General features: G+C 33.5%; 3 protein-coding genes across 6 annotated transcripts in view; 1 reads left to right on the top strand and 2 right to left on the bottom strand.

Annotated features, from left to right (window-relative positions):
• The first annotated feature begins 30,819 nt into the window (after positions 1–30,819).
• LOC114327746 (uncharacterized) lies at positions 30,820–54,608 on the top strand. Of its 2 annotated transcripts, XM_028276449.2 has the most exons (6): positions 30,820–31,049; positions 41,420–41,482; positions 44,167–44,220; positions 46,297–46,350; positions 47,230–47,340; positions 54,422–54,608. In XM_028276449.2, exons 1-6 carry the CDS (start codon positions 30,999–31,001, stop codon positions 54,533–54,535), a joined length of 447 nt encoding a protein of 148 aa, XP_028132250.1. In that variant the 5' UTR covers positions 30,820–30,998; the 3' UTR covers positions 54,536–54,608. The 2 variants fall into 2 exon arrangements, with proteins under 2 accessions (XP_028132250.1, XP_028132253.1); XM_028276452.2 differs by lacking the exon at positions 44,167–44,220.
• Positions 54,609–65,421: 10,813 nt separating this feature from the next.
• On the bottom strand, positions 65,422–81,985 carry LOC114327745 (uncharacterized). The gene is made up of 4 exons (XM_028276448.2): positions 81,696–81,985; positions 71,881–72,102; positions 71,034–71,241; positions 65,422–65,585 (listed from the first exon to the last, which is right to left on the bottom strand). Exons 1-4 carry the CDS (start codon positions 81,741–81,743, stop codon positions 65,485–65,487), a joined length of 579 nt encoding a protein of 192 aa, XP_028132249.2. The 5' UTR covers positions 81,744–81,985; the 3' UTR covers positions 65,422–65,484.
• A 27,228-nt stretch (positions 81,986–109,213) lies between these two features.
• The window catches only part of LOC114327743 (glucose dehydrogenase [FAD, quinone]), a 219,085-nt gene continuing 184,119 nt past the window's right edge, over positions 109,214–144,179 (bottom strand). For all 3 annotated transcript variants that reach the window (XM_028276447.2, XM_050647889.1, XM_050647890.1), the window contains 8 exons: positions 139,824–139,969; positions 133,493–133,751; positions 128,241–128,504; positions 122,253–122,483; positions 121,320–121,508; positions 119,759–119,890; positions 119,513–119,700; positions 109,214–109,558 (listed from right to left, as the gene is read on the bottom strand). In XM_028276447.2, the coding sequence (XP_028132248.2) occupies positions 109,358–109,558; positions 119,513–119,700; positions 119,759–119,890; positions 121,320–121,508; positions 122,253–122,483; positions 128,241–128,504; positions 133,493–133,751; positions 139,824–139,969 (1,610 nt within the window). In that variant the 3' untranslated portion in view covers positions 109,214–109,357. The remainder of the gene's footprint in view (positions 109,559–119,512; positions 119,701–119,758; positions 119,891–121,319; positions 121,509–122,252; positions 122,484–128,240; positions 128,505–133,492; positions 133,752–139,823; positions 139,970–144,179) is intronic.

Genomic DNA, 144,179 nt, shown 5'->3' on the forward strand with positions numbered 1-144,179 from the left:
ATAAGATAAGATGTTTTACGTTTCTTGATAATTTCTATGAGTTCACGTTCTCTATTCATACGCCTTAAAACATTTTTATTTCTAACGTGGTCAGTCCATGGAATTTTTCGCATACGACGAAATAACTACATCTCAAAGCTCTCTAAACGTCGTAAAGAGCTGACTGTTAACTTCCAAGCTTCCATGCCGTGTAATACACTATATACATAACAATTTATCATGCGATATCGTAGGGCCAGTTCAAGATTACGGGTAGTGAGTTACTGTCGCATCTTTAAGGTGTTTCTTGCCTGTTCTATTCTACATTTAACCTCTTGTTCTTGGTCTTGTCACTTGGTTCACTTGGTTTGGTAGATTTCAGTTGACCAATGTCAGTCTCGTAATATTCCCGAAAAGGGTCCGCTAACTTCGAGCCTTTATAATTTTACGATTTAAAAATGTAAATTGAATTCCACATAACCAATGTTTGGTTTTAGGGCTATTTTGCAAGGACATGAGTTCACTGATGATGGACTAATAAGTCCGAAAATGTTCGTTCTGAGCAAATTTATGTAATCCATTTGGATTTTTAAAATTTTTAATTAAATTACACCTACCAGTAAGGAGTATTTTACTTGGATGTTAGAGTTTACTATTTTCAAGTAGCAAAACAAGATAATATAAGTATTTGTAATCTGGGAATCATTTCTGAATTCTGAATAAAAAGAGTTCTAACTATAATCACAGTTTATATTATGATCTTCTGTCCATTTGAATTTCATAAGGAATCGATAATTTACTGTTTCAATTAATTAGAAACAAAATAAAGAGTAGGTACACATATTATATCTATCTATGTAGCAAGTCGTATAGGTGCAAAATATTTGGCTTCACATTAAATGAAAAAATATTACATAATCCTTTTATATTTTTATACTTATTGAAAATAATCAATCAACCAAGATATTTAATTTTTAATGAATGCTTTTAAAGGAAAATATTTTGATGAAAGTCATTGAAGCATTTTGTTTGTTCCTGTCAAATTTCATGTATATTTGGTAAACCTTTTAAATCAATTAAAACTGGAAACTAAAAAAGAATCAAGGTTATTGATTATAAGAATAGCTACCTCAAAACTAAAATAGGTAACAAAGTTGTATTTTTTTACATTGCAAATATGTTAACGGCTTCTAACATTATGTAATATAAATATAAGTACTTTTTTTACGTGCCATCTCCGCGACGAAGGTTGGCAATCATCATTGCTATTCTAACATTTGACACTACAGCCCGAAAGAGTTCAGTTGCACCGCATCCAAACCATTCTCTGAGGTTACTCAGCCAGGACATTTTTCTTCTACCTATGCTGCACCTTCCTTGAATCTTTCCCTGCATTATTCATTTTAGTTCATATCTGTCACCACATGTTATACTTATGACTCAAGTATTGCAGTTTTCTTATTTTGATGGTATCCAGTATCACCTTCTGTTCTCGATTCTTCTTAGTACCTACTTCTTCATTGGTTATTCTATATGTCGTCGCCGTGGATGTGAAGAGAGCTAACCAACAAAAGTCAGTTTCGAGATAATGAGCATTTTAGATTACCATGTCCAGGAAAAAATACATTTTAGCTTATAACTTTCCTGTTCATTGAATTATCCTTAAATTTTTTTAGGATTTATCAAACAAAGTGTTACCTACTTTGTACTAAACCAAACACTGATAAAACATTGATTTATATGAGGGTAGAAGGGTTTCGTTCACTTAGCTCCATTCACCACTAGATAACTTTTCACGAGTCATACTAGTCTCCTTCTTTCGACGTTAATGTAGATTGTATTCATTTTGATGTTTTTCTTTTTCGTCTTCGGTTTTATTTGCGAATTGCGTGCAAAAACTACATTGGTCTTTTTTTGGTTTGTGAAACCATAGTTAAATTCGGTGCTGAATATATGTTTATAATAATAACGACACTGAATCTTCCTGATACTCTTCGCAGTATTTTAAATAAACCTGGTAAAGTCGTTTTTCAGACAAACCAGAAGGTAAGTATTTCCTCTTGGTTGAACTTCGATAATAGTGAGAATCAATCACCGGTAGTGATTTGATGTGATTACGTACTACCTCCTTTTGATTATCTGGGATTTTGTTAGGGGGAACTTTTCGACCTCTCTTGTCCTCCTCTATGACACCTGATGACTTTGACTTTTTTAATGCCGTTTCAACTTTTTTTCCAGATATATCAAATGTACCCAGAAAAAGCTTTTTACATACTTGGATGTTATCGTCGTCCAACCTTAAATTGTACACCATAGTGTATTTGCGTCTAGAGGCGGCATCTTCATTATTTGATTTATATCGCCGATTAGGTATTTTTTTCGTAATTCTACTGCTGATAAAGCTCCATCTTCCTCTTTCATCTTGAATGGAGTGAAAATCATCAAATAACTTTTGCCTCTTTTCCTGGCTAATTTTTTCTGTACACCTATAGTGACATTTACAATTACCGGGTTTAACAGATTTTCCTCTAACAATATTACCTTTTGAGAAAGATGTTCCTTTCCAGAAAGTCTGAGGCTCCTTTGTTGATTGCGTTTCCAAGTTGATGGAAGCCTTTTGCGTTACGTGACGTAGATGTAGATACGGTTTCTGTACTATTATTTTATAATCTGGCCTGAAGAAGGACCTGGCTCCGAGATGTTCTGTGTAGAGGACACTACTGTAAACTGACTGCTGTCTGAAGTACTTTCAGTTGAACTACCAGGTGTGTATATTGGATCCAAGTCTAAGTCAGGACTAGAAAAAGGATCTTCTTCGCTTGAGTCACCTAAAAACAAAACAATTGATAAGTGCATATAAGTGAAGTTTACATTCGAAATAATATCATTTGTACATCGAACTATACCTCTGTTAATCATATTATATTAGCATTGCCAATCAACTTTAAAAATATTACAAATTTTTATTTGTATAGCTAACAAATTTGTATAAAAAATAAAACTCGTCAGTTTAACTTTAAATTATGAAAATTCTATTGAAACACTATTTTATTTACTTTTAACTATTTTTTTACTATTTTATTGAAACACTATTTATTTTAAAACTACCGATTTAAATAAACGTATATATTATTATTATTATTAGATAAATATTTTTTTCTTCAAACGTCAAATAATGATGACATTACTTATCTAACTTGATCCTGTCAAAGTTTGATGTCTCCGCCGGCAGCAGTTTTTTTCCCATTTCTTTACGGCGGAGGGAAAAATGTTGTCATGGCAACAATATGAAACATGTCACAAAGCAACAATACAAATGTCATTAACAACAATTAAACATCATTTTTATTTATAGTAATATTAAAAGTACAATTAGTTAATGAGGCATTTTCAAAATTGAAACCGTGCAAAAATGTTCCCGACTCTTGATACGCATTGGTAATTGTTGATGATACTGATGGTCGAGCACAACTTTCAGCAATCATTCCCGATGTTGGCGAATCATGAGGGTTTAAAATTTTTTGAGCATTATCGTTCTTATTTCTTGTTGAATCCTCTATATATCCTTCGGCAACCGTGCTTGATTTCCAGCCCCCATGTCGTTTGAGGCATTCTAGATTTTGCTACGTATGAAGAAAAAATAGTATACTTTATTAGGCAAAGAAGCGACTTGTCTTGACGCGCCCGATATTACGCGCCGAACGAAGTGAGGCGCGTAATAGAGGGCAATATGCTTAATATTGCGTAATATGCTTCTCCGCCTCATAAAGTAATATACTATACCTGTCTCAACTTCATGTGTAGTCGTCAGTAAATTCGTTTTCGAATTAACCATCTCCACCATTAATTTTCCACGTGATGAATACGACATTGTACGTTTTTAGTTTGATTAAATTTTTTTTTGCAACAAGATTTTATACTCAAATCAATGTACCCAATCAGAAATATTATTATCATCTACAGATCGTACACATACACCCACTTGTCTTAAACCTAAGCTCAATTCCACAAAAAATTGTATATAAATTATCTTACGATTATAACTACTCGCAGACAAAGAAGCTTTCAAATAAAATAAATTTAATACTTGTTACAATATTTAGTACCGTGAGACTTTGCTGTAACAGCAAACACCAGCTAACGATAAGGTGACTAATCGACTGTATCAGAATAATTTATCTGTCTGTTGTTATTTGCAGACTAAGCTCAAGCGTCTGATAGCACTGTTCACCACTGAAAATATGTTCAGTACCCGGTGGTGGTAAGTGGCATAGATCACTTCACTCCAAAAAATAAGGATTGTGAATTTACTTAGCGTCCTTTCACACTTAGAATATAAACCATTTGAAACAACATATTCACTTAGATCTCTTCACTACAATATGAAATCTTTCTTTCTGTTTGCGATGCTGCAGTTAGCTCATTTTTAAGAAAATGTGGGTTAGCTCTCTTCACATCCACGATGACGATATTGGAATGTAAGTACAATATGATGCATAAGTATGGAATAAATTTATTGTTTCAGAAGAAGATTACTTTAAAAAATCGTCAATTTTAATTTTTGAATGGCCATGAATTTCTATACAGTATCTATGGTATTCCCTCCCTGTTGCAGGGAGAAAAAATACCAGAAGACTGGAATTGTGCATACATTAGTTCGATTTACAAAAAAGGAGACAAAGCGTTGTGCAAAAACTACAGAGGTATAAGTATAACCAGTGCAATGGGGAGGTTGTATAGCCGAGTATTAAAGAAAAGGGTGGAATTGGAAATTTAGGACATGGAAGAACAAAGTGGTTTTCGCGCCGGTAGATCGTGCGCAGATAACATATTCGTGATGCAACAAATAATAGAGAAAGGAACAACAAGGAATCTGTCTACTCACCTAACATTTATTGATCTGGAAAAAGCCTACGACACGGTACCTTTAAAGAAACTCGTTGAAATTTTGACCACGATAGGCATAAGCGAAGCATATGTGCGAGCAATTCAAAATATGTATCAAAATCCGAAAAGCTGTATTAAACAGGGAAAATCTACGTCGAAACCATTCCCTGTTACAAAAGTTTAAGGCAAGGGTGCTGCTTATCTCCAACACTATTTAAAATATACATCCAGAAAGCTCTGGAGCAATGGAGGAAAACAGTTAGTGGGATGGGAATAATGATTGAAGAAAACTGCTTAACAACTTTGTTTTTTGCTGATGACCAAGTAATTCTTGCCAACGATGAACATGATATGGATTATATGCTAAGAAAGTTACAGATCGAATATGAATAATGGGGTCTATATATGAACATGGAGAAAACGGAATATTTGAGAATAGGAGAGGAAACCGCAGATACGGAATTAGAGTTAAGAAATATAAGGAAATGTAAGGAATATAGATATTTAGGAAGCATAATATCAGAAGAAGGAACTACAAAAACAGACATACAGCATAGGATACAGCAAGGAAGGAAAGCAACTCGTATTTTAAGTGGTCTACTATGGTCTAACAAGGTGAAGCTGAACAAAAAGTTAACAATCTACAGAACAATTGTGGAACCTATTATAACTTATGGAGCAGAGTGTTGGCAACTTACAGGAAAGGAAAGAAAAAATATAGAAGTAGCGGAAATGGATTACTTACGTAGATCATGCAGAGTATCTAGATTAGTACACGTACCAAATGAGGAAATAAGACGACTGACAAAGAGTTTATATTCCACGGTTGACCATATAGAAACAAAGAAATTGCTATGGTATGGTCATGTTATGAGGATGTCAGAAGAAAGATGGCCAAAAAGAGCATTAAATTACACACCCATAAATAGAAGAAGAAGAGGAAGGCCTACAGAAACATGGAAGAAAGGCATAGAACAGTCTATGGCAGATAGAGCTATTGACGAAAACGAATAGGTGGATAGAAAACGATGGCGGGCGAAATGTCGGATGCGGAGGAGACCGTAGGAACTCCACTACTTATATATTATATCTATGGTATTCCGTAAACCGGCAACTTTAAGAAAAAATCCGGAAATAGGTCGATTTTTATTTTTAAATTATGATTTTTTTGGCATATATATCATACTAGCGACGTCATTCATCTAGGCGTGATGACGCAATCGATGATTTTTTTTAAAATAAGAATATGAGTTGTGTTCCAGCTCATTTGAAAGGATATTTAATTCTCTATTGAGTGATATAAACATTAATATAATTATTTGTACAGGGTGTCCAAAAAATGTTTGAATTAGTTGACACAAAAGAAGAATGCATGTAATTTACTTACTTCATAATACATTATACTGCTAGCGGAAAACAGAAAAAATGTTTATTTGACGAATACGCATTGCTTTTCGCGTAAATTCAATGTTCTAACTACCTAGGCAGGCGGGTGGCAGATTGGACATTTAATTTAAGCGAAAAGCAAGGCTTATTTGTCAAATAAACACTTTTTTCTGTTTTCCGACAGCGGTAAAATGTATTTTGAATTCAATAAATTACATACATCCTTCTTGTGTAAATTAATTTATTTCAAAATTTTTTTTGAACACCCTGTGTAAATAATTATGTTAATGTTTATATTACTGAATAGAGAATTCAAATGAGCTAGCACACGACTCCTATTCTCATTTAAAAGAATCATCGATTACGTTATAACGTCCAGATGGCTGACGTCACTAGTATGACATATGTGCTAAAAAATCATAATTTAAAAATAAAACTCGATCTGTTTCAGGATTTTTTATTTGTATCATAAAAACGATGGCTAGACGACATCAAAGCAAAAGTGGGGAGAAACTGGCCCCAAATGGCACAAAACAGAGAAGTGTGGATAACTCATGGGGAGGCCTATGTCCAGGAGTTGATACAAACAGGCTGAAGAAGAAATAAATTATATTATTGTACGTTGGAAAAATTTAGAAATACAATGTTTCAAAGATTTTACTTCCTTTAAATAAAATGTTACATGCCACCGATCCGTTGGTTGAAAACCTGCTATTTTTCATTAATATTCCACTGATTACTCAGCTATAACAGCCTTTGAATTTAAAAATAACCTGAATAGTATTATACCTACAATTTGCTCTTTATTTAAAGTGACTACTAACACTTTTACCATCCTCATTTGATCATTAAAATTAATGGCGTACTTGGCAACCGTATTATCACAATATTGGAAACCGGATGTAAGCATACTATATTTAATTTTCACTGTTCTAAGTATATGGACGACACTAGCAATCACAATAAAAAAAGTAATAATAAAACAAAGACGATTATCGCTGTGTAAGGTGTGAGGTAGGTATAGAATAATTAAAATATTTTAATTAGAAGCTTTTTTAGTATTTGCCAAACCTATATTTTAATTTTAAAAAAGAATGTGTGTGTACTTTGTACGCATGTAAGAAGTTATACTTCTATTATATGATTTCTTAAAAATAAATATACTTTAAACAGTTTGTTTTCATTTTTTTAAACACCAAACTAATTTTGGGCTTACCACTTTCAAAAAAATAAAAAAAAGTATAGGATTGCACTGGATTCGAACTCAAGACCTTTCGATCTCTGGCCGAATTAATCGAGGCATTGAAGCACAAAAAAGGCTTTATTGTCGATTTTTTGCGCAGTACTTTTTAATGCAGTTTGGTGCGTTGGATTCGTGAGAATGTCAGGAAATTTTGTGAACTAATGTAATGAATAAGAAATCTGAAATTGCATGTGTGCATAAGAAAAATGCATTTCAAAAGTGCATTTTGAAATAGGCAATTATTATAAATTTGCAACTCGGTAAATAGTTGGGCAACATCCCGATTAATTATTTTAATTATTTTTAATCATTTTTAAGTCCCTAAGATGTCAATAACCATTAATAATAAACAAAAAATTTTTCCTTATGGGGAATCGAACCAAGTACTAACACGTCCGTAACTATATACACATACCGCTAGCCTACGCCGACACTTGCTAGACACGGGCGATATTAGGTATAAACAAAAACAAATAGGTAAGTACAAATTGTAAAGAAAATTACTACATACTTAAATGTATTATAAAATTAATATATTCCCAAATTTTAGAAGAAACATTCGTAAATAGGTACACTTATACAAAACATTCGAAAAAACTACACTTCAATCCTTCAATGCCTCGACTAAATGCTATACCAAATACGCTACGAGGACTGTGTTTGTATCGGTTCAGACGTACCTAATGACAATTCACGGTAACAAACAGACAAGGTGAATAAATATACAATAAAATGTTTTAATAATACTCATCTTACTCCTAAAGAAGACAAATCCAAAGATACAAAAATTATAATAAATATATTTACTAAAAACACTAATATATTCTTTTCACACCTTTTCTTGCACTGATATATTTATACATAACTAGAAAGATTTTAGCAACTAAACGCCATACTCTCTGTGTGCGCATGCGCGCAGATTATGAAATTTTACTCTCAATTCTCTCTGAGAGAGAAGTCGAAACCATGTGTAAACAGTTGAAGAATGGCAAATCACCGGGCCCAGGAAATATAGCTCCGGAACTCATCAAATATGGACCTAAAGTTTTAATTAAGCGGCTAAGACAACTTTTCCAGCAATGCTTGAATAACCATGAAATATCTAAAGAATGGAAAGAGTCACATCTGAGCACTATTCACAAAAAGGGAGATAAATCAAAACCTGAAAACTATAGAGGAATTGCAGTCACTGGTAGTATCAGCAGAATATATGGAAAACTTATTAAAAATCGAATAGAAGAAGAATACCAAAATATGGAAGCCGAAGAACAGGCTGGTTTTCGCGCAGGTCGATCTACAATAGATCATGTTTTCTCCATTACTCAGATAATTGAAAAGAAAGTTGCTCGTGGCCAAGAAGTCCATCTGATGTTTGTAGACCTTAGAAAAGCGTATGATAGTGTCCCGCTGGTTAAATTATGGGAGGCACTGGAGAAAACAAATGTAAATATAGAATTGGTTGAAGCCGTAAAAACGTTGTACTACCAACAAACAACAAGAATTAAAACGGGAAATCTCATAACACCTGGATTCACAGTAACTAAAGGACTAAGGCAAGGATGCTGTATCTCACCAACACTATTCAAAATATACCTCGAAGCAGCACTCAACAAATGGAAGAAAAAATGTACGAATATGGGCATACCACTAACGGACTCAACTTTGTACACGCTGTGCTTTGCGGATGACCAGGTGATCATCGCACAGGATTCTGAAGATCTTAGTTACATGATGCGAAAACTATTAGAAGAGTTTACAGGGTGGGGCCTAGAAGTGAATATGGAAAAAACTGAATACATGAGTATCGGAGGAGACCAACATAGCCTCCGAGTAGAGGAAAATCAAGAAATAAAATTATGTGAAGACTACAAATACCTGGGAGTAAAGATCACTCAAGACGGAAAATTAGATGCAGCTATTAAGGAACGAAATATACAGGGGAGGAAAGGCATATCCTTACTAAACAGCGTACTGTGGGATAAAAATATTTCAAAGGAGAATAAAAAAAGAATATATAACACTATAATAAAAAGCATCACAACATATGGATGCGAAGTTTGGCCCCTAAAAGACAGAACAGAGAAAATGCTTAGAGCAACAGAAACGGACTTCTGGCGCCGTTCAGCGGGAATATCTAGACGCGACAGAATATCAAACGAGAGAGTCCGAGAAATCATGTGGGTTACACATACTATTGTTGACGACATCAGGACGAAACAACTCAGCTGGTACGGACACGTAAGGAGAATGCCGGAGAATAGAATACCAAGACAAATCCTCGAATGGCAACCAAGAGGAAGGCGCAGACCAGGAAGACCTAGAAGAAGTTGGAGAGAAGGAGTTGATAGAGAAATCAGGGACAGAGAACTTGAGGACGATCTATGGAATGACAGAACGAGATGGAGATTGGAAATCGGAAGACGTCGAAGAACGTTGTAAACCGATATTATATATATATACTCTCAATAAAGTATAACTTCAAAAATCTTAAAAATACCTTGGACACCACCATGGTCTGAGGAGAATAGGTACAGATAGGGAGCTGCTAAAATTCATCAAAGTCAGAAGTTAGCTACCTAGGACACATAATGAGAAACGAAAAGTACCGCCTTGCGCATCTGATCATTCAGGGTATGATTGAAGGGAAACAGGGTCATGGTAGGCGCCAAATTTCATGGCTTAGAAATATCAGAGACTTGACCGGCCTTGATTCAGCATATTTGTTTAGAGCCGCATTGGACAGAGACAGATTTTCCAATGTAGTCGCTAACCTCTACTAAAGGAGAAAACACCACAAGAAGAATAAAACTTTAAAAAGGGAGTAAACCCTGTAGTTGGCTGTATACCTTCAATATAACAACGTGGAATGAAGTAAACACTTCTGTTGTATGTAGGCATTTATGAATTTATTAAAAAATCCTTAAAATTTATCCACGAAAGAGTGGAAGTACAAAACGTTTTCGGTCAGAGTGACCATCATCAGTGTAAACGTCCAGTGTACAAGTAATTCAAACTAGCCACTTCAATAGGTATAAAAACCTCTAAAATACATTATTGTTACAATCTATAATAAAAAGTGGTCGACATTAATTCGATGTCTTAAGATTTAAAGATCACATGTGAATGTATTTAATCCTTGCTCGAAAATTGCACAAGGTAATTACTTTTGTTCAGGTGAGAGGTTACGGACCAACTACGGACTTTAGTTGGTCCGTAACCTCTTACGGACCTGGAAGCTTACGGAAGCTCTTACGGAAGCATCCGCGCGGCCTGCGCGGATGCTTCCCTGTGATTGGTCCGTTCGAATCCAAGTTGTCATTAAGCTATGAGTTGATACTTTTTTATAATCCCTTTTTGGTATTCAGTTTATTTTTGAATTTCTAAAGTAATTAAATTCAGTAAATTTTTGAAATATAAAGGAAGATCTGATTATTTACAGCTGACATTACATCACTATCATCACTTGACTGACACAACATCGCAAAAGCACAGTCTTTTTGTCATTCAAATTTCATGAAACTACTTCACTTGATAGTGGTTCTAGCTCGACTGACAGCGCAGGTGACCTCCTTGCTATGTGCCATCAACATCGACCGCGACTTAACTAGTAGCATCAGCCGCGACCTACACCTCCACCTAGACCCACTTGTTGTGTTCTTACCCTTATGTTGTTTACAAGTTGGTCATTTACTGCATTACCTCCCTAAAGACTTCTTTCTGACTCGTACAAGACCTCCCTAAAGATGTTTCCAGAGTATATGTTAAATAATGCTGATGGTAGTATACAACCCTGTCTAATTGCTTTTCCGACTGTGAAGATCTCATTTTCGAATAGCACTGATACTTTTTTTGGATATATAAGTTTGAGATCAGTCTTATATTCTTACCATCGAGTTCTGATCTTTTTAGGCAATCGATTAGTTTCCCATGTGATACTTTGTCAAATGGCTTCTCGAAATCAACGAAAAATGCATACTCATCACAGTTAACATCCCTGGCTCTCTGTGTTACAAGTTGCAAACTGAAAAGTGCTTTCATCGTTCCGAGTCCTGCTATGAATCCTAATTGAATTTCACTTATATGTTATTCTAAATTGGTGTACATGTAAATTAGTACAGAGAAAGAAGTTCTTTGTCGGGATACTTGAGAAGCCAGGTTGCAAATGGATTTTTTGGGTACTGTATACCTAGTACATTATAAATACAAAAATGCCCGTCACAGTTCGGCAAATAAGGGTCCAAAATGGCAGTTTTTTCGTTTAAATCGCTACAGGTAAAAATAGGGTAATTAAATATCTTATTTATAATATTTTTCTTTTTGCAGATGAGCTAAGGTTTAAAATGGCGCTTTTTTAATTTTGGTCCGATCCTTTTTTGTTTCGGAAAGTGCAAAATAAGACTAAAATTTAAAAAATAAAAAACGTGCTATAACTTTTGCGAAAATGGCCTTAAGACTTTCATATTGCACGAAAAGTTGAGTCAAACATTCTATATAACGCACAAAAAATTTTAAGGCGATTCGTCAATTAGTTTAAATTTTATTCAATTTGTTTATCGCAAAGAGCTTTTTTTTCGCAATGTTATTGTTCAGAAAATAATAATGACATAGCAATTCGGTGGAAACCACATGCAAGAATAATAGTCATGTTTTTAAAGTATTGAAAAAAATCATTAAAAAGTCGTTTTTATCACTCCGAAAAAAGTTTAGTAAAATAAAATTTTTGGCTTCTAAACAATTTGAATAACTTTGTTAATATTGAACAATGATATTGGCTATAGAGTAAATCTACTTTAGGATTTCAGAAGCTGGTAATTTTATACAAATTTTTAGAAAAAAACTTTTTGCCTAGGTTAATTAGGTTCAAAGTTAGCCACTTTTATTATTTAATTCGCAGTTACTTCTATATACATCAAATTCTCCTGTAACAGTGTTAGTTACCATACTACTCCGAAACGGTTGGCCGATTTTTATAAAATTTTACACGTTTATCCTGTAGGACGTTAAAGAGGTTTTAATCTCCCTGACATTTTTTAAAATTTTTTTAGGACAAAATTATCTACCTTAATTTTATATGACGTAGAATTAAAAAATCCCTCATCATCCAGCCTCAAAAGTCCACTGCTGAACATAGGCCTCCTCCCCTCGTTTCCAACCCCATCTATCCTGCGCCGCCCTCATCCAGTTTTTATTTACCTTTCTTAAGTCGTCAGTCCATCTTGTAGGCGGTCGACCGACGCTTCTCTTGTCTTCTCTTGGCCTCCATTCCAATAACCTCTTCGTCCATCGCCCATCTGTCATTCTGGCTACGTGTCCTGCCCATCTCCACTTCAACCTGGCTATCCTCTCGATGACGTCAGTCACCTTTGTTCTTCTCCTGATTTCTCTTCTAAGGAGAAAAAATCCCTACAACCCTTAATTTTCACTCTTCTATCACCAACCCCTATTTGTTAATAGCCATCTATATATTTACATCTATAAAATTCTCCTGTCACAGTGTTAGTTTAGATACTCCTCCGAGACCGCTTGACCGATTTTTATGAAATATATGTTCATTCGGTAGGTCTTAGAATCGGTCGTAATCTATTTTTCATATCCTTGAGTGATAAGGGGAGTTCCCCCTAACATTTTGTAATGTTAGGTGGGGTTGTGTGTACATAACGTATAAGACAACGAGTACATACAAATTTAAAAAATTATGAACAAAATCTACCAACAAGTTCCGGCGATATTAATCGCAGCATATGTTTGCAGAATCAGTTTCATTGTTTGAGTGCACGTATTTTAGTAATTCCCCTCCACCGATCACGAATTAATTCCGTTCGGACGCCATTTTTAAAGCTTTATTAACCACTCTGTTGATGTTTAAAGTTTACTCAAACTTTTACACATAACCTAATATCTTCAAATTCAAAATGGCTCTAGTTAGGTTGCTTAATTGTTATAAACAAAGTAGCCATCAATTAAATAAAAAAAGTGGCTAACTTTGACCGTAATTAACCTAGGCGAAAAGTTTTTCTTTGAAAATTCGTATAAAAATACCAGTTTTTCAAATTCCATTGTAGTTTTAGCCTACAGTCAATATTAACAAAGTTATTCAAATTGTTTATAAGCCAAAAATGACTCTAGTAAAATGTTTTCTGAGTGAAAAAAATACATAGAGCGTACAGCTCCCCCATAGGCCGATCAGACACCAGCATATTCCAGTCTAAGCCTCAGATTCATATTTGAATTTTAAACTGATGCGTAAGCCTTTTTTTACCAGCCTCATATACGTTGTTGAATAGCTTTGCAAGAGCTGTGATTTGGTGTGCCTCTAATAGCTTTAACATTTCACCGTGTACTTGATTTAGATACTATTTTATATTTTAATTTGCGTTTAATAAACTACTCTTATCTTTATTTTAAAGTTGTTGCAGTGACCCCTTAACATTACTATAAAAACTACTATCATATCATTTATCCTTACTACATACTACAAAATATCCTGTATAAACAATCTGACGCTACAATTCTCATCTAAAAAGACAAAATTTGCGTCTTAGAATGATTTAAAGCAATAATAAATAAACGTTTCCGGAATTAAACCAGCTAAATAAAAAAATTGCACAAGTCATACTACCGAAAAATACGTAGTTTATTGTTGACATGTAACAACAAACCTTGACTTGACATTTACTTTCAGAATGAATCAGTCTAGAAGCTATTAACAACAATCATAATACTAATATACAGGTCATTTAAAATTTTATTTTATTTTACTTAATCATAGTTGATTTTCATCAAATATAATCAAAGTAAATATTATTATATTAAATATTCCATTTTCATCGAATTATCTTGTTAAAATTAATATAAACAAATTGTTTTGATATCGCAATTATAGATAATGGCTTTGAAACAATTATTTGTTTCTTGTTTGCTTTAAATAAACGTTCTAATTACAAAGTTATTACAAGTTTGTGTATTTACATAAGACTCTATTAACAATCCTAATATAAGAAAGTAGGATGGTCTAAAAATTTCTTGAAATCTACAACTTTTACTTTCATTTTTCACATAATCTGCTTTAATACCAATAAAGGGACTAGCCGGTTAAGATAGTGAAAAATGCCTCCAGCGATATTCCAAAAATTAAAATACCTGCCATGTTGTTCTACATCAAAGATTATTCGACCAAAAAATTTTTAGACCCCTAGCCTAGTTGAAATTTTTCTTACAAACTGACGATTTATTTATTGCTCTAAAACAGGTTGAGATATGGAAATGAAATTTGGTGGATTTTAAGGAGTAGTTATTGCGCATTTTTTGACATACCGCTAAGAATTTTATATTCACCAATGGCGCGCATATGGGTAATGGTTGAATTTTTTTAAAGAAAAAAATAGTACGCCACTGATATATTTCAAATTAGAAATCATTTTTGAATTCCTTGTTAAATTTGTGACAGAAAATCTGTCTTCATTACTTTTCATACTATACGCCGTTTTTATGCAGAAAATAAAACATTCTATATGAATGTAATATATAAATAATTTTTTTATAGATTTTTAGAAAATAAATGTTTTGTCACAAATATTGAACAAGGAATTCAAAAACGATTGTTAAGTTGGATTATCACAGTGGCGAACTATTTTTTTCTAAAAAAATTCAGACTATTACCCGTATGCGCACCAGTGGTGAATATAAAATTCTTAGCTGTATGTCAAAAAATGTGCAATAACTACCCCTTAAAACCCACAATCTTTCATTTGACAATAAATAAATCGTCAGGTTGTAAGAAAAATTTTAACACTCCGTATCTCGAAAACGAAGCATTTGCGGACATACATTTATAAAACAAACTGTCATTATTTTTTTATATATAATTTCTTTTTAAAGTTTGTCACACTTATTTAGAATAAACAAATTTCAAAAACGTTAAAAAATTTGAATTTAGCGCCAAAAATGTTGTAAATAATATCATGTTGTAGGCAATAAAAAACTACAAACTGAAAGAAAAAAGAAGCTTTTACGATGATTAGAACCTAACGGAATGGGACGTTTCATCGCCGCCGGTTCATCGACGCCGTTTTGATGCCGCCGGTTCATCGCCAGTCCATTTCATCGCCGTCTGTTTCATCGCCGACCGTTTCATCGCCAGTTAGTCAGTTGATTTTGTATTATGGGAGATGACACGACACGACGTTAAATTCAGTTCAAAACTTATGACAAATAAAAAGATAAAAAATATTATTATATTAATTTACTGTCCTATTTCTACTTCCCCTAAATTTGATACTAAATAATATTAAATTTGTAGTGTTAAATTATATTTTATATTATAAAAGCTTAAAAGTCTATTGAAAGATTAAGTATGGCAACGGGAATGGTCATATCTCGCATTTCCTAGAATTCCTAATTAATCTTCTTTTTCTTCACGTGCCATCTCCGCGACGCAGGTTGGCAATCATCATGGCTATTCTCATCTTAGATGCTGCTGCTCTAAACAGTTCGGTTGATGTGCATCCGTACCATCCTAATTAATACTAAAAATAAATAAAAAATATTACTGTCGAAAATTGGTCGAAAATTCGGAAATATATCAGTTAGCGATTAACTGACTGGCGATGAGTCGGCCGGCGATGAATCGGCCGGCGATGAACTGGCGGCATCGAAACGGCGGCGATGAAACGTCCTAGACCCGAACATAAGATATCGCCAAAAAAACGAAAAAATACGTTTCGATTCTTTTGAGGTTATATTCAGCTCTAGGGACCTAAAAATATTTGAATCACATATTTTAGAAACCCCGTAAGTAACATTTTAACGGAAATTTAGGTTATGTTGGGTATGGGTTCTAAAAAACGCATTTCATCCATGTAATTCGGAGACCCCGCTATTGTTCAACTATTTAGCGTATTTAAACAATACTGTATTTAACAGTGTAATGCAAAAATCCCGTAAGTACCGCATTTGAGGTGTTTCTGTACTACATGTTGTAAAACGTGAATGGTGCGCAGTGGCCAGGCCCCTTGGAAAATACTAAATTTCTTATTAGTGTTCTCCAAAATTTAATGCTTCCCAATATTCTAGTTCAAGAGGTATTTTATCTCCATCAACTGACTTTTAATGAAATTGAAATTCATGATATCCAAACGGACACTGCAATGTTTTACGCAAATCATGAAGGCGTATGTATGTTCATAAATAATGCGCTATATAGTTCTGTTCTGCCTGAACATACACGACATCTGCACATATTTTCCGACGGATGTGCAGGACAGAATAAAAACCGTACAATGGTTAGACTATGTGCCACCCTGGTATCTAGAGGACGTTTTGAGGCAATTAATCAATATTTGCCCCATTAGAGGTCACAGCTGTCTTCCCTGTGATAGAGATTTTGCTGTAGTTAGTTGCTGAAAAATAAAAAAAACAGTGTATTTATGTAGTGCATACTGATATTATGATAATAGACTAAAGGTCACGGTGGCCCAAGTACTATAAGCAAAATTGTATGTTAGTTGACTCGAACGGTCTTGGAGTCACTAGAGAAATAAAAAAACTTTTGCTATTGCATCCTTCATACACTTTACCCATGATTCAAGAAAACCTGGTTATGTTGTAGCATCTGATTTTATTGATTCAGCTGTACAGTTTGAATATCAGTTAAGTAAAACCAACTCAAAACCTATTCTACCAAAGACGGCAGCATATCCAGAAGGGCATATAGCAAATAATGTGAAAAAAATAAGAGATCTGCAGAAGTTAAAATCCTACTAATCAGATGACATCGATTTTCGGAGCTTCTACAAGGAGTAATTTGGATGGTCACTAGCAGACAAAGATGGGCTACATGACGTTGTTGACTAATTTTGTATTTTCGACATATTTAATGTATGTAACTGAACAATGTTTTACTTTTTTGCAAGTATGTAATACTTTCTATTTTAGCCTGTAATTCACACCGAGAGAAAAAAATTCTTGACATAAAGAAACTTTATTAATATTTAAGAAAGATCGACTTGGCATATTGCCTAAGAAATATATCTTTGTATGTAAGATATAATTTTCTAAAATATTTCAAATAAATTCTACTATAGCCAAAGAAATATATTTTAAACATGATTGAACTATCACTTTCTGGCAAACTTCAAACCCATGTATCAGAAAGAAATTACACTTAATGTTAATTAATTTTATTAGTAATAAAAATATATTTTTTACACATTACAAAACTATTCTTTCTGAGCAATAATATTTCTTAGTAAGGAATATTATTATTTTACTATTAATAATAATTAATGTATTTAATGTTAAGAAATATATTTCGCAGAGATAAACGTATATTTAGAGTTAAGTTAATATTTCTTGAAAATAAAGTCATATTACATACGGCGAAATAAATCATTGTGTTAAGGTAAAATCATTATTTATTAATAAAACAAGATATAAAACGTTATTATTACATACAAATATTTTCTCCACTCTTAAACCACTGGCTTCTACACAACAATAAAAGGATGGAGAGGCAAATCCAACTTCCTCAAATTTTCCTTCTTTTGTTAATAGCACTTTGTATATCAGCAATTCACTAAAACAAAATCGTTATGTAGAAAGAGTAAACTTACTTTAATAAAATTTTTTTTATAAAGATATAGATATTTATTTTGACAAATTTAGGAAATACAAAAAAAAAAACAAATACACGGCCCCACATAAGAACTATTAATACTAATAATAATCAATCATATTTAGTTCAAACATGGCATTATTTAACCTACACATCTTTGTATATTTTTTTCTTTTTGTTAATGAAATATTAACTGTTTATCTGTATAATATTAAGTCACACAATAAACATTGTTTAGCTAAAACAAGAGGGAAAATACAACCAATGTAAAACATTGAAGCAGACATAATAATATGTAATTTTCTTAATTTTTATAATCTAAAAGAGACAGCATACCTAATCATTAAGAAATTTTATTACGAGAAAGTATTATTAGTTTACATCTAAGTCATTTAATACACATTAACTAATTCACGGTTATCGGCAATAACATTTCTTAACCATAAACATATATTTCTTTTAGACTAACTGATTCCTTTATCTCAAATAAATTAACAGAAAACATCCTCAGCGGCTCAGCGTTGCACCCGCCATGTTTGATATAGCGTTGTATTGTATATTTTTATAGAAGACGATACATTCAAGAAACCTATTATAGTTGATACTTAAGTATACACATTTTTAAAAAGGTACTTACATGTATGAAGTTCTACCATTTCTGGAAGGCCCCGCAGTTGGTTAATAACTCCTTTCTTAATATTGTTCTGAATATATATTATATCATTCTGTCCCAGTTTTAAATTGTGACATATTTCCAGTTAGAATAATAAGCTCCTTTATTTCAGAGTCGTCCATCATTATACCTAAAAAGCATATAAAGATACTATTATGTTTCTTTTTTAACCATTCGGATACGCAACAATATTATTACATCTTAAATTACTCAATTTACTTTTATTTAATACCTATATATGTACGTACCTTCAAAATATCCATTAATTTTTAAAGAACACTAATAAATCTAAAATCCATCTATATGAACATGAACATATCACGCCATCTTGACAAACACTGACGACTAAATCATAATTAGTTAATCTGCGCAATTCTTTTGTGGAAGAAAATCTCTTTGCAAGTAACATTTCGGCATTAATGACAAAGTTTTTATTTCATAACCACAGTTACTACAGAGGGTATTTCTGAAGAATTATTTCTTGTGATTTTTAAAATATTTATTTGATTGCAAGAAAATTTCTTGTTCACAAATATAAATATGGATTAACTTAACATTATATTTCTTATACTGCAAAATATTTGTAGTTTTCAATTTAAGAAATAAAAACTTTAGGATAAGAAAATTAAATGTAACCATTAATGCATTTCTTAGTATTGAAGAAATTATCTGTAAGAAATTATTGAGTTGTGTTTAAAAAACTCGTTTCTTTATATGTGAACCGGTATGTTTAAGTAAATAGGATATGTTAACTTTTAAGAAATATTGCTCAAAGAAATCGGTGTTTTAGGAGAAAAGAAATTGTTCTCTCGGTGCAGAAAACCCGTAAGTACAGCGACAAAATCTCTTTGTAAAATGGCCAAAAAAGAAAAAATTAATATTCAAAATGAAGAAAATCATTGTAAAACACTCATATGCATACAAACACCTCATTAAAATTGTAATAAATAACAGGAGTTGATTACAAATAAGTTTTTTGACCACCACGAAAAATGATGTTCGGCGTACTTGTGGGGTTTCTGAAATATGTGATTTATTTTTGATCTTTTTTGGGTTGTATTTGAAGGAAAATAAAGCAGATATTGATTTTAAAATTAAAGCAAGTCTAATCGGTTAAAGAAAATACCGAAAAATGATTTATCGATATTTTGACCATGATACCCTATAAAAATATGACCATGATGCCCACATCCAATAAATATAATATATTTTTTTCGGCATTTTGTTCGGCCCAATCTTTTTTAACCAATTTTAAGGTTTTCAAAAGCAAAAAAAATTGAATTTTGCGCCAAAAATTTAAAAAAAAATTCTGTTGTAGAAAATAAAAAAACCTACATCATGAATGAAAAAATCAGTTTCTATGATGATCAGAACCTAAGATATATCCAAATAACGAAAAAACACGTTTTCATTTTTTGGGGGGTTATAGATGGGGCTAGGGGTCTAAAAATTTTTTTGGTCTAATGCTTTTTGAACCATCTAGTATTTTTATTTTTGGATTATTGCGGGGGACATTTTTCACTATTTTAACCGGCTAGACCCTTTCATCCATCGGGGTTCCAAAGTCACTATTTTCTTTCTGTAGTGTCATCTGGAGGTGATGAAAAGGTCTTACCTACAGCCCCAAGACTTCTAAATTGGAAGAAAATCGCTTACCACCGGATAAAGTATTCAGTTTTAGAAATATATTGGTATAAAGTCTGAGGGTGCCAAATTTGGGACATACTAGGGCAGTCCGATAAGTACTTAGCTTCTTCGCCCGATGGGGCCACTCTCGCAAATGAAGAGGACTGTCATTTAATGCGTTTTCGTAGACGGCTAATGTCAAAATTTCATTCAAATCGAAAGTATAGTATTGTTGTGATTGCGTGTGAAAGTCAGCGTGTTCGCGGATTTTAATAAAATGGAAAAAGAGCAATATCGGTCGGTGATTCGATTCTTGTTTTTGGAAGGGAAATCACGCAGCGAAATCAAAGAGCGCTTGGATGCTGTGTACGGTGACTCTTCTTCTTCGATGGCAACTGTCAAAAATTGGTTTAATGAGTTTCAACGTGGACGAACGTCGGTTTTTGATGAGCCACGCGTAAGCGCCACGAAAATGGCTACCACGGAGAATAACGTGACAAAAATCCACGATCTTGTATTGGCACACCGCCGACTGAAAGTGCGCGAGCTAGCTGACACAGTAGGCATCTCAAAAGACCGGGTAGGTCATATCCTGAATGAAATTTTGGGCATGAGAAAGCTGTCGGTGCGATGGGTGCCGCGTTTGCTTACTTCAGTCAATAAGCGCAACCGTGAGTCCACTTCAGAGCAGCGTTTGACGCTGTGTAAGTGCAATTCAAAGGAGTTTTTACGTCGTTTCACAACCGTCGACGAAACATGGATTCACTGGTATACACCAAAAACGAAGGAACAGTCGAAAGAGCGGACAGCACCCGGCGAACATGCTCTGAAGAAGGCGAATACTGTCCAATCGGTCGGAAAGGTAATGGCCAGCATTTTCAGGGATTGACAAGGTGTGATCTACATCGACTACTTGGAAGGGCAAAACGGTCACAGGGCCCTATTATGCCGAATTATTGGGCCGATTCGACGCCGAATTGAAGAAAAAACGACCCCATTTGGCAAAGAAAAAAGCGCTCTTCCACCATGAAAACGCACCGACTCAAACCTCCACCGTCGCCATGGCCAAATTGGTCGAATTGGGCTACGAACTTTTGCCCCATCCATCGCATTCTCCAGATTTGACCCCGTGCGACTACTATTTGTTTCCAAACCTGAGAAAGACACTCGTTGGGCAGAAATTTAAGTTGAATGAGGAGGCCATCGTTACCACGGAAGCCAATTTTGCAGACATCGAGAAAAGGTATTTTTCAGACATCGAGAAAAGGTATTTTTCAGACGGGTTAAAGAAGTTGCTGGGTCAAGTGTATCGAGCTAGAAGGAGACTATGTAGAGAAATAAATTGCCAATTTTCCAAAATTTTCCTTTCCCTTTTGTAGGCTAAGTACTTATCGGACTGCCCACTAGGACGGATGTACCAGCACTTTGTGGAGAAGATTACAATTACTAATTTTAAAAGACAAATACTACAATGCTGTCACAAACTTATTGCCATTTTCTGAATGATGTATACTTACTTATTCAACTATCCGAAAGCCATAAACATCAGTCAGACTGGTAACACTAAGGCAGATAAGTTCATGGTTGAGCCAGAAGCGTAGTACGATGAGGTAGAGATAAGGACGGAGAATACAAATAACTAAATAGAATGATTCGAAAAAAACTGAGGTGAGGTAAAAGAGAAATGGCTAGAAATAAAAAGAGTCGAAATAGTAGAACTGCAATAAAGGCATGATGTTTTTAATTACAGAAAAACCTTATACACCATGCTGAACACAGATGGCGAACTGCTTCGACTGACCGAAGACAAACTGAAAGAATGGGAAAACTATATCAAAATACTCCTTAAGAGCATACCAAAAGAACCAACAGGATTGGACAACAACAACGAATGACTAGAAATTCTAGAAACCGAAATTGTAAATGCTGCTAATCCTTCTTTCTTCTTAAAGTTCCCTCTCGTATCGGAGGTTGGATATCATAATGGCTATGGTCACTTTGTTGACTGCTGCTCTGAACAGTTGTAATGAACTACAGTTAAACCATTTTCTAAGGTTCCTCAACCAGGAGATGCGTCTTCTTCCTATGCTTCTTCTTCCTTGAATACTTCCTTGCATAATAATTCTCAGCAACTCATATTTTTCTCCTCTGGTAATGTGACCCAAATATTCCAGTTTTCTAGTTTTTATACTGTTCATAATTTTTAACTCCTTATTTAAACGTCGTAGCACTTCAACATTGGTAATCCTTTGAACCCACTGAATTTTCAATATTCTTCTGTAACACTTCTGTAACATTCCGTATAGTTATATAGAAAATATGTACCATCTTAGAGCCCTCAATCTAAGAGGCAACTGAAGGTCTTTGTTTGTAAGCAGTGTCTTCATTTTTATAAATGCTTGCCTTGCAGTTTCAATTCGGACTTTAATTTCTTTGCTTTGTTCATTTTTGTCATCAACCCAGGTTCCCAGATATATTGCTATGATCTGTTTTCTATTACTTTTATTTTAATTGACTATTTATTTAATTAATTATTGAATTGACGGAAATCATACATAAACAATTAATAAAAAATCTCAGGGTGCCTTTTTGTCATAAAAATTAACTAAAATTATCTTAGGTTATACTTATCCTTTCTTGTGGCTTCAGTATCTCTTAGTTGATCCTTATCGGGATAAAATAGGAAAAGGAAATAAATAGAAAAATCATAAATAAGCACATACAAATACCTTTATTATCAAAAGCAATGCTTTGAAAATCTATCAATTAAATCCTGTGGGCATAATTGTCCAAATGAAACTTTTTACCATATAATTAATCTAATTTAAACAAATATTTATCGCTTGTTCCTGATACCATTTATAAAGTAAGCTAAACAAACAAATTTAGGTATTTGCAAAATTACTTATACTTCCTATTAAATTATTGAAATGTTGGAACCTTAATTCATATGCTTTTACGCAAATATTTTAACTTCTGATTATAAAGAACATCTATCACATAAGTTATTGACTGACCTTTTTGATTCACACACAATGATGTCTCCTCTTGACCCAAACAGCTCTTTCTTGTTGATTATGTTAGGCTACCAATCAAAGCCCTCTCCGTTCTCAGCATCAATCCAGCAGCATACCAGCAACTATTTCTCCAAAACACAAACCAGGCCGCTTTTGACCAGTACTCGTTCAATGAACTCCAAAACTCTCTCCTCTCTTTGTCTCAATAATAATCTCCTGAGACCCAAGTATCTTTTTTACTTGGTGTCACAAATAATTTTAATAACTATAGTCCTTGTAACTTACTCTCTTGGACTTTACAGAATCAAAGAGGTTTTTCTTCTCAATTTGATTTGTCTCTCGTTCCACTTTTCAGCTACGCTCCACTATCAAAAAACCACTAGTACTTGCTTCTGAACTATCCGCGAAAACATTCGACTGCCTTTCTCGGATACCGACCACACAATAATCTTTCCTTTCCAAACTGTCTGAACATTCAAAACCTCTCTTTCCCCCTTCCAAATTGCCAAGCCAATCAAAAACATTTCTCTTTTCCATTCTAAAAACCCAGCCATTATTTCAAACAATACTTCTACTCAAACTAATCACTTTTCGGAAATTATACAAAAATTCTTGTAAAAAGAAGACTAAGTTTTCACTTTAATGGCATATAAAACAACATAATGCTATTCTACATCCCGCCAGAATGAAAACAATGGGAACCTTCTCTGGTTACACCTCCGAGGCTTCTACAATTTGCAAGCCATACGGATGCTGAGACTAAGGAAGATGAGGGAATTCTACAATTTACGATTCACGTCCCATCTGCTCAGCGCGGTAAAGTTCCAACGAGAATGGTTCCCTTCATACTCCACACAGAGTAAATGTAAATAAAAAATGAATAACCATTTTCAATTTCGTTGCAAAACGAAAACACAGCCGAACCATATTCTAGTCCAATCAGAGAGTGCCGCAAGCACCCCTACCGGTTTCGAAACTCATTAGTCTCTCATCAGGAGGCACATATGCTGCTCTCCCTGATTCAACCAAAACAAACCCCAGCGTGCAGTCCCGGATTGCAACGAACGAAATGGCATAGATGCCCTAGCGGCAACTGCTAGCAAAAAGACTAAGTTTTCACTCTAATGGCATATAAAACAACATAATGCTATTCTACATCCCACCAGAATGAAAACAATGGGAACCTTCTCTGGTTACACCTCCGAGGCTTCTACAATTTGCAAGCCATACGGAATGGGACGTGAATTGTAAATTGAAGAATTCCCTCATCTTCCTTAGTCTCAGCATCCGTATGGCTTGCAAATTGTAGAAGCCTCGCAGGTGTAACCAGAGAAGGTTCCCACTGTTTTCATTCTGGTGGGATGTAGAATAGCATTATGTTGTTTTATATGCCATTAGAGTGAAAACTTAGTCTTTTTGCTAGCAGTTGCCGCTAGGGCATCTATGCCATTTCGTTCGTTGCAATCCGGGACTGCACGCTGGGGTTTGTTTTGGTTGGATCAGGGAGAGCAGCATATTTGCCTCCTCATGAGAGACTAATAAGTTTCGAAACCGGTAAGGGTGCTTGCGGAACTCTCTGATTGGACTAGAATATGGTTCGGCTGTGTTTTCGTTTTGCAACGAAATTGAAAATGGTTATTCAAAAATTCTTGTGTTTAAACAAACAGACTTAAAATTCCAAATCTCTCTACCTTTATTTTTCTAAAAACTAATAATTAAAATTACCTGTGGATTTTACCTTTCACGTAACAAACAATCTTTTTAAAATTATAATCCGGAATAAATTGTCTTTCACTTCACTTATTTACAAATGTCTTTAAGTCTTCTGGGAAAAACTCATTAAGGAGAAACCCACTGCATAAAAGCTACCTTCTACTAAATAGTTACAAATCAATATACAGGGTGTATCAAATTTATGTGCCCGCGTTATAATTAAAAATTTAATTTTTATTCTATCTTTGATTTATAAATTTATACATAATAATATGTATGTCTTTACTTTTTCTATTTGGGTTTGCTCTATCATTAACCTTTCATTTCCATGTTGTGTTTTTGAGACAATCATAAATTTAATTTTTTTCTTGCTTATTTTTAGTCCGTATCCGCATCAGCGAATCTTATGTTATTTACTATTCTTCCGTTTATAGAGATTCCATCACTTAGCTCCGCTTTCGCTTTCTGAAATATGGCTTCACTGTATAGGTTAAACAGTAGCGGCGACAGAACACAACCCTGTCTTACTCCTCTCTTTATATCAATATTCTCGGATTCTTGTTCTTCTATCTTTATATTGGCCTTTTGATTCCAATGCGGATTGATGATAATTCGTAAATCTCGTCTGTCTCTATCTCTGTTCTTCAATAATTCTATTAGTTTTTCATGTCGGACCCTGTCGAAAACTTTTTCGAAGTCGATGAATCAGTAACAAATATTCAGGTTCATATCTAAGCATCTTTGAGAGAGGACATTAAACTCAAATAATGCCTCTCTTGTTCCAACTCCTTTGCGGAACCCAACTTGGGTATCATCCATATCATCTTCTAGCTTTCTGTATAATCTTCCATGAATCACCTTTAGAAATATTTTGAGGGTATGGCTTATTAGTGATATTGTCCTATAGTCCAAACAATCTTTGGCATATATTGTTTTTGGTATTGTTACAAAGGTGGACACCAAGCATTCCTGCCACTAATCCAGTGGTGGATAAAGGGGCAGAACAGAAATAAATGGAAATATCTAGAAAAGGCTTATTGTTCAACAATCGACAAGTGTTCGTGTTCAGTGTTCGTGAAGATGAAGTTTCTTTTCAGAAGTAATGATTTAACACTTGGTACTGAAATATATATCATTAGATGCTAAGTATTTTCTACGTTTTAATAAGGAGTTGGAGGCTTGGAAACGTACTGCAGTTTTTTCAGGAAAGTTCGAAGCCTTCGAGATGTGGTGGTTAAAGATGTATCTTAAAAATTTCATGGGTGGATTTTGTTGCTAAAGATGAGGTTTTACTTAGAATGGGCAAGGAATGCGAGATTATTAACACAATCAAAAAGCATACATTAGAATAATATGAAAAATGATTAGAGAGATATGGCTTAATGCAAGTCACTCTTTGGGTTAAGGTATTTGGAAAGAGAGCAGCAGGAAGAAGAAAAATATGTTGGCCTCAAAACCTGAGAAAGCAAGCGGTTCAATAAGTCTACAAATGGAGTATGCCTAATAGCTGCAAGCAAAGTTAGGGTAACCATGCTATATATTTGTTTACTATCAAATTCTCGTCTTCGTTTGGTATTCGTAAAGACTATATTTTTGAAATAATCACGACACTTTTGGTTATATTGTCCTGTACAACAGTATGTAATAGCAATTAAAAGATCTTATCATGTTGGTACATTTAATATATTGTTTCAACATGTGAACTATTTTATGAGCTATCTTTAGTGTTAGATAAAACAAATTGAAACAAATACTGCTGGTACTATTTTATTGCTTAAAAAAATAAGCTGCTAAATTATGAACGTAGGAAGCAATTATTAGAAACAGATATAACCCGTATAGCTAAGTTTCGGACATTAAGGCTGTTTAACTTTCGAATATATTTTTTGTAAATTCTAAAATTCCCAAAAGACTAGAAATATTCACTATTTGAACTTTTTAAGCGCCACTTTATAAGCCACAATTTAAGTTGGAAACGTCAATAAATTTCATTTCCAACTTAAACTGTTGATTATTTCTCAATAAAATAGTAAGTTGCATAAGATACCACAAAGAAATAGTTTAAGAACAATATTATTCTTTGTTCTTTATATGCTCTTTTTATCACATTCTTTTATCAATCATTGCAAGCTGGATGAGTTCTTGAGGACATCAAGAAACCATGAGCAACCATGATCGATGCTTCTCTGCTAGTTAGGATGTCCTGAAAGAATGATCAATAAATGGTTGAAGTATATGAAGAGTTGTTTTGTTTTTTTGGCAAAGTTTTACCAGGTATTCTCTATTGACTTTTTGAAAATGAGATCGTTAGATAGTTGAATTATGTTTATTTCAGTATTATGGTTGGTAGCTCCTTTAGCAAAATGGTCTGCTGTTTCATTCCCAGTATAAGGCCAGTATGACAAAGGCAGCCATATATGATAAAGACTGTTGTATCGTAAGCAGAGAAAAGAGTATTTCGATGGGAGATGAATTTAGAACCCAACAGAAAACTATATAAATAGTTCACATGTGTAAACGCTGCATATTAAGGCCCGGCGCAAATTGAACCTAAGCGAGACACAAAATGCACCGGCGGGACGGGTGGCCCGTGCAGTTATTTTTCTAGCGCACCGCATATTGAACACAACCCAAACCGACCGTTGGCTATCGACCTGGCGAATAGAGACGGGCAAAATCAGTGCGGACAGGTAACGGTTACTTTTGATACAGGTTCTCAGTGGTACTGAGTACAAATACTGATTACAAAATACTGATGTATCTAATCCATGTACTGAATTGAGTAGGCAACTTAAAATCGGTATTTCCGCACTTGTAACTAGTACCAGGTACAGCGGGTACAGAAAAAGATATCTTACACTGAGTATTTTATTTCTGCACATAATACCTACATATTTAAAATAATCTCTCCCCTACTGCTCGGTCATAACTCATATTCCTCAATTTACTGCTCGGATCGCAATCATTTACAATTACTGCAGGTCATAATTTATAATCCCTCCGCTACTGTTCGGTCATAAAAAATAACACTATCTGCATATTTCGTTTTTAATTTTTAAGCATTAACAAAAATGTAATATGTAATAAACAAAAATGTAATATGCCGACAAGTTGAATTTGAGGGTAATACTATATTTTTATCGATCACGGTTATAAGTAACATGAATCATTTTTCAATTTTTTTTCTAATAATGTGTTTTTGTAAAGGCATACCTTTGATTATTAATTTCGTATCGCCGCTTATTTAGTCTACCAAAAGTTATCAGAATTGAATGACAAAGACGAAGCAGTTTTCACTTGGCGTGTTGACTATGCTAATATTTTTATTAATCATAATAAATTGTACTTAGGTACCATCCGTATTCATTTTAGATACAGTGGAACCCCGATAAGTCGGCCCCCGATAACCCAGAAGTCCGGCTAACCCGGACCGATTTTCATCAGACAAAAAAACATTTTTTCACTTTGACTGAGTTTTTACCAAGAAATAAACAATACTGAATACAAATGTACGTAATTTAGATGTACTGTGCATTATGTATTTCAGATTTTTGCAATTATAACGTGTATTTGTTTATTATTTATATGTATTTTATTAATTTTTACATTATTCTCCGGCTAACACGGATTTTCGATAACCCGGATCGGCTGCGGTCCCGATTAATCCGACTTATCGAGGTTCCACTGTACTTCCATCTCGCAAACAAAAACAAGTAAAAATAAACATCTGACGGTAAGTAACGCATCCCAGGCCAAAGAAAACTGTACGCCGATGACAAACGTTCCCAAGCGAGACCTGCGAACGCATGCACTGATAGTAGGATGCGCAAAACTGTCTACGCAGTTCGCTGGTGCAGGTTGTGTCTCGCTTAGGATCAATTTGGGCCGGGCCTAAGGGTTACCGAGATGATCTTACAAGGTAATTTAGTGGTAAGCGCAGCCAACCTGTGTGGTAATTTTAGATGCAGCAGTAAAGAGAATTATATCATGTTTTTTTGTATAATTTCAAAAATGGTTTATTTTTAAAAATTGTAGGAGATTTATGTTTATTATAGATGGTAAGGTGTCTCTTGAAGGCCCAGAAGGAAAATAAAGGTAGAGGGAGTGAACTAGTCAGGCGGTGGTCAATATTTTTAAATACTGGAGTAATTAATTCTGCTATAGCTTTTATGATAAGATGTTGCACATCATAATTAAGAGGAGAGGGAATTGTGGTAAAAAGGGGAACGTAATATTGTAATATTGATGCAAGCACGTAAAAGTAGAAGAGATTGTCGTCATAAGCTGAGGGGAGGTTCATTGGATTCGCGATATACGCTCTTGATAGGACTAGATCGAAAGGCACCTTTATATAGACAAAGAGCGCTAGTGTAAACAGAATTTAATATATCTTTCAGATCTAGCGGCAGAGGAATAGATAAAACTACTGTAGCCGAGCTTAGATCGTAAAAGGGCTGTGTAGACTCTTAATAAGGTAGTTTCATCGGCACTTCATTGAAGATGACTAAAGGGTTTTAAGAAGGTTCAGCCTTTAAAAACAATTAGTGGTAAGATCATAGATGTGATTTTTCCAATTTGATCTGGAGTTATATATTAGACCGAGAATCTATGTTGATTAACAACAGACGGTGGGGAATCGTTGAATAAAATTTGGATCAGGGGAGTGGAGGGTCTTCTAGAAAATTTCATTAAGAGGAAACAGTAGCGATCAACGGGTAGCGAAAACGCGTTCGAGGATTGCGGCTGTAATTTTAAATATTTTTTCGAGATATTTGGCACACGTATTCGTAATATAATAAAGAATGGCGGTACAGAGCCCAATTTGAAATATATATTAATATGTGGAAATTACTCTGTAATTAAATACAATATTAAAAAACCAACCTGTACCGCCATTAAGAAGAACAAAAAAATACACTTTCTTCAAATAAAATTTTTTATCCGATGCCTAGATTTTGTGTCATTTTGGAACTACTAATGAAATAAAAAATTTTAGTAGTTCCAAAATGACACAAAATCAAGGCATCGGATAAAAAAGTTTATTTGAAGAGAGTGTATCTTTTTGTTCTTCTTAATGGCGGTAAAGGCTCGTTTTTTTAATATTGTACTTAATTACAGAGTAATTTCCACATATTAATATATTTTTCAAATTGGGCTCTGTACCGCCATTTTTATTATATTATGAATACGTGTGCCAAATATCTCGAAAAAATATTCAAAATTACAGCCGCAATCTTGGAACGCGTTTTTGCTACCTCTTGATCGCTACTGTATCACCTTAATGTTTTACTCTGGGAAATTAAATTAAGGTTTTGCTATGAGAAAGTGATAGTCTTAGTTTGTTAAATCTATCTTAAAGAAGATTTACTGCACTTTATCACTAAAAGACGAGTCTTTTATTTATTATTTTTTTCAAGAAGTTTGCAGGTGGTACAAGTGAGAGAAATCGGACGAAATGTATTGACTTAATTTGAGTTTGTATTTGAAAGTTGATGGTTACAACCAATAACATCCACTGATAATTTCGTTAATAAGAGTATAAACTTGTGTGTAAAGATAAGTGAACACAAACAAAATTGTTATTATTTCTAGTTAACCTTAATGGCTTTCAAATGTTACACTACAAACATTTTTCTGATTTTGCGATTATTTAATTAAAAAATTACGGTACAGTCCGATCGAAAAACCAATTTGGTTACCACTAAAAACAAATTTGTCAAGTATCCTTAACAATATTATGAAACTGAGTGTACCATCGCTGATTACATGCCTTCATAGTGAGAGAATAAAATCAACTTTGTCATTGTTCCCTCAGTGCTTCGCTTGAATACAAAACATCACTAGATTAAACCAAAGCTAAAAATGGCAGCAAAGTTGGCCTTCTTCTTTACGTTCTTCCTCGTAGCTGTATATGTAAGTACTTAATGATTTAATTGGGATGTATATACGCATTAAATGATTTTTTCTGTTATAGAAATAAATTATTTTTAAAACTTGAAATTTTTAAAAATACAATTTTTTGTTATAAAAAATAGCATATTCAACCATACAATTATCTTAAGGGGGTAGGCGCAAAATTTCGGCTTAAATGCTTTTTTAATTCATTTATTTTTTCGAATCCTGAAAAAACTCAAAAAGTTTTTTTGAAAAATTTCAACGCAGAATGCAAGATTGCATTATTACCGTGGGCCGAAAGTCCCTGAAGACTTCTATAATGTTTATTTTAATAAGTTACAGGAGTGAAGAACAAGAGAAAATTTAGTGTGATTTTTAATTTCAAATATCTCATCAAAAGGAAATTTTTTGTTTATTCTAAGGGACTTTCTGCATTCGATAATAATGTAATCTTTCATTTAGCTTATAAAATTTTCAAAAATATTTATTATTTTTCTCAGGATTCGAAAAAAAAATGAATGCATTTAAACATTGGAGCCGAAATTTTGCGCAAGTGCCCTTAATCATAAATGTTATTGTGGTAACATGAGCTGGGATCAGACAATGTAGGTTTTATTTTGTTTGTTTGTTTTGTATCGCCAAGTTTGTTTAATGGTGTGGATATATTCTTTAAATGCTTATAATTTCATTTAGACCAGTAAGGATCTGCGAAAAAACGTCTATTTTTGGATGTGAGAGGTGGCATTGGGATTTTTGCAGATAAAGTTAGGTGACATCTTCAGTAATAATAATTGACTTACTTCTCAAATATGCCCGGAACATTAATAAAAAAATTAAAATATTTAAAAATTTCGAAAAACATCGATTTTTTTCTGTTTTCTTTGCATATAACTTTAAAAGGGTTCGTTTTGGAACAAAGTCGTAGAGAAATAAAATAAATATAATTGAATTTTGTATGATATGCGACCGGTAAAAAATGTCTTAAGGTATTACCTTTTCTGCAATATAGCAATAAATACAAAATACGGGGGCAAAATAAGTCTGTTGTTATTCAATATTTTTTAACCACTTTAGTGGCACTTAGAACCTTAGTAGTTCACTTAGGAAATTCTTTGTAACATACTTAAATCGTGTACAAAATTTCATTAAAATCGACCTAATAAATTTTGCATAATTAATTTGCAATCTAAATGTTTTTAAAAACGTTCAAATTTTTTAAAATCTTTCTGAACAAAAAGTAGACCATTTAGAAGTTGACTAATTTTTTTACATATAAAGAGGTGCTCTACCTATCTAATACACTTTACAGAATTAAAATCGGATTATTTAAGGGGCCCCAGCAATGTTTTAAATTTATAAATAATTTTTTGGCTTATAAACAAATAGCTTTGTTTAATAATAAAAAAATTAATTTTAAGCAATGCAAATAATTAAAACCAGTATAATTTGACTTAAAAACTTTCAAATGCTGTCAGCAGAATTCAGTGGCGTAGCTAGCCTCACAGGGGCCCCATATCAAAATTTGTCGCGGGACCCTTTTCCACGACTGATATGGAACGGTGCTAAAAAATGTTCAACAAAAGAAGCAAAAACGATTGTATAGAATAGAATCAGAATATTGTCACAGAAAATTTTACAACTTTATGGATAAGGGGTAAAAAAAACAATAACAAATACAGTTTACTGAAATTACATAAATCGTCAATATTATTAAAAAATAAAAGATAATGAAATAAAACAAAACAATCTATTGCAAAATTTAAATAAATTGCAAATTACATAATACAGCCTTAGGAACTATGTAATAAGTTCTGCATATAACATCCAAATATAGATAATAACAAAGAATACATATCTACCACCGTGGTAGATATGTATTCTTTGATAATAATAATAAACCTAATAGACTCTACGAAAAATAGATTTGAATTGTTTAGGATCATTGTTTGAAAACATATTCAGTTTTTTCAAACCAAGGATGAATGGACATTGAAAATGGGCTTAAACACAGAAGCTCTGTTGGCAAATAGATATACATAAATACAATTTATAGATAAAGAACAGATTACACGAAAATATACTCAAACAATACACACTGTTACAAATATTCAAAAGTAAAGCGATTACAAAAATTGCAATTTGGCATTATACATTATATAATATCTCACACATAGCCAACGGTAAATACCCAATGAAAGGTAGCTTGAAAACAAAAAAAGCTCTGTTGTTATGGAATAACGGCGAGCGGCAGAGAATATAAACTAGATAAATATAATTTATAGATAGATAAAGAAACAATTACACGAAAATGTACATAACCAAACAATATACATTGTGTTAATAGTGAAATAATTGTTCAATTTTTTTAAATGGAATTTTATATCGACATGATGCGCTGGGGCCCCTGAATATCGGGGGCCCCGTATAATTGATACGGCTGATACGGCGGTAGCTACGCCTCTGGCAGAATTGCTATTTTATTTTTTAATCAAACGTTATTCGCGTTCAAAAATTGCAATTTCTCGATTTTTTGAAAGTTCCACCGCGTTTATCTTGAAAACTATGCATCCTACGAAAAAACTTGTAAGAACATTTTTTGCTTAGAATTACCCAAGAAATAAAAAAAGGTTTTATTTTGAGAAAAATCGATTTTATGTAATTCCTCAAGTTCTTTGTTTATAACAATCTTATCGACATCCGGATCAACTGTTACCCAAAAAATTCGTGCTCTACGGGTCAAAATTAATAAAAAAAAAACTTGGATAAGTCCATCTAAATAAAGGAGCCCGTAGCGCCCCCTCCTGGCCACAGCAGAAATTTGTTTATAAGCCAAAAAATTGTTTATAACTTTAAAACATTGTCGAGGCTGCTTAAATAATCCGATTTCGATTCTGTAAAGTGCATTAGATAGGTGGAGTACTTCTTTATACGTAAAAAAAATGACAAATCTTTGTATGTTCTAGTTTTTGTTGTGCAAGATTTTAAAACATTTTAATTTTTTTAAAAAAGTTGAGATTGCAAAATTATTATGCAAAATCTAGTAAGTCAATTTTAATGAAATTTGGTGTACAGTTTTAGCACATTACAAAAATTTTCTAAGCGAATTAGGAAGGTTCCAAGTGTAACCTAAGTGATGGAAAATAATTGAATAAGGACAGGCTTGTTTTGCCCCCTCATTTTATATTTATTGCTATTTTGAAGCAAGGGTGATAAATTAAGACATTTTTAACCAATCGCATCTGATATAAAATTTAATTATCTTTGTTTTATTCCTATAGGACTTTGTTCTAAAATGAATAGTTTTTAAGTTATAAGCAAAAATAGTAGAAAAAAAACGAAATTTTTTGAAATTATTAAATATTTTATTTTTTTTATTAATGTTCCGGGAATATTTGAGTCTAAATCAATTATTATTGTTGAAGTTATCACCTAACTTTATCCGCAAAAATCTTAATGCCACCTCTCACATCCACCTAAAAACCAATAGTTTCGAATATTAGCGTAAAAACGAGATTTTTGTCGTTACACGAGATTTTTATATGTAAGGATAAGAATAAAAAGTATCAATTTCTGAGCCTTGAAGGTCTTTAATTTTAAATCTGTGATCAGCTTTTCCGTCTTTCTTTAGTCATTAGTTTTTGCCATAACCCCATTTTTTATATATTATTATTTTCTTATTTTTGAGTAATGTGTATATAGTTTCTTCTTTTATTTTCAGATTAAAATTATGATTTATTATTAGTATTTTTTATCTACTTCTACTAGTACTAGATAGAGTACTTACGGAATAGAGAAAATAGGTATAGTTCTATTACGAATATTGTATCCGGCTCCGTGCGTCTCCCCTCTATTTACAGAAATTTACAGTCACGTGACACGCTGTCAGTTTTGTAAGGACGTTTTAATATTTACTCTTATGGGATTATTTTGTTAAACTTGAATATTTTATTTTCTAGTGATAATAAACGAATACAAATTGTTAGAGTTCATTAGTTATTCTTTTATAATGTCATTTATAGTTCAACAAAAATATTTTTTGTCGTTAATAAAGATTTATTGACATAATTTGCGATAGTGAAGTTATATAGGACATAACATATCCGTACTTTTTGGAGTCAATTCGGATTTATCAGAGCTAAAAAGTGTATGTAATATGTACAAAACTTATAAAAACGTAAATAATATTATTATATCATGTGTATATTGCCATATCCTTTATATATATGGAAAAAGTTAACCTTATTTCATCCTTATAACAGCGTTAATTAATTTTATTCTTTGATCTTATTTTTTTTTGGGAGTGATTAAAATAAAACTATGTCACATCACTAGTTTTCCATGTCTTCTTACAGTAAACAACGCAACAAATAACGTGATATGGCATTTTTTTTAAAATGTCCCATTTAAACATACAATAAAGCGTCCTTACAAAGATTCAAGCAACCACCACCATGAGCAGGTCGGTCGATTTTGCTTTGACACTTTGTTAACGCTCGGAGCGAATTATAAATTGGCAATATCTCGGTTTTTTTATTAGAAGAATATTTCGACATACTGTAATATCATTCATTTGCAACCTTATGCGTATCTAATTTCTTTGGACCGGTCTTGATTGGGGTCAACACGGGTGTTTATGAAGATAAATTTAATTATAATTAAACGTTGTTATTCTATTTTTTTTTTAATATTACATAGACATATCTAAATATTATCGTGTACCAAGAATTCCGTTAGTTTTACGTTCTTTTTATTGTTCAAATGGATCAGATTTTCTGTAGTTTGCTAAAAATTATGCAGACTAATAAATTATTTATTAAATAATTTTGTTTTATTAAATTTAAATAATTTTTTCTACAAACGTGTTAAAAATGCAAATTTTAACACTCCATAAGAGCATCAGGAGCGTCGTTTGCAATTTTGATAGTGGGGGCAAGCATTATATACACAATACATTATATATGCAAACATAATACAAAATTTATCTATTTTTTGTAAATTTCAGTCATTTTCAGGGTCAGGGGGGCAAATGCCCCCCTGCCCCCTATCAAATGACGCCCCTGAGGAGCATGAAAAATGTCACTTTAAAGCACTGGGTGCTTTAAAATTTTTTTTTCTACAACCGTGTTAAAAATGCAATTTTTAGCACTCCATAGGAGCGTTAAAAATGCGACTTTAAGGCACTAGTGCCTTAAAATTTTTAAAGCACCGCAGTTAAAAGTGAATTGTCAAATTGTGAAACGTCAAGATATTCATATTTCATTTATTAACATTAATATTAATAGTACAACTTGCGCAATTCGAAAAAGGTGGTTTAAAAGGTTTTTTAAAATTTAATTTAAACTGTATTATTGCAATTTTAACACGTTTGTAGAAAGAACAAGTTTATGTAACGGTATAATATTTTCGCTAAGAATTTTTAGAAATTCCCCTCGAGTGTAGACAATCAGTTCTACCTTTGACGGGTCATAGGTTTAATGGTTTCAGCAATTAACAAAAATATTGTATTTTATAAATTTATAACGTTTGTAGAAAAAATATTGTATGATATACGTGTTAAAGAGTACATTTTTAAGGCACTCATGTGAATTGCAGAATTCGCTTCGCTCATTCTGCAAACTTTCACATGCGTGCCTTAAAATTGTTCTTTTAACACTTATATCATAAATAACTATTAAATGAAATGTCAAATTATGAAAGCAAACGTCAAAATATTAAAATTTCATTTTTAACATATTAATAATAATAGTAAAATTTGTGAAATTTGAAAAATGAATTTCTTGCACTGCAGTTTTACCATTTTCCATGGATAAGGCGGAATGAGTAGAAACAACCAGTGTTGCCAATCGCATTTCTCTAGATTATCCGATGATCGCTCGAAAAATATCCGATTTGTCACGAAAAGGTACGCTAGGTCAAAAATGATTCTGTTAAAAATTAATGTTGCCAATGTTATTCTTTTAGTCCCCTTAACAACCATCAAATAATAAAATCCGTTGTTCGTACGCCAACCAGTTGATTGTAATCAATTATCATTATGATAATTAACATAATTGATTGAATAATTAATTATTAATTATCAATTAACGTAACAATTATTAACATAATTGATTAATTAATCAATTAATCTCATAATCGTAATCAATTATGTTTTCAGCAACCTAATCAAAGTTGATATTGACAGTAATTAACTATTTGATAATGATCAGTTGATTCCATTTCTGATTAGCGTTCGATCAACCGGTCCTTTAATCTACTGGATTCTCTATTTCACAGCTTAAAAATTTTCGTTTATAGATGAAAATCTCGTATCCTAGCTGATTACCTAATGCATGTATTATGTAAATACTATTTACTTACTATTATTATATTATTCGTATTTTTTATTATCGTAAGTGGTAAATTCTAAATAAATAAATAAATCTAAATATTTCATTATTTGGATCGTTATATTTATTATAATCATTTAAGTAAAAAAAAACACTTTTAAATATTATTTTATTAAAACGTAATAACTACCTAAAACTAGGCACTGGAAAAATAAATAATAAATAAATCAATACAAAATAAACTACAGCTACATTAATAGCATAGGCGCAAAATTTCTGGTCAATGCTTTTAAAATGCATTATTTTTTTCAAGTCCTGAGAAAGCTAATAAGTATTATTTAAAAATTTAAACGCAGAATGATATATGGTACTACATATTACAATTTTACCTATAAAACTCACAAATTTGCACAACGCACTTTTTAAACATCGTACTAAATGATCATTCAAAAAAATCTCAAAAATTTAATTCAAATTACGACGTCTTAAGAAATATAATTTTTGAATACTTTGTAGTTTTACAGAATTAATACCACTGGGATATTACTAAGTTTAAACGGATGTATTACAATTTTATAGGTGTTTTTTAAAGCTTATCAGATGTAATTTTTAAAATGCACTAAATTATTTTACTTTAAAAATGAAATAAACAACTTCTTTTTGAGAAAATTAAGAAAGATAAAAAATGTAATGAAACCACCGAAAAATATCAGTTAAAAAAATGTTTATACAAAGTCATCAGAACGTTTTTACCCAAAATACATTTAATAACAAGCTTAAATATAATAAAAGTCAAAAAAAAAATTTTTAGCTCTGATACAGTACCTCTGCCTGCGTAAGTTGGAACCTATTGGAAACTTTTTTGTTATCAATTATTCTACGAAAAAATGTTATTCTTCATAAAATACTCTGTAAGGTATAAAATCTAAGATGCAACCATCAGATTTCAAGTATGATCAATTTTCTACAAGGTACGTCAAATATAAGAATTTTGTTCAATAGTAAAGTACCTTAATATTTCACAATATCGAAAATTGTTATAATGCTATAATTTTTAGTTGTTCTTAATTTAGAACTATGTTTTAATATTCAATAACTATATCATTCTGCTTGAAATATTGTGAACTATAAAAGTACCTACTTTATCTTGAACGAAATTCATATTTTTTAACATAGCTCGTTTGATTGATAAAATCAGTTGATAAAATTGATACAATTTGATATATAGTTGATTGTTATATTTTAAACCATGCAGAGCCTTTAATGAAAAATAACTTTTTCGTAAAATTGACAATAACAAAATTCCCATATGGTTCCAAGTTACGCACCCACACTCTATAAGAGCTTGTTTTAATGTTTCAATTATTACGTCAGAATCGGATTCAGCATAATTAAAATCAAAATAAAAACATTTTTGATCAAGGTAAAAAGATTGATTCACCGATATTGTTAAAATTGTTTCTACAAAAAGCTTTTGTTGTATTTAAACAATTAAATAACTTAAATTAACAAAAATTAACATATTACGAGTATATTTTAGAAAAATATAAGTTTTTTTTAATTTTTTTCCGAAACAACGCAAGTTTTCAATCTACATTGATTGCCGTACTTTTATTTAGTTGAGTTAAATATATAGGGTGGAAGGCACTTATGGAATGAAATTATTTTACTGTACTACATAAAATGAAAATAAAACTAAATCGTGCGTGAATTAGCTTTCATAAGTTTAAAGACTAAAAACTAAAAACTCATAAATAACATCGGATGGCAGACGGTTTTTGAAATTTGAAATGGATTAGTATGCCTTAAGTGGATACACTTGTGCATTAAAATTCTAAACAAAAGAATCGACACATGTCCCTTTTGTCAAAAGATGAAAAGTATCGGATGTCACTAACATTCATCCAGTATAGGCTATTTATAAAAATTTGGGTGGAACCAAACAAAATTAATGTGCTTTTGGTGTTGGGAACATATGGATGAGAAAGTTTTAGTCGATGATAGATACACTGAAAAATATCCGCAAATATCCGATGTATTTAAAGGTACGAAGAAGATACGACAACTCTCAAAAAGGTACGCAAATCGGATAATTATCCGCCGATTGGCAACACCGGATATAACTGAATTTTCAGTCGAAGTTGAGGTCACAATATCTTCGGATATTGTTGGTGATGTTCGCTGAACCGGTAGCAGTTTTCGGGTAATCAAATTATTATTTTCCAAAGAATCCACGATGTATCGCTCAGCAACGGTAGAAGATCCCCACCCCCATGGCGCTTAATTGTCCTCAAATTTGCGCCAGCATCGGCAAGTAAGGTCACTGAAAAGCGACGAAATAAATGACCCGTATAAAGGATGGGATTTGGATGTTCCCGAAATCTTGCTACAGCAGCAGGAATTTTTCCAAACGAATTAGTTCCAATCGGATTTCTGGTACATTTACCTTTCACCTTTCACCGATTCGCCGATGTCCGAAATTGGTTAGTCGAAGAGCCGCATATTTTCAATAGATACCCAAACAGTTTTTTTCAATAATAGTGAAACTTCGTGAAACATTGGTTTTAGTATCTGGTAGTTTAATCAGTAATGAAGTACCCATATCTTTCACATCATCTATAGTCAACTGACAAAGCTCCTCTCTGCAGCAGGTACCAAATATTCCCAAAATCACAGCTACTTTCATCAGAAGATACTCATCATCTAATGCACACTTCAAAAACTGGTCAATTTGGTCTCTAGTCAAGATTTTTGATTTTTTTGGCCGGTAACCTTCTGCTTGGCGCTTTAAATACGCGATAAGCTTAAAATATTTGCTGATATCTACGTCGCTATTTACTGTATTATTGTATTTTTAACACGTTTTTAGAAAAACTATTGTATGATATACATGTTAAAAGTACATTTGTAAGGCACTCATGTGATTTGCAGAATTCGCTTCACTCATTCTGCAAACCTTTACACGCGTGCCTTAAAATTGTAATTTTAACACTTATATCATAAATGATTATTAATATAATAAGTAGCTAAAGCATGTAGTAACTTATATCACATTTAAATCAAAACTTACCGTAAATATTGTGTTTATATTGAAAATATAAGAGGAGGAATAAGGAGTATAGGAAGAAGGAGGGTGTCATGGTTGAAGAATTTAAGTGAGTGGTTTAAATGCAGTTTCATAGAATTCTTCAGATTAGCGGTAGATAGAGTAAAGATAGTGATGATGATATCCAACCTCCCACCATTGGGAGACGGCACTTAAAGAAGAAGAAGAAGCCAACGTCGAAGGCTTCATATTGAACATTTTTTTTTTCAATATTAAAAGTTTTTTGTACAATAAAAGGTTATGTTTTTTGAAGTGTACTTAGGGGTACTTAGACATACTGTTTTTATTAAAACAAATTTGCTTGTATATAAGAACCTGGTAATACCACGAATTTACTATACAGGACCTCTATAATTATTATCTTATATAAAAGCGGTTTCACTCATTTGGCTCAAAATTTGCAGAGATGTAGCTTTGGTCACGCTGATAAAAAGTTGTTAGTGTCCCAAGATTCTGAAATCAAATGCTTCTGAGTTGAAGACCTCAACGTGTCGGTTTTTAGTCTATTTGAATATGTATGTAAGTTATATACATACTATGTATATTCAAATGGACAACTACCGATACTTTGAAGCTCATCAACTCAGAAACCTTTGATTTTTGGGTCTTGGGCTTTTGATCAGCATGACCAAAGCTACATCTTTGCAAATTTTGAGCCAATTTACCTGAAACCAATTTGATATAGGAAAATTGCCGGGGTCCTTTGTGGTATATGATTGTAGAATACATAATCAATATTTATTATACTATAACAAGTAAAAATATTTACAAAACTATCATAGATTGTTCTGATCAGTTGACCTGTGTGTGAGAAATAAATTCTCAAATAAGTTACTATTGTACATCTTTATGTTATTGTAATAATCTCATTCATATAATCCCATTATAATATAATTATAATTACAATTATTGTAAAAATATTTATTCGGTATATAACAACAGATGCATTTTTACAGATTACTGAAGCTGTTAATGTTCGCAACAAAACTGAAGCTGCGGTTAAGGAAGCCACTGAAACTGTAGATAATTAATATTATATTTTTAGGTAGCATGTCTATATCATATTTCTTGAAAATCTCATTTCATTTTACTTTTGTCTTCCTTTTCTAAGCGTACACTTGTAAAATCTTTAATTTTACAGAGTAGAAGAGACATTACATTATTGGATAAATAAAGCTAATCACATAGTTAAATTTATGTTAAAATATCATAAAAAAATTGGAATACTTTATCCATATGATTAGAGTGCCTAGATACCATCGACTTCGCCTTATAATAGAAGAAAAAGTGGAGGGAAGGAAACGGATTGGTCGAAAGAAACTTTCATGGTTGGTGCTTACGGGCACGGCACCTGAAGGACAAGAATAATTACATAACATATAGCCATAAGCAAGCATAAAGCCATGAAAACAAAGACAAAGTATCTTCAGTATGTGAAAATACTTTTATAAGTATACTTCACTGTGGCGAGCTTTCGACATCATCTCAGATGTCTTCCTCAGGGCTTCTGGGATCTCAGTTTCCCGGGTCTCCAGACACTACACTATTTACAACTCACTGCACTACTGTACTGCACTACACAGCAGTAGTTTGAGACCGAATTTAAAACGAAGAAAAACATCATAGAACAAAAACAACAGACGGTATCGCGTCACAAATCCAAATAGCCAGATTGTTAATGATAGCTTTAACATGCACAAGAAAATAAAGGAAATCACAAATACACAGCGAAAAAAGAAAGATGACCTTCTTAAAGACATAAATGGAAAATTTATTATAGAAGTCAAAGAGAAAAAAGTGGAAGACATACGTAACAGATTTGTTTGAGGATAATAGACAAGAACCGGAAGAAATCGATAGCGAAACGGGACAATAGATCATAATGGAGGAAATCGAACAAGCAATACGAAACGCAAAAAACGGAAACACTGTAGGTCCAGACGAAATACCTGCGGAATTACTGAAATGTCTAGACGATGAAACTCTACCGGTACTACTGCATCTGTGTAATGAAGTATATAAAACCGGAAAAATCCCTCAGGAATGGTTGGTGTCCATCTTTGTAACAATACCAAAAACAATATATGCCAAATATTGTTCGGACTATAGGACAATATTACTAATAAGCCATAAGCTCAAAATATTTCTAAAGGTGTTTCATGGAAGATTATGCAGAAAGCGAATGTGGTATGGATGATACCCAATTTGGGTTTCGCAAAGGACTTGGAACAAGAGAGGTATTGTTTGCGTTTAATGTCCTCTCTCAAAGATGCTTAGATATGAACCTGGATATTTATTCCTGTTTCATCGACTTCTAAAAAGCGTTCGACAGGGTCCGACATGAAAAACTAATAGAATTATTGAAAAACAGAGATATACACAGACGAGATTTACGCATTATCGTCAATCTGTATTGGAATCAAAAGGCCAATATAAAGATAGAAGAACAAGAATCCGAGAATATTGATATAAAGAGAGGAGTAAGACAGGGTTGTGTTCTGTCGCCGCTACTGTTTAACCTGTACAGTGAAGCCATATTTCAGGAAGCGATAGCGGAGCTAAGTGATGGAATCTCTATAAGCGGAAGAATAGTAAATAACATAAGATTCGCTGATGATACCGTTATAATGGCAGAAACCCTGGAATCGCTACAAGAATTTCTAAATAGAAATAATGATTATTGCATTCTTTACGGACTAAAAATAAACAAGAAAAAAACTAAATTTATGATTGTCTCAAAAACAGAACATGGAAATGAAAGGTTAATGATAGAGCAAACCCAAATAGAAAAAGTTAAGACATCTGGGAACCTGGGTTGATGACAAAAATGACAAAAGCAAAGAACTTAAAGTCCGAATTTAAACTGCAAGGCAAGCATTTATAAAAATGAAGACACTTCTTACAAACAAAGACCTTCAGTTGCCTCTCAGATTGAAGGCTCTTAGATGCTACATATTTTCTATATTGCTATACGGAATGAAAGCTTGGACTTTTGTAGTAGTATTGACTCACACATGCAACCCATTCATTATTTGAAAGCTTGGACATTGAAGAGATAACACATAAGAAGAATAGAAGCGTTCGAAATGTGGTGTTACAGAAGAATATCGCAAATTAAATGGGTTCAAAAGATTACCAAAGTTAAAGCGCTACGACGTTTAAATAAGGAGTTAGAAATTATGAACAGTATAAAAACTAGAAAACTGGAATATTTGAGTCAAATTACCAGAGGAGAAAAATATGAGTTTGCTGAGAATTATTATGTAGAACAGATGGTGATCTACGTCCAGCAGTGGACGCGTGCAGTTTGAAGATGATAATAGTCATAGTCTCAATAAAGGAGATAACAGAAAATACACATTGATAATGTACAAACTCGTTTAACCAAAATTATTTATCCTATTGAAAAACTCAAGCTTCAAAACAAGCTAAGGCATGCACGAGCATTTTAATTCAATAGAAGTTACAGTATAGTGTATATTATGCATCAGATGCAACTTCTTCCTTTATATAGTAACTTCTATTTTGGTTTATAAAAGCTGATAAAACATTACACATTACACCTGAAAAAATGAACCGGTTTTTTCATATTCTTTTATAGTCTTCCAACTTTTTTCCTTCTGCTCATGTCTCTTTTGCATGAACTAGCAACAGAATCAATAGTCATTTTTATTTAAAAAATTATATGAATAAACTTTCGCAGGTCCATCTCCATACTGCCGATATTAAAAACCAAACTGAAAATGCAGCAAAAGAAGTAAGATATAGAGAATGCGTTATCAAGTTTCAGCTTATGATCATCTATCATTTTCTTTCTTATTTTTCTTTTTAGTCCTCAGTTTTCACCTTTCTTTATGATCGCTGTTCCTTATTCTTCTTTGCCACTCATTTCTGCCCATCGTACTTTCGCTCTCAAGTCCTCTTCCACAGAGTCATGCTCTTTCTACCCCACTTTCCCACAACTTCTAATAGATCCAAACTTCGTCCAATATAGTTTATATTTCTACGCCTGACGTGACCAAACCATTGCAGTCTTTTTCTTAAAACTTTCTTGAAACTGTAGTCATTCTTGCTCTTTCCCTGATCACGCCTTTCCTCATTTTGTTCCTTTTAGTCTTATCCAACATCAACCGTAACATTGTCATTTCAGCTATCTCCATCTTCTTTTTCTGAACCCTCTCTACAGGCCATACTTCACCACCATACACCAACGCAGGCCTCACCACACTCTTGTGTATCCGTATTATCAGTCCTATATGGATTTGTCCTGCTCATTCGCTTCCAATTAAACCAACCAGCCTGTATCCGGTAGGTAATTTCTCGATATAGTGTCCCATGATCCGTCCTGTAGGAGCCAAAGTGTACGATAACTTGTACATAGGTGGGATTGTGAATAAAATCTTGGGATTGGACTGTATGAGGGATTGCTAGTTTACTGGTTTAAGTGGGAGTATACAGGTTTTATACAGACAATATTGATATGTAGATAAGAGCCTTACCAAGTTGTGAAGCCTTGTTGACACACCAGATCGACTAGAGCCGATCACACACGAATTGACTGTTCTCTCTAAAGAAAAGATCTTTACTTGATTGTAAAGAAGATCGTAAAGGTCACAGTAAAAAATACAATAATATTTTTGACATGTGAAAATTGAACACAAGGTATTTAAATTTTCCTACTCCTAGGTTTCCCCAAAGAAATTAGATGTTCAAAACCATTTTTGTTGCTCTAAACCACCACTTCAACAGCCCTTCTCCTATATCTCCTAGGATCTGTACTACTATTATACTCCTCGAATTTAAGTACGTGTTAACCCCCCCTCCCCAACTTCTCCAACATTTCTTTCCTTTCTGCCTCTCCTCCTTTATCCGGGCTTGGTACTCCACTGAGCTCAATCAACCTAGTTACTACCAGAGGCGGAATTTTTATAATTTCTGGTTCTTCTTCTCCTTCTTCCTCTTCTTCTATTTATGTAAACATAACTCTATCAGTTTCTTCAATGTGCTTTCAGTAAGTTGTCGTTCCATCGTTTTTGTGGTCTTCCCACTGATCGTCTTCTATTGAGGAACCGTCTCTCGCTGTCCTTACTACTCTATTTCTTGTCCTTCGGCATGTCTGGTCATTCTACTCTTCTGTTTATTACCCAGTTAATAATCTTCTCCACCTTGCATCTCCCTCTTATATCTATACTTCTAGCTCTGTCCCATGGTGTCTTACTATCGATTTTTCGAAGGGTTTTCATCTCTGCTATTTCTAGCAATAGTTTTAACCTGTCTGTGTCAGGTCGTGTTTCTGCCGCATATGTCATTATTGGTCTGATGACACTTCTGTAAATTCTGCTTTTCATTTCTTTTCCAATATTTTTATTTTTTCATATTGTTTCACTTAGAAAACCTGCACCTTTGCTTGATCTATTAACTTGATCTTCCACTTCTGGTTCGAGCTTTCCGCAGCTAGATAGTATGATAGTATGACAGTTTTGTAAATTCTGCCTTTTATTTCTTTTGCGATATTTTTATTTTTTCATATTGTTTCATTCAGGAAACCTGCGCCTTTGCTTGATCTATTCACTTGATCTTCCACTTCTGGTTCGAGATTTTCGTAGCTAGATAGATAACCTCCATCACTAGTTCCATTATGTAACCCTCCAGCTCTAATTTTCATCTTACAATTTCTAGTTTACAGACAAAAATAGCGTAGTTGTGTCGTTTTATATTCTTCCATCGTTGTCTTTACTATATACATCTCTTCTGCATGAACGATCACTGCATTCAGTAATTACTTTTATTTGATATGTCTCCAACATAAAATTATATTAATGAATTTACACAGGTTCATGTCCACACTTCTGACATTAAAAATGAAACTGAAAAAGTAGCAAAAGAAGTAAGATATAGAGAATACGTTATTAAGTATGCAGCTTATGGTGATGTAAAATTTATGTTTGACTTATGAAAACAGCATAGTCGAGATCTCGCTTGCCTTCCTGAACTTAGTGTCTTGAATGCGTCTTCTAGATCACATTTTTTCAATTGCTTTAATTTGACAATTTTCGTAGCATTTTTAAGTATAAATCATACAATTAAAAATGTTGTTATACTAATGCCTGGTTGCACCAACAGATCTTAAGCTCCAGCTTAGCTAAGCTCTACTTATAGATAGGGCCTCCTTGAGTATCACTTACGTTGCACCATAATTTTAGATTCTTACCTTATTATCAATTATATCTATTATTATATTATGGTATTCTTATTGTAATATATTATAATTATAATATATTAATTCTTATGATATTCTCGACTTAAGCTTAAGATCTGTTGGTGCAACCGGGCATTATTGTTATATAATTCTAAAATAAGCAAGTTAGTCGGTTCGCTAAACACAGACACAACTGGTTAGTGATTTTAGTAGGTAATTTTTTGTTTTTGGCCAAATTTGGCAAGATTACTAACTATCTGGTAATTATTAACTATTTAGTAATTATTTTTTTTTGCCAATTTAACGAAATTGGCAAAACTACTTACTAAAATCACTAGCCAATTGTGTCTGAGTTTAGCGAACCGACTATATTTTAGGCATGAATGCATGGTTCTAATTTATATAAATATTCCGTTTTTTTATCTTTTTTGCGCTAAGAATATGGCACAGAACGAGACTGCCAGCTTTAGTATATTATTTCTATAAATAAACGTTTTTCAGCTATAAACATTAGTGTATTCGAGAGTAGGTATTATAACTGTTAAACATCTCATTTCATTATTATAGGTTGCACAAGCTGCTGAAATCCCTAAGACTCAAACAACTGCAGCGCAAGATATTGATAGTACCTTAGACAATTTGAAAGCTGGCTTTGAAGAATTCGTCGACAAAGTTAAGGTAGGTAATATCAATATCTATTGTTATGCTCCATATATTTCTCTCTGTTATGAGATTGATCATCCAATTCTTATTTTGATTAATTACTTCACGATTTACAACAAAACCAAAATTAAATTAAATTTTCTAATAAATTTTATTCTCAGGGCTATTTTAATTTTAATGCATTACCTTCGGTTTGTGGCTTCCAGTATCTCCAGTTGCTTACTTGCTATCCAGGGACAAAACAGGGAAATTAAACACACTCGATGTCATAAAAATGTTATAAATATTTTTTTTATTTATCCAATATACCATAAATATAAAATTTAAAAATTATACTAAAATTCAATTCTGTTGCAACTACTTCTCATCCAATAAATTAAGCTTATTACTCTGATATCTCCTTTGTTTTAACAAAAATTTTATTTAAATAATTCGTTAGACTATTCTTACAAAAAATACTAAAATTTACTTTTCTCCTTTTGAATTGATTACTTATTTCTTCTTTAAATTTTGGAATCACTAAATTATGCTATAGAACTGTTCAATACAAAAATTAAGCAAATATGGTGTGGATATAAAACAACTCTTTCCATTTCACAAATAATTTGACTAACCTTTTTTTTTCTTCTTTATTTCTTCTCCCGGATTGCGTAGTCCTCGATTCTCCCACACGTGCTCCTAGGATGTTGCGAAAGGTAATTCTCGTCCAAACTGCTTCACAAACAAACAAACAGGACTCGCTCGAATTCTCTACTCAGTTTTCTCTATGCTCGATATCTTGTGCAAATTGATACCAATCGGCTACTCGTTTTAGACAGAAAAAGAAATCTCCTCGGACACAAGGAAAATTAACTTCTCAACTCGGTCAATGATTTCGTTTCAACACGATTCTGCTCGCAAAGGCCAACTGCACCACTTTACACCGACTTCTCACTTTCCAAAAACTGGACTTTATGTTCTCTCCAGATATTAATTACACAGTGACCATTTTTCTCTCCTCAAAATCAGACTCAACACTCTCATCCCTTCCATCCAACCCTCACCGCCAATCACAAACATCCTCTCTACCCACTACATCCATATTTTTGTCAATTATTGTCAATTCCAAAGCGAAATAAAATGTACTTTCAAATCTTCCTGCACCATTGTTTAAGTCCGTTCAGAGACCCATTAACAAACCACCTTAACGATTTCACTTTTCGCGAAAACACTGCTACTAACTAAATTATAATATTTACAATTTTTGGTCATATACAGGGCGATAAAAATCTATGATCTCGTGGTCTATGATATAAATTTATTTTCTAAATTTTTGGTCAACTTATGGCATTAACGTTAATGGAAACAAGCTAAACCACCTCAGATTCGTTGACTGCATTGTGATTATAGCGAGCTCATTCGAAGAACTGCAAATTATGATGGAGGAAGTCGCAGGCAGCTCTAAATACGTCGGCCTAAAAATGAATATTTTTAGGCCGACGACGTTTAGAAAAAGTCCAGAAATATAATATCTACCTAGGTAAAATCCTGAAATTTGACAAAGATAACCAAAGTGCGGAAATTACTAGGAGAGCAAGACTAGCATGGGCAGGGCAGGATTTGGAAAACTGAATACCTAAGAACCGCAAAACATCCCAATACTTGAGGAGCAAAGTGTTCAACCTGTGCATCCTTCCTATCATGACATATAAATGTTAAACCTGGACCCTAACCAAGGCAAACATGAATAAACTAGGCAGAACAGAAAGAGCTATGGAAAGAGCAATGTTAGGTATACGACTCTCAGATTAAAAGAGGAACGACTGGGTAAGATAAAAAAAATCGAGGACATGACAACAACCGTGCATTTTTAAATTTTACAACGATAGGAAATTTGTCAATAGTTCTATAACTAAGTTGTGCATGGAAAGCCCAGGCACAATCAAAGCCAGTACACCGTTGAAGGTGTCAATCAAGATATTGAAAATATGATATGTTCTTGGGTAAAAGAAAGAGATTCAACGGAAAGGTCAGAAGGCCTGTGATTTGTCCAATTCATAAAAACCGCGCCTATCATTCAGGGATAAAACAATCGCCATTATTTGGAATAGAGCCCAGAGTAGGACTTTAGGCTTCCTCCTTGCCGCAAGAAATTATAAATGAAATTCAGGATCAAGATTATTTCTTAAGGAAGGTGATAATAATTGCAATGTTTATTTAAGAGAAGAGAGTATTGATTACGTCAAAGAAATTAGTAACCAAGAAAAAGTTACCTTATCTGACAATGGCATTCAAAAATATAGAAATGTAGCAGAAAATCGTGTGAAACAGGCTTACAAAATGAAGCAACTTCTGACAAGTCTTATCCACCAGCCAACATCGGAGATAATTTGACTATTAGACCAGGGCCCGGATTACGTACACTCGATACGCATCGTATCCGCCATGTTTTACTGTAGCGCCTTATGGGAAAACATGGCGGATACGATGCGTATCGAGTGTACGTAATCCGGGCCCAGGGCGCATCTGTAAAAATATTAGTACATTTGGACGTTGAGAGGTGATTCAAATTTTTTTGCAGAAATTGACTGAAGATAACTCAAATTATAATATTTGAGTTATCCTCCCTCTCAAAAAGGTCTGGAACATTGTTTAAATATTCAAAATGTCAAAAAATGAAGGAAAAATTTGATTTTTTTTCTTGGTTTTTTGATTATAACTTTAAGTATTCATTTTCGAGAAAAGTTGCTCCAATATAAAAGTTGCGTAATTAAATTTCCTACAATATTTTTCCTGAAAATTTTAAAAATTGTCACCCTGGTTGTAAAATAGCAATAATTTCGAAATAACCATAAAAAACAAGTATTCGCATTTTACGTTTTTCAACCATTTATTCTTCACTTAGGACCTTCATATTTTACTCAGAAAAACTTTATGATATGATAAAACAATACGGCAAATTTCATTAAGATCGGTTTAATAGATTTTGCAAAATAAATTTTGCAATCCAGCTTTCGCAAAGAAAATTCATTTTTTCAAAATGTTACAGCACTGAAAATAAAGCAGACAGCAAGTTGAATTTTTTCACATGTAAAAAAATACTGTACCTTTCAGTTGCAATTTGCAAAATTAAAATCGGTTAACTACCACGGCGTCAGGATTAAAAAAAAACATTAATTTTTGGTGCTACGCGCAGGACAGCCGATATGTTCGCTCTGATTGGGCATTCTAATGACCTTTGATAATGATTGATAAATTTTAATTTTAAGTACATTTCGAAATAAATAAATACATTTGTTTATTGCAAAATAAAAACACATACTCTGTCCTTTGAAATAACACTTTTTTAGCAAAAACTTTCTTTGTTCATATATTTTAACTTAGAAAATAAAAGTGTAATATTTTTAAACATATGTAATTGTTTAAACAATTTTTCACAAACAATAATCAAATTAGTTTGATTTTTGTGGAATTAAAATATGAACATACAACAAAATATAGAGTAAGAAAATAATATATTAGATAAAAATTGGAAGAAATTTTGGTGAAAATCAACTTGTGTGAATCGAACACCGCTGTCCTGCGCGTAGCACCAAAAATTAATTTTTAATTAAAAAAATTCTTGACGCCGTGGTAAATAACCGATTTTCATTTTGCAAATTGCGAATGAAAGGTATAGTATTCTTCTATTTGTAAAAAATTTTTAACTTGCTATCTGCTTTATTTTCAGTCCGGCAACATTTTGAAAAAAATGAAGTTTTTGCGAAAGCTTGATTTCAAAATTTATTTTGCGAAATCTATTGAACTGATCTTAACTAAATTTACAGTATTGTTTTATCATATCATAAAAGTTTTCTGTGTGAAATATGAAGGTCCTAAGTGTAGCAAAAATGGTTGAAAATCGTAAAATGCAAATACTTGTTTTTTGGTGTTTTTTTCGCAATTATTGCTATTTTGCAACAAGGATAACAATTTAAAAAAATTTTAACCAATGTTATATTGAAGGAAATTTAATTACGCAACTTTTATTTTTGTGCAACTTTTTTCGGAAGTGAATTCTTTTAAAGTTATAATCAAAATACCAAGAAAAAAATCGAATTTTTCCTTCATTTTTTGACATTTTGATTATTTAAACATTGTTCCCGACCTTTTTGACTGGGGGATAACTCAATTATTATTATATGGGTTAATTCCAAGAAATTTCTGCAAAAAAATTAGTCACCTCTCAACGTCCCATCTTAAAACAGATCGGCCCTGGACTATATACCTATTTCCGATGTTGACAAAGGCAAAGGTGACCTCACAAACATTAAAAACAAAAACATTTTAAAAGTATTTCGGTCCAATCAAAGGTTTACAGCTTCTTTAACAATCAAAAAGAGATTTTTTGCTAACAAAATGGAAATCATTTAATACAATAAAATACAAAAAAACTTCGTCTTTTAGTTGGTTACTAATAATTATGTGCTTTATTTCTATTTTTATTTTATGCTAGCTGACCCGGTGAACTTCGTACAGCCTTAGAAATAAATCAATAATATGTCAAAGTTCAATAAATAAAAATTAACAAAACATTAAAAAAATACTTAAAAAATATTACATATTACCCAATATAAAAGTATCAATTTAATTCATTCTGATAAGAAATATTTTTTGCCGTGCGTAAATATAAAACGATGGCGGTTTTTCAATGCATGATTAATTTTTCTTGCCCGAAACATGGACACTTAAAGTTTATTCAGCAAACTCCCAAAAAACTTGCAAAAGGAGAAAATTAAGTATTGCATGTATTTTAACATTATTAATGTTACCTACCCTACATCATAACCATTGATGGGTCTTTGTCTGTCTTGCTATGCCCTTCCATTTAGGCCTTCCTTATGTCCTTCTTATCCACTTACATTCATAGTTTTCAAGTCGTCTTCTACGTCAAACGACTATCTATTTTTTCGTCTGCCTGTCAGCATCTATTGTAATATTTTCGTTTTTGTCTTTGTATGTTCTTGCCTCTAGGTATATCCCAGTTATAGAAATTTTCAACTTTTCACAAATCTTACAATATCGCACAATTTATTTAATTTTAATTCGTTAATGAAATGCATAGTTTGTGAGTCCATAAGGTACATACATACATACATACATACATACATACATACATACATACATACATACATACATACATACATACATACATACATACATACATACAAACATTCATTTTTATTTATATAGAAGAGGTAATATTTAGATGGCTATTAAAAAATAACGGTTGGAGATAGAAAAGTGAAAATTTAGAGTTGAATGTACATTTTGGTTCTACATCATATAAAATTAAAAAAGAACAGTTTGTCCAAAAAATAAAAAATAATTATGGGGGGCAAACCCCCTTTTCACTTAGTTTGGTCGTACTAAGTCAGAAACCTTCCCGGGTTCATGTACAACAACTTTGATTAAGGTCATCATATGATGAAATGCATAGTTTGCGAGTCTATAAGGTACATACATACATACATATAGTCCAGAAAGCCACTGCGCATCCGCTAGGAAAAATATTCTGATTCGGATTTTTTGCACAATCTTACTCAAAAAGGACCCCTTTTAACAAATTTGCATGTTGCCAGGACTAAAAGGTGGTCAAAAATTTTTAAACGTTTTTTTTTGGTTTTTTTCCTAAAATTATTTTTTTTGCATGGAAAAAAGTTTTTTAGGTTTTTTGGATCATTCCAAACAGAAAAGGTCTTTAGTGACTTTTCTCTAAAAATGATAGTTTTTGACAAATAAGCGATTAAAAATTGAAAAATTGCGAAATCGGCCATTTTTAACCCTCAAAAACTATGTGAAAAACTAAAAAATTGAATGTTACCAAGGTAGGTAGATATTCTTTAAACATCGATTGATGAAATTGCGAAGAGTTTCTTGCAATACAATATTCAAAACTCCTTTGTTCTTTAATTGCCAATCAAGCGTGCGCGACACTATTTTCCACCGACATGCGACAGTATGGTCCAAATGAAAGGAATAAATTCGTTATTTCGTAAACCGGCGACTTTAAGGAAAAATCCCGAAACAAGTCGATTTTTATTTTTAAGTTATGATGTGGCATATATGGTAGACTAGTGACGTCATCCGTCGGGGCGTGATGACGTAATCGATGATTTTTTTAAATGAGAATAGGGGTCGTGTGGTAGCTCATTTGAAAGGTTCTTCAGTTCTCTATTCAGTAATGTAAACATTTACATAATTATTTATACAGGGTGTCCTTCTACTTCTTTTTTTGTCAAATAATTTAATTTAATAAACATTTTTTGGACACCCTGTATAAATAATTATATAAATGTTTATATTACTGAATACATAATTGAAAAACCTTTCAAATGAGCTAGCACACGACCCCTATTCTTATTTAAAAAATCATCGATAACGTCATCACGTCCAGATGGATTACGTTACTAGTATACCATATATGCCACAATATTATAATTTAAAAATAAAAATCGACTTATTTCGGGATTTTTCCTTGAAGTCGCCAGTTTACGAAATAACGAATTTATTCCTTTCATTTGCACCATACTGTCGGTGGAAAATAGTGTCGCGCACGCTTGATTAGCAATTAAAAAACAAAGGAGTTTTGAATATTTTATTGCAAAAAACTCTTCGGGATTACATCAATCGATGTTTAAAGAATATCTACCTACCTTGGCAACATTAAAATTTTCAGTTTTTCACATAGTTTTTGAGGGTTAAAAATGGCCGATTTCGCAATTTTTCAATTTTTAATCGCTTATTTGTCAAAAACTATCATTTTTAGAGAAAAGTCACTAAAGACCTTTTCTGTTTGGAATGATCCAAAAAACCTAAAAAAACTTTTTTCCATGCAAATAAATAATTTTAGGAAAAAACAAAAAAAAACGTTTAAAAAATGTTTGACCACCTTTTGGTCCTGGCAACATGCAAATTTGTTAAAAGGAGTCCTTTTTGAGTAAGATTGTAAAAAAATCCGAATTAGAATATTTTTCCTAGCGGATGCGCAGTGGCTTTCTGGACTAATACATACAAACATTCATGTTTATTTATATAGATTATTATATTATTAACGTTATTCTCTTGATAATTTTAGAATAATGACATCGTTAAGAAAGCTACACAAGGGATCAAAGATCTTGGAGACACCATTCAGCAGAAAGGGAAAGAAGCGTATGACAAGATAACATCTGAAACGAAAACAAGATAAACCGTTTCAAATAAATACAAAAATATAAAAACTAATATAAAAATTGTTTAAATTAAATGTTTATTTATATGTATTTTTAACTTTGTTTTATTTCTTATTTACCTGATATCAGCCTTATAACGGATTATCAACTCCACAAATTGAGTCCGGCCCTGAACGACCTACCGAATGCGTGTTTATTTCTAGTCCCAACAAAATTGCAAATTTTGTGTAGAAAAAGTAATAGTTTATTTGTAAATAGTTAAGTGACAATATTAGTAGATACCAGTAAGTGAATTAATCGTATAATTTTTGTTTAATCTAACGTAATAAACTAGTTTTAACTAATTCTTATTTAATAACATCAATAATTACGATATAAGGAACAACTTATTCCAGTTTTGTTACTGGTTTAATTTCCTGCTTAATTACTGGTCAGGTCCGTATTAGTTTTGAACACATATCTCGAGTTAAAATTAAAAATGGAACCTAACATTCGGAATCTCTCTGACTCGCAACATGTACAACAACTGCAGACAAATACCAATAAACCCTATTCTTCACCCACTTCTACACCTTTCCCGTCCAAATTTCAAGCGATTGTCATCAGCGGCTTGGAAAATACGAAGCTGCAAGATTACTTAATTCCATTGGGCAATCTAATTCAACCAAAAAATATTATATTTTCGTCTCGATTATCGAACAATCGGATATGTATGTACCTTTCAAGAAAACAACTGGTGGACGAATTTATGCAAAAGCACGGACAAATAAAAATCGAGAATAATACTGTACAAGCTAGAAGACTGATTTCTCCAGCCGAACGTATCGTTTTATCACACGTATGTCCCACTATACCACACAGTTTGTTAATTGATTATTTACAAAAAATAGGACTTAAACTTCTCTCCCCAGTCACTTTTCTAAAAATCAGTTCCAATCTTCCTGAATACCATCATATTTTGAGCTTCAGAACACAAATATACGTTAGTCCTCACAATATCTCCTTACCCGACTCATTTATCTTAGACTTCGATAATACAACACATCGAATTTTCTTATCTCAAGAAACTATGGTCTGTTACAGCTGCAAAAAGTCTGGACACATTGCCGCAAATTGTTCCGATAAAATTAAATCACTAGCAAGTTCAAGTAAAAGTCAACCTATCTCTTCTTCCTCACCCGAAACTATGCCTCAGCCTACAGCTACATTCCTATCTAACGAACATATTCCTATCGAAGAAAGCTCAGCAAATAATCTCAATAATCCTAATATAGGAGAAAATCAAGAAGTTAGCAACATGGACAGTTCCATAGCCATTAATGCCGACCTTCAGTCGAAACGTAGTACCAATGAGGTTCTCACTTCTCCAGAAACAAGTCATACAGAAAAACGCTTTACTGTACCTTCATCTAAACCTAAAGCCAAGAAGATTAAAAGCAACGAGGAGCATAGAGCAACAAAATCATCAAAATCGTATAACCTTGAACCAGCCAAAAATTTTATCGAAAATCATTCACCCGCATTTGTCCTCAAATTTGACCAACTGAATCTTCTTATAAGCAATATTAGTGGCGCGCAAAATCCTATTGATATAATTATTCAAGATTTTACTTCCGACCTAATGCGACTATACGATATGTTAACTGAAATTTATACACAATTGAAAGACAGATCCTTCAAACGTTTTATCAACACTCTCAGCAAGAAAATCCTATGGCACTTGGGTAACGAGACCTCTGAATCCGAGGGCGAGTCATCTCAGGGTATCCAGTAAACCACATAATATTTATATAAATACCATCCCACATTGGAATTGCAGGCAACGAAAAAGCTGACCAGTGCGCGAGTGAAATTGCCGTATGTGCCGATATAGAAAAACATGAGTGTTGAAATACCGCGAGTGATATAAAAGCTTACATTCAGAATCCTGTTTTGTGCAAGTGAAAAAACGTCACTAAAACTAATTAAAAATGACATTACAGCCTGGGAACCCTCAACTGGAAACAGAAGAGAACAGTTGGTGACAACTCGATTGAGAATTGGACACACGAGACTTATTTACTCATATTTATTGTCTAAAAGCGACCTACCTGTATGTGAAATATGTAATGTACCAGTTACTGTTAACCATTTGACAATATTGTAAAGTTTCTATAACTCATAGGAATATTTTAACAAAATTTAACTTTGTATACTATAGCCGCCGCTAATCACCATTAAGGTGGATGCGGCTGTATTTTCTAAATAAAAAAAAAACTCCACAAATTAAATTTTTGAAGTTATACCTCTTTAGGCGCGATTTCATTGAGGGTGAAATTTTATTAATCTGCGCGCATGCGCACACAGGCAGTATGGAGTTAGTTACTAAATGTTTTAATTTATGTATGTATTAGTCCAGAAAAGGTGTGGAAAGAATATATTAGTGTTTTCAAATATATTTTTCTAAAAACGTGTTAAAAATGCAATTTACAGCACTCCATAGGAGCGTTAAAAATGCTACTTTAAAGCACCAGTGCTTTAAAAATTTTAAGGCACTGCAGTTAAAAGTGAATTTTCAAATTATTAAACGTCAAAATATTTATATTTCATTTATTAACATTAATATTAATAATACAACTTGCGAAATTTGAAAAAGGTGGTTTAAAAGGTTTTTTAAAATTTAATTTAAACTGTATTATTGCATTTTTAACATGTTTGTAGAAAAAAACTATTACAATTTGTTAGAATATACAAAAATAAAAGTAGCTGTTATTCTGATTTACGTATTGACAATATTATAGGCAGTTTTGATGTAATGTCAAGAAAAATATAAAAATGGAATGTCAGTCAAGTTCAAGTAAAAGTTTTTGTAGGTGTTGTCCTGTAATTGAGAATGAATAAATTATAATTGTTGATATATAAGACGTTTGTAGAAAAAATATTGTATGATATAGGTACGTGTTAAAAAGTATATTTTTAAGGCACTTATGTGAATTGCAGAATGAGCGAAGCGAATGTTTCACACGAAACTTTCACATACGTGCTTTAAAATTGTACTTTTAACATTTATATCATAAAATTAGTAACTATTATTAAAATTTTTGTGTATTTGGACTTGTCTACCTCGGGAATAAGATAATAAGTAATAATATTTAAAGTATTTTATAATTCACTTCGTCTGTTTTTCACTATGTCTGAGAAATCTTGTAGCCCGGATAAACAAAAGGGTATAGCTCAGTGGTAGAGCGTTGGACTGGAGATCAAGAGGACCCCGGTTCGAATAATACATAAACGATCATTTTAATTAAGTAGATAATATAAAACTTCATTAGCATGATGTGTTAGTGTAAATAGTTGTACAAACTTTATAACAAATTAGTGCTTATGTTTTTTATTGTGTTTTCTAATCTTTTTTTTAATTTTTGTATTGTTTTAATAAAAATTTTTGGAAAGTAGTAAGTAAAAATTAATTTAAACTTTAAATAAAATACAAATAAACTGTCTGAAACTATATTTATTTCATTGAAATCATATTTAGAAAAATAACTTCTTACGTGCGTACAAAGTACACACACATTCTTTTTTTTAAATGTTACTGTATCGTTTCGTTTTAAAAGTGTTAACTAAAGTCTAGAGTCTAAAGTCTAGATTAAGAAAGTACTGATCATTAAAAAAACAGTAAAATCCTTTATAAAAGGTATATATTTAAAATCCCTAAAAAGGGCTACATCACAATCACATAACTAGTTTTCGATTGGTTTACCAATCATCATCAGTGCTTACCTAAAATGAATATAACCTGGTAAAATAATGCAAAGATTTTAAAATTTTGACTACGGTTAAGAAAAGTTGTAGGTTATACTCACGTAAAATTTACATGCTAACCACCAATATATAATTTTACAAAAATAAGTGGGTCATAGCCCTGTACATTGTACAAGTAATCCGTCAAGGAAACATCGGTTGAAAATGCTAACTTAAGCATGGGTGTTTAAAGTATTTTACTAATATGCCCCAGGTAACATATGAGCTGTGGTTTGACTTGTTCACATGGTGAAAGTATGGCAGCAAGTGACAATGAAATGGATAGAGACTTCCGAACGATGACATGGCAGAAATTACAGATCCACGGGAAGTTGATAAATTGACCTGTCATATTTAAAGACTATGGTGTACAGCTAGTTAAAATTAGAAATGATTTAACAACACTCACTCCATTGTGAAAAATAACCATTTAAAATTCAGTAAACTAGATGTTGTAGTTAAAAATGTATTCACGTATATTGTCAGTGAAGGTGGTCAGGCAAGCCACATTACACAAATGTTTGTATTCGAGAACTAAAGTCAGTAATCAAATCTTGTTGTCAAGAGACCTAAGATTTAAAAAAGCAATTTTGTGTTGATCCTCTTCAAATATGCAATAATGAAACATCGAAAGAAGAAAGAGTAGAAATAATCAAAGAACCCAAATACAAACTAACTGGGCTATATGACGACAGCACCAGGTTCCTATACCAGAACAGACTGGATCAAAAACTTGATCAAATTGACCTGACATGTAGCACCAATATAATTTACGACAAAATAACACTTGCGATTAAGGAAGCAGCCAGTGAATCATTAGGCATGGAGGAGATAACAAATACCAGGAAAAATAACAGCATAGTCTGGAGCAATGAACTTGAACAACAGAAACAAATAAAACAACAGAAATATCATAAATGGTTAAAATCACAAAACGCATATGATAAAACCCAATACCGCCAAGAATTAATCAAATATAAAAAAATGTTAACAAAAAATGAGAACAATACCTGGGAACAGAGATGTAGGGAAGTGGAATGCCATCTAGGTGGAAGCAGATCCTCAGAAGCTTGGAGGTTCATTCGAAATCTAAGAAATGAAAACAGAAATAATACAAACCTTCAAATGATTGATTTAAAAAAATGGAAAACCCACTACAAAGAAGAACTTCAAGAAAATAGACAGGAATACATAAATACATCACCAAAGCACTACAATTTAAATGGTCAAGTCGTAGAATTAAATGACGAATTCGTTGAGAGAATGATTAAATCACTAAAAAATAAAAAAGCATGTGGTCCAGAAGGAATACCAGCGGAACTTATAAAAAATGGAACTGCAAAATTGATCAAACTAATAACCTTAATTTTCAACAACTACACAAATGGAGAAAACATACCAGAAAATTGGAAAACAGGATGGATAACCCCAATACACAAAAAGGGTAACAAGGAAGACTGCAAGAACTATCGCTGTATTACTGTAACCAGCACCTTTAGCAGATTATATGGGAAAACTTTAAAAGCTCAAATAGAAAATGAATATGCACCTATAGAGATCGAACAACAAGCAGGATTCCGAGCAGGAAGATCCTGTATCGACCACATCTTCACGCTCAACCAACTCAATGAAAAAAAAGTAGCCATAGACAGAGAAATACATCTACTATTCGTTGATCTAACTAAGGCATATGATACCGTACCACTTTGTAAATTATGGCAAGTCCTGGAAAAATCCCCTATTAATATAACTGTAATAAAAGCAGTGCAACAATTCTATAACAATATCCAAGCAAACATAAAAATCAACAGCAGATTATTTAATAGCTTCATGGTGAATAAGGGACTACGACAGGGATGCAGCTTATCGCCAACACTGTTTAAAATCTATATAAATGAGGTCTTGCATAAGTGGCGCAAATCGTGTTCTGGAATGGGGATACAGCTAAACGACGACTCAACATTATACACACTGCATTTTGCTGACGATCAGGTGGTGATTGCCCAGGATAAAGATGATCTAATATTTATGACAAACCGGCTGTTTCGAGAATACAAAAAATGGGGCCTATACGTTAATATGAAGAAAACCAAATATATGTGTATAGGAGGACAGAAAAGTGAGTTACATCTAGAGGATGATATGGTTATCGAGCCAAGCTCTGATTATGTATACCTTGGAACGAGAATCCAACAAAGTGGAAGGACAGAATTCGAAATAGAGGAAAGAATTATGAAAGGAAAGAAGGTAATAGGAGCTTTGAACTCGCTACTTTGGTCAAAAACCATATCAAAAGAAAAGAAAACACAGCTTTATAATAGCATCTTTAAAAGCGTGGTACTGTATGGATGTGAAACCTGGCAACTGAATAAGCGAACAGAACAGAAGTTGCTTGCACTGGAAATGGACTTCTGGCGAAGATCGGCCTGCATCTCCAGAGTCTCACATATAACGAATGAACGGGTACGAGATGTTATGAATAGAAAAACAAACATAAATGAAGAAGTCCAACAAAAACAACTTTGTTGGTATGGCCATGTACAAAGAATGGAGGAACATCGACTCCCAAAGCTAATAATGGAATGGCAACCCCCGGAAAGAAGGAAAAGGGGCAGACCGAAAACAACCTGGATAAGTGGAATCCAGAAAGCCATATCTGAGAGAGATCTCCGACCAGGAGATTGGACAGATCGACGCGGCTGGAGAATAGGAACCGGAAGGCGCAGGACGCTATAAACCGGTGTTATATATATAATTTTGTGTTGATTTAAAGTTATCGAAATTTATTTAACTTATTGGTAGCTGTTGGAATTTGTGTAAGTTTAAAAAAGAGATCACAATGGGGGTGGCCCTTAGGGATCCGGGCAGCCTGCGAGGTCTTTAGGAATTAGTCGCCTAAGTTTGAGCTTGTGCTTTCTTAATGATACATCCTCCTAGATTATTTAAGACATTTTACACCTCAGTCACCCCATTGTGATGTCTTTTTTAAACTTACACAAATTCCAAAAGCTACTAATAAGTTAAATAAATTCGATAACTTTAAATCAACACAAAATTGCTTTTTTAAATCTTAGGTCCCTTGACAACAAGATTTGATTACTGACTTTAGTTCTCAAATACAAACATTTTTGTAATGTGGTTTGCCTAACCACCTTCACTGACAATATACGTTAATACATTTTTAACTACAACTTCTAGTTTACTGAATTTTAAATGATTATTTTTCACAATGGAGTGAGTGTTGTTGCACCATTTCTAATTTTAACTAGCTGTACACCATAGACTGTCATGTCATCGTTGGAAGTCTCTATCCATTTCATTGTCACTTGCTGCCATACGTTCACCATGTGAACAAGTCCAACCACAGCTCAAATGTTACCTGGGGCATATTAGTAAAATATATTTTCTTCAAACGTCAAATAATGATGACATTACTTATCTAACTTGATCCTGTCAAAGTTTGATGTCTCCGCCGGCAGCAGTTTTTTTCCCATTTCTTTACGGCGGAGGGAAAAATGTAGTCATGGCAACAATACGAAACATGTCACAAAGCAACAATACAAATGTCATTAACAACAATTAAAATCATTTTTATTTATAGTAATATTAAAAGTACAATTAGTTAATGAGGCATTTTCAAAATTGAAACCGTGCAAAAATGTTCCCGACTCTTGATACGCATTGGTAATTGTTGATGATACTGATGGTCGAGCACAACTTTCAGCAATCATTCCCGATGTTGGCGAATCATGAGGGTTTAAAACTTTTGAGCATTATCGTTCTTATTTCTTATTGAATCCTCTATATTATCCTTAATTTCGAGTAAAAATAGCGTATGAATTGCACTATTTATGGTTGAAAATTGCTACGTTTGAAGAAAAAATAGTATACTTTATTCGGCAAAGAAGCGACTTTTCTTGACTTGCCCTCTATTACGCGCCTCACTTCGTTCGGCGCGTAATATCGGGCGCGTCAAGAAAACTCATGCTTCTCCGCCTCATAAAGTAATATACTATTTTCTTCAAACGTCAAATAATGATGACATTACTTATCTAACTTGATCCTGTCAAAGTTTGATGTCTCCGCCGGGAGCAGTTTTTTTTCCCATTTCTTTACGGCGGAGGGAAAAATGTTGTCATGGCAACAATACGAAACATGTCACAAAGCAACAATACAAATGTCATTAACAACAATTAAACATCATTTTTATTTATAGTAATATTAAAAGTACAATTAGTTAATGAGGCATTTTCAAAATTGAAACCGTGCAAAAATGTTCCCGACTCTTGATACGCATTGGTAATTGTTGATGATACTGATGGTCGAGCACAACTTTCAGCAATCATTCCCGATGTTGGCGAATCATAAGGGTTTAAAATTTTTTGAGCATTATCGTTCTTATTTCTTATTGAATCCTCTATATATCCTTCGGCAACCGTGCTTGATTTCCAGCCCCCATGTCGTTTGAGGCATTCTAGATTTCCGCCTCCATCAATTAAAAGTGTTGGAATTGTACTATTTATGGTTGAAAATTGCTACGTTTGAAGAAAAAATAGTATACTTTATTCGGCAAAGAAGCGACTTTTCTTGACTTGCCCTCTATTACGCGCCTCACTTCGTTCGGCGCGTAATATCGGGCGCGTCAAGAAAAGTCATGCTTCTCCGCCTCATAAAGTAATATACTATTAAGCATCTAGGCTTAAGTTAGCATTTTCAACCGATGTTTCCTTGACGGATTATTTGTACTTTTTAGGGATTTCAAATATATACCTTTTATAATAGTCCAGTCGGGTTAGACGAATAACAGGCCTAACCTTGCATTAGGAGCTGCCCCAAATTTTATTTTTCTAATCTTTAGGGAGGGTCAATATTAGTCCAAATTTAAAATCTCGACTGAATTCCACCGTTGCGTTAGCCGCCATCTTGATTTTAGACGAGAACGGTTTTTGCTCAATATCTCCGCCATTTTCAATTTTTTGACAAAAAGTGTAGAAACTAAAATTGTTGGAAATGCGATTTTCAATAATTTTATTTATTATAATTTTTTCGTGTGGTCGATATTTTCCGAGTTATGAGGGGAAATAGTGACAGTTGGAGCATAATTATTGTATTATTGAATTATCTCGTTTATTGTTAGTTTTACAACAAATATGTACCTATACAAAAATGAAGAGAATATAAATTCTACATAATTTTGATTTCTATCATTTTTTTGCTAAAATTAATATTTAAGGTAGTACGTATGCGTTAATGGCGCGAGCGTAAGACCGGATTGATTTTATAGCAAATGTTTTTGTTCAATATCTACGCCATTTTCAACTAAAATTGTTCAAAATATAATTTCCTACAATTTCTTTTTAACAATTTTTTTCATGCGGTTGATATTTTCCGAGTTACATGGGTAAATAGTAAAAATTGGTGGGGGAGCATAATTATTGAATTGAATTTTGTTTGCGAGCTGCCCCAAATTTTATAATTCTATCCTTTAGGAGAGATCAATAGTAGTGTAAATTTAAAATCTCGACTGAATATTGCCGCCATATTGATTTTAAATGAGAACTGTTGTTGCTTAATATCTCCGCCATTTTCAACTTTTCGACATAAATAGTGGGAAAGAAAATTGTTGGAAATGCAATTTCCTATAATTTCTTTGGCACAATTTTTTTATACGATCAATATTCTCCGAGTTAAGGGGGACAATAATGGAAGCGGAGGGGAAGCATAATTATTGAATTGTCTCATTTATTATTAATTTTACGACATAATTGTACATAAACAAAAATAAAGAGAATTATATTTTATACAATTTTTGCAACTTCCAATGAAACATCAACCAAACTAAGTATATAAAAGGCATAAAAAGACATTATATGCATTAAGTTCACTTAATCTTATTAACTAGCGCGTTTTATTGGTTGAATTTGTCTGTCGATATTTTAAATTTTATGTCAGTTAAAATATCGTGATGTTTCAACATTTTTTTTTAGAACCTTGTGGGGGGGGGGGGGAATTTTCCTATTTCCCCCCCTTGTAGACCCGCCACTGGTTCTCTCGAAAAATTGTAGTAAATCGTAATTGCAACAATTTCAGTTCTTACACTTTTTGTCGAAAAGTTGAAAATGGCGGAGATATTGAACAAAAACAATTGCTACAAAATCAATCAGGTCTTACGCTCGCACATTTACCACATAAGTACTACCTTAAATATTGATTTTATCAAAAAAATGAACGGCATCAAAATTGTACAAAATTTAATTCTCTTCATTTTTGTATAGGTATATATTTGTTGTAAAACTAGTAATAAACGAGATAATTTAATAATTCAATAATTATGCTACAACTGTCACTATTTTCCCCTCGTAACTCGGAAAATATCGACCGCACGAAAAAAATTAAATTATAGAAAATCGCATTTTCAACAATTTCAGTTTCTACACTTTTTGTCAAAAAATTGAAAATGGCGGAGATATTGAGCAAAAACGGTTCTCGTTTAAAATCAAGATGGCGGCTAACGCAACGGTGGAATTCAGTCGAGATTTTAAATTTATACTAATATTGAGCCTCCCTAAAGATTAGAAAAATAAAATTTGGGGCAGCTCCAAATGCAAGGTCAAATGATATCCCGACTGGGCTATAAAGGATTTTACTGTTTTTTGTATTATATGGTTTACAGATAACTACAGGAAAACTTTTTTCTTTGTTGATTTTTGTAATGATCATTTTCTCTGGAAAATCTTAAAAAGAGTCAAAAGAAAGATAATGACTTAAAAATGGCATACATATAGCAGTAAATAACTAAGTTTTATAAAGACGTAAAGGTAGCGGGATCAATGGGAAGCTCTGTATCTTTCCAATGGTATATTTCTATTCTATTATATGTATCAGCAGCGAGAAGGTCACGATGGGGTACGTACAGTTCAACAATATAATTGACACCGCTCAAGTCACACACAAAAATGTTGATAACATTTTTTTCCTGAGACCTTATCAATATTTTACCTGCAGTATGTCTAACAGTTTTAGACGTATCTCTCAATACTATGTTACAACTATCTAGAATAATATAATGATTATTTTTATAATGATTATTTTTGAATATTATGTTCGAATAAAATATCAATATTGTTTTATGTTTATATTACATAAAAATTTAAAACATCATAAATATAAAATACTAGATCATTTAGTTTTTGTGTTCAGCGACTACTTTTTTCAAGTCATCGGCAACATTGATGGCTTTGTCCAAGAAGAGGTTAGCAGCAGCCAACAAGTCATTCTTCACTTCTGCAAACAAACGAAATAAACGGTTAATATATTTAACGATTCTTATACATTATGTAATATTAAATTTCAACATCACAGATAAACAAAATATTCTGAAAATAACTGGGAGTTTTATAAAGACCTCTATACCAGCCAAATACCGCAAACAAATTTACAGACACGAGTAAGGACTCTCATAAATCATGGATCTGAAGTACTTTTACCCATTACAGTGTCAAAAGTAAGATCAGCTTTAAAGGGAATGAAAAACCATCGATCGCCTGGTGATGAGGCAATAAAAGCAGGAGGAGAAATTCTATTAAAATCAGTAAGCGAACTGCTTATTAAATGCTTACATGTGCATGTGGGTACGATTCCAAAAGACTGGAACAATGCAGTGATGGTATGTTAGGTACACAAAAAAGGTGATATTACTAAATTAGAAAATTATAGACCCCTCAGCCTCTTGACACATATGTACAAACTGTTAATGAAAATCTTAACGGAGAGACTAACACCTAAACTTGATTTCTATCAACCCAAAGAACAGCGACATGGGGATATATTGCCAAGATCTATATAAAGATGATCAACTCCAGGAACTTATTGACCAAACCCTTGAAGAAATGGAAGAAGAACCTGGTATACTCGAGAACGAAAGACTGGTGATCAGCAAACTCAAGTATAACAAAGCACTATTTTCAGATAGTGATAAAAACAAAAATGTTCAAAGCCATAGAAGAAACCGGAATAAAATTACTTACTTCACATGCTTTGAAGTGCAATGGACTCACGACTGGACAAAATCTCCAATAACGACAATACATAAAAAAGGCAGCTTCCATAAATGCGGCAACTTAGAATCGTCTCCCTTATTTCTCATGCCAGTGAAATAATGCTTCACATAATAAATGAGAGACTGAACAATTTCCTACAAAGAGAAATACCCCAAGAGCAAACTAAATTTACCAAAGGTGGAGATACTCAAACCTTTACTGGAATCTAAGAGAACAAATTTTAATGAGTAACGAACCCAGTCCAGAAATTAAAATCAGGCAGGAAAGGTGTTAGCAGGGATGTATTAGGTCTCCAATACTATTTAATGTATATAGGAAAGCCATTTTTGAGGAAACATTACTATCTCAAATTGAGGGAATAATATTTAACGGAAGATCTATTAAGAACATACGATGTGCAGATGACACGGTGATTATGATAAGCTCTGCTGAATAACTTCAATTACTACTTAAGAAAACAAACATTTTCTGTGAAGAATATGGGCTAAAAATTAATATAACAGGAACAAATAGATGACAATACCGATAAAAAGGGTTGGTAAATACAAATATAAATTTGAAATGTGGTGTTACAGAAGGATGCTTAGAGTAGCATGGACACAGAAGAAAAGGAACACGGAAATATTGCGAGAAATGGGTAAAGAATGCGAAATAATAAACACAATAAAAATAATAAAGTTACATTATCTAATTAGGACACGTAATAAGGGGATAGCGATATGAGATACTTGAGCAAGACTGCAAGACTGATAACACAGGGAAAGATAAGAGGAGGAAGGAGTATAGGAAGAAAGAGAGTGTCATGGTAGAAGAATTTAAGGGACTGATTTAAATGCAGTGCTATACAGGGTGTCCCGGAAAATAGTGGCTTCCTTAAAGGTGTGGGTAGAATGCACCATTTAAAAGAAAACTTTCTTATAATTTTTTTTTCAAAAGTCATCTGTTGCATCAGAAAAATAAAATAATGTCTTTTACTAAAATTTACATTTAGAAACCCGGCAGTTTTATTTATTTTGACATAGCGAAGATATTTAAAATTGTAAACACAAACTTCATCACTAGTCATCAGTCATATCATAATTACCTGTAACCCGAGAATACATCGTATTGTTGTGGTATTGTCATGATTTCGATCGCAAGTATCATGTTAATTACATACCTATAGTGTATAATTAGTGCAAGATTTAGGTACACCAAGGCGATTTACCTCGAAGTTTAAGGATTTGTAGATGGTTTCAAAACAAAATGTGTAAAGTGTTGTGTGCAGTTAAAGATTGTTTTACGAGAAATGGTGCGCGTGTGTTTTACTTTTATAATGCCAAAAGTATGTATGGGCTGGGAGTATTAGTAATCATCTCTTCTACCGATAGATATTTCTTGAAGACGTAGCTTGTTTGTTGATTGTTATAAAAACTTTTCATGCAAGTTAAAACACTATACAAAGCTTATTTATTAGATATTTAATAAACACAAATATTATGCTATTATTCTATAACTGTTATCAGTATTTTATTAATACATTATTATGCCTAATGGTCGATGATTCGTGATATTTACTTGAGTTCCAGTAAAATTATTTTTAAACAGATAGTCTAGGCGCCAAATAGAGGTCACCGTGTCATTTTCAATTCTGATGGACAAACTCAACGGTTCCTTATGGATTTTTGGCTGCTAATTACGAATTTTGAGGGGGGATTTCGATCCGAGTGGTCAAAAAATTTTTATAAACAATTGAATTGTTTATAAATTGTTTATAAGGCTCTGGCTCATAAACTAAAAAAGATACAAAAAAATGTTTCAAAAAAAATTTGTTTCTTAATAAAAAACGAAGAAATAACCGTTTACTAAACTTAAATCCGACAATTAAAACTCGAGATATTGTAAAATTAGTGCACAATGCAAATTGCAAATTGCAAAATAAGTATTTTTCGAAGCTTTATCGATCGTAACTCGGCTTCTACGCATGTAAATGAGCCTTATAAGGTGTCCTTTTAAAGCTTAATTAAGAGGCTTCCAAACAAAGTTTGTTAAATTATTTGATCTTCATTTGTTTTAAAGTTAGACCCGTTTGAAGTTATAATTTTCTTAAAAATATTGTACATTCATTTGTTTATAAGGGTTTCAAGCAAATTTGAGCTAGGAACATTTATACTTTAATTAACAATAATGACAGAAAAACTCAAAAGGAACAATTTGAGCTTATGAAACTGTTCGGAAGTTTATTTTTGGCTAAGATATCGATATTTTAATGGCGCGCTATGAGGCGCAAGATTGACTCACAGCGCCAGCGTAAAGGTTCACGCGCTAAGATCTCGATGCAAATTATAATTTCTATGTATATATACGTTATCTTCATTTTTCATTTTTGAAGATCCTAATAAAATTTTATCATATACTTCTTATAATTAAATCATCAGACTGTATCTCGTATCACCTTTCATTCTATTTAATTTGTCTTCTATTTTTTGTACTAAATGAGAAAGAAAAACACATTAAAAACTAACATTTCAGAAATATAACTAAAAAGTGAGTTGATATTATTTATTATTACTATTTTTACAAACATTTTCTTTCATACATCTGCATCGAGATATACAGGGAATCTCACCTTTTTTACATCTGCATAATTTCTTCTAGCAATTTTTACATACACATGGTGGTACTAAATCTGATTTTGAAGGCATTAAAATTAAAACTTTTTGGGGCTTCAGAGTTTTATTATCTATAAGATATCCATATACAAGTGGATCAAGTTCTTTTGCAGAATCTTCGAGGCACGTTAATTGTGTGTACACCACATAAAATGCTCGTTTTATATGTAAGTGGATTGAGGTTGATGTTGATGGCATATCTTTAACAATAGAAATGCCTCCTTCAACAAGAGAAAACAAGAGAAAAATCTTTACGAAGATTTGCTGTTTCAATTATAAGTGCACAACCGTTCTCAGTCGAAGACACTTTGATGTTGATATTTTTTTGACATATAATACACAATTTATTATTAACTAAATTATTCATTATTGCAACGAATCAATATCACATTACACTATTAAGAGACAATGAGTTTGTTGTAACAAATAGACAGAATTGACAGTAGTATATTATATTATTGTAGACATTGATAGACATATTAAGAATAGTCAAGGCTTCCTGAGCAAAATAGTGTAAGACGAGAGCAGTCGATCGGTATATTTACCATGATATTTATTACTTGACTGTGAGTTGATCTTGAGCCTCAGAGCGTGCTATTTTATTATCAATATCTTGGCCAAAAATAAACCTACGAACACTTTCTTAAACTCAAAATACACCTTCTTAGTTTTTCTATTATTAGTTTTATTTAAAGTATAAATGCTTATTGCTGAAATTTACTAAAAACCCTTATACAAAAATTAATGTACAAATTATTTAAGAAAATTATAACTTCAAACGAGTATAAATTTAGAACAAATGAAGATAAAGTAATTTGACAACTTTGTTTGGAAGTTTATTAATTAAGCTTTAAAACGAGACCACGAAAAGCTCATTTTACTGCGTAGAAGCCGAGTTACGATCGATAAAGCGTCGAAAAATACTTAATTGACTGTAAGCCGATCTTCCGCCTCATAACGCGCCATTAAAATATCGACATCTTGGCCAAAAATAAACTTATGAACATTTTCATAACCTCAAATTGTTCCTTTTAAGTTTTTTTATCAGTATTGTTCATTAAAGTATAAATGTTTATAGCTTAAATTTGCTTGAAACCCTTATAAACAAATGAATGTACAATATTTTTAAGAAAATTGTAACTTCAAACGGGTATAACTTTAAAACAAATGAAGATCAAGTAATTAAACAAACTTTGTTTGGAAGCCTGTTAAGTAAGCTTTAAAACGACATCTTATAGGGCTCATTTGCCCTACGTTACGATCGAAAAAAGCTTCGAAAAATACTTATTTTGCAATTTGCAATTTGCATTGTGCACTAATTTTACAATATCTTGAGTTCTAATTGTTAGATTTAAGTTTAGTAAACGGTTGTTTCTTCGTTTTTTATTAAGGAACAAATTTTATTTGAAACATTTTTTTTATCTCTTTTAGTTTATGAGCCAGAGCCTTATAAACAATTTATAAACAATTAAATTGTTTATAACAATTTTTTGACCACTCGGATCGAAATCCCCCCTCAAAATTCGTAATCAGCAGCCAGAAATCCATAAGAAACCGTTGAGTTTCTCCATCAGAATTGAATATGACACGGTGACCCCTCTGGCGCCTAGACTAAGAAGAAGGAACGCAGCGTTGCCGGCTGTATTTGCATTTCTGTGGACATTAATCAAATGCATTAAAATTAATAAATTATTTTTTTGAAAACGGTTGACTTTACAAAAAAAATTTATCAGACTTTTTTGCTTTAAATGGTGCACTTAGCCCGTAACTTGAAGGAACGCACTATTTTCCGGGACACCCTGTAGAACTCTTTAGAGCAGCGGAAGATAGACTAAAGATAGAGTTGATGATATCCAACCTCCGATTGGGAGACGGCACTTAGTGAAGAAAAAGAGATACTCGATAACACCATCTGAACATAATGCAAATAATAGAAAAATCTAGGAAATAGTTTATTTAACCTTACTTATTTATTTAAGTTTATTTAATCTTTCTTTTAATTTAACCAAAATTATACTTACTCTCTGCTTCGGGTTTGACAGCTGCAGTAAGTTTTTCAATTTGAGTGGCAGCGGATTTGATCTGTGCGTGTAAGTTTTCTCTGATTTCAGAAGCTTTCTTTTGTCCTTGTGGTCCCAAAACATCTTTTTGGATTTTTTCACTGGTAGCGTGCAAATTGTCAGATACTTGTCTCAATATTTTGTCTACATCACCTTTGTTTGCAGTGAGCTAAAAATGATGAGCAGATTAGTCATACTTAAACAAAATAACCATTGGAATATGAAAAACAACATAATATTTAAGTTACAGTTTTTTAAATGGTTTTTTTTCTTAAAAGATATCGTAATTATTAAATTATTTATTTATTATCGTAATTTATAAATTCGTATCCACTACCATATCTAAGAAACTACCCTTCCACAGTTAAGATCTTCTAGTGGAGTCAGTGTAGTCCCATTGTTCCTGACCATATATTATCTCTCCAGCGTATTCGTGGATGTACTAAGGGCAAGGGCCTTTTTCCTTTCGGGGCTTCCTACAGATTAACTTGGCAAGGTGGTTATTAGGGAGTCTATGGACATGTCCAACCCATCTGAGACGTTGGGATTTAATCTCTTGGACTATGTCACTAGACCTATGACCTATACATGTCTGACCTCGGCATTTGTTCTTATTCTTCTTAGTAATTGTCTCTCAAAACAGCTTAGTTTTCTTTCAATTGTTTTTGTCAGCGTCCACGTCTCACACCCATACATGAGCACCTGTCTAATCACTGTTTTATATATTCTGATTTTTATGTTCGTGTTAGGCCCTTAGATACTAGGCTCTTAGAAATATTACAATTAATAAATTATTTTAATTACTTACTTGGGTCTTAAGGTAGTCGTTGAAATCTTTAATGTTGCTAACCAATTTTTTGCCGGTTTCCTCTACGTTGTTGATGATCTGTTCGGTGCTGGGGAGGTTTCCGGTAACGACTTCATCGGCTTTTTTGATCAAATCTTGAGCTTTCTTGGCGAGGTCGTCTTCTGCTACATTTTGGGCAGCTGGGCGTTGTTGTTGGGAAGCCCTCGGTTTGGATTCAACAGCCTGTAAGCATAAAAGTATGGTAGTAAGTTTGTCTACAGTGTGTGAAAAAAGTTAAAAACGGTATATAAGAAGATGCAATCAATTAAAATTATTAAAAATTATTCAAGATCCTAGAAAGTGAATTATAGCAATCACCAATTAACATTATTTTTTCAGATTTTTAAAAAAGTACAAAGGAACTTTGGTCGTCCGCCAACCAGATGGTCTGATGACATAAAACGGATCGACAAAAACTGGATGCAAACAGTACAAAACAGAAATGCATGGAAAAGACTGAGGGGGACCCAGTGGCGGCTCGTCAGAGGAGGCAAGGGAGGCTCAGCCTCCCCATAAATTTTTTACACACTCTATACTGTTTTGTTTATCATGAATCGCGAAAACAACAATTACTCTCACTATTATACAACGTGTAAATTCCATATTATCACTAATTATCCATACGTACGGAGCATTAGCATTAGAACGCATGATCGCGTCTCAGTTTTATTACATATTATTGTAGGCAGGACCCTGGGTTATCCCGAGATGCACGAACGGAGCCGAGAAGCCCAGCATTCTCCGTTGCTAATGCTCCGTGCAGCGCAGCAGGCGTTTAAGGAGACCCGGTCTCCTAACAGTGGCATCTACGGCGCCATCACACGCTGGCCGGAGATATACCAAGGGAGGCAGTGTAGCTTCTCAGCTCCGTTGGGTGGTTGGGTGCGTCTCGGAACAACGAATTTTAGGGTCCTGACTAAAAATAATGAAAAATCTAAAAGTGCGAATTTTGTTATGAAATTTGGTATGTGGGGTTATAATAATATTTGGAACAACTTGCTCAAATAACTTTTTCCGATATCTCTAACTCAAAGCAAAATATCGGTCATTTATCGTGTTTTTGAATTCGCAGTAGGCCGCGTTTAGAATTAAAAAAATTCAGTTGAGTATCTTGAAAAATTTGAAGCTTCATTATGTATGGACTGCAAAACTTCAAATCTGTATTTATTTTGATATGCATAGGTATCTATTTACAAATAGATGGAATTGTTAACAAATAAACGACACAAACTTTGGTATTAAACTTTTACTATTAGACTAACTATTTTTAAAATGATGATATCATGAAATTATGAATTAGGATGATATTATGAAATGTAAATAAAAAATGGTCAAAAGATGGGGCCTTAAATTACATTTTTTGGCGCATTTTTTTGCTAGTGCAAATTTGTCTAGATATTTTACAGTTAGGTATAGCCTCCCCTATTGTAAAAATCACGAGCCGCCACTGGGGGGACCTATATCTAGCAGTGGATGGATCCAGGTTGAATGATGATAATGATTATGATGACAAAGGAACTTTCAATGTATCAAATATTAAGATAGGTACTTGAAAGGAAAGACTACTGACTGGGACTTTGCTTGAGGAATCCATTTTTATGATGAACTCAGATATGATGACACAAGGATTGATCTTCAGTGGATAGATTTTTTTTATGCAATTCTGTTTATTTACAATCTACATCATTAAATGAGTATTAAGTAAATTTGTTCCATGTTTTTGGGCATGAAGAAGAGACTTCCAATGATGTCTCATCTTATTCTATTTATGTTTAAAGTTTTAAAATAGGTCCTGAGGCCAGGATCTGTCTAGTCTCCTTGTGACAGGGCCATTATGGAATAATTCCCTTACTAACTCATTGTCATGGTGAATGGTACGTTTGTTTTGTGATTCCGAGGCTCGATGGATTTCTTCTCTGATGAAAGGTATATTTAAATCTTCGTGAAGTGTTTGACTAGTTACATACCATAGTGCATCCACTATTGATCTTAGAACTTTTAGACTGAAATCTTTGGATGATATTCAGTGATGTTGACTTTGCACAGCCCCAGAGGTGTAGTCCGTAGTACCAAATAGGTTTGAGTATTGCTTTGTACAGAAGAATTTTGTTTTGGATGTTGAGTTTTGATCTGCGTCCAAGGAGCCAATACATTTGCCGAAATTTTAAGTCTAGTTGTCTTCTTTTTTAGTCTGTATATGTTTTTTCCAAGTAAGACGTTGGTCAAGATGGAGGCCAAGGTATTTAGCATCTGTTACTGTTGGTATTCGTACATTTTCCATTCTTACAGGTGGGCATGTATTGTGGCGGTTTGTAAACGTTATTTGAGATGATTTTGTTTTATTTACTTTTGTTCGTCATTTTATGTACCATTCACTGAGTATGTCCAGATGGTGTTTCAAGTCTTGTGAGGCTTGTATATGATCTTCATTTACCGCTAGTATTGCTACGTCATCAGCAAAGGAAGCGATCGTAGTATTATGAGACTCTGGTATATCGGCTATGTAGAGTGAGAAAAGCAGCGGCCCGAGAACACTACCTTGCGGAACTCCGGAGTTAATAGGACAGAGGCTGGATTGTTGGTCTTTGAATTTTACTGAGAAATATATATAAGATGCTACAAGAAGCTAGGTTCAGAACTGGTTTATTCATAAGCAATCATCAAAAGAAATGGAATGGGGAGCCACTAAAGGCCAAATAAGAAAGTAAGAAAATAATCAGGAATATTGATAAAAAACTCTCAGGCAATTTAATGAACTTCAACAAAAGAGAGATTAACCTTCGTAAGGCGGTGCGGGGTGCAGCCGCACCCGAGACCTCGTTTTTCTCACCTAACTTTTTTAATAATTTTTTTTTATTTTTGTCCATTTTTTTATTCGCATTAAATTTAATTCTAAACGCAATCCACCCATTACAGCATTTAGAACTCTTTGCGTTTAAGTGTTTTTTTGGAAAAACGACTGTAGGGTGCATATGATGAAAATTTCATATCCTGAATTGGACGTTTCTGATGTTACACCTGGAGCTAACCGAGCTACAACGGAACAAGGTCGGTGTTACTTATGTCACAGAAAAAGACAGAAAGTCCCGACATAACTGTATTGTGTGTAAAAACTTTGTGTTGCTCACTCTGTGAAAAATTTCATGTGTTTGTGATGCAATGATAATAATTTTTTTTAAGAAGAAATGAGTACTTGGTTTGAAAAATTATGTTTCATAGTTTAATAAACAAGTCCTATTTATCTTTCAAATCAATTTCCCCGACGTTCACATATGAAAAACAAGGATATACGGATGGGGTGCAAATGCACCCCGCACCGTCGATTACGTAAGAATCTAAGCACCGCCTTACGAGGGTTAAAACGGTCACCGAAATGGTGACTCGACTTTGTCGTTTAAGAAAACACCTATATACAAACTCGGTAAGGTAAATGAACCATGGTGCAGAAAATTCGAAATGCAAGATGAGACTGCTATGCACATCATATGCCATTGCAATGTGCTAAGTGATATGGGGCAGGAATTCACAGGTCAACTAAGGATTGAACTAGAACAGATCCTAAAGCCACCAATAAGAAAACTGTTGGCTTTGAGACTACAAAAGACATACCAGGTGTTTGTAAGTAGCCAAACCATTAGAAATAGACTGCATGAAGTAGGGTTTATTGCTTGAAGATCTATGGGACTGCCTGTATTATCCAGAGGAAATCGCGCTCATTGACTTTAGTGGGCGCAACAACACGAAAATTGGATTAGACGTGAGTGGGCCTCTGTTTTGTTCACAGATGAGTCCCGATTTAGATTTGCACCAGATACAAGACGGACATGTGAGATGTTTAATTTGGTATGGACATCGTACAAGGTGGATATCAAAGATTACGGATTGAAGCCCAATAGGAAAGAGATGAAAAGGTAGACCCCGAAGATCATCGAATGATGAAGTGGACGAGGCCGTGGAAAGACGAGACCTTAGAGATGGAGAATTGCAGAACAGAAAGACCTGGAGACGTTGTTGAAAGAAGGAAGGCGTCGATAGCGATAAAAAACCTTATATAGATCGACAAGACCCAAAAGAATTTGATGAGACGATCTGGCAATGCCGAACGATTGGCCAACGTGCAAGAGGTTAATAGATAGTAGAGGGTGGTATTAATCTTGGTGGAAGAACCAATCTCGTTTGTCTGGAACGGTTTCTAAATGCCACAGAATACCGCGATATTACCCAGCAAACAGACCGACGTGTTAATTACGTGAATTTTGGGTACATTTGTCACCAATATACGTAAATTGCTTACGTGAATTTCACGTGAAAATTTGGTTGAAATGTCACATTGAAAATACGTCTTTAAATTACGTGAATAACTCGTCTTCAATAGACGTGTTATTTACCTTAAATAGCAATAAAATCTTTCGGGAAATTCACGTTGCAAATACGTGTTGATTAACGTATCTTTTAGGGAATGTATATATTAGTATTCACGTGAAAGATACGTCCTCGGTTCACGTAAATAATTCGACCTTAATTAACTTAAGAATCACGTAATTATTATCCTCATAATATGATATAAACAAAACAAGCATATAAAGTATTAACAATGTATTTATTTAGTAGAATTTAGAGACTTTAAAACATTTGTCATGTATAATTATTATGCAAGATAATGAACCAAAAATGGTACCGACCTAAAGACACACTAAAAAATTTGCCAACACAAAACACAACACAGGTCACTTTTTATTTCGAGGAGGACACTTCGACATTTTCTTGTTTTTTTCTAATTGCATCATGGCACTTCAACCCTCGAGCAGTGAGGTAAACGTTAATACGAAAGACATTATTATAAATAAACCCGCCTAAATAAAACGAGGGAAATAAAGCTCTTCACGTTTCACTTTTTGTTGTGAGAAGCCACAGCCAGAGAAGCTGATATTAGAGGTAATGATCATCGATTATAAAAATCGATTATTTTTAAATTACAGTTAAACTATTCTACTTAATTTAAATTAGTATTACGAATTTTCTTTTTGTTTTTAAATTTCTTCTACTATTAACTAATTGGTCTTACTAAAAATCTATTTCAATACCAGAATAATATAAAAAAATAATCCTATCGAAACGTATCTATTATTCGATAAATCGATTAATTTATTTTTCGAACTTTCGAACCAACTATGTTAGTCACGTGATGGTATTTAAAGGAGAAAGGCTTGGTAGTACTTCATCACCGCGCGCGATTTGAAAATAAGACTCATCATTTTAGCTCCTGTGATATTTTTAAAGAAAAAAATAGCTTTAAATCAAGGTTGGATTGAAATAGTTATGCTAAATGATCTTAAAAGCGAAATCATAAACTTTTTGTTTAAATATTGGTATTATTTACATTACTTTTACGTGAAATACATCTAATTTTTCGACGTCCATAAAATACAATGAGTAAAATTCAAGCGATACCTATTTAACCAACATCCTTGTAAAATTTTGTTTCCAAAATATTTCTCAAAATTTAACCAAAGGAAGTTATTTCTGTTTCGTGATTATTACGTGAAATAAACGTACCTTTGCGATGTAACCAAAATTCACAAATATTATAAAAAACATGTACTATATTCGTCATTATGATTTTATATTATTCTAATGTCAAACATGTATAAAGAAAGCACTAATATATAGATGAATGATTTGGCACTGAAATACGTTTTTTTCCCGTCATAAATCACCGAGTTACGTATTCGTTGAAATTTGCCGTAAATTTAACGTAATTATCACGTAATTGGGATCAAGTCTGTTTGCTGGGTATTCTCGATCCTATTGTTGTACTCTTGGTACAACAAGCTGGTCCCCAATTTCATACAGTTAAACCCAATTGAGCATGTATGGGAGATATTGGGCAGAAGCATTTCACAACAAAATATTGTGTTCAATACAAGACAGCAACTCTTTGAGGGCTTTTCAATGGAGTGGAACAGAATACCGCAGCAAGACATTGACCATTTGACCATGAGTTTGAACAAATATATGTAGGACAGTATGATGTCGTGTGTAACAACCGCGGAGGTCATACACTACACCAACTTATCCTAAAGACTACTTTGTTGGGAGTTGAGTTGGTAGTTTATTTATTTTTTTGGTGTCAGTTTTTGACTTATGGAGTTCTGTTTTAATTTTCTTAAGAGCTTTTGCGATACTTCTTAGAAAAAAATGTTTATTTTATATTCAGGATACTTATTTAGACATTCTTTAAAAATATTTGCAATAAATTATTTGAAATCCTTTTGTAATCTCACATTTTGTTTTTGTCCCCTAGTTGATGAGTGTGTAAATAATATTAGTTCTAAGAAATGTACAATAATTCGTATCATTCCTGATATTTCAAATTTTCCTATTGCGTTCGAATTTCAAACAACTGATAAGGAGATGCAACGGTCAATGTCGAATATTTTAACCTCAAGTCTTAATAATAATCAACACCGATTGTGTTAATGTTACACTAATTCAATGTTATATAAACATACTAGTAACAGATAAACTGTTACGATAGCATGGCTTATCTTTGCAAAAATTACTTTTGCTTATTACTGCAATATTAAATCAAAATTCCTATGAACAATTTTTTTCCAAAAAGTTGATTATGGTGAAAACAAAACTATATAGTCATTTTGCGATGACCGGCCGTGGAGTAACGGCATATTCGCTGGCCTCATACGCCAGTGCACGTGGGTTCGAGCCTGCCAAAGACAAACCATTTTCATTTCCAATAATGACACGAGCCGTCTCACCGTGCCTCGGAGAGCACGTAAAGCCGTCGGTTCCCCTGGGCTAGTGTACATACTTGAAACAGGGTTAAAGATGTAAATGGCGCCGGAACTGTCCGAAAGGATCTCCCCGGCAAAAATGCCATACTATATTATTTATTATTATTACTTTCCGATGTACATCAACTGAGCTTTTCAGGGCAGGCGTCTCTAAAATCCGAATAGCTATGATGATTGCCGACCTACGTCACGGAGATGGTACTTGAAGAACAAGAAAATGCAAGGAAAAGTCATTATGTATGTAAAAGTGTTATGGGTAAAAGGAAAATCTACGATAACCATATAAGCAAAAAGACGTTATTGGTCGAACAATAAGATATGGATCTATTGGATAAAAAGAAGTATTTGCTTTTACTTACAAGTATTTAAGTATTTACTTAATACTAATTGAATAAAGTCATTTCTTCAATGCTTAATTCAATAACTATTAAGTAAATACTTAAACACGAGGAAGTAAAAGCAAATATTTCTTTTTATTCAATAGACCCAATATCTTCAAAATATAAAAAGCGAGCAATTTACATTTTTTTGTTAAGTTATGTAGTTAAGATTTAAATATTTTTTAAATAAAATAGTTTTAGATAAGAATTTTTTGTAATTCATACTAAAGTTTTCAAGAAGTTACGACAAACGAAGAAATAAACATCGAGGAGGGAGAGGTAAAGGAAGCATTAAGAAAATTAAAAAATAGAAAATCTCCAGGAGAGGACATAATATCGAACGAACTCCTAAAGTACGGAGGACAAGATCTAACTAAACAACTATTAAAACTAATACAAAAAATAATAGAACAAAACAGAATACCACAAGAATGGAGATCAAGCATCCTAATACCTCTCTTCGAAAAAGGAGACAAATCAGACCCGAAGAATTACAGAGGGATTAACTTATTAAACACAACATTAAAATTAACAACAAAAGTGATAACAAACAAATTGAACGAAATTATAACATTAGCAGAAGAAAAACAACAGAAGGTTTTAGGTCGGGAAAGTCATGCACTGCCGCTATATTTATAATGAGGCAAGTTCAAGAGAAATCGTTGGAATACAACAAACCGGCATATTTATGTTTCGTGGACCTTAAGGAAGCATATGACAGGGTCACATTAAAGGACGTTATCCAATTGTTATACTCGAGAGAGGTAGGTACCTCTGGGAATAATTAAAACGATAGAAAACTTCTACCAGAACAACACAATAAAAGTAAAAGTGGAAGATGAACTAACTGACCAAATTGAAGCCGGCAACGGGATAAGACTCCTTTAGTCCTTTATTGTTCAACCTGATCATGCACGAAATAATAAAAAAAGTAAGAACTAAAAAGGATACCAAATGGGAGAAAAACAACTTAAAATAATCTGCTATGCGGACGATGCAACACTAATCTCTCAAAGTGAAGATGATTTACAACGTATGCTGCACCAATTCAACATAATCGCCAGAAAATTTAACATGTTAATTTCCTCAAAAAAGACAAAATGCATGGTTATAACAGCAGATCCAATAAGATGTAAATTGGAGCTGGAAGGTCAGATAATAGAACAAGTGATGGAGTTTAAATATCTAAGCATCACACTATCTAGCTACGGAAGGCTCGAAACAGAAGTGGAAGATCAAGTGAATAGAGCAAACAGAGTGGCAGGTTGCCTGAATGACACAATATGGAGAAATAAAAATATCGGAAAAGAAATGAAAGGCAGAATTTACAAAACAGTCATCAGAACAATAATGACATACGCGGCAGAAACACGACCCGACACAGAGAGGACAAAAAGATTGCTCGAAAAGCGGAGATGAAAACGCTTCGAAAAATCGATGGTAAGACTCTATGGGACAGAGCTAGAAGTATAGATAGTTATACGACGGAGATGCAAGGTGGATAACATTAATAACTGGGTAAGAAACAGAAGAATAGAATGGAATGACCACATAAGCCAAATGACAACAAATAGGGTAGTCAGGACAGCGAGAGGCGGTTCCCCAATAGGAAGACGATCAGTGGGAAGACCACGAAAACGATGGAACGAAAACTTACTGGAGGCACATTGAAAAACAGACAGAGTCATGTCTATACAAAAAGAAGAAGAAGAAGATGTTAAAAATTATAAAAAACAAGAGGCGCCCGGTATAATTTGGTCCAGACTATAATTAATTAATAATTAAAAAAATTATTTTTTTGTTATTAATTATGCTAAAATTTTTTCGGTTCGTGCAAATATTTTTTTTTAGATTTTTTGGATAATTCGAAACAAAAAAGGTCTTTTGTAATTTTTTCCCTAAGTTTATCGTTTTCTAGTTATAAAGAACAATTTAAAACTGAAAACAGAACAAAAAAACGACGATTTTAAAAGCTCAAAAATACAAGTAAGGAAATATTATTTTGGTAATCATCAAGTACCAAAATTTAAGTTCCAACCCTTCTTCTATCAGTTCCCGATAAAAATTTTTTCCATAATTTATTCTAAAATATATATATTTTAATGGTTAACGAGGAAGGTTTCTTATGGCAAGACCGGCTATCGAGCTCCATTAACAACTATGAACCAATGTTTTAAAATAAAATATGCCCGAAATACGTAACAAGAACTGATAGAATAAGGTATGATCTTGAATTTAGGTACTTCGTAATTTCAAAAATGATATTTTTTTTAGTTTTAAATTGCTTATAACTCGAAAACGATCAACTCAAGAGAAACATTACAATTGATCTTTTTTGTTTCGAATGGTCCAAAAATCCAAAATAATATCTGCCCGGACCGAAAACATTTTAGTAGAATTTGGAAAAAAATATTAATTAAAGTCTGGACAAGATTATGTCTTGCACCCCACTCCTTGTTTTTTATAATAATAAAAATAATTTTTATCCATTAAACAGATCAGTGAACGTCGTTCTTATATCGGATCCTAGACTATAAAGCTTTTACAAACAGTGATTATTTATTAAAACAAAAGAAAGACTTACCTGGATAGCCAAGAAGGCAATGGCAACGAAAACGAAGTATTTGTTCATTTTGAAAGTGTAGAAGGCAATGTCAAGGCAACTCAACTTGAACTAGAAAGGCGCAGAGGTTTCAAGATCTTATATCGAGGGTTGGTCACGCTGTTAATTGGTATCTTCGAATGCACCTTTGACCTTGCTTATCGGCTGATTACATTCAGAATGTTCTTATTTACAGTTAGTCATGACCTTTTTTAAATCTGGATGTATAAGTGTTATTAGACTTTTGTATTGGGAATCATTTTTAAAGAATTACTAATGTGTTGAAAAAAATGGTATTTTTCATATATTTTTTTAAAAAGGCACGTACGGCTAATATTATTTGTTATCTTTATATTTATTGTTTATAAAGTAACTAAAATTGAATAATACTTTATAGTCCTGGATCCCGCGTACCAAATAAAATATTATTAATAGCAAGCTGAAAATGTGTCCATAGATTAACGGTGCCGAGTCTGACAAACTTTGATGTATGGAAACACTGGAACAGAGAAAGCTTTAATTGTTGAACGTGATAAACGTGTCATACTGACAAGTTTATGATTGTGAAAAATAGCAGGTTGTTTTTAGGTTTTTTCAATAGCCAACGCTATGATATATGAAAAAATGTTTGTCAGGCAAAAATGTTGGGCATGGGCAAATGGCGGGAATTATGTTGGTGATAAACAGCAGTCTGACAACATGACCAAACATAACCCAACACTCTACTGATCATGAAACTCGGAAAACAAGATCCGGCAGAGGAGGAAACTCACAAGACTGCAAGGCCTCCCCGGTCGTCAACATGCGAAAACATTGCAAAGTAGCGACTTGGAATTTTAGAAGTCTACATCAAGCTGGAAAAGTACATAATGCCGTTAAAGAAATGGAAAGGCTGAATATAGACATTTTAGGAATCAGCGATGTCCAATAGCGCCATTGTCGGGCGCCCAACTCAGGAAAGATGAAAATCAACAATAAAACAATATACTATTCAGGATGTCAAGACGGTTCACACAGATATGGTGTCGGGATAATACTAAACAAACACATTGATAAAGCTCTAGTAAATTTCATTCCATACTCCAACAGAATTATCCTTTTACAATTAAATCAGAATAAACCCAAATTAAACAAAATACAAGTTTATGCTCCGACTGCGGACAAACCAGAGAGCGATATTGAAACTTTCTACGAAGACCTAGACAATATTTTAAAATACATTAAAACGCAGGATGTTACAGTTATAATGGGAGATTGTAACGCAAAGGTTGGAGACGAAAAAGTAGAAGAATGTACAGGAGGATATGGTCTGGGCAACAGAAACGAAAGAGGTGACAGGCTTATCGAATTTTGCCAAAACAATAATTTTGTCACAACTAATACATTGTTTAAAATGCCAAAGAGAAGATTATATACCTGGAAGTCATCAGCAGATTAAGAAGGGAGAATTGTAAGAAACCAAATAGATTATGTATTGATTAGACAAAGATACAAGAACGCAATTATATATTCAAAAACCTATCCAGGTGCCGACATAGGATCAGATCACAACCCAGTAGTGACCAAAATTAGGCTCAAAATGCAAATATAAAACGTAGAACAACAGATGTAAAATCGATACAAGTAAACTAAGAAACCCACTCATAAAACAACGCCTGACAGATGAAATTAATAACCGTTTAATGAACGTTAAAGAACAAATCCAGCAAAATACTGAAACACAGACAAAATGGTTATTAATAAAGACAGCAATAGATAAATGTCAAAAAGAAATTCTTACACCAACCAGATACAAAAAAAAACAATGGATGACGGAGAAAATCTTAGATTTAATGGAAGAAAGACGTCAGCATAAAAACAAAGATAACACTAGTCAACAAAAAAGAAAAAAAAAGTTGTGACTGATGTTAAAATAGCTGTATCGGGAAGTTTAAAGCATCCTAAATACGAATTCAAACACCAAAATTTTCCTACAATTTTAGAACTAGAATAAAAAACTATGGTAAGTCTTTGGTACACAAATTTTTTGCAAACGCTGATTTCCTTTTATATTCTGTATCAGTTTCTCTCATGAGGAACCAACAGTAATCTCCCATCATTGCTGAATCCCATCTTCCCTGGTAGCGTTGCTCCATTGTGAGAATATCATGGTATTCATGGTGGAACCTTTCTCCTTGCTCGTCGCTGACCGCACCCAAATTTTCCGGGAAAAAATTTAAATGGGAGTGCAAAAAGTGTATTTTCAGAGACATACGACAGCCCATTTTGCAGTAGTTTTTAAGTAGTTCTTCTACAACATTTTGGTAATCTTCTACCTTTTTGTTTGCCAAAAACTCGGAAACAATTCTTTTGAAAGATTTTCACGCAGCTAACTCAATATCACTTAATTTTTTATCAAACTGTTGATCTCTTAGTAGTTTTCTGATTTGTGGTCCAACAAATACCCCTTCTTTCAGCTTCGCGTCACTTAATTTAGGAAAAATTTGTTTAAGATGTTTAAACGCATGTCCTTCTTTATCTAATGCTTTAACGAAATTTTTAATCAATCCCAGTTTAATATGTAACGGAGGTAACAGAATGTTTTGGGAATATACTGATCTCTTGGAGACCATTCTGTAACTTGGTAATGGCTCTGTGTTGCTCTACTGTCCCAAATACAAACAAAACAGCAAAATTTTGTAAATCCTCCCTAAAGACCTAGTAATAATCCGATGACTTTTAGGTCACCACATATTTGCCACCTGTATGTAGCATATCTTATGGCATTTAGGATAAGCGACATACTCTCGTGTTTCTTTCATATCAACTGCATGTGCAAGAGGAATAGAAGGTCTTCTGTTGCCATTATGGAGTAGAACTGCTTTTAGACTTGATTTAGAAGAATCTATAAACAAACGCCATTCTTCTGGGTTATGTGCATATCCTAATTTTTCCATAACCCCATATGGATTAACACAAACACACATTTTATCCTGCATAGTGAAAATTGAGGATAGCTTCTGGTTACGGTTCATAAATGTTGTAACTTTGGTTCCACTGGCTAGTAAATTCCATTGTTACAATCTAGAACCTAAGAGTTCAGCATGTTCTTTGGACAAGTGAAGATCTCGAACTAAATTATTTAGTTCAGCTTGTTGGATGAAATGATGTTCTTTTTCGTCGCTTTCGGGTAAATAGGAATCGCCCCTTTCTTTATGCATCATCGGGTTCACTTCTATCGTCATAGATTTCTAAATCTTCCTCCCAATTTGCCGGGGGTTCTGGAACTGGTAAATTTTCGCTATGCACAACCGGTTTTATTGCTGACGGAATATCTGGATATTCAATTTTATGCTTGCTCTTCCTTGAAAATCCAGACACTTTTGTCATGCAGAAGTAACAGTCGTTGAAATGACTTGTTGGTTCCCGCCAAATCATCGGAACTGCAAACGGCATAGAAAAGCGTTTGCAATTTAACCAGTTACTTAGATTTGCAGCACAGGTTTGGCAACATATGTGAGGAGGCCAGTCCCGATCTTGATCGCCAATAACACATCCAAAATACTTACGGTAAGCTACTTTTGTCTTCTTATTAATTATCCTTTTCTGCGATTTAGGAGTAAACTGACCACAATATGTAACAAAAACTATCCGCGGGGTTAACACAACCACGTTTCTGGACTTTGGACATTTTTCACTTTGGATACTTTCACTTTTCGATATAACAGCACTATGCACACTAAACCAATACTAAGGGGGTGATTTACCAACAAGCTGCTTTTATAGCCGTTCCATACTCTTAGCATTTTCTGGAAAACCCAAAGGTCAACAAACCACGGCGAAATTCTCGAACATGGGGGCCCATATAAAAATAGATGCGGCTCAAAGGAATAAAGACATTTGGAAATAGGTTTAAATGGGTAGGTTTGCCGATTAAGAATTGCCTTTGGTTTATTTTTTATTCAATCTGTTATTCGTAGTCATTACACATCCCAGTGTTGCCAAATTATGCACAGTTTTTAGAAAAAACGTGAATTTGTTAATGCCGGTTTAAAAAAAAAATTATCAAAATACTGATCTTTTTTTAATCATAACTCAAAAATTTTACGTGTTAGGAAGTTTTTACCATCATATTCGTGTTCAGAGAGCAAAAATTAACCAAAAACAGCATGTGGCATTCCAGTCGTATTTTGAGTGTAAACTAGTGTAATCAGATGTACAAAAATGTGGATAAACAAATAAAATCCATAATTAAGCAGGCTAAAGAACAGTGGTTAAAAGAACAATGCGCAGAAATAAAAGAACACCAGAAAAGACATGATAATTTTAACACACATAAAAAAATTAAGGAATTAACTCAGAACAACAGAAAAAGAAAACCGGGAATACTAAAAAATATAGATGGGAAACTTGTGTTGAGTACTAACGAAAAATTAAAGAGATGGACAGAATACATAAATGAATTGCTCAAAGACAATAAAACAGAGCAGATGGAAGTCGAAGTAGAAGATGATACGGTTTTGAGGATATTAAAAGAATAAATTAAATCGGCATTAAAAAATGGCAAAAATGGTAAAGCAGTAGGTCTAGACCAAATCCCAGTAGAAAGCTTAAAATGCATAAATGATGAAACCTTAGACATTATCGTAGACTTTTTTAACACAGTGTACAAAACAGGAAACATACCAAAACAATGGTTACTCTCAACCTTTTGTGCTATCCTTAAAAATACAAACGCTAAAGATTGCAGTGAATACAGAACAATATCATTAATAAGTCACATTCTCAAATTATTCTTGAAAAGAAAGAAAGTGAAAATAATACATAGTCGTATCTTGAAGAAGGAATAGATGATAGTCAGTTTGGGTTCAGAAACGGACTAGGAAACAGAGAGGCGTTATTTGCTTTTATTGTGTTAGCTCAAAGATGCATGGACATGAATGTGGATGTGCATGTGTGTTACGTTGATTTTGAGACAGCTTTTGACAAAGTAAGACATGAAAAATTAGTCCAAATTCTAAAGACAAAAAACATAGACAAAAGGGACTTACGAATAATAACAAACCTTTACTGGAATCAAAGAGCACAAACTGAAATAGATAACGAACCCAGTCCAGAAATTTAAATCAGGAGAGGAGTTCGGCAGGGATGTATTATGTCTACATTACTCTTTAATGCATACAGTGAAGCCATTTTTGAAGAAGCATTGCTATCTCAAAGTGAAGGAATAATAATTAACGGAAGATCTATTAACAACATAAGATACGCAGAGGACATCGTGATTATGGCAAGCTCTGCTGAACAACTCCAACTACTACTAAACAAAACAAACAATTTTTGTGAAGAATATGAACTAAAAATGAATATAACTAAGACCAAATACATGATAATAACTAAGAAAACAAAAATACAAACAAGCATACATTTGGGAAATGTACCGATAGAAAGGGTTGATAAATATAAATACCTAGGAACCTGGATTTCAGAGAAAAATGATCAAACAACAGAAATAAGGAGCAGGATAGACATAGCAAGAAATGCGTTTGTAAAAATGAAAACAGTTCTCTGCAACAAAGACCTTAGCTTAGAACTGAGAGTAAGAACTTTGAGATGCTACGTGTTCTCGATACTACAATATGGACTTGAAAGCTGGACATTAAAGCAAGAACACATAAATAAGCTACAGTCATTTGAAATGTGGTGTTACAGAAGGATGCTTAGAATAGCATGGACACAGAGGAAAACGAACACGGAAGTACTGCGAGAAATGGGTAAAGAATGTGAAATAATAAACACAATAAAAATAAGAAAGTTACAATATCTGGGACACGTAATGAGGGGACCGCGATATGAAATGCTAAGACTGATAATACAGGGAAAGATAAGAGGCGGAAGGAGTATAGGAAGAAAGAGAGTGTCATGGTTAAAGAATTTAAGGAACTGGTTTAGACGCAGTTCTATAGAACTCTTTAGAGCAGCGGTGGATAAAGTAAAGATAGTGATGATGATATCCAACCTCCGATTAGGAGACGGCACTTGAAGAAGAAGAAGCAGTCTGAGTTTGAAAGGGTGAAAAATCTATTGGAAGTTCTGTCCGACAAATTTCATGGGAAGTTTTTATAGTGCGACGTTCAAAACCTGTAAGACATAGACATATTTGAATGTCGGACTACTAAAACTTCCTATGAATTTTGTCGGACAGAACTTCCAATTGATTGTTTACCCTTTCGTTAAACTCTCATGCAAAAATTGGAATCCTATTTCATCACCAACATAATTTCTATTATGTGACATATTCTACTTGTCGGACTGCAAAAATGCCCAACATTTTTACCGGACCAACATTTTTTCATATATCATACAGTGTCGGCTATTGAATAAACTTAAAAACAGCCTGCTAATTTTCACAATCATAAACTTGTCAGGATGATACGTTTATCACGTTCCATAAAAAAAGGTTTCCTTGTTCCAGTGTTCTCATACGTCAAATTGTGTCCGACCCGACACCGTTAATTTATGTACGAATTTTCAGCTTTCTATTAATAATATTTTATTTATTACGAGGGATCCAGGACTATTATCATTTCATAGTTAAAAAAACATATTACTCGCATTATCAATTTTGCGAATTTATTATGAATAAGTTTCCCAAAAATTGCAGTCATTAATATTGTTTATCGTCTTAACTTTTCTTCTGAGAATTTTCTTTATATTCGTAAATATTTTTCTAGTATGAGAAGATGATTACTTGTAAAAAATGTTGTTCACAAATTATCCTAAACTTACTTGTTCTCAAACAATTTTATTTCAAGCTAATGCTGGAGTTCACTTGACAAAATGCGACACTTTAGCACTAACTATGTAGCTCTCTAGTAAATGCAATCCAAAACTTAAAAATAATAAAGCCCCAGGAATCGACGAAATCTGCTCTGAAATGTATAAGAAAGATGGTGACCATTACTTTGGTAGTAATCTATAAACTGTAGAAATATCGATATTCGAGACAACGAAGTAGAGCTAGTGGAAAAATACATATACCTTGGACACGAAATAAAGATAACAAGAGAAAACCAAACATGCGAACTACGAAGAATAATAAACCTAGCATGAACAGCCTATGGAAAACTCAAAGACATCTTTAAAACCGATATACCAATATCATTAAAACGTAAAATATTTGACCAATGTGTGTTACCTGTGATGACTTATGTTGCTGAAACTTTGACATTGACAGCTACAACTTCTAAAATGCTGCAAATAGCTCAGAGGAAAATGGAAAGGTAAATGCTGAGTATATCGCTTCGTGACCGAGTTAGAAATGAAGACTTAAGATGAAGAACAAGAGTTACCGATGTAATTTCCCGAATTGCCACTCTGAAATGGAACTGGGCCGGACACGTCGCCCGAATCAGTGATGGGAGGTGGACGAAGAGATTACTTAAGTGGAGGCCGAGATTAGACAAAAGAAGTAGAGGAAGACCACCTACTCATTGGACTGACGATCTCAAGAAAATGTCAAAAAATTGGATGCAAAGTGCTCAAAATAGAGCATAATGGACAAAAATGAGGGAGGCCTATGTCCAGCAGTGGACGCAAAGGGCTGGATGATGATGATGGTGAATCTATAAACTGATAGTATAATATGGCAGAACGAATTGATACCAGAGGAGTGGCTAAAGCGAATAATATGCCCGCTGCATAAAAACGGTGATGGACTTAATTTCAAGAATTATAGAGCCATTACTCCGTTAGTCTTTTTCTACTTACGGTGCCTATCCATTCCGGATGTTGGCGAAAAGCATGGCTATCCTAACTTTGTTTGCTGCTATTCGGAATAGTCCGGTTGTAGGTGTATTGAACCACTTTCTCATTCTCAGGTTTTAAAGCTAAGATATCTGGCCAGTTGGTTGCTTAAACCAGTGCCAATAAAACATAAACACACACACATAAAGCTAAGATATTCTTCTTCTTGGAATCTTCTCTCTGGTTCGCTCTTTGCAGATAGCTTGACCTGAAGAATGGGCGGCAACAAGCCATATCTCTATTCATTCCTCATAACATGGCCAAGATATTCTACTGTGCTCTCTTTGATTGTGTTAATAATCTCGCATTACTTGTCCATTCCAACCCTGTCAATGGGTTGTTGATTAACTGTTAGTCATGTCTCTATTCATTCCTCAAAACATGGACAATATATTCTACTTTAATCTCTTTGATTGTGTTAATAATCTCGCATTACCTGCCCATTCCAACCCTTCCAACCCTGCCAATGGGTTGTTGATTAACTGTTAGTCATATCTCTGTTCATTCCTCATAACATGGGCAATATATTCTACTTTGATTTCTTTGATTGTGTTAATAATCTCGCATTATTTGTTCATTCCAACCCTGTCAATGGGTTGTTGATTAACTGTTAGTATCTGCATACAAAATATTCAGCAATGGACTTTTTGAGACATTTATTTAAACTCTTCACAATAGATATTATCGGACACTGCCAATGCGGATTTACTATCGGAAAGACAATAAGTATATACCAAATACATGCAAATAGACAAATTTTAGAAAAGTCACTAGATGTAATATAGATAGACACCATCTCTTCGTCGACTTATGAATGGCCGATACAAGTGTTAAAAGAATGGCACTATACATATTATGCAATGTTAGACTTTGGAATCCCACCTAACCGCACCCTTCTTCTCTTCTTCTTATATTAGGCCTCTTGTCCTATTCTTAATCAATTTTGAGCTTGTATTCGCAGCTGTGATGTTGACTACCAGCTATTTCGCCACCTTTTAAAGGGCCTTCCTATTGGTCTCCTTAGGGCATAAAGGGCCTTCCTTGATGAAGCTAACAATGCAAAACGTAAGCTCGTGAGTTAGAATTTAAGTAGAGAACTCTACGTTCTTTAATATCAATAATAGTGTAAGACAGGGAGACGCACTAGCGTGCCTCATCTTTAATATTGTCTTGTAAAATGCTAACAGGCAGATAAATATTAGACTGAACGGAAATATATTTAATAAATCGTTTCACGAACGTAGCAAGTGAACTAGGACTTCAATCTAGTCTAGTTTTCTCCTTATTTCAAGTGAGAAGAGGAGCAAACAAAATATATGTTCGTTGCTAAACACCCCCAAAATGTCAAGAGAAATTAAAGTGAGCAACGCGACAGAGCCTGAATACAGATAATGCTGTAAACAGCATAAATAAGAATAGTTAACCGGTGAATAAAGCAAACAGAGCCGCAGGTTGCTTTGAATGAGACAATATGGAGAAATAAAAACATCGGAAAAGAAGTCAAAGGCAGAATTTACATAACAGTCATCAGACCAATAATGACATACTTGGGAGAAACACGACCTGATACAGAAAGGACAAAAAGAATGCTAGAAACAGCAGAGATGAAAACACTGCGAAAAATCGATGACAAGACACTGTGGGATAGAGCTAGAAGTGCAGATATACGACGGAGATGCAAGGTGGACAACATTAATATCTGGGTGAAAAACAGAAGAGTAGAATGGAATGGCCACATAAGCCGAATGACAACAAATAGAGCAGTAAGGACGGCGAGAGACGGTTCCCCAATAGGAAGACGATCAGTGGGAAGACCACGAAAAAATGGAATGAAAACTTACTGGAGGCACATCGAAAAAGAGATAGAGTCATGTCTACATAAAAAGAAGGAGAAGAAAAATAAGATGAAGATGAACAAGATAAAGAAGAAGAACCGAGTTACAGGAAACATGCTGAGAGAACGCGTATGCTGTGGACAGATCACAACAAAATGTAATATACAGAATATAAACGAGTAGACCCTATATCGGAAAAAAGAATAAAAAAAATCACATCCGTAGAATGGCAGACACAAGACTGGTTAAAGAAGCAAAGGACAAACCACCAAGTGATAGAAGAACTATCGGCTAAAATACAGAGTATCTTTTGCAATAATGGTGACTATCTACTCCACTTTAACCGTATGGGGGCGTTTTTCAAGAGCCACAACCTTTCTCTTGGTATAAAAGTAAGAATCCTGAGATGCGACGTCTTCTCTGTCCTTCTTTATGGTGTTGAATCATGGACCTTGAACGATGATATGTGCCGAAAATTGGAAGCATTTGAGATGTGGCTATATCGGAGAATTTTTAAAATCCCATGGACTGATCGGATCACAAATGAGGAGGTTCTTAGGAGAATGGGGAAGAACCGAGGAGTACTAACCACCTTCAAATCTCGAAAGTTGGAATACTTTGGACGCATTATGCAAAATGAATCCAGTTATGCCCTCCTACAAGCCATCCTGCAAAGAAAAATATATGGAAAGCGAGGTCCAGGAAGACGAAGAACATCCTGGTTAAAGAACCTCAGAACCTGGTTCAACACAACATCTGTGCAGGTTTTCCTCGTTGCTGCAGATAAAGTGAAGATTGCCATGATGATGGCTAACTTTCGTCACGGATAGGCACATCAAGAAGAAGAAGATCTACTCCACACAAATGATCAGATCCTAAATGGTATCTTGAAAAAGAATATCTACAAGTAAAAGTTGTGCGAATGAGCCTTAGCTTAAAGGGCCCGTAGTCATATAACTACAAGAGAAAAAAAAAAATAAATATTTTGGAAAAGATTTTAACCATACATATTACAACATACCTACTAGTTAACTAACGACAGCATACAGTTTAGCTTCTTCTATATTTCCTCTTCTGTCTAGAGTAAGCGAGTTTCCAACGTTATATTTTGGTGTTATGTGCATGATGTAATATGTCTGCTTCTTCTGGTATTTCGTTTTGCAACCTCAATCCTTGTTGTCTAGCATTTTATTTTTTTATATAACCTTTTCCTACCTTCAATCTTGTTTTTTACTATAAGTTGTAGTAGGCCGAATTTATCATTCCTAAACGTCTGGCTTAGATCTAACTAAAGCTTTCCTTCTTTAACACTCGTTAGCAACTCCATCTTTTTACCTCTTCGTCTTAGTAGCTCTGTATTCGTTACTATGTTCATTTAAGGTATTTTCAGTACGCATTGATAGAGCCACATTTCCAAAGCGTCTAATGTTTATAGTTGCTATTTTTAACGTCCACCTCTTTACTCTGTAAAGCAGCATTTAGGGTACTTAACATTTCGTGGAACTCCACAATCTTATCGATTGAAAAAATACGTTGTTTTTTAACAGATACATAAATAAGAAACCTGTACCACATACAGGAAAATAAGGATGGATTACATCTATACACAAGAAAGAAAAATAGCGAGATCGTAATAATTGCAGAGAAATTACCATAACCAGCATGTTAAGATGAATATAATATGTAAGAGTGTTGAAGACCTCATATTTGAAGAATATAATCCGTATGAATCCGTGGAAAAAATGGATTTAGAGTCGTTAGATCTACAATAGACAGATAACAATTTTAGCAACTAATAGAAAAAAAGCATACAAGAGCACAACAGTTACATTCCAACAGTGAATACGTTATTTTAGCGACATTGCTATATAAAGTATTCTTTTAAATGTTAGAAAATAAAATATTGTCCTTTGATTACTTTTTAACAATGTTTGACCTCTGAAAGAACAATTCCCATTAGGCGATAAAAAACAATTACAATATAGATATACTTGCTCCCCAGACAAGATTAAAAGTTGAATATACCTACTTAGTCCATGTTGTGAGGCCACTTCCGTATAAAAAAATGATTTGGTTTGTGCGGATTCCTATTCAAAAATGTCCCCTTTAACACGTTGACGGAGAGCGCGTCAAATGTATAAGCAAGTGTTGTGACACTAGATGTAATTTGCAAAGTAGAATAGGGCAAAATGCAACGTCTATAGACGTTGTGTCATATTACATCAATGGAAATTAGACGTCTATAGACGTTCTGTCCGTCAACGTGTTAAACAAATTAGAAGGATATTGGGCGAATTTGGGCAGAAATTGTTTAAACAATTTTTGGCTCTGAATCTTAAAATTGGATGTTTAAACTTCAATTTATGCATTAGGCAACCCCAAAAATAATAATTTACTTAACATGAGTTTTCAGGAATTAGACAAGGAGACCCTTTATCACCGTTGCTATTCAATTTGGTCTTAGAATATGCAATAAATTAAATATCGTCTGAGCTGACAGGGGATATTAGAATCGAGGATCAAAACTGTTGTTGGCCTTTGCTAGTGATCTAGATGCAGTCGCTTATTTTTCGAGAGACGTGAAAGAGGTGTTCTCAGAACTCGAGGAAGAAACAGGTAGTTTGGACCTTCGAATAAATGAAGAAAAGACGAAATACACGGTCGTAACCAAAAATCCAAGACCAAAAGTTAGGTACAACATAACTGAGCCGCTCAGAGCAACAGTGGCCTAAGCCACAAGTTTAGCATTTTTAGATTAATATATAGTCCTCTCTCTCTGTAACAATATGCAAGGGACCGGGAATATTTATTGTTATAAGAAGAGATCGTTATATAGAGAGAGACAAAATTCGTTATTGTAATAATAATAATACTGTACTAAATAACCTATATTAATTTAAGATAGGTTAACTTTTAATAATACGTAAAGTACTTCAACCGAGAGTACTTTACGCTTTTTCGAAAACATGTTGACTGTTCACATACTGAGATACAACCAAAACTGGAAGTGAGAAGTCGTCAATAGATGACAATCTCTGTGTGAAAACAACAAAGGCACACCGCCCAAACGATAAAAGCGTGTTACTCAACTTTCTGCACACAGGATTGAAATTTGAACCACCAAATATTTGCTGAATGTTGTACAGTGGTCCACAAAATGAATCACCTACCAATCTATTTTTATCAAGTTACACCTTCACAGGATGTTTATTACTTATTCCCTTTGTCCCTAAAGTGTTATCTTTAATTGGTAAAATTCGCAGGGTTTAGTTATCGGCAAAATGCGAATGGTTATCAGTTATTTCTTGAAAGTGAGGTCATCGACTATTGAAAGCTGAAAAGTGATCGCTATAAAGAGAAAACGATATCGGTATAGAGAAAGAATTAATACATTGTCCTTTAACATTTAGTATTTTCATCGTTATAGAGGAATTATCGTTATATAGGGAATCGTTATAAAGAGAGACTACTGTATCAATAAAATCAGCAACTTTAAATCTTTGGATTAACAAGGGTCTACACAACCTACCCCTATATTTGGCTAAATGGCGTTACATAATTTGTAGCGCCATCCCATAAGCACAATGGAAATACGAATTCAAAGATTGCATTTATCTCAAAACTTCGTTCGGCTCGGCCACTGTTGCTCTGAGCGCCTCAACTATTAATGACCACAACTTCGAAGTAGCAAAAGAGTTTAAATATCTGGGAGCGGTAATCACAGATTATAACCACATAGAAAAAGAGGTCCCAGCAAGGATAGCTGTGGGGGATAGAGCATCATTAAGCTCTCCCTACCATCATTATTAATATTTAATCTGTTAATACGCCAGTCAATGGGAGCAAGGATAGGATATTATCTCCGAATTCTATCCTACTGCATGGATTTTAATGAAATTTTGGGCCTAGACTCTACTTATCTCCTAATTTAAAGTCTACCCTATGCCGATGTGTGCTTTTATCTTGGGAGTGGTTCCCACCCCTTCTTAGAGGTGAAAATTTTTTTGTTTAAAATTATCACGGAATTCGTTAGAGAAAGTAATTCTAAGCAAAAACTGTTCTATAATTTTTTTTTGAAAACTCAATACTTTTAGAGATATTCGTGGTTGAAAATTGGCCATTTTCATTGAAACATGTTGTTCTGAAGCTATTTCCTTGTGGCATTTTTATAATTGCGTATTTTTTATGGGAAATAAGCCACAATTTTACTAAAAAATGAATTTATTAACGTTTCGAAGCCCAAATCGGGTTTCGTTGTCAAAATACAAAATACTATTAAAATAAAACAAACATGTTGCTGCTAAGTAAAAAAATTCTTCTAATAATTTATTTAATCTGACTCATTTATATTGGCAATTCAGACGTATATTATACATTTTAAAGTAGAAGACTTTAAAATGATATCGCCAATATTTATGAGTTGCGTTCCTGGGACGACTTTACTAAAAGATAGTTCATTAGATTACATGAAATAAATCCCAACTCAAGAATATCCGTCGCAAAAAAATCATAGCATGTGATCTGTCTTTAAAAAGACAACCAAATGCAACGATGACAGTAAAATTCTCGCGTTAGAGATTCCATAGTAAATCACGAGGGAAAACCAGGAAAAAACCTCGTGATACTATCCCGACATCGTAAGTATTTGGTCTTACATTTAATCTACCTTCAAAAAACTAATACCAAATTCTGACTTTAATATGTTTAAATTATAAATAATATTAATATTATATAGATATACAATAAGTAATACTAAAATATAAAATTTCTACTAACTCGATATGTTATTGACTTACTAATCGTGGTATTTTCTTTCTATTGACTTCCTCTTTCAGTATGGGTATCAGATAGTAAAAAGAGAAAAATCAAAGAAGCGGCTCTAATTATGCTAAATGAAACCAATTGTGTCGCAAATTCCTCGGTAGAATGCAGTAGGATGTGGTTTCCCATACTGAAAGAGGAAGTCAATAGAAAGAAAATACCACGATTAGTAAGTCAATAACATATCGAGTTAGTACAAATTTTATATTTTAGTATTACTTATTGTATATCTATATAATATTAATATTATTTATAATTTAAACATATTAAAGTCAGAATTTGGTATTAGTTTTTTGAAGGTAGATTAAATGTAAGACCAAATACTTACGATGTCGGGATAGTATCACGAGGTTTTTTCCTGGTTTTCCCTCGTGATTTACTATGGAATCTCTAACGCGAGAATTTTACTGTCATCGTTGCATTTGCGCTAGATGGCATTGAATACATCGATTAAATTTCACACAAAATAAAAAACGACTTTGATCTTCAATATCTCGCTTAATATTGCACTTAGATACTCTTTAAAAAACCAATTTGTTCATTTTTTTACCTGCTATAATTTTGTTTAGTATATTATCCTTAGAATGCATATTTTTGGAGATATTTGCAAAAAACTGTTGAAAATCTTGAGAAAATTCCGAATTTTCAATTGCCAATAACTTGAAAAGTATTGGGTTTTTGAAAAAACTTTAAACAACATTTTTTGCTTAAAATTGGGTCTTCTGTAGATATCTGAAGTTATTGTGAAAAAAAAATTACACCACCGAAAAGGGGTGGCAACCACCCCCAGGGTGAAAACGGATTTCGGGTCAATATCACTTTTGAAGTTAAGGGTAGGATAAGCCTAATTCCAAAATTTCTTGTAAATCGGTTCATAGTAAAAAATTTCTGAGCTAAAAAGCTTCTGCACCAAAAATGGTGTAAATAAATAATTATTGATTTGCTCAAATGTTGTATTTGAAAGGTCATTTAACCTAACTCTGTAGCTAGTTCCAACTGTTTTGGATCTGGAATATGTAGCCACATGTTTTAATTTTCTTAACCTTTTCAACAGTCAAAATTTCAACCTTTTTCAGTATTATAGAGTGATTTACTTATTTCTAGGTCTAACCTGATGATGGACTGATTGGTCCGAAAACGTTTGTGATGTACTTTGTGATGTACCTAGTTTGATTCCAACTTAAATCTTTTTTAGAAACATTTTTTCTAATACAGTTATATACATTTACAGAGGAAGATTTTTTACTTTTAAGTAAGGCGTAAGGTTTATGTTATTTATGTATGTTTACCCCAAGATTTAGCCATACGGCTCACACTCCCTCTAAGGGGAAAATTAACTCATCCCAGATACCTACGGTATCAAAAGGATTGAGCTCTGTTGGGGCTGTTTCCATGTTATGCTTGAATGTGCAGTAATGACTGCACTAAAACAATTTCTGCCCAAAAATTTCTCCCCATACCCTTCTGATTTATTTGAAAGGGAAATTTTTGAAAAGGAATCCACAAATAAACCGAATCAGAAATGTTTTCATACGGAAGCTGCCTCAGAACATGCACTAATTCAGTTGTGACCCTTGACTGGATTGATTGATGCGTCAGCCAATCAAAAATAATAATTGCACCGAGTCTACAAAGTCCAACAATATCATTCGAATAAATAATAAGTAAAATTACTAGTAGCTAGATAACCTAATCAGGGGGGAAGATGTTTACACGTCACCCTAACTATAAATAATTAACAAATAGTTCAATATTGTTGTTTATTTATGTATTAGAAGTAAATGTTTATCTTATACTTGTATCCTGGAAAATTATTTAGGTATACCTTATTTTCCACTAAATTATTTAGGTAAATATCAAATTGGACATTAACCCTTAAAGGCCCAACCTTTTTTAGGTTCCATGTACGCCCAAGTGTGGGTAAAAAATGTCCACCTCGAAAATAGCTAATATATTTATTGAGAGTTGTTGAAAATGGATTAAACTTAAGAATCTTATGGTTAATAAACACAGCATCTTTTAAAATATTAATATAAACAATTTACAAACCTTACAACAAAATTACACTGTACATCAAAATTAACATACCAGTAATTCAGATTTGTCGATTTTCTCCATATTCTTTTTTTCAGCCACCTCATTTGCGGATAATTATGTAGATTATGTAATTATGCATCGATAATTATATGGATTATCTTCCTACCAACGAGAAATTATATAGAAACCTTTAGTAACAAGTTTTGCCAAGGGTGTACTTTTTATGCCCATCCATATTTAACTCAAGATGCTGCTTTTATTTTCAAAAATATTGGTTGAACCGAATTAACATTCGATAATGGGCTGTCTTTTTAACAATAAATAATTTTTTAAAAAAATTTAAACACGTAATAAATATGTTACAAGGGAATACGCATAAGGTGGACATTTTTTACCCACCCTTGGGCGTTTAAGGGTTAAGGGGGTAGGCGCAAAATCTTGGTGTTATGTTATTTAAATGCATTTGTTCTTTTCAAATCCTGAGAAAACTGATATGGTAGGAAAAATGAAAGGTTGGCTCGTGGGTAGTGTGACCAACTCCAATTTAGTCGAATTCGGGAAAAGACTGAAAAAAATATCTGAAATCCGGGACTTTTCAATGAAAATCGGGCCATTTTTTTTAATATATAACTTTAATATTAATTTAATATTTTTATGTTGACATAAATTTTTGATGGAATTAAGCCACAATTGGTTGTAATGATAATTACATTTTTGTTAGCTTTTGACGTTTCGACTTCCAATCCGGAAAACGTTCTCAAAAAGGAAAAAATTAGAAATCAACTGATGTTGGATTTCCATGTAAATATAACCTTATATTAGGTTAATTTAAAAATGTAATTATCATTATAACCAATTGTGGCCCATCAAATCCTATCAAAAATATAATTGTTAAACATGCCAGAAGAAAACAGCTTCAGAACATTTATTTATATTATTGTTAATTATTTGTCGAACCAGTGTCGGGTTGTCGAATTTTTCGAGAGAACCAGTGGCGGGTCTAAGAGGGGGAATGGGAAAATTCCCCCCAACTGGGTCCAAAATTAAAAAAAAAATTGTTGAAATATTAAAATATGTTAGCTGACATGAAACTTAATTATCGACAGACAAATTCAACCAATAAAACCCGCTAGTTAATAAAATTAAGTGAACTTATTGCATGTAAGTTATTATTTATGTCTTTTATGTACTTACATACTTTGGTTGGTGTTTCATTTGAAGTTTGAAATATTTTATAAAATATGTGTCTCTTTATTTTTGTTTATGTACAATTGTGTCGTAAAGTTAATAATAAATGAGACAATTCAATAATTTTGCTTCCCCTCCGCTTCCACTATTTTAGTCCTTAACTCGGAGAATATTGATCGCATAAAAAAATTGTGGAAAAGAAATTGTAGGAAATTACGTTTCCAACAATTTTAGTTCCTACCATTTTTGTCGAAAAGTTGAAAATGGCGGAGATATTAAGCAACAACGGTTCTCCTTTAAAATCAATATGGTGACTAATGCAACCGCGGAATTCAGTCTAGATTTTAAATTTACACTATTATTGATCTACCCTAAAGGATATAATTATAAAATTTGGGGCAGCTCGGAAAAAATATTCAATTCAGTAATTATGCTCCCCCACCACTTTTTACTATTTTCCCACTTAACTCGGAAAATATCAACCGCATGAAAAAAATTGTTAAAAAGAAATTGTCTGGGCTGATTATCGGAGAATAGGCCATTTTTGGGAAAAGTTATTTACCAGCAATTTTATTGCTGGAATCGAATCTTATTATTGTATGTATTAATAATATAGGTATGCAAAGTCCGCAGATAGTGTGCTACTTTTTTTATAAACAAAATGGCGCCCGAAAATCGTGTTTTTTTCAATTTTTGCTCTATAACTCCAAAGATTTTAACTTTACACCAAAAACACCCAAATAAAAATTCACCGCAATTAAATTCTGAATAGAGACCTGTGTTTCCCGATTCACTTCGACGAAAACTTTCCCCGTAAAAGGCGGGTTTTTCCAACAAAATCTTTAATTTTCAACTAAAATTTTAGATAAGTAATTGTTAATCAATAATTAAATAACTTGGTAAAGTAAACTCTCTTTTTGTATAGATTATAATTCCAGAAGCCGATGGAAATTGAATGAACAGTTTGGCAACAATTGAATTGTTAATTAAAAATTTACGGTCGCTATAATAACGACAATATTTATGATGCATAAGAATAACTATGATTTTTTCATAAAAAGCTACTATACCTATCTAGTGTACTTTACATAATTAAAATTGGACTATTTAAGCGGCCTCAGGAATATTTTAAAATTATAAACAATTTTTTGGCCTAAAAACAAACAGAATATCTCAGGAAATATTAAACTAAATTATATTGGAAAAACGGCTTTCGAAAAACAGCGACAGGGATCTTCTTTTAAAAGAAAAAATGTTTAATTATGATGAGTAGTTCCTGAGATACAACCGGTCAAAGTTGACCGGAATTTACGGCAAATATATAAAAAACAAGATCATATTTTTTAAACCATCACCTTTTTATTTTTTCCTTTTTCTCCACACCAATTTTCATATCCTTAGAATACTCATAACATGTATTATTATAATAAAAACTATCGATAATACGTGTGAAAATTGACAAAAATAGCAAAATTCCAATCAAAAATTAGGTTGGAGAAAATGTAACCCTCAAAGTTCAAAATCGGTATACGTTAAAACAATGCATTTTCTCGGCTTCCCATGTAGCAATTTCCTTCATTCTTTTTTGCTCCCAAGTAACTCGAGTGGAGCCATCGAACTAACGCATTATTAAATGTCAGACTTGCTTTTGTTTTGTTATAATTAATTAATTTATTTATTATAACACAAAATTTTAATTTGTTTAAATAAAAATTGTTTAAATAATTATACAGGTTTCAAATGGGAATATTTATGTTTTTAACTTTAAAAGGTACACTTGTAGTAAGTTTATGTAAGAAAAAGCCTACAACTGGAAAAAATATGTAGTTTTCTGTTCTTATAAATAACTTAATCTATTATAACAAGACAAAAGCAAGTCTGACATTTAATAATACGTTAGTTCGATGGCTCTACTCGAGTTACTTGGAAACAAAAAAAGAATGAAGGAAATTGCTCCATGGGAAGCCGAGAAAATGCATTTTTTTAACGTATATTTTGAACTTTGAGGTTTACAGTTTCTCCAACCTAATTTTTGATTGGAATTTTGCTATTTTTGACAAGTTTCACACGTACTATCGATAGTTTTTATTATAATAATATATGTTATGATTATTTTAAGGATATGAAAATTGGTGTGGAGAAAGAGAACAAAAATAAAAAGGTGATGGTTTGAAAATTATGATCCTATTGTTTATGTCTTTGCCGTAAATTCTGGTCAACTTTGACCGGTTGTATCTCAGGAACTACTCATCATAATTAAACATTTTTTCTTTTAAAAGAAGCTTCCTGCCGTTTTTTTTCGAATGCCGTTTTATAATTTAATTTAGTTTAATATTTCCCGAGATATTCTATTTATTTATAAGCCAAAATAATGTTTATAATTTTAAAATATTCCTGAGGCCGCTTAAATAGTCCAATTTTAATTCTGTAAAGTACATTAGATAGGTATAGTGTCTTTTTATGAAAAAATCATAGTTATTATTATGCTTCATAATTATTGTCGTTATTATTGCGACCGTAAATTTTTAATTAACAACTCAATTGTTGCTAAACTGTTCACTCAATTTCCATTGGCTTCTGGAATTATAATTTGTACAAAAAGGGCTTTTATATTACCAAGTTATTTAATTATTGATTAACAATTACTTATCCAAAATTTTAGTTGAAAATTAAAGATTTTGTTGGAAAAACCCGCTTTTTACGGGGAAAGTTTTCGTCAAAGTGAATCGGGAAAAACACATTTCTATGCAGAATTTAATTGTGGTGAATTTTTATTTGGGTGTTTTTGGTGTAAAGTTAAAATTTTTGGAGTTATAGAGCAACAATTGAAAAAAACACGATTTTCGGGCGCCATTTTGTTTATAAAAAAAGTAGCACACTATCTGCGGACTTTGCATACCTATATTATTAATACATACAATAATAAGATTCGATTCCAGCAATAAAATTGCTGGTAAATAACTTTTCCTTTTATTTTGCTAATTAGCCCAGAGTAAAATTGTAGGAAATCATATTTGGAATAGTTTAAGTTGAAAATGACGTAGATATTGAACAAAAACAATTTGCTTCAAAATAAATCAGGTCTTACGCTCGTGCCATTATCGGTTACATACTACCTTAAATATTAACTTTAGCCAAAAAATGAGAGAAACTAAACTTGTGTAGAATTCAATTCTCTCTAGTTTTGTATAGGAACATTTTTGTCGTAAAACTAACAATAAACGAGATAATTCAATAATTATGCTCTATTTATATATATAACTGTCACTATTTTCCGCTATAACTCGGAAAATATCGATGGCACGAAAAAATTGCACAAATAGTAATGATAGAGAATTATATTTTCAACAATTTTGGTTGCTATACTTTTTGTCGAAAAGTTGAAAATGGCGGAGATATTGACCAAAAACGGTTCTCGTTTAAAATTACACTACTATATTGACTCCCCCTTAACAATAAAAAAAATATTGGGGCAGCTCCTAATGCAAGGTTAAGGCTGTTATTCGTCTAACCCGACTGGACTAAGAAGACTGCATAATAAGGGACAGTTTACGAGGAGAATGATACACTCATCAATGGTACTCGAAGGAAAGACAGAGAGAAAGATTGGTCTAGGACGTAAAAAGATTTCACGGCGTTGTAATATTCGTCAATGGACATAATTCCAGAGCCACTATGATGAATAAAATTGAAGGACGCAGGCGAATTAGTAGAAAACAAGTCTCATGATTGAAGATTATTAGAGAATGGATCAGGAGAATCGAAAAAATGGTGAGAATTGCTTAAGACAGAGAGAGAGTCTTGCCGTGTTAATCACCAACGTCAAGGTAACTTGACAGGGCACGTTATGGAGAAGAGGTTTTTTAAGTACTTCTTTTATATTCTTTAAAAACACATATTTGTCCGGTCCATTTGAGTATACTAACTAGTATTGTGCTTTTAGTTTTTATTTATTTCCCTTGTTGGTTGCGATATTCAACATATTCGGATTGTTCCAATAGAAAGAAAGGTCACTTTCAAAAAATATATATTTTTTAACAGTTTGTGGAAATTTATAAAACCTATTTCTCTAACGTAGTATTAAAGCTAATAAAGAAAGAATTATAAAACGAATTTTAATAATGAGTTAATACCAGTAAAACAAATCAAAGTTTAAATAATTTATTTTGCTTGATCAAAAAAATATTTCTGATGTAAAAAAACTATATAAGTTAGGCACCTACAGTATTAACTTGGGTATACTAAAAGAAAACGTGGATATTATATTCGATAATGTTAAAACTTTTTAGGGCTCATGTTTTTTAATTACGCCCTAATTTGAAAACTTGCTACAGTAAACAGGGTAATAATCATCACCATCTATATATTTCGTTAAGTAGGTCAGACAACGTGTCCAGAGAAAACCTCATTATTTTCAGTCGTAATACTGATAGAAAGAAATATGAAGTAAAATAAACTTGGCTTTGAATATTTAATCCCATTTAATCGATATGGATTGTTGCGAGATATTGGATACTTAGAATATTTATGAGAGTTTATATTAAATAAAGTGTCTGTAAGGAAAAAATATAAGAAACAAGCATTTTAAAAATATTAAGGGCGTAGGCGGAAAATTTCGACTGCAGTTCTTTTTAAATGCATTCATTTTATTCGAATCTTGAGAAAAGTAATAAATATTGTTGAAAAATTTAAACGCAGAATGAAAGACTACATTATTGCCGAGGGCCGAAAGTCCCTTAGAATAAACAAAAAGGTTCTTTTGAATAAGATGTTTGAAATTAAAATTCACACTAAGTTTTCTTTTTTTTTTCGCCCCTGTAACTCATTATAATAAACATAGAAGTTTTCAGTGACTTTCGGCCATCGGCAATAACGTAATCTTTCATTATGGGTTTAAATTTTTCAAAAATACTTATTAGTTTTCTCAGGATTCGAAAAATGCATTTAAAAAGCAGTTTGCGAAGAAAAAGCGATATATTTTTTAGAATTATGGATAGATGACGCTATAATCGGAAAAACGATTGTTGGAAATGGAAAATTAAATTAAAAAATGGAGAGTACCCCACTTTATGGAAAACTTAACTTAACTTTTTTGCTTTTAGGACCTACTCTTCACAATATCACAACCCAGGTCCCCATGACGCTCGAGTAACTGCAATACTTTCCTCCCACTTACAGTTTTGTAATTCGTCTCAAAAATGGGACGTGTACTATACGTAGTTGTAGTGTTTAACAAGTCCACAAAATTTCAGCTTGATCCATTAATTAGTTTAGAAGTTATTTAAATTATTTATACCAGAGGTCATTTTTTTGTTAATATAATATAAGAGATAAAAAAGATATGATAATTCCACTAAAACCGTATGAAAGGTCAAGATTTTACTTCTAATTTGCACAAAAAAAGTTATTTTCATATACAAAAATTATTTTGTAATATTACTGTTAATTTTAACTTATAAAAAATTTGAATAACTGATAAGTATAGACAACTACTGACAGAAAACAATCTGACAGTTTCATACAAAAAAGTTATTCTAGGACAATCAGGTAAAAAGTAGGATAATTAAGTATTATCTCTAGTATCCTAGAGGTATTCATCATCATCATCTTGGTGCTACAGCCCTTAGAGGACCTCGACCTTCTCATGCTTTCTACGCCATTCGGTTCTGTCCCTTGCTTGCATTTTCCAGTTGCCGACTCCGATCTTCTCGGCATCCTGTGTTACCCCGTCCATCCACCTCAGCTTTGGTCTACCCCGTCTTCTCATTCCCACGGGTTGCGCTGTTAGAATCTTTTTTATCATGTTCGATTCAGGGGCCCGGGCTACATGTCCTGCCCACTGCAGGCGATTTCGCTTAATTATAGTGAAAATTCCACACCTGTAATTTTGAACCAATCAAAATACGTTATTTTGACAGATCACCATGGCAACGGAGGTATTTTATCGGAAATTTTTTGCTCGTGGGGTACCCAACAGCGAATTATAGTGGAAATTTTTTGACGTTTACAATAACAGAACATTTTTGAAAGACTGGTTTTTATTTGTTTACATAATTTAGTTTTGATTCATTTTCTATCACTTGTAGTTACTCAAAACTTATGTAAAATTGAAGAATATACTATTTTCTATCTTGAAATGGTATTCCCATGCAACTACAATGAGTAGAAATTACGAATTTGAAAGCCTAAATAATTGCTGACAAAGCTATGGCGCGCTATTAATCTGTTCATGCAGCTTTGGATTTTCAAATGCAAATTTGGTGTGGAATTTTCTTACCGAATACCACGCGAAGTCAAATTAATATCCGGAAATTTTTTTTGATCATGAATATTCATGATCTCAAAAAAATTTCCGGAAATAATTTGACCTCTAGTGGTATTACTAGTGATAATATCTTTTCCACCAAACGTATGCTTGTAGATATTCTGCAGTTCAAAGTTATATCTACGCCTCCATATTCCGTTCTCACAGATCGCTCCGAATGTCTTACGTAGCACCTTTCTTTCAAAAATCGACAGAGCGGATTCATCTGTTTTAGTTAGCGTCCATGCCTCTGATCCATAATATGTGAGAACGGGGACTATCAATGTTCTATACAGCCTTATACGAGTTTTTTGAGACAGACGTTTGTTAGCTAAGTACTTTGATAGACTATGATAACACCTGTTTGCAATTATTATTCGTCTTTTTATTTCCTCTGATGTGTTATTATTGGGTTTAACCGATGTCCCTAGATAGATGAACTCTTTGACCGCTTCGAAGTTTTGGTCATTGATGATTAGATCTGCGTCAACATTTCCAGCTCTTGTGTTTGTGTTAGTCGCCATGAATTTTGTTTTATTTCGATTTATATGTAACCCCATTTGTTCTGCTGCTGCTACTAGCTCGGTTAGGATTTCCGCAGTTCTCGCTCTGGTTCTTGTTATAATGTCCACGTCGTCTGCATATGCTAGAATTTGGACAGATCTATTGAATATTGTTCCCTGCTATCTATATTAGCGTCTCGTACGACTTTTTCTAATGCTACATTAAAAAGTTGACACGCCAGCGCATCTCCCTACCTTAACCCCCTATGTATTTCAAATGAGGTTGACGAGTCGTTTTGAATTTTTACTGCTGATATCATCTTCGCCATTGTCACTTTTATCATGCATATGAGTTTTTTTGGAATTCCTAACTCATTCATAGCGTTGTAGAGACTTGGTCTTAATACACTGTCATAAGCAGCTTTAAAATCGACCCTAGAGGTATTATTAAACTTAAATAATATTCATTGTTTGTGAGTTTTAACTTGCACAGTGTTAAGAAGAAAACTAAAATTCAAGCGTTCATGAAGTGTCCGAACATGAAAAATAACTTTTAAATATTGTAAGTTTCTGTATCACTTGATTTGTTTGATCCCCTTTTAGCAAGTTGATCTGCTTTTTCGTTGCTTTCGGTGTCCTGGTACTCAGACAAGCTCAACGTTGTCTAGGTCTCCAGTTCCAATTCATTCAGTTCTTCGATGCAGTTCTACACCAACCTGGACGTCGCCTCTCTATTCTTTGACGTCACTTCCTGATACGCCAGTACCTACAGTGCTGCCTTGAATGTCAGATAATATCTAGGTCTGCTCTTTTTGCCGTCTCTAGGTCTGCGAGACCAACAGAGGAATATCATCACAGACAGAAATCAAGAAATCAGCATATGGACAAAATACATACAGGAACTCTTTGATGATACTAGATCCGAGCAACCTCCATCCTACATATGTGATGACCACTTACCAATCACATCAGATGAAGTGGAAAGAGCAATATCACAACTAAAAGATGGCAAAGCTCCTGGACCTGACAATGCATATGCTGAACTCATAAAACTATTTAACACCGATGGTACTCAACGCCTAACCAAAATATTTAACGACATATATTTAAGCGGAGTAATACCAAAAACATGGTTGAAGTCGACGTTTGTTGCTTTACCAAAGAAAACAAAGTCCGTATCCTGCAGTGATTTCCGAACCATTAGCTTAATGAGCCATATTTTAAAACTATTTCTAAAAATTATACATCAAAGGATATAATATAGAGTGTGCGAAGAAAAAATCAGCCGAACACAGTTTGGTTTTCGAAATGCAGTGGGTACAAGAGAGGCTCTATTTAGTATACAAGTGCTATTTCAACGATGTAGAGACGTAAATTGCGATATTTATGCATGTTTCATTGATTACCATAAAGCGTTCTATATAGTAAAGCACGACAAGCTGATGGAGATATTAACCAATATTGGAATTAACACCTGTGATTTAAGGATTATCAGCAATCTGTACTGGAATCAAACATCCTCTATCCGGACAGAGGCAGGAGAATCCGACGATATCAAAATCAAACGTGGGGTCCGTCAGGGATGTATACTATCCCCACTGCTGTTTAACATCTACTCTGAGGAAATCTTTCAAGAAGCAGTTAATGATGTTGAGGCCGGAATTCGAATTAACGGAGAATGTATCAATAACATAAGATACGCAGATGACACTGTGGTATTCGCTGACAGTTCTGAAGCCCTGCAGGAGTTAATGAACAGAATCGCGGAGGTCAGTCAGAGATACGGACTTTCACTAAACACTAAGAAAACAAAATGTATGATTATCTCTAAGAACAAACAGCAATTTACACGAATCAGTGTGAATGGTCAACAAATAGAAAGAGTAAAAACATACCTTGGTACCTTTACTTGGTAAACACTACCTTGGTACGAACGTCAATGAAAATTGGGACCATTCTATAGCAATCAAATGTAGGATAGAGAAAGCAAGATCTGCATTTCAAAAAATGTCAAAGTTGTTCAAATGTCATGATTTGTCGATACCCATAAAAGTCAGATTACTACGATGTTATATCTTTCCTATACTGTTGTAAGGAGTTGAGTTGTGGACTCTTACAGACGCCACCTGCAAGAAAATTGAGGCTTTTGAGATGTGGCTTTATCGTCGAATCCTGAAGATATCTTATACCGACCACATTACTAATGAGGGTGTTTTGCTGAGAATGCAAAAAGAAAAAGAGCTGTTAATCAGAATAAAAACAGCCAAAATCGAATACCTCGGTCACATCATGAGGAACAGTGAAAGATATGGACTGCTGCAACTGGTCTTACAGGGAAAAATAGAGGGAAAGCGAGGACCAGGAAGGCGAAGGATTTCGTGGCTGAAAAATCTACGTACGTGGTTCAACACAACCACTACAAATCTTTTCAGAGCAGCAGTGTGCAAAGTACAGATTGCCATGATGGTCGCCAACATCCGAAACGGATAGGCACTACAAGAAAAAGCTCTTTTTCAAGGGCTCTCCCGTTATTTCCCTTTGCACATTGCAGTGTATCGCATAAATTTCCGCTTGAAGACGGTGCCGTTCTTCCCCAAGGAAAAGCTTTGGTAATTATTGGATTATTGCCACTCTGGTCTTGATCCGTCTGTATACCAGATCTTACCCTGTTGGTTGTGGTACTCTTTATTTCTCCATACATTCTTCTGGAATAGTCACCATTTATGAAGTCTTAAAATTGTATATATGTACTTATTTTTTTCATGGTATCTGGTTCCGTATTACAAACGTCCTTCCTCACATTACTTGTTGTTCTCATATTCCCTGTCCCTTCCCTGCGAAGTTTCAGTGATTATGTTATTGGTATCTCGCTGCCTGAATCACCGAGTCTTCAAGGCACTGGCACAATCTTGACATATTTTATTACTTCTTGGTCTAATATTTTGCTGCTAGTCTGTTAGTTAGTAGTTTAATGTTGTAAGTATAAAGACCTATATTCGACGAGTCTAGATGAAGAAGAGTGAATAAAAATAGATAAAAACTTTTTATTATATACAAAACCAAAGAAACAATAATACAATTATCACTTTACAAATATATCATTAATTGTATTTACTTAACAAAGTCTATCTCTAACATAAATTAAAAGTTTTATTTAAATATTTACAAACTTCTCTACCACGGTCCCCAATGCCTTTCTATTCTTTGGCTGGGCGTATTAGAAAAAAAATAGCCATGTTCTGGAGTCAACCACCTCGACTTGATTGCGTCTGATCCTTTTTCTGCTATCATGATGCATGGTGCATTTGTATTACCAGAAGGAACTTTGGGCATTATACTTGCATCTATAACTCTCAGACGGTCAACACCATGAACCTAAACATAAAATTACCATAATTTCTTAATACATTTTAAACATGATATAAAAAAGTAATTTGTTTACATTAATTTGGCTTGAGCGCTTGAGAAACAAACGATTGGACGATTAAGTAAATTTATGGTGTAATCTGTATTATCTGAAAACCATGTAGTACGTTCTTTAACGGTAAAATACTGCAAAACCTCTAAATTTTAAAAAACCGCTTGGATTGACATGAAATTTGGCATACACATAGCTAACAAGTCAAAGAAAAAAGTGATATTGTGCCGATATGCGCTTTTGCCCCGGGGGTAGTTTTCACCCCCTCTTGGGGCGAAAAAATATTTGTCCAAATTAAGTCCGGAAATGGATAAACTGACTAATTTTAAGTAACTTTTGTTCTATAGATTTTTTTCACTAAGTCAATATTTTCGAGTTATTTGCCAGTGAATATGTTCATTTTTTCAACAAAATAACCACGCTTTTAGACCGTTTTTCGCAAATAACTCAAATAATAAGTATTTTGTCGAAAAACCATTTTTAGCAAAAATATAGCCTGTAAAAAATTTTAAAAAACGGTGTAAATATCAGGTCTCTGTACCTAGTAGGATCAGAGTTATAGCTAATTAAAAATTGGTTCATATTCGTCAAATTCCAAATGGAAAAATTTTAAGTGGATTAACCAAAAAATGAAGCACATTTCGGGGAAAACTCATTACAACTTAATTAAGGTGTTTAAAAAAAAGCTTCATTTTTGTTTTATAAAAAAAATTCTAGCATCAACAGTAAACAAGTTACGCTCAAAATAAAGTTAGTCACTTTTTTTTGGTAAAAAAATCAGGAAAATCACCCCCTAATTAGTATCTCAAATGAACTTAATCGTTACGACTTCACAAGTTTCTTGACTCGTGTATGTATTGTTTATAGGATCTGTAAGTTTCATCGGTTCAAAGTCCTTATTTTTGAAAGGGCTGTAGTTAAAAAGGGTTGAACGAGTCACTGATCACGAATGTATGCAAATTTAGAAACACCAAATCTTAATCAATTTTTGTGTAACAGAAAAACAAAAATATACATGATATTTAGAAAAACAACGCTAACTTTTTTTGTTTTTCGAGATTTTTGGTATCTCTAACAATTTTTAAGTTATTTGAAAAAAAAACATATTTTTCTTTAAAACCAAATTTTTTTAAAAATAAGGACTTTGAATCGATGAAACTTACAGATCATATAAACACAACATAAGTAAAATAATTTGTGGAGCGGTAACGATTAATTTCATTTACGTTGCTAATTAGGGGGTGGTCTTCCCGATTTTTTTTGCCAAAACAAAAGGGACCAACTTTATTTTGAGCGTAACTTGCTTAAATTTAATGCTAGAAACTAAAACAAAAATAAAGCTTTTTTAAACACTTTAAAAAGTTATCATGGGTTTTCCCCAAAAATTGCTTAATTTTTTGGATATTTCACTTCGAAATATTCTATTTGAAATTTGGTGAATGTAAATCTATTTTTCATTGGCTATAACTCTGGTTCTACGAGGTCCAGAGACCTAACGCGTACACCATGTCTTTTACTTTCTTATATGCTATATGTTTGCTACGAACGTTTTTTCCATAACATACTTACTTTTTGAGTTATTTGCGAAAAACCGTCTAAAAATGTAGTTATTTTGTTGAAAAATGAACATATTCACTCGCAAATAACTCGAAAAGTGTTGACTTGGCGAAAAAGCTCTGTAGAACAAAAGTTACTTAAAATTAGTCAGTTTATCTATTTCCGGACTTATTTTGGACATATATTTTTTCACCCCCAGTAGGGGGTGAAAGTCACCCCCAGGGGAAAAGCACACATCGGCACAATATCACTTTTTCTTTGACATGTAAGCTATGCGTATGCCAAATTTCATGTCAATCCAAGCGGTTCTTTAAAATTTAGAGCAAAAACCGTGAAAGAATGGACTAATGACAAGTGTCAAAAACAGGAAAAGAACAAAAAGGACTGGATGACCGACAAAATACTTAAATTAATGGAGAAGAGAGGATGAAGATAACACAAGGATCATTAAAACTGTATACAACACAAGATGTGTCAAGATTCAAAGAGAGAAACAGAAGAAAATAAGACGAGCAAAGGAAAATTGGTTGAATGAGAAATGCTGTGAAATAGAATATCGACAAGAATTACACGACCCGTTGAACATACATAGGAAGAATATAGAAATCACAGGAAGCTACAGACCAGACAGGGAAATAAACTATTTGACGGCAACGGTAGCTAGCAGCCGACAACGAAACAAAAATTCGAACATGGAAAAATATTATATAGAAGGCCTCTTTCAAGATTCATCTTGAAAGGCTAATAAATGAAGAGGCATTGTTCAAGAATTTGAAAAATGGAAAGGCTGCTGATGCCCGCTGAACTATTTCTACTTTTATTGCAATCCCTAAGAAAAAACAGCGATAAAGAATGTAAAGATCATGGAACAGTAAGATTAATGAGCACTTAACAGAGATTATTTTTAAAAATTATACACGACCGTGTTTACAAAAAATTAGATCCTATCATTATCCTAGTATCAGAGCCAGACATCGCGCATAAAAATAGATAACATACAATTGGAGAACATCAAAATTAAAAAAGGGATACGGCAAGGTTTCATTATCACTCCACTGATATTTAACTTGTATTCTATTATAACCCCAATTAATAACTTGAGGTATAAAAACGACACCAGAGAATATTAAATATTTGCAGATAATAGTTCACAATGTTTACACGGCCAGTTTACATTATAGCTTAAATATGAACTTGAATAAAACCAAGTTTCCAATCTTTACCAAGGAGTGTAAATATAGTAAAAATATCAAATTCTCGGTTCTGCATCGATAAATATAATGTTGTATTTAATGTGAGCTCCGAATGTTTTTAATTTTACAAAGTTTAATATAAGTTATAAATTTTGAATATCAGTGATATATTGAAAGAAACTGTAAGTGTAATACCAACTCTTCACATAACATCCAGTTAAATTAACATTAAATTCAGCTAATTACAATTATTTGTTATTGTTGCCAATAAACAAGTCCAGTTTTATCAGCAAAATAACCACTTTTAGTAAAGACTCATATACCTGTTTTAGCAGGTGTACAGGGTCGGACTTACTTTTCACGTAACATTTATCGAAACGAATTCAAACATGCAATCACACAACAGTTCTACAATTCAAGACCATCAAAGTCAAATAAATTCATCACAATCATATTCTTTGGCAGCCTCGAAAATGCAGTTCCCTTGCAAAGAGCAAGGAATTATTTTTAGTGCCTTAGAAAACACCAAACTTCAAGACTACCTTCTCCCACTTGGAAATAAAATTCAACCGAAAAATATAATCTTCTCTTCTAGATTATCTAATAATCGCATATGTATGTATTTATCCAATAAACACATGGTGGTTGATTTTATGAATATTCATGGTCAAATAGAAATACAAGGTGAAATTTTCAGAGCAAGAAGGTTAGTAACACCAGCGGAACGACTTGTGCTCTCCAACGTATGTCCTACAATACCACACGACTTGCTAATCAATAAGTTACAAAGAATCGGCATAGTCCTGTCTCTCCCATGACATTCCTCAAAATTAGTGCGTCTATGCCTGAGTACAGTCACATTCTTAGTTTTAGAAGACAAATCTATATCAGTCCTCACAGTCTAACACTTCCAGAATCATTTATTCTTGTTTTTGACAACACGCCATATAGACTATTCATCTCTCAAGACAGTTTAGTTTGTTTTAGCTGCAAGAAGTGTGGTCACATTGCATCACAGTGCTCCGAATCACTAGCTTAATTAATCCCCAATCAAAACAATGAAACATCGGTATCCAGCGCAACAAATATATCTTTGCAAGAACTCAATGATACAAATCCTTCTCATTGTGAACAAATGTATATTTCTAATGTCCCGGTGATACCGAACAAAGTAGATGCATCAAATAATGACAGTCACATAATTAGTCAACCAAAACGTAACTTTAATGAAATTATTTCACCTGAAGCAGATCCAACTTCAAAAGAATGTAACATTTTTCCACCACCTAAAGTCCAAGCAAAACCTAACAAAGCTAAAATTAGCTCAGCAAGCACTTCTGAATGCTAATTTTTTCTCTTACTTGACCCTGCTAAAAACTTCGTAGAAAATCACCCTCTACCTTTCCCTCTAAACTTTGATCAACTTAACATGCTCCTAATGAATATCACGGGATCAACAGATCCTATAAGCACGATTCAAGAATATACCACAGACATAATATCAGCTTTGTCCCATGTGCTCAGTCAAGTTTACCCCCATTTAAAGGAAAGATCCATAAGACGTAAATTCACGTCCATAACGAAAAAATCCATAATTGAAGACATAAGTGGATAAAGGTGTCATGTCACATTTGATGAAAAAATGAGATAGTGCTATTTTTGGACTTCCCTGATATAGATTTAACTTTTAAATTCGACCCTATTTTTAAAAATATTACAGTTAAAAAGAGTTTTGAGTGATAAAGGTGCCATGTCACATATACTTCTACTAGATTTAGTGAATAGAGGTGTTATGTCACCTTAAGTTTCCATCTAAAACATAATAGAAAAGTTCCAGATCAAAATGTATTCTATTAATAATTTACTCAGAAATAAAAAACTGTGACATAACACCTTTATCCACTGATGTCTTCAATTATCTTGGCAGTGAGGCATCGGACGCGGAAAGTGACACATCTCAATTAAGCCAACATTAAAATTCAAGTCTCTACTTCAGTGGAATACGTATCAGAAACAAAGTGTCGGAGTGTCGCTGGCGATCTAAAATTTTATTTCAAATATAAGGTGTTAATTGCGTGGAATCGGGAGTGAAATGATTCTAGTTCTAAACTCAGAACCATCAAAAGTGACATTTTTTTTTTCATGGAAGTCCACTGCCAGAAGTAGAAGATGCCAAACTATTATTACACGTCCACGACTTGGACACTGTAGGTATACTCACGCCAATCCTTTCTCAAATAGTGAACCTCCAAAATGCGAAACATGCAATACATTAGACAGTATAGAGCACTTCTTGATAGACTATCCTAAATATGTAAATTAAAGACAGTTTTACAATTTGCCAAATAATCTGAAAGCACTCCTCAACAAAAATTTAGTTCCGGGCAATTTATTACGTTACTTAAAATGTATAAATATGTTAACACAAATTTTAACTTAATTAATTGTTACAAATGTATAATTGTTCACAAATTGTTATTAATTGTTACAATGATTGATTGCTACAAATGTTAAATTTAATATTGTTACACATGTTACAGAAATGTCGCTAATAACCTTCGGGTGGATGCGACTTTTTCTTTTTAAATAAAAAAATCTTTACCAAGACACCAAATAATAATGCATATTATAACAATAAATATTATACCTATTATTGGTGGAAAAATATCGGAAATGTATAGCTCCTAACCACTGACATACGGTATGTCATACCTTGCTGAAAATATCGCACCCTCAGTGCAAGACTGCAGTAAGTCAAAATAAGTAAGTTTCGAGATAAAGACGATTTTGTTTATTTTCGTGCTAATATCGGTGACATAAGATACAAATTTTAAGAAAAACTAACATTTAATTATGATTTTGCATGCTTTTCAGCCTATATTACATTAACCAAAAATAGAAATTTAAATAACATAATATTAACGCAAAAAAATTAGGAGTTTCAAAGTTACAACACTTTTGCACGGAAAAAATTGTTAATCACTACACATTTAGTATTAGAATTTCAAAGTTACAAAAGTTTTGCACGGAGAAAATTGTAAAAAGCGTAGACACATTTACTGTTACAGTAAAACCTGTGTTACCGGCCACCTGAACTAGCCGGCCAGCTTCAAAGTTCCCCAAACCAAAATTTTTGGACTACAAAACCTGGTATTAGCGGCCACCTTTTTATATCGGCCAATAGTTCTGTCATTTTTAGTGACCGTTATTGACAGGTTTTACTGTATTACACAAAGGACATAAAATTTACATGAATAGATTGGTCTCGAAAATCTTTGTTTATTGTCTCAGCCGTTAATGGATTACGTAGACGCTCTGTATATTAAAATTAAACACCACAGATATAGATATTAAAATAACAAATATCTTACTTTTTTCATTGCTTGTTATCGAATCCGTTGCAATGTTCCGTGCAAAACTGTTGTAACTCTGTTACATTAGAGTTACAACAGTTTTGCGCACGGAACTTATGTTCAAAAACGCAAAATATTTAAACTGTTGTTGTTGTAATATTTAGCCCATTAAGCATTTGAAAGTTACTAAAGTTTTACAGGGGATAGATATGCATGTTTACAATCGAATTCCATGATTACTTCATTTTCATAAAATTTTGAGTTACTGCAGTCTTGCACTGAGGGTGCGATATATTTTGTTGTAAAACGTGTTTACGTAAAACGTAAAACGGTGTTGTAAAACGTGTGTAACTACGTTACGTAGTAAACAAGAAGAAAACTGCTTATCAGAAATGGATGTCAACAAGAAAGGAGGAAGATCACAAGAGATATGCAGCATTAAATCGAGATGTAAAAAGAGAAGTAGTGAAAAGTAAAAATGAGATGTGGGACCGAAAATGCGCAGAAGTGGATAGGTATATGGGTGGAACAAGAGTTGGGCAAGCGTGGAAGGTAATAAAGTCTCTCCAGAGGGAAGGAAAGGAAAAATCTAACATAAAGTTAATAGATCTTAAACAGTGGTAACATCATTATGAAATTTTACTGACAGAAGATAGATGTAAATTCCAAGAGATCGAAATGGAAGAATTAGCCGAACATACACAAATAGTTGAGATAACAACCGGAGAGTTAAGCGAAGCCCTCAAAAGATCTAAAAACGGCAAAGCAGCAGGACCTGGAGACATCTCAATTGAGTTGGTAAAGTACGGACCAAACACATTACATGAGATGTTGGTTCAACTATTTAATAAATTCTTAAAAGGACAAAATATCCCTGATGATTGGAATGTTGGATACATCAGCTCAGTATTCAAGAAAGGGGATAAACGCATATGCTCTAATTATAGAGGAATAACTGTTACCAGCTCAGTAGGGAGGTTGTACGGTCGAATAATAAAGAAAAGAATAGAATCAGAATACGAAGACATGGAAGAACAAAGTGGATTTCGTGCAGGAAGATCGTGCACTGATAATATATTCGTTCTGCAGCAGGTAATAGAAAAACGGAAGACAAGGAATCTATCTACCCACCTATTGTTTGTAGATTTGGAGAAGGCATACGATACGGTACCTTTGAAAGAACTGTATCAAACATTGACGAAGGTAGGTCTCAGTAGAGAGTATGTGGATGCTATCGCAAATATATACAAAAATGCAAGAAGTGTCGTTAAAGAAGGAAACTTTATATCTGAATCATTCCCTATATCAAAGGGGCTTAAACAAGGATGTTGTCTGTCTCCGACTTTATTTAAAATATATATTCAATCATCGCTAGAGCAGTGGAGGAAACAAGTATCCGGAATGGGAATAGACATAGGCAGTGGTAAATGTCTAACAACTTTGTTTTTTGCAGATGATCAGGTAGTCGTAGCGGATGATGAGGAAGACATGGACTACATGTTTAGAAAACTAGAGAAAGAATATGAAAAATGGGGCCTTAATATGAATATGTCAAAGACAGAGTATCTTAAAATAGGGGATGATGAAGAAGATCCAGAGTTAGAAATTAGAACCACGAAAAGATGTAATGAATATAAATATCTCGGATCTATAATATCTAAAGAAGGCACTACCAAAGAGACATCGAAAAGAGAACGCAGCAGGGCAAAAAAGCGGTAAACATTCTGAGCTCTCTACTGTGGTCTAAAGATATAAGGCAAGAAACGAAATTGACAATCTATCGTACCTTGGTAGCGCCTATTATGACTTATGGGGCAGAAGTTTGGCACATGACAAAAAAAAATAGGAAAAGAATAGAAGTAGTAGAAATGGATTATCTAAGGAGAGCGTGTGGTATATCTAAAAAAGATCACATCAGGAATGAAGATATTAGAAGGAGGACACATACTGTATATTCCAGTGTAGATAAAATGGAAACTAGACAACTAGTGTGGTATGGTCACGTGAAACGAATGAATGAAGATAGATGGCCAAAGAAAGCTTTAAATTACATACCACACCAAAGAAGAAGAAGGGGAAGACCTTCAGTTGCCTGGGAAGAAAATGTACGGCACATCATGAAAGATAGAGCCATCAAAGAAGACGAATGGATGGACAGAAAACGATGGCGGTCGAAATGCGAGAAGCGGCAGAGGCTGTAGGAACCTCGCTGATAGATAGAAAACGTGTTTTACAAAAGATTTCTAGAACACCATCTGTGGACCTTTCAGTGGTGTATAATTGTATCTGCTCTCAACTGTAGCAGTTTTAGTATGGTTTAGTCTTTGAGCTACGTTGATGTAAAGTTTTCGCGGTATCACGTACCGCATACCAGTGTTTACGTTTCTATAGCTAAAAGCAGTCCAATGTATTCTTTCGATATGGTGTGGCAATAATGGTAAACAAGGAAAGAGATAAATCCGTACCTGGTGTCACCCTGCTTCCGAATCGCATTATAATGCTACAAATTAACACCAATATGGGGAAAATGAATGTTATTCAAGTATATGCACCAACAGCTGACAAGGATGAACAAGAAATAGAAGACTTCTACGAGCAATTGGAAACAATAATGAAAACAACAAAAAAACGTTGAAGTTCTGATACTAATGGGTGACTTCATTGCCAAAGTGGGCAGAGGAAGTGTGGAGTGTTGTGTTGGAATATATGGATTGGGAGAGCGAAATGAGCGTGGTGAAAAACTAATTCAGATGTGCCAAACAGAAGAACTGGTAGTTATGAATACAATGTTTAAATTACCAAGTCGCCGGCTCTACACGTGGAAAGCTCCTGGAGAAAACAAAGATATAATTATAAGAAATCAGATAGATTACATCTTGATAAGGAACAGGTACAAGAACTCTATTACAATAGTGAAGACTTGCCCTGGAGCAGATGTAAACTCGGACCACAACCCAGTAGTAGCAAATATGAATGTAAGATTGAGAAAACCATTAATGAAAAGATCTAGACCACAAATATACATTGATAAACTAAGAGAACCAAATACATACCAAGAAACTCGAAATAAAATAAATCAGAGTATCCAAGAAATAAAACAACAAAATAAGAACACTACAGATATTGAAACAAAATGGAAAAATATTAAGAACACAATAGAGACTGTGGGACGGAAAACATTAACATTTACAAAAGCTGCCAAACAAGAATGGAAGACACAAGAAATTCTCGAAAAGATGGACGAAAGAAGAATACATAAAAACAAATAAACAAAAGATAAAATGATAACTCAGAGGGCTATGGAGCGCCAGATGTTTGGTGTCTCCCTAAGGGATCGAATCCCAAACGAAGAAATACGTCGTGGAACAAAAACCACGGACGCCGTCGAAAGAATCGCGTAGGAATTGGGTAGGACACGTCGCCAGATTGTCAGACAACCGATGGACAAAACGTATTGTAGAGTGGAGACCACGAGAAGAAGCACTACGGAGTAGAAGACGACCACCAACCAGATGAGCTGACGATCTGAAGCGTATTGTCGACAACTGGATGCAAGCCGCACAAAACAGAGAAAGATGAAAAGAGCTGAGGGAGACCTATATCCAGCAGTGGACGAATACGGGTTGATGATGATAAAGATGAATGAGCATAGTGATTTTGCAAAGGAGCTAACAACCAGAATTGAAATCGCACGTCGCTCATTTAAGAAAACGAAACAATTGTTTTGCAGTAGAACTTTAATTATCAACATGAAGATGCGCATGCTTAAAGGTTACATAATTATTTAGTATCACATCAACAATCGTACCTGCAATTTTGGATTAACAACAGCTAGTGGATCTGTTGGTGGGCCCATCTTACAACTTCCTACTTGATGGTTTTCTGGACCTGTGCGCTGCTTAACGGCGCATTCCCAGTAATTATCAGAACCAAAAGAGAACTTTTGGCATCCAGGTACTGGCGTTTTATCGAGCTGTAGACCATATTTTCGAAGAGCTGATTAAAAATATACATCATAATTAAAATGGATAAAAATTTGTCCAAATAAACTGACCTTTAGTCTCGGATAGCCTTAGTGCGACTTTGATTCCTTCTATCATCACCTTGATGTCATCAGGATGTGTAAAGTAATTGGCGAATATTAAAGGATGGCTCAACGGGTTGTTATCTTTTAATCTAAGTGAACCTGTAAAGTATATTAAGTATGTTATTAAAATGCTCTTTAAGAAGATCATATAATTTATCAACAAACAACAATAACAGAATATACCACTGGTACACAGAAATAATAAAAAACAATATATCTATTCTTACGGGGGTATATATAGGAACACTGTAAACTATGGTCATGGATCAGAGTAAATACTTGTTGGGGTACTTCGATGTACGTGAAAATATTAACAGAATAAGAAAGGAATCAATTTAAATATTTTTGGGTACAATTGTACCCAAAAACATTTTTGGGTACAATTTCTTCTTCTCTTCTTCAGGTGTCATCTCCGCTACGGAGGTTGGCAATCATCATAGCCATTTAAATTTTTGAGGCAGTAGCTCTAAATAGTTGTTTTGAGCTGATCCAAACCATTCTCTCAGGTTCTTCAGCCATGAAATTCATCTTCTTCCGATGCTTCTTCTGCCATCTATCTTTCCCCCACATAACAATGATGTTCGCATCATGTTCTAAGCATATACTACCAATATTCGTCGGAGTATATTCTTTCTAGTATATGCGTAACTTTAAAAAACATTCTAAATTTCATGTTCTTTGCATATACTTTAAAGTATATTCTCGTACCGAATATACTGAGTACATTCGTGTACGTAGTATCTCGGAATATTCGTAAAAGTTTATTCTTAGAATATACCTTTATCGAATATTCTTAGCACATACTTATAAGTACATTCTTAACACATACTTGTAAGTAGATACTTTTAAAATATCTTAAAAATAATCTGTATGTATAGGAAGTATAATATTAGCCTTATAGATTATCAACTTCGATATATTTTAGAATAATTAATAAAATTTATGTATGTAGGTAGTATTGGACGAATTTCATTTCAAAATTTTTGTATGGTAAAAAAGTTTAAACATTAATTGTATAATCGATACGGCTGATACGGCGGTAGCTACGCCTCTGAAGCCAATCAATGTCGTGTTCTTAGGCGGTCTACAACATGTTTGAGGCTAATTCTACAGTTCTTTGGTCACGTGGTTCGCAGAGGAGGTGATAACTTGGAAAGATTATAAAATATGGCGGTAACTTGGAAATAACGTCGTGGTGTTCGATCAAAGTAAGAATTTAGCTACCCATTCTACGAAACTCTAGAGAACCTGTAGACAGAGACCAATGGAGAAAATAGTTAGGAGTATTGGAGAAAATCACCATTCTCACTAATGGGGAAACTACAAGGGAGATAGATAGATAGAGAGAGAGATAGAGAGATAGAGAGAGATAGAGAGAGATAGAGAGAGAGAGAAAGAGAGAGAGAGAGAGAGAAAGAGAAATATTATGAGAACAGTATATAGTTTTCTGCTACACTAAGATAAATAATATATATCCTAGCTACGAATGCACATTATTATGATGCATTGAAGGTTTAGTTATACACACCTCTACTTTTCGGATGAATAACTGTTGGAATAATCTGCATCGATCTCGAACTATTATCAGTTCTTTCTCCTACTTGTCCTGTCCTAGCGCAACTCGCCAAGAAGCCGCCAAAGAAGTATTGAATATCTGGATGCTCTTCCATTGGGTCTTGGTATTTAGTATTGATAAAGCCTGTTACTTCAGAAATACCTAAAAGACAATAATTAAATTTTGTCCCATGTTATTTTATTTTATGTGATTACTAAAGTCAGTTAAATTCAAAATAGTATGGGGGAAATAAAATTAGACACTAACACGAGTACACCCGTACATTATAGGGGTGGCAGCGGGGTGCTACTGATCGTCGTGTGAGATTATGTAAACAAGAGATCATTTTATAAAACAGGTAGATCCCCTTGGAGAATACGTAAACAACTTATATAAATTATATCGATAATTTCCACCTCTATTGGTTTAATCTCTTTTTACTTTACAATGTATTATGTTTCCATCTTTTGCGTTATTTTGTCTGTTACTAGCGCGCTCATCACTGTATAGTATGTATAGTGATGAGCGCGCTAATAACCGGCAAAATAACGCAAAAGATGGAAAACATAATACATTGTGAAGTAAAAAGAGATGAAACTAATAAAGGCAGAAATTATCGATATAAACGTATAAATTATTACGTTATTATACATTACAAAAATTATACATTACATAGTCTCCCACCTTTAGACATATCGGACGAGTATGATAACTGTCACTGTGACAGGAGCATTTTATAAAATACTCCTGTCTGAGACGTGAAAAGGTGGGAAACTATATAGTATAATGTTAATTTATAGTTTTCTATCGATAATTTCCCACATTTACTAGTTTCATCTCTTTTTATATTTCACAATGTATTATGTTTTCCATCTTTTGCATTATTGTATTATGCTACCTACTTACCTGTCCCGCTCATTAGACCATCTCTAAATAATAAATATTCCATCGCAGTAGCCCAATTTAATGGAGTCGTATTGGTATCATTAAGGAAGAAATTTATGAAGAAGGCTACATGGTTCTGAAGGTTTTTACCTACGCCGGGTAGGTCATGAACCACGGGGACTTTGACCTTTTTAAGCTCTTCCCTTGGTCCTATCCCAGAAAGGAGGAGGATCTGTGGCGAATTTACAGCTCCTAATTAAAAAAAAAGAAAACATTAATGTTCTAATAATTCTAATATTCTGAAGGAAACGGTCAAAGACAAACACTAAATGGCAATAAGGTAAATAGTTTGGAATTCATAAAATATGATAGGGGAAAACTGCTTACTGAGAATACGGACATAGGTAAACCGACAATGGAGAGAGTATTTTAAACAATTGTTAAACACTGATGAGCAAACAAAAAACTGAACCATTTATCAGAACCCTTAAGAGTGTTACAAGCACTTGTGGAAGTAAAGGCAACACTATTGGCACTAAGAAATAACAAGGCATTGGTCCCAGATTGAATCCATGTGTAGGTTGTTGTGCAATGTTATTAGAATTTAACGTTATGAACAAAAAAAAGACAAATCCCTTTTACTAAGCTGTATTGAAAATGAACACTTATACAAAATACTTCCGTGTTAACGAGTGAAACGACGATTGTCGCATCAGCCAGTGGTCGGGAGCGTAACTATACGCCATATGGCCGTACATTCAAAAGACCTGTAAAATTAACTGGGATTGAGAACTCATTTTATTGTAAAGGATAATCAATATAACCTTAAAATAACAAAAGAAAACAAAATCCTTATCCTATACGATAATATTTATATCGTTGATTGATAAAAATATACCTGTATGTATTTATCAATCAACGTTTATAATTCGTATACTATTTGGATTTTCTTGTGTTATTTTGAGGTTATATTTATTTTCCATTACATTAAAATGCCAAAGTGGTTAAAAAATTAAAGAATAAAACATAGAATACAATCTTTATTTTATATGTATGTTCATAAAATATGTTTGTTATCAATGATCAATGTAAAAACTTTAAACACAACTACCTTATTACACATAATATATATAATATTGTGTAAATATATTTACACAATATTATTTATTCATCAGTTTAAACCACACCAAAATTGTATACATTTGGAATAAAATACAACTGTTGTAATTCACTTTACACTTTTTGTTGTTGGATGCACTATTTTGCACTATTTAAACGCTATTTATGAAAAAATAAAACAAATAAATATGGCGTCGTATTTTTCTCAAGGAAATGAAAACTGACAACGAAAGTGACAGAACGAGCGAACGAACAACGTGCAGAAACCTGCAGAAATGAGACTAGTAGTGCCATCCCGTGCAAGGGAGCGAACTAGCAAACGTGCGTTGACCTTGAATATCCCTGTTACATTGCCTGTGGGGTTGTGCTGTGGTACAATCCTCCCTTGAGTTCTGGTACCCTGATCGCCTCGCTATGGTGACATCGAAGGGTGGTGGGAAAAATATATCCCGGCCGTGTATACGGGATGTGTTCAAAAATATTAAAAAGTCTTAACACCATGGAAAACTAATTAAGAAAGGGGAAAACAACTCCCAATACCATAGACGGGATGCAAAACTTAATGAACAAAATAACGGAAACAAGTAGATGTACTGGATATAACAACCAGCAAAACCACGCTAATGATCATCACCAAGGAAAACATAACTGGAGCAAAACTGTATGTGAACCAAATGAGAATTGAACGTGTCTCATAATACAACTACTTGGGAACTATAAGCAATGAGTCGTGGGACAATACCCAAGAGATAAATGTCGCATCGAAAAGGCATTCTGCATCGGAAAGGAACTGCATTCTTGACTATGAGCTATGTGTTCAAGAGCCATGACCTCACCCTAGAAACAAAAATAAGGCTCCTTAAAACTTTACGTGTACCCAGTGCTTCTATACGGAGTAGAAACGTGGATGTTAAAGGCGGAAACTTTTTTACAGCTTCAGACTTTTGAGCTAAGGTTGTACAGAAGGATTCGAAAGATACCATGGACAGACAAAGTCAACAAAGAAGAAGTGCTACGGAGGATGAACACAACCGCAAATTTGGTCAACATCGTAAAGGGCCGTAAGCTGCAGTACTTTGGACATATAATGAGAAATCAAGCAAATACGAGCTACTCCAATGCATTTTGCAAGGTCAAATTGAAAGAAAAATGGGCCCAGGACGAAGAAGAATATCCTGGCTTGCTAACCTGAAATCATAGTATATAAAGACCTCAACACAACTATTCCGTATAGCAACCAACAAAATCATCATAGCCAGAATGATGGTTAACGTTCGCAATGGACAGGCACCCTAACAAGAAGGAAAACAACTTCATGTAGAAATACATCAGCTTATAAATGAAATATGGCAAAGAGAAGAACTGTCTATAGAGTGGCGTGAAAGCCACATAATACCCGCACACAAAATGGCGATAAACATGTATGTAAGAACTATACAAGAATCTCATCAGATCATACAACCCAGAAAGTTATGTCGATTATTCTACTGAGAAGATTAATTCCGTACGCAGAAAAAATAAAAGGTGAGTACCAGTGTAGCTTTCGACCAGAAAGGTCAACAATAGACCAGATCTTTATCTTACGCAAAATTTTAGGAAATAGTTGGGAAAACAACAAAGATGTACATCAAATCTTTGTATATTGTGAAAAAGTGATTGTCCTTTTATTCAATCGCGTTTATAATACAGGTAAAATACCCTAAGAGTAGCTAGAGTCAATATTCATCCCACTACCGAAAAAGCCAAACCCACAACACTGCAATGAGTTCCGTCTGATAAGCTTTATGAGCCTCATGCAGTAAAAGTCCTATTAAAAGTCGTACATAATCGTATCTATAGAAAGTGAGAAACAATCATCGGAGACGATCAGTTTGGATTCAGAGCCGGCATGGGAACGAGAGAAGCCCTCTTCAATTTACTAGTACTCGCGCAAAAATGCTACGACCAACAGAAAGATATATTTATATGCTTTATAGACCTCGAAAAAGCATTTGATAGAGTAAGACACGACCTACTATTAGAACGTTTGCAAGAAGTCGGTTTAGATGGAAAAGACATCAATTTACTAAAGAACGTGTACTGGAACCAAAACGCCAGAGTTAGGATCGAAGGTTCCACATCCGCAGAAGTAGAAATTAGGAGGGGAGTTGGACAGGGATGTATTCTGTCGCCTCTGCTGTTTAATCTTTACTCCGAGTTTCTATTTAAAGAGGCACTGGAGGACTCCAAGGATGGAGTCAAGGCGAATGACGTAAATATCAACAGCATCAGATACGCCGATGATACGGTGTTGATTGCGGATTCCGACTTGGGTCTACAACGACTCATCGACAAGACCAACTCGACTTGTGAGCAATTTGGTATGAAAATAAACATTAAAAAAACTAAAGTGATGTCGATCCAAAAAACCAAAACGTACCTCAACCTTGCACAATAAATGGGCACATTTTAGAACCAGCCAATAGATTTAAGTACTTGGGATGTTGGATCGATAGCAACCTAAATCCTGATCTAGAAATAAGATATAGAATAGAACAGGCCACAAAATCTTTCGAGAAAATCAAAAAACTGCTTTTTGATTCTCGAATAAAACTCGAAATTCGACTACGTTTATCCAAATGCTACGTTTGGTCGACTCTTCTCTATGCAGTTAAGACATGAACCCTTAAAATATCAACCGTAAATAAGTTGGAGGCCTTTGAAATGTGGATCTACCGGACAATTCTCAAAATTTCGTGGACATCGCATACCTCAAACGAAGAAGTGCTGCATAGAATAGGCAAGGCAAGAGAACTTTTCAACACAGTGAAAGTTAGAAAAACATCATACCTAGGCCACACACTGAGAAATATATATATTATATATAATCCGGTTCTCTTTTACCGTGAGGTGTCGAGAAATCTGCTTCTTCTTCCTAATCATCTCTCTCCAAAGTTTTTTGTTGGATGTCCTTCTCTTGGCTTCCTCCCATGTGAGTTTTCTGCTTTGTAATGATTTTCCCACAGCATCGTTCCATTGTTGACACGGTCTTTCTCTTCTCCTTGTACCAATTCCCTTTGCTTCCCAAACTACCTTGACTTGTCTATGTGGATCTAACCTATTTAAATGACCGAACCATCTTAGTTGCGATCTTTCTATTGCTTTGTTGGCACTCTCAACATCTAGGTTGTTTCTTATCGTTTCATTTTTTACTTTGTTCATTAGCGTAACTCCTTCTACTCTTCTTAAATACTTCATTTCAGAAGATTGTATCTTGCTCTTCTCCCGTTCAGTTAGTGTCCATGTTTCACTTCCATATAACAAAGTAGGGAGGTATATTGTCTTATATACTGACACTTTTGTTTTCTTGCTAATTTCTCTTTTGCTAATGAAACCTGAATTCAGGGAGTGATATAGTCGTGATGTTTTAGCAATTCTGTTGTTCAGCTCTTTTTGCATTTTTCCTTTTCCATCTATTACAAAATCCTCCACTTGTTCTACTAAATTTCCGTCTAGGTTTATATGGATTTCTCTGGGTGTCTTGGATATAAGTAGAGTTTTGGTCTTTGCTAAATTTATTTTCATTCCTTCACTGAGAAATAATAAGTACCAATATGCTCAACTTATAGTGAAAGGAAAGATCAAGAGAAGGAGAGGACCAGGAAGAAAAAGACTATGGTGGCTCAGAAACATCCGACAATGGACAGGGCTAAATTTTGAACAGCTAATAAGAACAGCTGAAGACAGAGAATAGTTTGCGATTGTAGTAGCCAACCTCTATTGCGGAGATGGCATTTTAAGAAGAAGAAGAACAAGTGTATTATCCTGTAAACAGGTATACACTGCGGAAAGGTAATGGTGAAAATGAGAGTCCCAGAAATCTGTCAGGATTGGCCCAGATGTGTGTGCAGAACAAGAACATGTGCACTTGTCAGAATAATTGGGAGCAGTAGGTCAGATGAGTTTCAAATCGAAACGGGTCTAACATAAGTCAATCCACTTTTTTCCTTTGTTATCCAAATTCGCTTTAGAACACGTAGTTAGGAAAGCAGAACCAGAATTAACAAATGACTTGGATACCAAGGAAGCGAAGTGCTGTTAGCTTTTACTGACGATGTCGATACGATTGCACAATTCACCAGAGGTTCGAAACAAATTTTTACCCTTGTTGATAGCGGCGGCATGGAAAGTAGTCTTAAGGTGACTGAAGATTAGACCAACCACTCGGTAGTTACCAAAAATATTAGACTAAGAATTACACCTAACATTTCAATAAATGAATACAATTTCGAAGTTATCAAAGAATTCAAGTGATAACACCCGAAACAGTTATGAAAAAGATATAGCAGGTAGAATCATATCAAAATTGCTCTCAAAGACAGCTAAAACAAAGGAATATAAAACTATAATTCTCCCTAATAACATATGAAAGTGAGACGTGGAAACGGAACCAGAGAGAACGTTAGAACGACAGATTCTCCTGACAACGTTTCGGCCTTGTAAAGACGATATAACAGGAGATTGGAGACGAAAATATAACCAGGAACTACAATAACTCTATGCAGACAACAAATCAGTACGATACATTAAGACAAATCGTATAAGATGGGCAGGACATGAACTGAAAGTGAATGATGAAATACTACTAATTACAGCTTTCTGTGAAAAGCCCTACGGTAAGAGAACAGTTGGTCGCCCAAGAAAAAGATGAAAGGATGCACTAAAAAAGTGATTTGTGCAAGATGGGGGTGCAACAATGGGATATTGCTACACAAAACCGGCAAAAGTTGAGTAAAATAGTGAACGCGGCCATGACTCACTCAGAGTTGTAGAGCCAAGAAAGAAAAAATGAAGAATATTCCATAATACACAGTATGCATAATAATTAAGCATAAAAAATAAAATATTTACCTCCTGATATTATTACTTCTTTACTGGCATAAATAGAACTTTTGACTCCTGCGCGTAAAAGTTCTACACCATACGCTTCTTTGGTTTTACTGTTTACTAATACTTTAGTGACTGTAGCATTCAAAAGAATATGCAAATTTTTTCTACCAACAAAAGGTCTTAAGAACGCTTTAGCTGTGCTCATTCTTGATCCGTTTCTATTGGTAGTTTGAGCAATTGCAAAACCGGAATGATATCTGCCGTTAAGATCTCTTATTGGGTAACCTAAAAACGTATAATGAGTTAAAATATGATATTAATTAAAAAAAAATCAAACGTTCAGTAACATTCCTAATGCGTATAGTTTTTTGAAGTTATACTTCTTTAGGCGCGATTGGGAAAAATGTTGGGAGTGAATTTTTAAAGGCCACAGTATGAAGTACGCACACATGACAGTCTCAAGTTAGTTACTAAATCTTTCAAGTTATGTATGTATCAGTGCAAATAAAGTGTGAAAAGGATATATTGGTGTTTTTAGTAAATATATTTTATTATAATTTTTGGGTCAGTGAGTTTGTCTTCGTCAGGAATAGGATAATACGTTTTAAAATATGATGAATAGTCCATTGAAATGTTACATTTAGGGTTGCATTTCTTAGAGAAGTCAATTTTATTTTTTTAATGTGTAGGGGGTTCAGTAGAAGCTTCAGTTCAAGTTTTTGTGGTCGCCACCCTTGTCCCCCGGCCGCCATATTGGAAAAGGGGTGCAAATGGCTTCCGCGCTGTACCTCCTAAACTAGTAATCCTACAGAAAATTTAATTACACATAAAATGTAGCAAATTAAATTTTCTACAATTTTATATTTATTACTTTTTATCGTCAAGTGACCAACAAAAAAGTTATAAACAAAAATAAGAGAAAATTTTGTAAGAAGTGTCCTTTTGGAGGTTATAACTTTTTTTCCGTTTATTTCACAATAAAATAACATCATAGCGATTTTCTAGAGGATTTTTCAATGAACAATTTTCACTAAAAAGTTGTTTAATCTTATTTAATATCTAGGTTGTACAGCGCTCCAAACTTGACCAAATTCTCGAATTCTCATAGGAATACAATAAAAACAATATTTTTCTATGCATATATTAGGCGAGCGGCATCGACCGTTATTTTGACCACGAAAATCAAATTTAAGGCGAATGACTATTTTTTATCTATTTTATGTTCTCGAGGTCGCTGAATCCGAATATGAAGTTTATTTTTATCTAGAGTTGGTGGAACATATTAAAAAATCAAATTTTATGCAAAAATGCCAAAAATCAATTTTGATGATTTTTCAAATTGACCTCGCTGTATCTTTGGTCGCTGTAAATATTTCCTTTTGAAAATTTTGATGTGTCATCTCTGAAGGATGTAGATAACAATGAAATTTGTCCAAAATGTTTCAACACATTAAAAAAGGAGTTGTTAATTTTTAAACATTTTGTCATCATATTTCGTTAGTTTCATGTTTACTTAAAAAAGTTTAGTGACAAACTTTTTAGTTTATAATTTTAACCAACACAACAATAAAATATTCATGACGAAGTTTTTTGGAAAATTTTAAGTCAAAATATACAATAGGAAAAAAGTTATGTTACTTCATAGACAAGCAGCACAACCGAAAAAACGCTTAAATCTCGAGATCCTGACCACGGTGTGGTGAATGGCTAATTTTGATTATACTTTATGATTTTGATATCAAAAATTGTTTTTTGCTCTTCTTAAGAATTTTGCATTTTGCGATTGCGTCATTCTTCTTCTGAACCGGCGAATTTGTCCTTAAACAACTTTTTGGGCATTTTCTATATATGCTTAGGGTTATAAGTTTTATAGTGGGGAGAAAGGTCAAAAACAGATTAATAATAGCATAGGAATGTTAAAATCATAATAAATTGTATGAATAAAAAATATATATAGATAGAAGAGTAAGCCTAGCTTTTGTTTTTATTGTATCCCTATGAGCATTCGAGAATCTGGTCAAGTTTGGAGCGCTGTAAAACCTGTATAAATAAATAGAATTAAACAACTTTATAGTTGAAATTGTTCGCTGAAAAACTACAAAATTGCTATAATGTTATTTTATTTTAAAATGAACTGAAAAAAAGTTATAACCTCCAAAAGGAAACTTGCTAAAAAATTTTTACATATTTTTGTTTACATCTTTTTTGTTGGTCACTTGACGATAAAAAGTAATAGAAACAAAATTGTATAAAATTAAATTGGCTACATTTTATGTTTAATTAGATTTTCCAAAGGGCTGGTAGTTTACGAGATATAGCGCGAAACCCCTTTGCACCCAATTTCCAAGATGGCGGCCGGGGGACAAGGGTGGCGACCCGAACTTAAGCTTCTACTGATCCCCCCTACACAATAAAGAAATAAAATTGACTCGTCTAACAAATGCAAGGTTAGGCTTATAAAATGAAACATTTTAGTGGACTAGAAAAGAGGATATAAAAGCAATCTTAACATTATTTGTAAAATCTGTCAAAACAATTGTCTTTTCTCTTTTTTTTTATAGACGAAGCTGTTCATGTGAAATAGATTTTTCTTTCCAGCAGGAAACTAAGTACCACGCTGGTTTCTGTTTCCCAAACCAAAATTTTCCCAGTGATGTTTTTGTCTGATAAAAGTAAACTACATTTATCTTCTTCTTCTTCTTCTTTTTGTGTAAATGACTCTGTTTGTTTTTCAATGTGCCACCAGTTATTTATTTTATCCACCTAGCATCGTCGTATATCTGCACTTCTAGCTCTATCCCATAGTGTTTTACCATCGATTTTTTGAAGGGTTTTCATCTCAGCTGTTTCTGCATTCTTTTTTGCTTTCTGCATCAAGTCGTGTTTTTACCGCGTATGTCATTATTGGTTTGATGACTGCTTTGTACATTCTGCCTTTCACTGATTTTCAGATATTTTTCTTTCTCCATATTGTTTCATTCAGGCAACCTGCGGCTCTGTTTGCTTTATTTACTTGATCTTACACTTCTGTTTCGAGTTTTCTGTACCTAGACAGTGTGATGACTAGGTATTTAAACTCCATGACTCGTTCTATTATCTGACCCTCCAGCTCTGATTTACATCTAATAAGATTTGCTGTTATAACCATGCATTTGGTCTTTTTTTGGGGAAATAACATGTTAAATGTTCTAGCGATTATATTAAATTTGTGCAGCACACGTTGTAAATCATCTTCACTTTGAGAGGTTAGTATTGCGTATTCTGCATAGCAGATTATTTTATCCTTTCTAAGTTCTTTTTATCTATATCTATATCCTTTTTTAGTTCTTACATTCTTTTATTATTTCATTCATGATCAAGTGGAACAATAGAGGAATCCGGGAGTCTCCCTGTCCATTGCCAGCTTCAATTGGGCCAGTTGCTTCTTCTTCTACTTTTACTTTTATTGTGTTGTTCTGGTAGATGTTTTCGATCGTTTTAATTATTCCTAGATTAACATGTTAAATTTTATAGCGATTATATTAAATTAGTGCAGCGTAAATCATCTTCACTTTGAGAGGTTAGTATTGCGTATTCTGCATAGCAGATTATTTTAAGTTGTTTTTCTCCCATTTGGTATCCTTTTTCTTCTTCTTCTACGGCACTACAGCCCAAATTGAGCCTTGGCATCCTTTATTTTTTGCCTCCACCTTTGCTTGTCTGTGACTGCTCTTCTCCATACACGGACTCCTAAAAGGGCTTGTGCGTCGCTGTTTACTGTGTCTTCCCAACGCTTTCTTGGCTTTCCAACCGGTCTCTTTCCCTGCATTCCAGCATTTAGTGCACTTTTTGGTAGCCTATCCTCTCCATTCTTATTACATGTCCATGTCCGGCCGATTGCAATCTTTGTATTCTAATGAAGTCTGAAAAGGGTGTTTCCTTATAAAGTTGATAAAGCTCGTTGTTGTATCGACTTCTGAAGATTCCGTTTTCCCTCACAGGTCCTCGTATTCTCGTCAGTCTTTCCTTTCTAATGTGTCTAGTTTGTTTTTGGATGTTTCTTTCAGGACCCATGCTTCACTGCTATAGCATGCTATTGGTCGAATTAAGGTTTTATAGATTCTCATCTTTGTGGTATCCTTTTTTAGTTCTTACATTTTTTTATTATCTTATTCATGATCAAGTGGAACAACAGAGAAATCATGGAGTCTCTCTGTCCATTGCCAGATTCAGCTGGGTCAGTTAGTTCTTCTTCTACTCTTACTTTTATTGTGTTGTTCTTGTAGATATTTTCGATCGTTTTAATTACTCCTAGATATAATGCGTTCCTCTCTTGCGTACAATAAATGGATAACGTCTTTAAATTTGACCCTGTCAAATTCCTTCTTAAGATCCACGAACCATAAATATGCCGGTTTGTTGTATTCTAATGATTTCTCTTGAACCTGCGTTATTATAAATATTGCCTCGGTACATGATCTTCCCGACATAAAACCTTGTTTTCCTTCTGCTAATATTATAATTTTATTCAGTTTGTTTGTCATCATAAAATACCGGGTGTCCACTTATATTTTGCCCCATTTTAACTGCTTGTAACTTCTAAAAGGCTCAATATAGAAAATATGCGGTATTCGCTGAAATGTTTTATTTTAGTAAAAGTTTTGTTTGAATGGATTGGATTTTTTATATCGCTTTCAATTACGAAAAGAAACTTGTTGACTTTTTTTAATGGAACACCCAGTATATTTTTCGTAAATTGAAAGAACGGTCATTCACCTATCCAGCCATACAAAGTTTTTTAAAATCGATTGTCAAATGACTGAGTAATTAATTTTTAAAATGAGAATTGCAACGTGGAACTCACATAACTAAATAACAAAATTATGAACAAATAAGCAAATTGAAATTTTGTTATTATGTATGTGATTTCCACATTGCATCACTCATTTTAAAAATTAATTACTCAGTCATTTGACAACCGATTTTAAAAAACTTTATAATATCGCTGGATAGGTGAATGACCGTTCTTTAAATTTACAAAATAATATACTGGGTGTTTCATTAAAAAAAGTCAACAACGTTTTTTTTTTAAATCCGGCATTTTTTTAAAGCGATATAAAAAATTCGATCCATTGAAACAAAACTTTTACTAAAATAAAACATTTCAGCGAAAACCGCATATTTCTATCTTGAACCGTTTAAAATGGGGGAAAATATAAGTGGACACCTGGTACATCTAATTAAGTTAAAAATACTATGTTTAAATATTAAATCAAAATCTAAATAAACTTAACCTAATTCTTGCGCAGCTTTTAGGATCGATTTTGACAGTGGTGGATGATATGGGAATTGGGATACTGTCAGTAATCCCCCTTGGTTGTGGTACCCTATATCTACTTGGTCCATCTGTTTATTATCTTCACTTTTGAGAAAATGTGGTAAAACCTCGTTGTAGCTCCAGCCTTCGTTACCCATTGCTGCCCAGTCATCGTAATCCTTTCGAGATCCTCGAATATACATCATACCATTGATTGTTGACGTTCCTCCCAGCACCTAAAGAAAAAATTGAAATTGAATAACTTATTAAAATAAGAAAATTACAGATTACATACATATTTAACGAAGAATGAAATGAGAAGTAGAAAAAATCAAACAGACGTAAAAACATGTCGATGGTAGAAGACCACTACATTTAATGAATTATTATGTGAGAGGATTTTGCGTTTTAATTTGTTTCGTGAAGATAATACGGAGATTAAAATAGCAATTCGGTTTACACTTTATACAGTGATGAGCACGTTAATAACATAGACATAATAAAAATAGACTAGGCTAGTCTATTTTTATTATGTCTATGGCTAATAACCGGCAAAATAACGCAAAAGATTGAAAACATAACAGGACATAAAACTAGTAGAGGTGGAAATTATCGATATTAACGTATAAATTAACATTACATTACATAGTTTGCCTCCTTTAGACGTCTGTGACACGGGAATTTAAAAAATTCTCCTGTCATACTGACATTTGCCATACTCCTCAATACGTCTAAAGGTGGGAAACTATGTAATGCAGTGCCGGCTCGTCAGAGGAGGCAAGGGAGGCTCAGCCTCCCCATAAATTTTTTACACACTCTATACTGTTTTGTTTATCATGAATCGCGAAAACAACAATTACTCTCGCTATTATACAACGTGTAAATTCCATATTATCACTAATTATCCATACGTACGGAGCATTAGCATTAGAACGCATGATCGCGTCTCAGTTTTATTACATATTATTGTAGGCAGGACCCTGGGTTATCCCGAGATGCACGAACGGAGCCGAGAAGCCCAGCTTTCTCCGTTGCTAATGCTCCGTGCAGCGCAGCAGGCGTTTAAGGAGACCCGGTCTCCTAACAGTGGCATCTACGGCGCCATCACACGCTGCCCGGAGATATACCAAGGGAGGCAGTGTAGCTTCTCAGCTCCGTTGGGTGGTTGGGTGCGTCTCGGGACAACGAATTTTAGGGTCCTGACTAAAAATAATGAAAAATCTAAAAGTGCGAATTTTGTTATGAAATTTGGTATGTGGGGTTATAATAATATTTGGAACAACTTGCTCAAATAACTTTTTCCGATATCTCTAACTCAAAGCAAAATATCGGTAATTTATCGTGTTTTTGAATTCGCAGTAGGCCGCGTTTAGAATTAAAAAAATTCAGTTGAGTATCTTAAAAAATTTGAAGCTTCATTATGTATGGACTGCAAAACTTCAAATCTGTATTTATTTTGATATGCATAGGTATCTATTTACAAATAGATGGAATTGTTAACAAATAAACGACACAAACTTTGGTATTAAACTTTTACTATTAGACTAACTATTTTTAAAATGATGATATCATGAAATTATGAATTAGGATGATATTATGAAATGTAAATAAAAAATGGTCAAAAGATGGGGCCTTAAATTACATTTTTTGGCGCATCTTTTTGCATTTTGCTAGTGCAAATTTGTCTAGATATTTTACAGTTAGGTATAGCCTCCCCTATTGTAAAAATCACGAGCCGCCACTGATGTAATGTAATGTAAATTATAGGTTCCTATATAGAGATAATTTTAAACCACTACTAGTTTCATCTCTTTCTATTTTAAAACGTATTATAGTTTTCATCTTTTGCCTTTTTTTGCAGGTTCTTACCTACACTACTTGCATTTCTGCAATAATTATGTAACATAATTGATTTAAATATACTGACTCTAACTTAATGATACTGACTCTAGTCTCAAAAACATCGTATGTGGAGTACCACAAGGTTCAGTTTTGGGTCCTATACTGTTCCTTATCTTTATAAATGACATCACTAATTTAAAAATCAATGGGAAAATTTTTCTTTTTGCTGATGGAGCAACTCAACTATTGCATCTCTTCATGAAACTATAACTTCGGATCTACTGACGATAAAGACCTGGTCTGACTCTAATTTACTCTCTTTTAACGTAAATAAATCAGTAGCATTATCCTATAAAGGAGCTCTTCAACCTTTGCCACTTCATAACAGCCAGATCAGTACCGTTGATTCTGTAAAATTTCTTGGTATTTTTTTAGACAACAACCTCAAATGGTCCCTTCATATCGATTCGTTAAGTAAGAAACTCGCCTCAGCTTGCTATGCAATACGATCTGTCTCAAGGGAACTCAATTTAGCATCTTCTAAAATAACATATTTTTCGTTGTTCGAGTCTCATCTTCGATATGGTCTTCCTTTTTGGGGTTCTAGTACAGCTGCTCAATTTGATGTCATTTTTAGATTGCAAAAAAGAGCAATAAGATATTTGTTTGGCCTCAGAAGCTCTACACATTGCAGAAGTTACTTCAGAGATCACGAAATTTTAACACTTCCATCTTTATATATACTAGAAACGGTTTGTTTAATTCGTAAACACCTTCATGTCTTTCCATCAAGGCCCAATCATCTTTACTCCACCAGAAATTCAATCTTTGATATTTATTTACCGATTTCATCCACTGAGTTAGTAAAGAAATCTATATTATATTCCGCAAAGAAACTGTACAATCATCTTCCGTTACAACTTAAATCTGCAACATCTTTCCCTAAGTTCCGTAAAATGACAAAAGCCTATCTATCCAAAAGACCATATTATTCAATAGAAGAATTTCTTAATGAATAACTAAGAAAATTGGGTTCCATGCGCAGTAGCATAAACTTGTCAGTTCCTTATGTTGTACCTATTTTATTTTATTTGTTGTATGTTCAATTTGCAATTTATATATATTTTGCAATAAATTGTTTTTGTCTTGGCTTTTATATCTTATACTGTACATTATTGACGATTTATCTAATTTTAGTAAATTGTAGTTGTTATTTGTTATTTATATTATGTTTTTCTTTTGACTGTATGTAAGCTTTGTCCATAAAATTGTAAAAATTTTCAGTGACAATAAAGCATATTTCTATTCTATTTCTATTCTAAAATGAATTCAGGAATTTTTTTATAATTTGGCAACAATGTCAACTTAGACCTTTGACGTAGATAATGATGTGCAACGATATTTATACTGTACCAACCTTACTTTAAATTCCGCAAAGGACGGTTTTCAAATGATCGAGTAATAAAGATTTACACTAATCTATTGCTAGCTTCCCCACAGTCCAACAAAAGACATTATTTAAACTTAAATAAATTGCTGTGTAGCATGGTATACACTCCGAAATTCAGTTAAAAAACTTTGACGCAACCTGCGGAGCAATTTGTTACAGCCGATAATCCTCACAAGGATAAAATCTAATGGAGTGAAGACACTGGGGTCTTGGCAAGAAACACTTTATCTTCTCCTGAAGGTGATTTATGATTGTGTCACTTCTAATTGTGGAATTTCGTAGTAGGCCAGTAAGACTCCTTTTTTATTTAATTCGTGTGGGAGGAAATCCCTTCTGCTTTGGACGAGGGCGAAAATGCTTTAAAGTTCAACGGGGATTAAATTATTTGTGTCGTATTTTTAATGAGTTGAGTTTGTTTCGAAATACTGCCAACTGCAATTATACAAAGCACAACATTAAATAAAAAAAGAATAAGATAGTATGTGCAATGAGTAACTATATGCAAAATTATATTATCAGTAGTAATTACATGAGAGCTCTAAAATTATCGATTTATATCCCGAGGGACACTTTGCCAGTTTTAATTTCACGGCCCGAAGGGGAGTAAAATTATGTATATGCTAAACAAATCGATAATTTAAGAGCTCGAGAGTAATTCGGTAAGATTATTTCATGAATAAATCCATCTTTTTAAAACATTTTAACTAATATTATATTGATATTTTCGCTTGAATATTTACTAAACCTGTTTCTTGGTGGTAAACTTCTTGTTTGGTAAACTTTATTTTGAATCGAGAGAGAATAATAAAGCACTATTAAAAATAATGCAAGGCATGCAAGGAAAAATATTTGAAAAGCGAAGTCCAGGAAGAAGAAGAAAATCCTGGTTAAAGAACCTCAGAACCTGGTTCAATACAACATATGTGCAGCTTTTCTGGGCTGCTGCGGATTAGATAACGATTGCCATGATGATTGCCAACATTTGTCACGGATAAGCATATCAAGAAGAAGAAAATAGTGAAAATTTATGAGAGGATAGTAACTACGGATCTAACAACTACAGACACAAAGTTATTATATTAGGTGAATAGGCCCCCAATGAAGATACATCAGTACAATCAGTACAATACTATAATATCAGTAGCAATAGATCGATCACTAAAAAAAGAGATAAAGTTAAAAACTCTGCAAGGAAACACAATATTTGATAAAAAAGATACAGCAACTTGTGCAAGACAAACACAAACACGCATCGGAAAAGTCTAGGGATATTTTTATAACATAATAAAATTAATAAAAAAAAAATCAATTCTCGTGGTCGCTTAACTTCAATTGAATTTTTACAGTTGCCCATCCTGTACATTTTTGTGAGTAAAACATAACTGCAAAAGTGATAACGAATATTTGACAAAGCTTTTAACAGGAGAGGAAAAAACTATATATTTTATACTGCAGTAAATATTCTGCTAGATTCGATTTTGTTCATGTTATAAAGTTCTTGTTTAGTTAGTGCATAGAAAATATTGTTTTTTTGAACATGGAACAACGTCATTTAACTTTGGATGAGATTAAGTCTAGCCAAACGTCATCTAAGACCTGAGCGCGCTACAACTGCAGCTCAAGACCGATTTTTAGTGTTAACCTCTAGAAGACAACGAACAATTACAACACCTGAATTAGTAAGCGACTTGCAATGTACATACCAGTAACTATGAGCCATGATACTATAAGGAATTGCCTCCATGAAGCCAATCTCCACAGCCAAAGGCCATTGAGATATCCACCTATCTCCATTAGAGTAGTGTCAAGAATATCAAAACTGGAATGCAAATAATTGGGCTATAGTTTTATTCTAAGACGAATCTAAATTGGGAGTGCATCCAGATTCTCGACGAGTAATGTAGAACGCTTAAAACATGTCCAGGACGTTTAAATATACAGAGGTGGTACAGTAATGGTATAGAGTGGAATAATAATCGGTGGACGAACGTACCTCGTTTTTACAGACTGCATCCTTAAGGTTAACAGCAGTACCTCGACACCATTCTACAACATATAGCTCGTCCGTTTGCTAGTGCGGTTGGTCAAAACTTCCACCTCATGCATGATAATGTTCGTCCACATGTCGCACGTGCAGTGACTTACCAACGAAGGTATTGATGTGTTGCTTTAGCCAGCACAATATCCCGACCTGAATCACGCCGACCATGTATAGGACATGCTTCAGGAAATATGTGCCCTACATTATAAGTATATACATATACACGCTGTTTCCTTTCTGAGAGCGTCTGATAAAAGAATAGGTAAACTTATAACGAGATATCGACAATCGCATTTTGTCTATGAATAACATAATATGTAGAGCCGTAATAAATAAGGGTGGAAGCCAGACTTTGTATTAATTTTGTTTTTGTTTTTATTACAACCATATTTTGTGATGACCAAATTTTTTTTGGTCGCCTTTGGAAAAAGTTGCGAAAACGGTCCATGCTTAAAATCAACAATGGTTTTAGCAGGACAAGGCAACCTTTTACACTGCTAGGGAGTCTCCTAGAATACCGTGCGATTATTTTGGAAGATCGCTACTCACCAGGCCCAACGCTACCTGATGCGAACATATGGGGAATGAAGAAGGAGGTAGACCGATCTACTGTCTGACATTCCGGAATTGTGGAGTGGAATTTAGGATTTTTTCGTGTCAGAGGGCATCTTTAACATCTGGTTTATCGGGAACGTCGCCGTGATTAATGTTTGTAAGGGTATTATCATGCATACCAAACATATATAATGATAAACATTTCAATATTCATCTTGGTACTGTTTGTTTTGCTGCATACTGTATAACTAGTAAAATATATTTCCTATGAAACATATTTTGTGGGTACATACTACATACACCTGTAAAATATTAAATTAGAATTCCGTCCATAACTTCTAATAAAATTCAACCCAAGTCAGATCGATCCACATTGTCTTGCCATATCTCCGTGCAGATTTATGATTTTGTGCAGCTTACCTTCCCTCGAGGCCAATAACATCTTTTTTCGTTTTCGGCTAGACATGCTTGAGTTTCCGGTTCGGTTAGATAACCCCAATCAATGCTCGATCCCACGAAATTTAAGAACATCGATGGCACTTGCGTACCTGTCGGCTCGTCTAGACCTGGAAAAGACAATAACATAGGTTTAGTGGGGCGTTAAAATGGATTTACTTTTGAAAATGTTTGGAAACTGCCAGGAATACACGTTTTTATGGTAAAAATATAAAACAATATGACAATTTTAACCCAGTTTCAGCAAAAATATGATATATTCTTAGTTTAAAATAATTCTGTTCACTTTTAACGGTAGGAAGGGAGAGAACCATATTTAAAACAGCATATCGATATTAACCGTGGAAGCTCACACTTGGGTGTGAGATACCCATCGCGACACTTAACTGCATGTAGCTTCCGCAGCTGCATTTCAATGTTAATGCTGCTTTATGTAAATTCAGTCTCTAGTCTGCCAAGGACGGGTGTGTAGTTACGGTCTCATATGAGCAATATTTCCAATCACGAAAATTGATTGAATACAGGCTAGGGTATGTAGCAGCCATGTGTGAGGTTTGCGATGAAGTGTGCGTTCAAGTTAATGACCTAAGAACACAACATCCCACAAATCTAATAAAGGAAACTAGGTTATTTCTGCAAAGGCAAAGATGGAAAAACAAAGCGTGCATGCTCAGCTTGCTATAAAGCATAATGCATGGAGCATAGGGCCACAGTCATAGGCGTAACCAGGATGATCCTAAGGGGGGGGGGTTACAACTACTGGAAGGTCTCTGAGGGGTATGGTGTTAAGCGCATAGAGCTCAAAGTCCATCCCAAAGGGGGGGGGGGTTTGGTTACGCCTATGGCCACAGTGTCTTATGAATGTAGTAACTAAAATGATAAGAAAGAATATGAGTTCTATAATCAAAAGGTGTTATATTTTAGTTAGCAAGACCATTTTGTTGTTAAATCAAATTAAAATAGTTTGAATTATGTTTCCAGTTTTTCAGAAAATGTTTGTTAATTATTTTTAGGTATTTTTAATATTTTTTTCTTTTGTGTTACTACAATTAAGAGACAGAAAATAAAATGTTCGATTTAATTATTCTTATGTATTCAATAGTGATTAGAGAGTCACTGGAAATCATAAAATATTTACTTTTTTTATTTCTTCACAAAAAATCATTGGGTATCTGATACCCATGTGTGAGGTTTATTTAAAAAAAATAGATGTGATCTTCCAGGGTTAAGTCCCCAAAACACACACATCGGCAAAATTACCCGAACACGTTAAAAATGGGACATGTTTGATGTCTCGTATTTCGTAAACCAGTGGTCCTATTTGAGTGATTCTTTTAGTATGTTACAGCCTTATTATTTAAGAATATCGGTGTAATAATATTGTTGCTAGACAGGTAAATGTCATTTTATACCGGGTGTAACAAGCATACTGTGTTTTTTCCTTAAAGTTCGCAGCACCCTGTGGAATATTCCAGCATATATAAAATATTAAAATTAAAACTCGATTGTAGAATTATGCTTTCTTAACATTTTCTTTTTTGATTCATTTGCTTATGTTGGAAAATAAAAAGTTATGTGCTTTAACAACTAGCCATGTTTTTTATCAATAAATCCTCATAGTAGGGGAGAAAAATATTATCTAAATTTGCAATTACTAGAGCGTTCTTGTGACCTGGAGTGGATTGTGAAGAGTGGGTGCTATAACCAAAAAAAGTTAAGTCAAGTTTTCCATAAAGTGTGGGACCCTCCATTTTTCAATTTCATTTTCCATTTCCACCAATCGTTTTTTCCGATTATAGCGCTATTTATCCATAATAAGAAAAAAACTTTGCGAATAAAAGTTGCTTATTTTTACGTCAAGGATCCAAATCTGCAATAAAAAATGGAGGCTCCTATTTAAGATTTTAATGTAACCCCCCACCCCACCTCCGTCGGGGGTCGTGTTTGGTGCCATTCGGTAGATTTTTGAAAAATATTGAATAGGTGTGTTTTGCAGTTTTACGATCTGATGTTCATTTCGCAAAATATCGCAGGGTTCGTATTTATAATTTTTAATTTACCCCCACCCCTCTCCGTGGGGTGTCACGAGCCCCCACGGAGGTGGGGTGGGGGATTTAATTTAAAATCTTAAATAGGAGCCCCCAATTTTTATTGCAGATTTGGATTATTTACGTAAAAATAAGCAACTTTTATTCGACATATTTTTTCGAATTATGGATAGATAGCGCTATAATCGGAGAAAAATGATTGTTTCAAATGGAAAATTAAATTAAAAAATGAAAAGTCACCTACTTTATGAAAAACTTAACTTAACCTTTTTCTGATTTTAGCACATACTCTTCACAATCCAATAGGTCCCCATAACGCTCGAGTAACTGCAAATTTAGTATACTTTCCTCCCCTACTATGAGGATTTATTGATGAAAAACATGGATAGTTGTTAACGCACATAACTTTTTTATTATCTAACATAAGTAAATGAATCGAAAAGAAAAATATTAAGCAAGCCTAAGTCTACAATCGAGTATTAATTCTAATATTTTACATATGCTAGAATATTTCACAGGGTGTTCCAAACTTAAAAAAAACACAGTATGATTGGTACACCCGGTATAAAATGGTATTTAACTGTCTAGCAACAATATTATTACAACGATATTCTTAAGTAATAAGGCTACAACATACTAAAAGAATCACTCAAATCGGACCACTGGTTTATGAAATACGAGACATCAAACATGTCCCATTTTTAACGTGTTCGGCTAATTTTGCCGGTGTGTGCATATTATCGATTATTTTTTAATCATTTTAATTTCCAATAGTGTGGTAAGATCTTTTTATCACGTGTTTAATTCTGTCCAATCAGATTATTATTATAGTGGGAATTTTCTTCTTACATTATTATAGTGGGAATAATTTTTAAATATTTTGTTTCTGTTTAATTACAACTAGTTTTAACAACTGTCATATTTAAGAAAATGAAACATAATAAACTTTTACTTCTGCATCTAATGTTAAATTGTCACGAGGACAATACATATCGGCAATTTTAAGCGGTCGAGTGTAATTCGGTAAGATTATTTCATGAATAAAACTGTATTTTTATAAATAGTTTTAACTAATATTTCATTGATATCTCCGTCTGAATATTTGCTAAAATTTGCTATTCACTTTGACAAGTTGAAAAACGTTAGATGTGATAAATATCACTTAATGTTTATTTAGATACAAAGACTTTATTTTGTGTGTAAGTATTAAAAAATAATCTTACGAATATCACACGATAGTAACAATAAATAATAAAATAATGTTCTAATTTGTTTCTCAAAATTGTTTCCATTCAGCAATAGTCATTCGAACCCTGCGGGCTCTTGTCTATTTCCAGGCAACAAATTTTACGACAAACCAATACGACAATGAAGGGCATAAATAAATACAGTATAGCCCGAAATATACAGTACTGAAACTAAAACATAGGTGTCTCTTTGTGCGCGCTGTCATACCCAAATTAAATAGTATATACCTGTCAAGCACTCCTTAAACAATTAAGTAGTAATAGACCAGTAAGGATCTGCGAAAAAACGTTTATTTTTGGATGTGAGAGGTGGCATTGGGATTTTTGGAGATAAAATTAGGTGACACCTTCAGTAATAATAATTGACTTATGCTCCTTCTCAAATATGACCGGAACATTAATAAAAAAATTAAAATATTTAAAAATTTCGAAAAACATCGATTTTTTCTGCTTTCTTTGCTTATAACTTTAAAACGATTCGTTTTGGAATAAAGTCGTACAGAAATAAAATAAAGATAATTGATTTTTGTATGATATACGACTGGTAAAAAATGTCTTAAGGTATTACCTTTTCTGCAATATAGCAATAAATACAAAATAAGGGGGCAAAATAAGTCTGTTGTTATTCAATATTTTTTAACCACTTGGTGGCACTTAGAACCTTAGTAATTCGCTTAGGAAATTCTTTGTAACATACTTAAATTGTGTACCAAATTTCATTAAAATCGACCTAATAAATTTTGCATAATAAATTTGCAATCTAAATGTTTTTAAAAAAGTCAAATTTTTTAAAACCTTTCTGAACAAAAAGTAGACCATTTAGAAGTTGGCTAATTTTTTTACATATAAAGAGGTGCTCTACCTATCTAATACACTTTGCAGAATTAAAATCAAATTATTTAAGGGGCCCCAGCAATGTTTTAAATTTATAAACAATTTTTTGGCTTATAAATAAATAGCTTTGTTTAATAATAAAAAAAATAATTTTTAGCAATGCAAATAATTAAAACCGGTATATTTTGACT

The sequence above is a fragment of the Diabrotica virgifera genome, chromosome 3, assembly GCF_917563875.1.
Source record: "Diabrotica virgifera virgifera chromosome 3, PGI_DIABVI_V3a".
NCBI lineage: Eukaryota > Metazoa > Arthropoda > Insecta > Coleoptera > Chrysomelidae > Diabrotica > Diabrotica virgifera.

What these genes read in the sequence shown, in the direction of transcription:
- LOC114327746 (XM_028276449.2), top strand. Translation starts at nt 30,999, where the DNA reads ATGGCAGCAAAGTTGGCCTTCTTCTTTACGTTCTTCCTCGTAGCTGTA. An exon ending in CTGAAAATGCAGCAAAAGAA is followed by an intron (nt 44,221 to 46,296) that starts GTAAGATATAGA and finishes GAATTTACACAG; the next exon opens with GTTCATGTCCACACTTCTGA. An exon ending in AATTCGTCGACAAAGTTAAG is followed by an intron (nt 47,341 to 54,421) that starts GTAGGTAATATC and finishes TGATAATTTTAG; the next exon opens with AATAATGACATCGTTAAGAA.
- LOC114327745 (XM_028276448.2), bottom strand. Translation starts at nt 81,743, where the DNA reads ATGAACAAATACTTCGTTTTCGTTGCCATTGCCTTCTTGGCTATCCAG. An exon ending in ACGACTACCTTAAGACCCAA is followed by an intron (nt 71,242 to 71,880) that starts GTAAGTAATTAA and finishes CATCATTTTTAG; the next exon opens with CTCACTGCAAACAAAGGTGA. An exon ending in TGTCAAACCCGAAGCAGAGA is followed by an intron (nt 65,586 to 71,033) that starts GTAAGTATAATT and finishes GTTTGTTTGCAG; the next exon opens with AAGTGAAGAATGACTTGTTG.